The sequence below is a fragment of the Silurus aristotelis genome (genome assembly GCF_946808225.1).
Source record: "Silurus aristotelis genome assembly, chromosome: 19".
Taxonomy (NCBI): domain Eukaryota; kingdom Metazoa; phylum Chordata; class Actinopteri; order Siluriformes; family Siluridae; genus Silurus; species Silurus aristotelis.
In genome coordinates this window covers 3741468-3885646 of record NC_139592.1, presented here as the reverse complement: position 1 = coordinate 3885646, position 144179 = coordinate 3741468, and the positions used below count along the sequence as shown (strand labels likewise).

General features: G+C 39.3%; 3 protein-coding genes across 4 annotated transcripts; 2 read left to right on the top strand and 1 right to left on the bottom strand.

The window, feature by feature from the left end:
• Positions 1-20677: 20677 nt before the first annotated feature.
• On the bottom strand, positions 20678-31451 carry myb (v-myb avian myeloblastosis viral oncogene homolog). Its single transcript, XM_083520938.1, has 15 exons — positions 31124-31451; positions 29020-29137; positions 28709-28780; positions 27889-27981; positions 27352-27572; positions 26549-26771; positions 26290-26358; positions 26073-26177; positions 25564-25794; positions 24176-24300; positions 23949-24060; positions 23720-23839; positions 23523-23606; positions 22396-22500; positions 20678-22166 (listed from the first exon to the last, which is right to left on the bottom strand). The coding sequence occupies exons 1-15, from the start codon at positions 31144-31146 to the stop codon at positions 22053-22055; spliced, it is 1815 nt and encodes a 604-aa protein (XP_083377064.1). The 5' UTR covers positions 31147-31451; the 3' UTR covers positions 20678-22052.
• A 10323-nt stretch (positions 31452-41774) lies between these two features.
• Positions 41775-88098, top strand: hbs1l (HBS1-like translational GTPase). 2 transcript variants are annotated; one of them, XM_083520908.1, is made up of 18 exons: positions 41775-41988; positions 42499-42564; positions 44840-44980; positions 47470-47655; positions 65448-65556; positions 67581-67804; positions 67968-68133; positions 69006-69123; positions 74904-75050; positions 75220-75294; positions 77872-77989; positions 82126-82194; positions 83195-83299; positions 83750-83840; positions 85174-85282; positions 85382-85482; positions 85630-85774; positions 87282-88098. In XM_083520908.1, the coding sequence occupies exons 1-18, from the start codon at positions 41946-41948 to the stop codon at positions 87291-87293; spliced, it is 2025 nt and encodes a 674-aa protein (XP_083377034.1). In that variant the 5' UTR covers positions 41775-41945; the 3' UTR covers positions 87294-88098. The 2 variants fall into 2 exon arrangements, with proteins under 2 accessions (XP_083377034.1, XP_083377035.1); XM_083520909.1 differs by lacking the exons at positions 83750-83840; positions 85174-85282; positions 85382-85482; positions 85630-85774; positions 87282-88098 and adding an exon at positions 83561-83615 and having other exon boundaries at positions 41789-41988; positions 83195-83327.
• Positions 88099-90160: 2062 nt separating this feature from the next.
• aldh8a1 (aldehyde dehydrogenase 8 family, member A1) lies at positions 90161-100130 on the top strand. The gene is made up of 7 exons (XM_083520950.1): positions 90161-90575; positions 93078-93225; positions 94359-94514; positions 94600-94749; positions 95494-95750; positions 97980-98141; positions 99411-100130. The coding sequence occupies exons 1-7, from the start codon at positions 90447-90449 to the stop codon at positions 99861-99863; spliced, it is 1455 nt and encodes a 484-aa protein (XP_083377076.1). The 5' UTR covers positions 90161-90446; the 3' UTR covers positions 99864-100130.
• The last annotated feature ends 44049 nt before the right edge of the window (positions 100131-144179 follow it).

Sequence of the window (144179 nt, the reverse complement as noted above, 5' to 3'; positions counted from 1 at the left end):
GTACAACCCTAACTTAGATCAGCTTCCATAGAATCCCTGGACTGTTCCATGCCATGATCTGTCCTTATTCTGGATGTGAGCTGCCTCTTCCATCATGGTTCAGAATTTCTTTACTTGTGACTCAAAAAGAATGAATATTCCTCTATTTCTCTGATGTTTTGAAAGCCGGGACCAGTCACGATATCGCACCTTCTTCCAATAATCAAGAATGAGCTTGACTCTGTCATAAATGGGGAAATAATACACAGGTTTACGTAGGTGTGAAATTAACATTGTGCAATTGAAACATTTTGAGGTCGCACATTAAATACCGCACAGTTATCGTGCTATCGTGAGATACCGGGCTTCCGCTGATTAGTCTTATTCGCTAACAAGAGTATTTCGATTGATTTTTATTTGTAGAGTGCTTTAAAACAACTTGTCTCAAAGCAGATTTATAAAGTTGTAGACAAGATTGTATGAGTTTAGTGACTGTGGCAATTAAAAACCTCCTGAGATGATATGAGGACGAAACCTTATGTGGAACCAGACTCAAAATGGAACCTCATTCTTATCACCAGGAGTCCAATTATAACACTATTGAGTTTTGCAAATGGGCGCATCAAATCACAATTGTGTGCTATAAACGATAAATTGTGAAATACAACAGATTAAAACAAAACAATGAGAAAATGTGAAGTTGTGGGAAGTAAAGTTAAAAATGTGAGATAAATATGTATAAATTTTTTTTTATGGCAGAAATTAGTTTCTTCATTGATTATTAATGAAGGCACAATGTGACTCAAAATCTGACCAGTAGATATTTTACTGTAATGTCGTCTTGCCTCATAGCAAGTACGTTTTTACGTTGTTGTTTTTTCCTGTGCTGTTGTTGACTGTCTTTACTGTCCTGACCTGCTTCATGGGTTGAAACAGTTTTCATCAATTATTATCTCCCTCTGCCACGCTGCCGTGTACATTTTTTTTGCTCTCTCATGAGCAAACTGTCAAACAAACGAACGCTAAAGCTCGTCCAAATCTCTGGCTAATCACACCGACACACAAGCTGTCTCTAGAACTCTCTCTCTCCGTACTTCTCCGTCTCCTCTTTAGGTCTCTCGACCCCTCTCCGCTATTATCTGCCCAATCTGTGTGGGTTTTCATGCTATCGGAGGGGGTAAGACCAGGGACAGGTCTTGCACTTTCCTTTCTATCATCCACACAGCATCTGCTACCTCCACTGCCACCGCATCTCCCCCCTTTCTCTCTGTACAGTATGTGTGAACATACTGGTTGGGCTTCTTCTTGTTTATCCTCATCCACAACAATTTTTTGCTTATCTTCCATTTTCGCTGTTGTCTGAACAGACCCAGATATTGAAGCTTGGCAGTTTTATCGAACGGATTCATTCATTTGTTTACAAACGAAGCCTTCGGAGGAGGGCATTCACCTTTATTGCGGTCTCGCATCCTTTCCATCACGCAGGATTCTTCTCATGTACAGTGGTCATTTTGAGCTGGAATGCGAATTGACGGTAAAACGAATGACGTATTCACAAGATTATTATAGTAACTGCAACAAGAGTGGGACATGTTACTGTGTTAAATAAATAACAATAACCACAAAACCCTGGCCAACCAGGTGAAGGGTTTCTCTCTATTTAAATTTAAATATTACATACATTAGTCAAATATCCAGTATAATAACCTATTTAGTCATTAAAGCTAGTTAAACTTTTCTGTTTGATACATATGAACCAAGTGCATTATGGTATGTAATAAAATAACATATTATGTTAATAAAAAGCAGATTTGAAACTATTTGTTTTATACTAACAGCAATTTTTCGATTTTTATTTCAATGGTCATATTTTCTGACATCTTGAAAAATCATAATTAGAGTGCAACCTCGGTTCTTGTGGGGGTTACGTTCTATAACCCCTCGCGAGTAACAAAGAAATCGCGAGGTTTTGACTCACCTTTTGATTGTTTCTTTTTCAAGGGGAATTGTACATGTACTGTAAACTCAACAAAAATTGTGAATGTTTTTTAAATAAAAAAATACAATAATAAAATAGTTTTTCAAACATTTTAATGTCATTTATTAGTACAAACTGTGTTTTGAAATGGACTTCCGAGCCACTCTCGCGAACTATCAGATTTTTCGCAAGTTACACTTAGTCTGGTTTCAAATGAAAAGTCGCGAACTATCGATGTCACGAGTATCAAGGTTCAACTGTATTAATAATAATAATAATAATAAAAATAAAAATTACAATGGCAGATAATAAATCCCAGCCAAACCAAGCTGCCCCTGCTGGGCCCCTAATCAAGGCTCTCAACCCCATAGCTGCTCAGTTATATGTATAAAATAAATGTAAGTCACTCTGGATTTGGGCGTCTGCCAAATACCTTTTAATGTAATGTAAAATAAGAAGAGAATCGCAAGTGAAGCCGCTATGATGTAAGTAAACATTTCGAAGCTATTCCAACTATAAATGGATAAAAAAAATTGTATGTGTGTCATTGTATATATTGAATAAATAATATCATGCCCTATAAATAGGTTCTTCCTCTTTTCCACAGTAATTCAATAAATAAAATGAATGAATCAACAATCAGAATCAGAATCTTCTGATAGGAAGAACATATTTCAGGGCATGATATTATGAGAAAGTAGTTAGCTTCATTGGAACATTGCGTTTGGTGAAAGACAGCATAACAAATACATGTGTGTGTGTGTGTGTGTGTGTGTGTGTGTGTGTGTGTGTGTGTGTGTATTAAATATCTATACCTACTCAAATTTCTGACTTGGCATTCAGGTGGCACAAATGAGTGTTGATATTGATATACACACATTTCCTCACCTATGGTTGTCAAAATCCCAACCTGGTATATAACCGAATACCTGGCTGAGTTTTTTTTTAAATGCATCTTTATGCTAATCAAGAATATTTAAACCACAGAACATCTAGTTCTTCATCAGTGACCTTTGGGGGACTCAAGGACTTTGAGAACCACAGGCCATGGAAGGATGCCAAAGTGCAGACGTGTGGGAATATTGTTTTTTTGAATTTTATTGAGGCATGTCCATGAATCACAATAGAGGAGTGAAAACACTTAACCGACATTGTCACTGAAGCCACATTTATAATCACAAAGCCAGAAAACTACCCTACTGTCATGACTGCAACACAATGAGTTAGGAACTTCTCTTACGATTGAGGAAGTGAGAAACGAGGAACTAGGAAACACTAGAACTAATTACACCAAGGAAAAATGGAAAAACCAGGAAAATGCAGTCGTTCTTTAGTTCGGCGTTTTATAATTCATTCACAAATACGGTTGTATTGCGTCAATAAAACAGGTAGTTGGTCAACTTGGAATTGCTTAATAATTCATTGTTGTGACCACAATATAGTTTTAATAGTTTTATATTTAGATATGAATAATAAATACTGCTTTGGGACAATGTCCATTGTTAAAAGTGCAGCACACATAAAATGTAATTAAATTAAACTGGAAATTTATGAAGTTTGCATCACACAGCTGCTACTGGTGTCTGAAAAGTTTCTAAGTTCACATGATAGCTAACTAATGTAGCTGGCTAGCTTATTGGATTATATATATATATATATATATATATATATATATATATATATATATATATATATATATATATATATATATATATATATATATATATATATATAAAAATATAAAATAAAAATACTAAATAAAAAAAAAATTATATATATACAGATATACAGATCTTGAAAAAAGTTTGGAAACACAGACTCTTTAATTGGTTTTGAGACACATGTTCTATTCGTTTATAGGCAACAAACGAAACAATTTAACGCTTTGAAGATTTTCTTGACCAAACAAATATATAAATTTACAAGTTACGCTTTATTTTTATTGAAAAATCCTCCTTTACCATGAATAACAGCTTCACACACTCTCCGTACCCGGAGTTCGTCTCTCCAAACATTCAGCTGAAATACTTTGTCGTGCCTCTTGTAAAATCTGCTAAAAATGTTCTTCACTACTTGCAGATTTCTTTCTTGTGATCCAGTTCATCCCAGAGCAGTTCAAATGGATTTAGGTTCAATGACTGCGCAAGCCCAGTTTGCTCTCTAAATAACACGTACAGAGCTCAGACGTAGGTTTCGGATCATCATCTTGTTTTATGGTGAAGTCGGTTCCAATGAGCCGTAGTCCAGACAGAATTGCATGGTGTTGAGAATGGTTGCCATGTTGGTTTCTTTCACTTTACTGAATAAGTCTTTAACCTTTTCAACCTTCCTGTGAAGGTGAGGCAATCTGCTGACCTCTTCTCTTACACAAGTTCTACTGTTAGAGACAAAAATGTAAAATTTGACTCATCTTTCACAGTCATCCTGACATTCGCTGACCAATTCTTGACTTTTTGTTTTTTTTTACGTAGTGTGATTCATAGAAACAAAAGGAACATCCATGTGCCTCAAAAACCATAAAAGACTCGGCGTTTTCAAACTTTTGACAGGCACTGTGTATTTATTAATAGTATTTATAACAATATTACTACAATAGTAACTATAATACTACTATACTATACTTCATTCATTCATTCATTTTCTCCCGCTTATCCGTAATTCGGGTCACGGGGGCAGCAGTCTAAGCAGGCCCCCGCCTTCTACTGCTGCCCAATCCACACAGCACCGTCCCTTACGGTCCCTCCTGCAGGTGGTGAGCCCACGGAAAGGCGGCCCCACGTCACTCCGACCTCACGGACCTTGATATTTCCCTCGTAAGGGACCACCGGAGCATAGAGGGTTAAGGGCCTTGCTCAAGGGCCCAAGAGTGGCAGCTTACTATACTTCAATATTTAAAATTGCAGTTTTAATATTATTAATTTGAAAATATTAATATTAATTCAAATACATTTTTTAATTATTTTTATATTTTGTGCACTTTTTAAAACTTACACACTTAAAATAGCCTATAGAAACATTTCACTGTGCATCATACTGTGTGTGTGGGATCGTTAATTCAAAAAATGTAATGTTAAATTGAAGTTAAGGCAACATTCAGGGCTTCCGGGGGAATAGATTCTTAAACAATAATGTTCAGATGGCAGAAACAATGAAGCCCTGGAGAGTAGAAATGTAGAAACACGATGCAGACAATGATGCCAAGCAAATTCCAGTCTTCTAGCTTTGGTTCATCCCCTCAATTGGCTCAATCATTGAGCTAAGGACACATGGATTATCATGTATTGTGACATGGTAGCTGGGTGCTTATGTTTTGTTAAGGTTTGTACAAGTGAACAGAAGGTTGTGTGGGGCTGCCAAAAAAGCTGCTGTGGGGCTCTTTACTAGATCCTTAACTCTCAACCGTTGAGCCACCAAACAATCTCACTCACTACACAGCTATTTAAGTTTATTGAAATAAATAATATCTGTTTTTTCTTAATAAACTTTAAACTTTTCCCCAAACTGAACCAAACCGAGGTACGTCCCGAACCATGAATTAAACCCAAAATATTTTCTTTTATTCATTATTTGAGCCATTCAGAATATATATATATATATATATATATATATATATATATATATATATATATATATATATATATATATATATATATATATATATATATATATATATACACACACTCTACTATAACTCAATATAAAGCCTTTACAAGTGATATTGTTTTTGACAAAGCCAGATACATGCAGTTTTTTTATATTATTATTAGGATAATAAATTATAATTGTATTAAGTAAACAGCAAACGAAATATAATTTTATTATATTTAATATAATAGTTCTATTATAACAAGCATTTGTTTGGAAGAAACGAAACGATCATCATCATTGAGGGAAAAAGTAACGCTTTTTGAAACGAGGGAAGTGAAAAAGTGAATCTCCTATTCGTTATAATCTGATCATCTTTTTGAAATCATAGTCATCTCTTCATAATTTCATGGGACTGCATGTATTCTTTTACTTGCTATCGTTTTTTTGCGGCGTCATCAACTAAACAGAAATCCTTTCCAATCCGAAAAAATCCTTCTATTCAGACTAATCCAGATTATAATCCTGATAATTAAGGATTATGAGCTTTACAGTGGCTCCCGGTCATAGGATTTGATTTCACAATCCTCTGTTGAACAAAACTTTAAACTCTTAGCTACTAAAACTTGAGAACATTTGGGCTGAATCCGTTTTTAAAGTTCTGAGGCGTGTGGTGATTAGTATTTCATCCCTATATTATAATCTGATATAAATAAGGAGGCGTGTCTCGAACTGGACGATGTACACGCTGACATTTTTTTAAAGCTGAATCTATTTTATTTGGACTCGAAAGTAATAAATTGTTTGCTAAAACAATGCACAAATTCCAAAAAAAAATCCAAATAGCATATGGTTATAGGGAAGTGGTAACTCAGTGGAACTCTGATCGAAAGGTCTTGAGGTCAAATCCCAACTTCTCAGCTGTAAATTGCTCGGTAAAACCTAATAACTAACTTTAATGTTCAAGTAAAAAATGGAACAATTAGAGGTTTTATAGCAAAATATGCTCAGCCTACTATCCTACTATTAAATTATAAAAGATTTGCTGTAATTTAGGAATATACTGTAAAAATGACATCTAGGCATGTGAAAATATTTAGAATATAGTCATTCTCTTATTTAGTATTTTCTCTTATAAAGCTATAATAAACCAAATAAATTTGATTATTAAACCTATTTCAAGCTATTTGTTCTCATTTTAAGCTTAAAATCTAGTTGGTAATCTAATAAGAATTAATTTCCAGTTATGATCCCAAGTCTCAGGTATTATATGCATTAATCCTGAATAATATTTTAATATTTCCTAATTAAAATCCTAATTTAATCCTAATATGTTATTGTTTTTATGGTGATAGTTCATTTACCAGGCTGTTTATACTCTATAGCTGAAAATGTCATAGACTCTGCATTACATTTAACATGTTCTAAACAGTTAAAAAGCCTGGAATATAATACATGAATCAGTTATAAATTTTGAGTCTGTGGGGTCGGAGGAATAAAACACTTCAGACCGTGGCATTAAAAGAAAAGAATCCAAATTAGGGAGGTCCAGGTTTATTGGTTATCGTCTTATTGATAATTTTTTTTAATTTTTGTTTTTTTCGCAGTGTTTTAATTGTTTTGAAACTTTCTATAAGAACATGTTTTATTAACTTTTTTATTTGGAAGGAGTCTCCAGTGTCGGTGCTTTAATAGTCTGAGGTGGAGCGAGTTTTTCAACAATGGGAAACTTCAAGGACTCGAGGCTTTGTTAGTTTCTCGTGAACATGACGAGCTGCATTTTTTTCTGTCTTATTAATTTCAAGAGAAAGCGAAAGAATGCATCCAGATGCTGTAACTTAATTGATAACATGAACTAACTTGTTGCACGGGTGTGTGGCATGTCTTGAATTCTTGAATTGAAATAATAAAAAAAATCATTGCAGCGATAGAGATTAGTAGTATATATTCATTCATTCATTCATTTTCTCCCGCTTATCCGTAATTATATATATATATAGTAAAAAAACCACTGAAAACATACTAAAATATAGAAGTAATAAGTTTAACAAATATTATTAGATTAGGATTAGATTTTTTTTTTATTTCACATTTATAAAATAAATAATTTGGTCGATCACAGTCATTTCTTACTCCTTACTAAACAATAGAATACATACACTATATGCACAAAAGTATTGGGACACCTCACTTTTCCAGCCATATCTGTTTCTTTCTCAAACTGTTTGAGAAAGTTTGAGTCACAATTGTCCACGATGGACAGATTGGAAATTTTCCCCTCACTTTACTTGGAGACCCAAACCTGTTGAAACATGGTAATGCTCTTCAGCTCACCTACATTAGTACCTGAATTTATTACTAAACACCCTTGTGGCTGAATAGGTTTTATACAAATTTCCACAAAATCTAGTGGAACATCTTCCCAGAAGAGTGGAGTTTAAAAGCACATACTAATCGTATGCTCAGGTCTCCACAAACCTTTTTTCATATAGTTTGCAACAATTCATTCATTACGTTTTTTTAGAATTTATCTGGCGCTCGACCATAAAAGGTTTAAATGTTTTACAGGAACAGTTTCAGCCTGAGGTTTTTGTCTAAATCCCCAACAAAATAAACCCCTCAACATCAGGCCCGAGTTAGGAGTGTTTGCGAGTGTTTAGTGACAAACATGACATCAAATGTCCGCTCCTACATTTTTTATGGCTCTTTTATTTCATCTTCGCATAACAGCAGTTTGAGTCTTTACTTGGAAATTCAGCGGGAATAATAACACTGAAATTTGACACACTATTTCTGATTTCTATTATGAACCAAGTGAAATCATGAATCATTTATGGAGTTGTGAAGTTTACTTGGGGACTCTTTTGTGGACGTTTAAGAGCACACGCACACACACACACACACACACACACACACACACATGCGCAAATACACACGGGATTAGGGATTAGGTGGCGTTGTTTGTGCAACATTACACGCCGCGATCTGACAATGCCAGATGCGTGTCAGCGTTTACAGTCATTGTTTTTCATTGTTAACAGTCACACCATGCACATTTTCAACTCTCAACCCCAACTCTCTCCATCTCCCTCATACACACACACACACACACACACATACACACACACACACACACACACACACACACTTATCATGGGAGCTCAGCAGTATTGTACCTGCCAGCAGAGTGGGGTGTGGCTTATGAGCCTGACCACAGAGGAAATCACCCTATTGTAATCTTCTCAGAGTTTTTGGCTGTGTGTGCGAGTGCTGGTGTTAGGGGTCATAAAGGAGGGAGGGGGATTAATATGGGTTTGTAAGGGTTGTGCATAAGTTTGCAACAAGTGTGTGTAAGTGTGTGAAAAAAGGGGTGGGGGGTGGGGGGGTGCACAGTGCAAAGAGGGGAAAGTGCTGCTTCTGCAACATCCGGCTAATAATTTATTGTGACAGGTTGAACAAACTGAATGTGTGTGCCAATCGGCTTGCGACACTCCAATGCCCTGTTTTAGAAACAGAGGGAAAAGACTTGACTCATGCACGAGATGGGAGAAAGTAGTTATTTTCACTGCCTATTGCAGCACTGTTTAAAAAAAAGAAGAAAAAGTAGTCTTGGGTGTACTTTTTTGTTATGCACATCTCCTGGAGGTGTGATTTTTGCTTAATCTAATTAACAAAGGCTTAATTAATTAATTTATGTCATTTACCCATTAGGAAATTCGGTCACGCAACATTCTATAAGAGCGTATGACTTCTAATGTATGACCTCTGCAAATAGACTCAGCTTGAAACAACCAAATCCTGAACACTATTCAAATTCCTATAGGAAAATGTTGTGAGCTATTAAACACCCTACAGAAGCTTCACTGAACCCATGCTATGTTTAACTTTATTAGTTTTACTTATCCTCATCAATAATATCAAAAACCAAGGACGCACCATCATCTCTGACTTATTCAGGAAAAAAAAACGATAATTTTTTTTTTTTTTTTTTAAATAATAAAAATGAACAGGTTAAGGTTTTAGGTCACCACCAGCCACCAGAACACTCATCTGGCATCCACTGGATGACTCTTTTAGCTGGACTGTATTGTACCTCTTTATATATTTATTTTTATGATTTATAATCACACTCTTGGTGTCACCCAAGATAAGGACGGGTTCCCCTATGAGACTGGTCCCTCTGAAGGTTTCTTACTCATACCATCTAATAAAGCTTTTCCTTGCCACAGTCGTCCCAGGCTTCATCGGGTGTAAATACACATAACTTACGTATTACATTTTTTGTTCTAGAATTCTTATACTCTGTAAATGCTGCTTTGAGACAATGCCCATTGTGAAAAGCACTAAATAAATAAACTTGAATCGAACTGAATTGTACTGGCGCGACAATCACAGTTTTCCACCAAACGATATTCCCATCATTAAGTGTTTTGGTGATGGTGGTGGAGAGCTCAGTTAGATGGAAATCTGCTAATTGATAATAACCATAGCATATCAATTAGCTAATTTTCATGCAGACAAATGTATTGGAAAAAAGCTTGGGTTCAACTGAGCTTCTGCAGTGTGTTTAATAACCCACAACAACTCAGCAAGAAAACAGACAGCAAACAACAGAAAATAATGCTATAAAGAAACTAGACAACAGACAAAACAAATAATGCTATAAAATAAACAACAGCAAGAAAAGTTAAACAACAGCAGTGGACAACAATGATTGGACAACAGCAAGAAATGTTAGCAAGAAACCAGACAGCAAACAACAGCGAGAAATGCTAGAAACTAGACTGTGGTCAATAGCAGGAAGTGCTAAATATATATTTATATATATATATATATATATATATATATATATATATATATATATATATATATATATATACACAATGAACACAATAAGTAATGCTAGCAAGAAACTTGAGAACGAACAACAGCTAGAAATGCTAGCATGAAAATAGACAGCTAACAACATCAAGTAATGCTATAAAGAAACTAGACAACAGACAAAACAAGTAATGCCATAAAAAAAAACTAAAGAGTGGACAACAGCAGGAAATGTTAGCAAGAAAACAGACAGCTAGCAACAGCGAGAAATGCTAGAAACTAGACTGCGGACAATAGCAGGAAATGCTGTAAACGAAAACTATACAATGAACATAACAAGTAATGCTAGCAGGAAACTAAAGAGCAAACAACAGCAAGAAATGCAATAAATAAACTAGACAACAGACAAAACAAGTAATGCTATAAAATATATTAAATAGTGGACAACAGCCTGAAATGTTAGCAAGAAAACAGACAGCTAGCAACAGCAAGAAATGCTATAAAGCATCTAAACAATGAACATAAGGAATGCTAGCAAGAAACTAGAGCAGGGGCAACAGCAAGAAAAGCTAGAAACTAGACTGCGGACAGAAAGTGGTCTTTCGAGATGATATTTCAGTCTTTCTCTCTCTCTCTCTCTCTCTCTGTCTCTGTCTCTCTCTCTCTCTCTCTCTCTCTCTCTCTCTGTTTCTCTCTCCCCCTCTTTGCTGGCATTTCTTGCTGTTGTTAGCTGTGTAGTATCTTTCTAGCATTTATTTCTTTTTTTCCGCTGTCTAGTTCCTTGCTAGCATTACATGTTGTCCACTGTCTGGTTCCTTGCTAACATTGTCTAGTTCCTTGCTAACAACAGGTCATTACCAGACCAGGTCACGACCAGCCACCAGAACGCTCCAGTTTCCTGGAAGCATTTCTTGCTTTTTTTCCACTTTCTGTTCCGTTGCTAGCATTACTTACTTTTTTTTCCCTAGTTAGTTTGTTGCTAACATCCCATGCTGCTGTCTGCTGACTAGTTTGTTATAAACTACTTGCTGTAAACTTAAAAAGTGGATAAGCGTTTTATTTTTTTTATTGTTTTGATTAGTTCATATTAGTACAGTAGATACATTGCTGTGATTCTGCTCTACCCTGACCACAGTTGGGCAGGTACTGAAGATGAATGACTAGCACTAGCACTAGCATCTTATGCTTGTTTCTCTTTACTCGATCGAAACGATCCTGTACTCTTCCTCAACTCTGTTCTTAGACTACATAAGAAACCTGTGCATCAGTATAGTGCTGAGTAGATACTTAAGGAGGTAAAGCAGTACATTAGACAACACTCGGAACAGCTCGACGAGTGTTTATGACGTTATGCATGTTGATTACTAAATTCTCCTGGACTTTATCTGTGTATTTCTCACACCGTGCAGTGACATCGTAACTCTGTTGGTGTTCCTCAGAATTCGTTTTTCCACTGCTATTCTTTATACACCTTATATACGTACTTAACCTTGGAATAATCTCATCTGTGAAAAAAAGTCTGTAAATGTTTGGTTGTAAATACTGAACTTGTTGCATTGCATGATCATATTTTTGAGGTACAAAATGAAGGACCTCTGAAAATCCTCTGAAAATCCTCTGCTATAGACCTCTTCACCAGCAAACTGTTCCCAAAAGGGTTATTATTAAATGAGGTGTAATATATATATATATATATATATAGTGGTATCAAAAAGATTACGTTTGTCATACGTTTGAGTATTTTCAAGATGTTTCTAGTGTCACACACACTTCAAGAGCAGAAGATCATTACTGAAAGACGACAAGAGATCAGGAAATCTTCAATCTCAATTCCGCACCCACCCTACTCGCCAGGTTTGGCGACTACCAACTTCTCCCTCTTCTCGAAGATGAAGATCTGGCTCAAACGTTGCAGTCGCGAATTGCAGGAGTTGCTTGAAAAAGAAGACTTCCAGGACACGGTACTGGGAGCCCTGTATTACTGTGCACGGGGATTATCTGTCTGTCTGTCTGTCTGTCTGTCTGTCTGTCTGTCTGTCTGTCTGTCTGTCTGTCTGTCTGTCTGTCTATCTATCTATCTATCTATCTATCTATCTATCTATCTATCTATCTATCTATCTATCTATCTATCTATCTATCTAATTAGGACACTACTTACCCGAATCTCGTCACATGTTCTTTGCCAGCTAACAGATTATGAGTTCAGATATTTGTTCCCTGAGCAGATGCTCTTATCCAGATCATTAGTGCTATATCAGTTTTAGATGCCCTCGCCAACAATGCCCTCATCACACGGGTATAACAGTCCACCCTGAAGAGCAATGAAGCGATGCAACAACAGGCCACCAATTTGACATCTGCTGTTTTTTTTGGTTTTTTTTTTTGCTAAACGCGAACTTGGCTCTGATCAGGCGTCTGCTTTTATCAGGCCCCGATTGTTTTTAGAAGCAACGCAAAATAGCACGATTACCTGCCAAAAGTGGAAAGAAGGAGGGGTGAGTTTGAGTGAAGTGTAATTTTAGAAGAAGGCTGGTTAGTGTATATAGAGAAGCTCTGCAGGCCAATGCGTGTGTGCTGATTGGTTCATGCATGACAGGCATTAGTGATGTCACTCACCATCGGAAAAGTTCTGTAGACCATGTTTCCAACGTTGAGGCCTTGTATGTAGGGGCTTACTGCTTATATCTGTCTGTGAATGTGTGAAAGTGGTGTGTGTGTGTTTGTGTGTGTGTGAATGAGGGAACTCACTTATTGCACCTGTGTTTTTGTTTTTTGTGTCACATTGGCTTTGGTGATCTCACCCCCACCCACCCTCCCTCTTTTCCCTCTTTCTCGTTCTCATTCTGCCTTTTTTTTTCTTCTCCTTTTCTCGCTCTTTCTCAGACAGAGAGCAGGTGTCCGGGGCTTCGGAGAGGCTCTGCACATATTCTGAAAGTCTGCTCATGTCTCTTCATTGACAGGCCTTTCCGTTTCAAACCCACAGCATGCATATTCTCTCTCTCTCTCTCTCTCTCTCTCTCTCTCTTTCTCACTTGCTGTCGTTCTCTTTTTCTCTCTATTTTTTCCCTCTATCACAAATGCAAACACACATTTAAAATGTTAACAGATGCTCTTACATTAGACAGCTGAGACAGTAGCGAGAATTTTTTTTCTCCAAACAATAGATTTCTGTCTCTCACTTTCTTTTTCTTATCTTTTTTTATATTTTTGTTGAATCCATCACAGATTATAAATATTATGTTAGCTATTTAAGATGACAGAAATGACAGATAAACTAACAAGTCATATTCAGGCCAAGAGTTCAAATACACAGGATATAAGGACTGGAGACCCCAAAGATTTAATATCACCATCTGAGCCTTAATGCAGTGGACATGAGGCCTGGTGCGAAAGAAAGAAAGAAAGAAAGAAAGAAAGAAAGAAAGAAAGAAAGAAAGAAAGAAAGAAAATAAATCATGGAGAGTGTCAGAAAAAAGACATTAAGAGAGAGAGAGAGAGAGAGAGAGAGAGAGAGAGAGAGAGAGAGAGAGAGAGAGAGAGAGAGAGAAATACATGAAGAGTGTCAGAAAGAAAGACTTGGAGAGAGAGAGAGAGAGAGAGAGAGAGAGAGAGAGAGAGAGAGAGAGAGAGAGACAGAGAAAAGAAAGAAAGAAAGAAAGAAAGAAAGAAAGAAAGAAAGAAAGAAAGAAAGAAAGAAAGAAGGTCATGGAGAGTGTCCGAAAGAAATACTTGGAGAGAGAGAGAGAGAGAGAGAGAGAGAGAGAGAGAGAGAGAGAGAGAGGAGAAAGAATTGAAGAAAGAAAGAAAGAAAGAAAGAAAGAAAGAAAGAAAGAAAGAAAGAAAGAAAGAAAGAAAGAAAGAAAGAAAGACCATTAGAAAATGAAATGTAAGATGTACATCATGACATCATAAACACATGGTTATCCACTGGCCTTAACTGAGCCCTAAACTGTTCACCATGTAGACTGAAGGCCATTTTGTTTAGTAAAGTGACTCAAAACTTCCAGACAAAAAACGGTGGTACTAGAGTATACTAAACGCTGGTTTTAGAAAGACAGAGGGAAACAATAGGGGGAAAATCTACTGAAGCCTGCAATAAAGGCATAAGAGACTTTCAGCATAGAGATCCAGCAACTGGGTTTTTCTCCTCTCAGGTAAGTTCTGGAGTCAGCATATAATGAAGGAGTAATTCATCAAAATTCAAATGACCTGAGGTTCTGCAGGTTGTAAGATCATGCCCATAAGACACGCTTATGCCAAAGCAACTTACTTTACAATGATCTCATTTATACAGCAGAGCAGGTGAAGGTTAAGAGGACTTGATTAAGAAGTAGCAGCTTGGCCGTGCTGGGATTTATACTCACAACCTTCTAATCAGAAGTTGGTTGTTTAAATCACCGAGCTACACTACATGCGAAAAGATTCGTATTTGCTTTTTGAACATCCCATTCTACATTCAGTCCCCATTCTCTGGAGGACCTCCACTCTTCTGGGAAGATGTTTTTTTAGATTTGTGTGAGATTCATTTAGCCACCAATGCAAGGTTGTGAGTAAAATCAGGGACTGATGTAGGTGAGCTGAGGAGGCCTGGTTTGCAGTCAATGTTCACATTCATCCCAAAGTTGTTCAATAAAGGATTGTGCATTGTCATGGTGGAACGGTTTTGGGTCTCGTAGTTCGAATGAAGAGAGAATTTAATGCTATAATGCACAATTGTGTGCCTATAACTTTGTGGTAACAGTTTGGTGAAGAACCACATACGGATGAACCACATACGGCTGGAAAGGTCAGGGGAGTTTATCACTACCACTGAATTTCTATCCATTGCGCTTCAGCAATCTCTGAATCTACATTTGAAGATGCTCAGTGACAACATCTATAGTTAAATGCGCTTTACAGGGACACACAGGTGGCGAAGTCGGAGGGGATGTGAGAGCTGAGCAGCAGTAAATTTAGGCCCAGGTCTGAGGCAGGCCTTCGTCTCGGACAGGCACACAGGAAAAGAGTTATCCTCAAGAGACTTAACATGTCCTCGCCTGCTTTCTTTGCACCAATTCCTGCATTCGCATTACCATCCTTTCTCACCCACAAGCTAACACACACACACACACACACACACACGAACACACACACACATACACACAAATTAGGTTTTTTTTTTACGTCAAAAGAGGCCACTTAAAGAACCCCTTCAGCATGTTAAACGTGTAAGCTGTATTTAAAAAAGCCACACACTTACTCGTAGTCAAGACACGATACACACGTTTTTGCGTTATCTTAATGTCATTTATTGCTATGGGTTCTCTGAAGAAACACTATTATTATAGACACCTGACTGTATGTGCTTTTCAAACATTGCTTTCCACAATATGTCCACATTCACTGTTATAATAACATCCACTCTAATACAAAGATGTTCTACAAGATTTTGTGGATATTAATGTGAGATTCATTCAGCCACAAAGGTGTTAGTAATAAAGTCAGGTGCTGATAGAGGTGAGGTGAGGAGGCCTGGGGTGCAGTCCAATCATTCATCCCAAAGATCTTCAATAGCATTAGATCTTCCACTCCAAACCATGTAAAGCACATCTTCATGGAATAGGTTTGGATCTTGTAGAAAAGCGAAAACTTTAAGACGTCCTGGACAATTGTGTGCCTCCAAGTTTGTGGTAACAGTTTGGGGAGGAAGCACATATGGCTGAAAAAGTCGGGTGTGCCAATACTTTTTTCCATGAAGTGTAAGTTTGAGGAAGAACTAAATAAGAAATGTATAAACATTAAAATATAATGTATTTATAGTGTTTTAATGTATAAGAATTGGTTTCCTGTACTATATATATCAGTGGCGGGTCGTGCATTTGGTACCTGGGCCTTCAGTGGGGACGTACCCGACTTAATCCACCTCTTAATCCACCACTATCACGTCGCAATTATAGAAACCATCAATACAATAAAAAAACGCAATATAACAATGCGTGGCATTACAGAGAGAGACATTTCACATACGGAGGTTGAAAACCATTTTACTAAAGCAAGAAACCCAGTTAAGACTCCAAACCTCTACACCACAACCACAACTGTGCACCTACAACATCTGGAGCAGTTCAGTATCAATATTTGTAATAACATGACAAAAACATTAAACATGTAAATAAAATACAATCTAATTACCAGAGATACAGACTCATAATGTGCACCGCTCCTCAGAGGCTGTAATCCAGTGGTACCGCTCGTATTCACTGGTCTGGAAGTGGAGAACAAACCCTTTCCCGAGCTGAGACAAGCTAGCTAGGCTCTGGGTTGGCCGACCTCCTCACGATGTCTAGCTTTTCTTGAAAAGTTCACCTTGAAAATGTCCGAGACCAAATAAATTTCTCATTCTCCGTCAGACATTGTGGGCATAAAAAAAGACTTGCCCAGATGTATTAATGTGTGCAGAGCTACACACGTGTTTTGCCAGTCGAACTTGGCTTTTACAGTTTCCCTCTGACCAACCAATCAGAGGATGGAAAAATGCTGATGCTATTCTGTGCCAGCAAACCGCCCTGTGAGGTGAATTTGAAATCTAGTTGGTTAAAGAAACAGACCCATTGCTAATATAGTCTAAGGTACATCGGCCAGCAGTACTGACGTTGAAGGCCCTGGGCAGATTAGATTGACATGGCAGCACATAGGCTGGAATCTGATTGGACAAAAAATCAAACATCCACATACACGTACTGGAAGCAGTGCAGCCAAAAGAAACAATACAAAATGAAGAGAATAAACTTTTTGGAATAAATTAATACAATTTCATGGAACAAATATTAGTAAAATATTAATATGTAAATGCAGGTCAGTGCTTCTGATAGTGTTTAAGCCAGCAGAGAAGGCTTTGCCGGCCCTGACCGCCCACCACTGATTGCATTCAATGTTCTGGAATGTTCACAAAACTAGTCAGCTCCTGTTATTACTTTCATTACAGCATCTACAGAGATATGATATGGCATCATTTCGTCACTTCCTCTTGCAAAACTTTCGAAATCTCGACTATATCCTTGTCCTTAATTCTCATTACCATAACATATTAGTGTGAGCTATATATATATATATATATATATATATATATATACAGTGAGGAAAATAAGTATTTGAACACCCTGCTATTTTGCAAGTTCTCCCACTTAGAAATCATGGAGGGTCTGAAATTGTCATTGTAGGTGCATGTCCACTGTGAGAGACATAATCTATAAAAAAAAAATTCAGAAATCACAATATATGGTTTTTAAACTATTTATTTGTATGATACAGCTGCAAATAAGTATTTGAACACCTGTCTATCAGCTAGAATTCTGACCCTCAAAGACCTGTTAGTCTGCCTTTAAAATGTCCACCTCCACTACATTTATTATCCTAAATTAGATGCACCTGTTTGAGGTCGTTAGCTGCATAAAGACACCTGTCCACCCCATACAATCAGTAAGAATCCAACTACTAACATGGCCAAGACCAAAGAGCTGTCCAAAGACCCTAGAGACAAAATTGTACACCTCCACAAGGCTGGAAAGGGCTACGGGGAAATTGCCAAGCAGCTTGGTGAAAAAAGGTCCACTGTTGGAGCAATCATTAGAAAATGGAAGAAGCTAAACATGACTGTCAATCTCCCTCGGACTGGGGCTCCATGCAAGATCTCACCTCGTGGGGTCTCAATGATCCTAAGGAAGGTGAGAAATCAGCCCAGAACTACACGGGAGGAGCTGGTCAATGACCTGAAAAGAGCTGGGAAACGTGTTTGGAGGAAGAAGAATGATGAGTACCATCCCAAGAACACCATCCCTACTGTGAAACATGGGGGTGGTAGCATCATGCTTTGGGGGTGCGACTGCACTGTATTAAGGAGAGGATGACCGGGACCATGTATTGCGAGATTTTGGGGAACAACCTCCTTCCCTCAGTTAGAGCATTAAAGATGGGTCGAGGCTGGGTCTTCCAACATGACAATGACCCGAAGCACACAGCCAGGATAACCAAGGAGTGGCTCTGTAAGAAGCATATCAAGGTTCTGGCGTGGCCTAGCCAGTCTCCAGACCTAAACCCAATAGAGAATCTTCAGAGGGAGCTCAAACTTCGTGTTTCTCAGCGACAGGCCAGAAACCTGACTGATCTAGAGAAGATCTGTGTGGAGGAGTGGGCCAAAATCCCTCCTGCAGTGTGTGCAAACCTGGTGAAAAACTACAGGAAACGTTTGACCTCTGTAATTGCAAACAAAGGCTCCTGTACCAAATATTAACATTGACTTTCTCAGGTGTTCAAATACTTATTTGCAGCTGTATCATACAAATAAATAGTTACAAAATCATACATTGTGCTTTCTGGATTTTTTTTTTTTAGATTATGTCTCTCACAGTGGACATGCACCTACTGTGACAATTTCAGACCCCTCCATGATTTCTAAGTGGGAGAACTTGCAAAATAGCAGGGTGTTCAAATACTTATTTTCCTCACTGTATATATATATATATATATATATATATATATATATATATATATATATATATATATATATATATATATATATATATATTTAAAACATATGAGGATTGTATTACATTCTTACTCTTTATATATATATATATATATATATATATATATATATATATATATATATATATATATATATATAAAGAGTAAGAATGTAATACAATCCTCATATGTTTTAAGGACACACATAAAAAGGGCAAGTGTCTTCTTGTCACTCTTCAGCAGTTAACATCTGTATGGCATCAACAGGGTCCCATGCTGGCAAAATAACAAGAAAACACCTGACTCAAATTTTTATAGAAAGTTGCAAGTTAAAGGTAAATTGTTAAGCTTGGGGGCGGGGTCTGTCGATTTGTGTAGAGCTTTGTTCCTATAAGATGCAGCGAAATTCTTTATAAATACAAATGTCCCAACATTTTCAAGGAATTTGTAAATATATTCATCTCTAACACCTGAGCTGAGCTGAAAAACATGACACGATGTGTCAGACCGTGAAATAGTCAGGTCATAGAAACCAAAACTTAATTTGGGTTCTACTTCTGAGATCCTGAGGCTACAGTGATCACAGAGCAGTGATGGATGAAGTAGATAAAGTAGAGATGCACTCAGTAAAAAAAATCACTCCAGTAAAAGTGTCTCTTTAAACTTTCACTTGAGTAAAAGTACAAAAGTACCTTCAAATGTACTTAAGTATCCAACGTACTACGATTTATTATAATGTTCCTATTATCATTTTTTATCACAAGACTCTTTGCTTAATCAACTGTTCATGTGAAAAGACTCGAATGTTGCTCTTAACACACTGATCTATTAACACTGATTGATTTCTATTCAAATTTCATTTATTCCTCTCAAAATGTTCTGCTTGCTGTTGAACTGACGCTGAACCGTACGCTCGTCCCCTCATTGGCGGCTTGCTGCGTGTTTGGAGTAAAAAGTACGATTATTGAAATGTAGTGAAGTAAAAGGCTCCACAAAAAGAAATACGTCAATGTTAAAAAAGCTACTTAAGTACAGTAATGAGGTACATTTCCCATCACCTTTAACTAACGTTTCTGTAGGATATTATGGTGGTGCAGGTTTTCCTGTTAAAGTGCCTCTTATTGTATAGTTCACAATAGAACTTTTCTCCTTTTTGCAAGTTGATACTGACTGATGACTCCGACAACTGATGATATATTATTTGAGCAAACGTTGTCTCAGGAGTCGAAGTCCAGATGCCCTGCCGAGCCGCAGTAGCCCACGACGAGTGAAAAACGCTAACGAGCCCGAGGCGATACAGTTAGATCCATTTGCATGCATCGTAGCTGAAGGTGTGTATTGTGTCGGATCGTTTCGAAGTCACTACGCAGTGTGTTAATGAGCTTTTCCCCTTCGCACCCTCTGCTCCCGAACGGCGCTTTATCAGCCGCCTCTGATCTTTCAATCAGCACAAACTGCTCTTTCTTCTGTTTGAACATTCCACACAGCATGCTCTTTCTCCTACTTTGACTCATACAAGGCCTGGATGTGAACAGGGCACCGGGTTATCAGTAATGAGCGCTATGAACACTACTCGGATACAATCAGGGAACTCTTCACTGTAGCGTTACTGCACTTCTGGCGTCCTTGTAACATTAAACACGGATTAATACAGCAGGGGTGGTGTGGTATAAACAAAAACCTGTAAAAAGGGTAATAAAATCATATTCGTGTTGTATGTAACTTGCACCATCTCTAGTATTGGATTTTCAGGAAATAAAATCGCAACAGCGCGAAACAGAGTTAAGCAACGAGGAAGAAAACCACGCAAGGTTCCAAAAAAAAACACACTTTATTCACATGGCAGTTTGTTTTTTAAAAAAAAATGTCATATCAAAAATTTAGTAGAAAAATGCTTGATGTATATAAAAAAAGTGTTTGTACTTTTCGATAATACAAAAAAAAAAAAAAAAAAGGCAGCAAATAACAAAAACGTTACTGCTGTATGGTTCTTATTGGCCACAATAGGCTTGGTATAAAAAAAGCACATTATAATATTACAAACAAAAGGCACAGTTATATAAAATATATATATAAAAATAAAAAAACAAAAACAAAAAAAAAACAAGAAACAATTCCAGTGTTTATAAAGCAATACCGTTGACATGCTGAGTTATCATTTTTTTCTCTTTTTTAAAAAAAAAAACAACAGTGTTATGAAATGAATTGTAAAGAAATGTCTCATCAAATCAAAAAGCTCTTATTTTTTGTCACTTAGGCCTTTGATAATGAAAGCATGCTTGGTAAACGTTTTTTTTTTTGGTAGTAAATCACGATAAAAAAAATCAACACTTTCGTATTTTTTGTTCAATTGAAATCTTGCTTCGTATCTTTCTTTAATATCGAGTTGAAAAAAATAGTGCTTAAAGGATCCTAATTCAATCCTAATTTGTATTTGTTTTGTTTTATGAAATGGTAACACTAGTGAAATGATGGGTGTCTTAATAAGGACATACATTATTTCTGAACTTGGCACTTGGAACTATGAGGCACTTGTACTCGGATCAGTGCTTTGGTTAGGAATACGTTGTTTTTTAGTTTTTTTTGTGTGTGTAGCGCATTTTTAAACATCATTCTGTGTCGTTTGTGAGGCAGCACTTCTGGGCTACGGGATTGTAAATCATGATAATGCTCAAAGGAAACACGCTCCTTACTGGTAACGCACAGCTATAAGATTAGCGGGATTCACGAATACTGGGGTCCAACACTGACGAATGCGCCTGTCATAGTTAATTATTCTTAATACAAAATAATAAATTATTACAAATTGTTATTTATATTAAAATCCATACAATTAGAGCCCTCATAGACAGTTCAATTTCCCCCACATATAATACAAAATATTATAATACATTATTATTTAAAAATTTTTTAAAAAGATGACAAAGTAGAAAAAACAAAGTAGAAAAACAAAACAAAAAAAAGACGACTTTCGTTTTTTTCTTTGGTTGGCTGACTTCCAACACGAAAACGCACAACTTAATTGAAGGCCGTGCCGTCGAATGAACGGCTCGACGCCTCTCCCAAATCGCGTACCACAATGACTCAACCCCGCCTTAGGAGCGGCCATGGAGTGTTTTCTTTTTTCTTTTTTTTCCCATTATTACAGGATGATTGTCTTCTGTCTCTCAAACTCTCCCCGTGTCTCCTACATGACCAGCGTGCGGGAGCAGAAGCTGTTGAGGTATTTGTGTGCAGGCTCTGAGGGCAGGAGCTGGTCCTCGGTTTTCCCGCAATGCACCTGCTCCCATGTGCCCACGTGCTGAAAAAAGGAGGAGGAGAAGAAGGGAACAGCAGACAGGTAAGAGACGTACAAAGATAAAGAATATAAAGAGCGGCAAAGTTTTATGGCTTTATAGCGTAATACGACACCTGGATTCGAGGCGTAAAGTAAACACGTTTCCGCCTATTCTAAATACCTTTATACTCAACGCAACACCGTTCTCGCAAAATCATTGAGGGAAATTGATAATTATTTTTTTTTGGGTTACCTGCACTGGGCTGCCCAGAGTTCTGCGTTGCATCTGAGCTGCTTTATGTCCGTCCTCACTCTTCTCTGATCCGGGCAGCATCAGCAGCGAGCTCGACAAAAGATCCTGCGAAGAGACGCAACGGCACAGAGGTCAAATCTTACTCCACTGATAAACCACAGACGAGCGTTCGTTTCGCTATTTCATCTACAGGAGGTCAAACTGAGGACAGAGGTGAAATGTAGGACTGGGTGATGCGGCAATCGATTGAGAGATAATCACCGAGTCATTTTTAAAAAAACATTTTCCTAATGTTGACCATGTTTTTTTTTTGTTTTTTTCTTTTGTTGGGGGGGTTGAGGGTGTGGGGGGGGTGTTATTGTTTTTTTACAATTTTGCCCAAGAATAACGTTTATAAAATAAAAAAACATGACAAAAAGTGCAATCCATATGCTGTTCAGTGAGACAGAAAAGCCAAAAGGGCTTATTTTAAAGCCACTCTTTTCTAAAGGTAAAGGGGTTTTCTAGGGTTAAGACAAACGCAACTGTAATACAGTCTCGCTGCAGACCACAACTGCCATCTGGTATACGTTCCATTCGTATTGTTGCGCATATCTGTCACACACTCGAACTGCACAATTCTCCGTCCTCAGAACTCACCATTGCACTCGCTACTGTTGCGTCTTACTACGTCATTGTATGTATTTTTTTTATTGCACACCTTCTGCAACATGCGCATTCTGATTGGACATCAACATCTTATACATTTGCATAAAAAGTACTTCGTGTTGATGCCTCGTTATTGCTATTTATACCATTATACTGATTCAACGACTTTCCTCTTTGTTTTATGTTGTTTATTGTTAAATATTTTCTGTAGTTTCCCTGCAGCTTCGCTTAAGCGTTTCATTGTATTTGTTTTGTATTGTATGTGTTTCAATGACCTCTGTGCACATGACATAATAAAGTTGAAATGCTCGACTCATAATTTTTTATTCTAATGTTGCTTTCTTATCGTTTAAAGGGATTTTAGATTTCGATCATTCCTGGATCGTTAGATAGGCTCTACAAACCTGTATGATATGCGAAATCTGTGAAATGCATTGCGATGTCGATACAAGGTCATGCTGAAGTGAAAGGTCACTCACCGGCATATTTTGGGCCGGGCCACTGGAAGGAAAAAGCTGAGTATGAAGACTCTGGCCTTCCCACTGCAGACACGTTGGCTCGACCTACAAGCACAATTTGACCTCGTTCACTGTGTTTTCTACACAATACTAACAGAAATAAATGACACAAGAGACATAAGTACATACAAAAAATGAGTACTGAGGCACTGACTCACCTCTTGTTTAATCTTCTTGAGAGGAGGTTGATCGTGATGAGCTCCTCCGACACTCACTTCACATTCCTGAGGCTCCTGTTTAATTCCCCCAACGACCGAGTCTACAGGAGGGCTGTGGGTCTAAACACAACACCACACACCGTCATGAAGGCTCGAAAACAACAGCTTCATCCACACACGTTTCATATTAAACACACACACACACACACACACACACACAAACCCTTACCCTCTTTAGTGGTCCATATTTGGTGTCCTGCAAGGTCAGTGTGGTTTTGAATGGAGTAGGAGTGCGAGGAGAACATTCCAGGATGGAGCGCCTTAGAGGTGGAGTCCTGAACCTGAGGAAAAAAAAAAAAAAGAACAGATGATGGTATGAACTTTAACACATTTGATTATCCTGCTGTGTGATCTGAGAGAGTTCATTTAAGTTCTGGTGCACATAAAGAAACCTACATATCATTCTCCTTCTGGTGGTGGAGACTGAGGTCGGGTTGCAGAGGCTTCTGGGGGCACACGGCTGACGGTGAGACGGGGAGACTCTGACCATCCGAGACTGGATTCACGGAAGCATTTAAGAACTGGAAAAAAAACAAAAGATGGAGATCGCGACCGTCAAGACTTCCTCGTGCACCTGCGCTCGAGTGTGTAAAGGAAAAAACAGTCGCAGAATACACTTCAGAAAACGCAGCTGTTTTTAGAACGTTCATGCAAGTTATGAAAGAAGATCTGAAAAAGGAGGTTTTTCTAATTTCCCCATCGCTTATAGGGATGCAAAACTTTATATTAGCTGATCTCATCATGCGTTTTTTTGTTTTTCTGTTGTTTTTTTATGCACTCATGAAGTTTTCAGATCCGTGTGTTCAAGGGAGTACGATCCGTGTTCCTGACGGTCGCGTTTGCATTCATATTGATCTGAAAGTGAATAACATTTTAAATGGAGACCAGTTGGTTTCGGAAACGTGTAATAAAAGCGCATGCATCTGCAAAGGTACGAGCTACACTACGACATGCTGGACCTTCTACACACACTTTTTAGACACGAGATGAGAAATCAGAAAGGAACAAGAATTGATAGGATCACTCCTCTACAGTCTACTACTTGATTAGCAGCAGAAATCCATATAATCAGTAAAAAAAAAAAATGTGTTCAGCAGGAGATTCGTTCTATAACTACAGGCGGTCTCTCTGTGGTACCTGAGAGGGAGAAAAGGGCAGGGTGCCCGTGTCGGAGCGCTCGGGAGTGGAGCAAGCGAGCGGCAAAACGCCGCTGTCCTCGCTGTCCGAGCCTGCGGTCTTATGCGTTTTACAAATATTCGAGATCTTGTCGGCCCATGCAGGGGTTTTCTGAGAAAATCAAGATTATGCAGCGAGGATGTTATTTATCCTGCTCGTAACCTATAATGTACTGGTTTTATCTCACTTGAAAATATACATGTGCAAATTACAGACGTATACAGACGGTCCCCTGAGTTACGATGGTTCGACTTTTACCGTCTTACAATGACGACAAAATTGTACGTTTTCCGCACACCCGCTTCTACGTACATATTACTGATTTTTTTTTCTTTCTATAATATACAGTCTTATTGTTATACCTCGTTTCGATAAATGATGTACTGTAATTTGTCAAATATAAAAAAAAAAATGACAGTACACTACCAGACGCTTTAAGACTCCTGAGTAGGCTAGCTTGTCTTACGATATTTTTATTTAATATACGATGGGAGCGCAGCTCCATAGTAAATCAGGGACTACCTGTATGTATATAACACTATTGAACTGACACGTTAACGCGTGCGACGCTGAAACTCCTCTATCGACATGTACGTTAGATTCCTTACAGAATCGATATCCATGAACTCCGGTAAGGCTGCCATGATGCCGCTGCTGCCAGCGCCTCCGCTGCTGCTGCCGTTCGTGCTGCTGCTACTGTTCGGGCTGTTCGTGTTCCCGTGGGCGCTCTCTTCCGGAAGGCAGCCTTGCTCCAAGGGCGGGGCTGGGACGGAGACAGACACGCCCACCGAGGTGTCAGTCAAAGAGCCCCGGCCCCATGTGTAACTGGCCATGGAGATCTGTGAGTGTCAGAGAGAATGAAAGAGAGAGTAAATGATAGAGGAAGAGAGACAGAGAGAGAGAAAGGGAACTTGGCTTGTTGAATGGTGTGTTCGGGAGGGGCGGACGGGGCTTCTGGGTTGCACAAGGAGCTGAACAGAGTTTGTGGTGTGATAAGGGCAGGTTGCATCACTTAGCCAAGCAGTTAGAATGTGAAATAGACCCCCCCAGATGCTTCCTCCAATTATTCACACACTCACACCCACACACACACACACATATATACACAAGAACTCACGGGTAGTGCATGTTGTCCTTTCAGCTCATTCTCTGTCGACATCAGAAGCATCTCAATCTCCTTCACTCTCTTCTCTTTTTCGGGATCTTCTTCATTATAGTGTTTCTGAAGCACACAAAGGAGAAGAAACAAGCACGGGTTAGGATCCAATACACGCCGCCCATTTAACTTGTTTGTAATATCGTTTTTAACAACAGAAGTTCTTGGGGGTCGTTACCTGTATAGCCGCGGTGCCGTGCTGTGGGATGTTAAAAATGTTCAGCTGCAGAGCCAATGGAAACGGCACCTAAACATCGAGTGACGGAACAGACAATGAGTTTTGGGTCACTATAAAGACCAGTCTCCGTTGCCGGATTTTCACTAGAAATGTGTCGGCAGCGCAAAATGCAAATAAGCGTTCAAAACATTGTAGCAAAATAATAAAAAAAAGTGGCGTGCAGCGTAGCAATATGATCTCTGCGCCGGCTGGTACGTACCCGCTGCGGGTCGGAGATGTAGTACGGGTACTGGTTAGTGATGGGGCTGGGTGGCATGGAGCTGCTGGTCGGGTTGTGGCTGTAGTTGAGCAGGTGGGATGTTTTCGTGTATCCGTTGGCGATCGGCGTCGAACTGACTTTGTGCGCGTGCTGCAGGTAGCCTTCCTGTTCCACTTTACGCCGCATCGTAGAGTTCCAGTGGTTCTTTATGGCGTTGTCGGTTCTGGGTGGGGGGGGGATTGTGGGGATTAGAAATATCATCATTAATATATGCAGGACATAATAATAATGAACAACATAAATAGACTGTAAGGACCAAAAGTACTGGAACACCCGACCTCTCCTGCACTATGTGGATCAGCCTTTTGGGTGCGGTAGCGTTACATTTTTTTGCTTTCACTTGAACGTTCAAAACCTGTTCCAACATGGCACAAATCCAGCTTCATAAAGATATGGTTTACGTGATTAGGAAAAGATGATGATCTTCTTTAGAAGTCTGATCTCACCCTTACTGAACAGCTATGGAAAGAATTGTGACTGCACCCCAGGCTTCCTCACTTCACTTCACTACATCAGTGCCTGACTTTACTTCCACCCTTGTGGTTGATGAACACAAATCCACAATCATGTCTTCGAAGAAGGTTGGAGGGAAATATTCGAGCAAATTGGGACTAAATGCGGAATTCGATTCTCAAAAATCCCATACCGTACTCATGACCAGGTGTCCGCAAACTTTTGGCATTGCATCGAAATTTCGGTTACTGGTTCGGAGTGATTTTCTAAAGAGATTCTTTCGTTCTTACCTCCCAGGGAGCAGTTTAGCGATCTCGGCCCAACGGTTGCCAAGCTTCTCGTGGGCCTGGTAGATGATTCGGTCTTCCTCCTCGGTCCAGGAGGTCTTCTTGACCTCTGGGTTTAAGTGATTATGCCAGCGTTCGCGGCACTGCTTTCCGATGCGGCCCTTTAAGTGCTTCGCTATGACTGACCAGCGTTTCGGACCGTACTTCTGCACCAGCTCGATCACCTGAGATCACCAGAGAAAGAGAGAGTTGTATGAGTAGAGGAAGGCGAGGCGAACGGAGCCCACACGGATGCATACACACAGAAGGGGAACTTGAATTGCGCAACGCCGTTAAAACCCGCGCATAGATAGCGGCACTGAACCAAACATCTGTAATTATATCCACCTGCGACCAGTAACTGGCCATAAAGATGGCGATACTGAGTCAGACACCTGCTCTGTACAGTTAATCATTAGTTTCCACTCTACTGTTTTTCTGCTGAAATGTTCGCACAAGACGTAGCTTTCCGAGCTGCCTGATTGGGGCGTGTACACGTACCCTCTGGTCTTCTTCTTTGGTCCACGGTCCTTTAATGAGCTCCGGGTTGAGGACCTTCTGCCAGCGGTGCTGACACTGAACATCTGTGCGGTTCTGCAAGGAGCAGAAAAGAAAAAAAATGATATAACACACCTTTTTTTTTTCACGATTATGAAAGCGCAATCGCACATGCGGCGGCTTTAATTACGTCGCGGGACTGTAAATATCACTGACAGGATGTTGCTGGTGTGAATAAGCAAAAGGTCGCTGCGAGATTACGACCTGCTCTGTTTTGTGCTGTGTAATACGCTAACAGGATGCATGTTCGTGTGCGGTCGGTGTTTTAGAACAAGAATTACTGAAGGTGTTAGACTACTCAGATGGCCAGGTGCGTGGATTCCCCTGTGAGCACTTCAGAAATGAAACATCCCCACTTTCTCATTCTCATTTACAGTGATTTATATGAGGCAGAACAGTTTCTGAAACAAAATAAGCTGCCACCATGCGCGCGTGTGTGTATATATATATATAGATGTGTGTGTGTGTGTGTGTGTGTGTGTGTGTGTGTGTGTGTGTGTGTGTGTGTGTGTGTGTGCGTGTCAGCAGGTGCACATCGGATTCTGAAACAAAGCAATTTCCCCACCCTCCCTGGCACTGGCCCAGACTGAGCAAGGGATGCCCATATATGCAAATGGTGCCCTGAACCAGTGCATCTATTCTACCTGAAGCTTCTGCTCATTCACATGCAAATGCTGATATCTAACACACCTCACTCACCTAATCTGACCCTCTACAAGTCCCAGAATGCACATCCCACACTCACAATGAAAAGAATACGTACAGGCAAAAAGCTGGCAATGACTTTCCAGTCCTCTGAGCCATGATGTTCCACCTGTCTTTTCAGCTTCTCATCCTGTCGAGAACAAAGCAGATGTTATTAATTATTACAGAAGAGATGGTGTGTAGGTAGGTGAAGACTTTTCTAGACAGCTTACTCGTCCCATATGCACTCTGAATGCACTCCAGACAGACAGACAGACAGACAGACAGACAGACAGACAGACAGACAGACAGGCAGACAGGCAGATATCTCTGGAAAAAAACCTTTTATTTTCTATGATTTTTTTTTAATAGATCAACATTTGATCGTACCTCTTCGCGCGTCCATCGTGTTTTGCCGAGGTGCCGTTTTCCAGTTTTGGCTAATGGTGCATCGTAGTCATGATCGTAAATCTCCACATCGTCCTCATCCTCGTCGCTGCTGTAAACACTATAAGGAATAAAGAAAAATAGGAAGGAGGATTAAAAAAACATAGGGGTCCAAAAAAACAAAAAAGAGCTCATGTTATGGGAAAGGACGAGTAAATATTAGAATGGGGAAAAAGAAAAAAAAAGGGGAAGCTGTATAATGAGTGAGAGAAGAAGTCAGGTGTAAGTCAGTGATATGATCAGTAAAGGGTGATGTGAATACAAACCGGCCCCCTGGATGTAGTGAATACTAGAAAATAAAACGAAGGGTAACACCGTCAAAACAAAAGTAAAGCAAGCGGCTGAACCTGTAGTGCCAGCGAACTGAGAGAAACCTGTTCTGGTGTTGTTGGTTTCCACAGATACACGGGAAACGTGGAGCGGCCCTGTTTCCCCACAGTGACGTGTTCAGACCTGCTCGGGTCCTGTCACCGCCACATGCTCGACTAACTCACCTGGCCGGCTCCGGGCCAATCGGAAGGGAGCGTGGCGTGTGTGGAAGCCCGTGCTCACCTGGCTTTTGTGTCACAACCTGACGTGCTACGTGTGTTTATGTAAGCCTCGAGCTTATCATTACTGAGTAGCAATAAAACACACAAGACAAGGAAAGGTCTCAGGAGCCCTTTGAGTTGATGAGGTTTACCCCAAGAAAGAGAGAGAAAGGAGATCCTGGGTTGACCTGTGCATTTGATTACATTGCTATATGCGTTTTTGTTAGAATAACTCTATGAGCTTTAATTATAAAACCTATATAAGATATATAAGGTCATATTTTTGGAATGAGTGCAAAAATCAACTACACTCAAAACTGCTTCTTCTGACTGAACCCTTCCTCGTGCACCATATAGAACCATTTCCACCCCAAATGATTTCGTTTTAGAAAAGGTTTTTTGCACACCCGGGCGCGCGCTCGTGCCACTGTCAGTAGGGCAGTAGAACTCGCGTGACCCCGCAGTTCCTCCGCGTGCGCTCGTGGTTTATTTTTTTCCCCCTACCTTTTCCTCGCGCGTTTGCAAGCTTTATAAACCACCCCTCTCGATTTCATACTGCTTTAAAACCGATTACAAACAAACCGGTTCTGAATTGTTACATGCACAAATGTTACACGCGTGTCATTTTTGTTGCAAGTTAAACATCTCAGAAGGTTCCACATGTTGCACAATTTTTTTTCTTTCAGCACACCATGAACGAGCAGGTCTTAAGGTGATATAATAACCGGGATTAAACCTGGTGTGGGAGCGAGATTAGGGTTTAGATTAGACCCAGACTTTAAGAATGGAGTCTGAAAAGGAGACCAAAAAGAAGTAAAGTCTTTCTGCTCCACATGCAAAAGAAAAACTTGTTCAGGGGTAAAAAATAAAATAAAATAAATAAACCCAAGAGGAATTTAAGAAAAATCCTTAATTAAACAGGTGCATTTCCGTTGGTGTCACCACGGCTGGTCTCCTTTCCATGATTCCTTCGGTTGCGTCCTTTGCCAACTTCACCCCACTTTGGTGCAAACCATGAAACGCTGCTCTACAACTTTAACTTCTCAATAATTATAAATATATATAAAAACACAAATGCCCCGCTAACCGACCTCCGGATTGCCCCCTCGACCGTCTGCGCGACCGTCGGTCGCCAGCGCGAGCTCGCTCACGCGCTCACAAGACCGCCGTGCCACCTGTTCGTGCACGAGCCCGAACAATTCGTTTAAGGTCTGGCAATTAAAAGAAATATACGATACACACACACGCACGCACACACACACACACACACACACACATCGCTGGTAAAAAAAATAAAAATAAAATAAGGATCGCGTTCCTCCGCGCGCGCATCTTAATACTTTTTCCGCGAGTCCATAATATACTCGATTTCGAATCGCGAGCCTGTAGCGCGCGCTCAGAACCCGTCAGAAGAAGAAGCACGCGAGCATGCACGCAGGCATCCGGCAATTCTACAATAAAGTGCTCTAGAGATAGAAATAAAAAGAAAATATAAGAATGAAAAAAAAAAAACCAACCTGTGTCTCGGTCGCCTCGCCATCCCGTGTGATGGAAGGTGCGATGAGAAGAAGTTTTAGTGCGCTCAATATGCGTGCGTGTGTGTGTGTGAGTGACTGAGTGTGTGTGAGTGTGTGTGTATACGCGCGCGTGTGCAGGCGTGCTCGCTATAAACTCCAGGTCCTCAGTATGAGGAGGAAGTGGACTGACATTAAGCTCACATTAAATGGTGTGTGGGGGGGGGGGGGAGGGGGGTTGAGTGAGTTAGCGAGGGAGTGAGAGTCAGACTGTAAACACACCACCACCACCACCACCACCATCTATCCATCCATCCATCAAGACAAAGCTCTGGCACGGCCTCCCCGTTCCCTCCCGCTAAATTTGGCGCGTTTCGCACCGGGGCGCATGCGCAGCCGCTCGGGTGGATTCAGAGCGCCAATTTGGACGCCTGGTCGCGCTAAACTCAAGACGCAGAAAATACACACACACGCGCACACTTTTATTCCCTCTGAGTGTGTGTGTGTGTGTGTGTGTGTGTGTGTGTGTGTGTGTGTGTGTGTTTCTGGAAAAACATAAAATGTGAAAGTGGGGAGAACACCGAATTAAAGTTGCTCATTTAATGTAATTAATCCGTAATTATGGCACGTGAAATGTCCTTCATTGCACGGGACATCGCCCGCCCGCCCACACACACACACACACACACACTGTCCACTCTCACTTTCACTTTTAAAGAACCGAAGATTTCCTCCGTGTACGTTTTTTTTTTGTTAAACGATTTAAGATTGCACATCAGCCCTCTGTTTTCAGAGGAACGATTAATGAATTATTGGAAAGGCTCCAGAATCTCCAGATGACGTCACGACCTACTCTTATTCATCGGTCGTGAATGAAAATATATATATTTTTTTTTAATAGAAAGTTTAATAAATGGTTAATTTTTTTAAAGGATGAAATGTGTATTAGGTCACGGCACCACGGAGGGTTAAAATCAGAAATAGAAATAAACAAAGAAAGATTGTGCGGTCATGGGTGGGGAAAATAAACAACAGTGAAAAGTGTTTGGTTGTCAAGGATAATGGTAATCAATGATTGGTCGGTGGAGTAAATAATGATCAGGGATTAGTCATTGGAAAAATAAGGAAACGCTAGAGATTTGTCATTGAGAACATTGGTGGTTTGTGTTTATTCAATCAAATTAATGGCAATTAAAAAATAAATTGTTTAAAAAATTAATATTTGATTGGTTATTGTTAACAATAATGATTTGTGGTTGATCATCGAAAACAACTAACTCTAACCCAAATTAGCAATCTGGGACTGGTAGTTTAGATCAGTTAATGGTGACTATAGAGTCATCATTGGAAAATAAATAACTAATAAATGATTGGTTACTGAGAACAACTGAGATTGATCAGTGAGGATAATAGTGATCAGTGATTAGTCATTGAGGATAACAGTGATCAGTGATTGGTCATTAAGAATAATGGTGATCAGTGATTAGTCACTGAGGATAATAGTGATCAGTGATTGCTCAGTGAGGATAATAGTGATCAGTGATTGCTCAGTGAGGATAATAGTGATCAGTAATTAGTCATTGAGGATAATAGTGATCAGTGATTGCTCAGTGAGGATAATATTGATCGGTGATTGGTCATTAGGAATAATGGTGATCAGTGATTGGTCAGTGAGGATAATAGTGATCAGTGATTAGTCATTGAGGATAATAGTGATCAGTGATTGGGCAGTGGGGATAATAGTGATCAGTGATTGGTCATTAAGAATAATGGTGATCAGTGATTGGTCCGTGAGGATAATAGTGATCAGTAATTGCTCAGTGAGGATAATATTGATCAGTGATTGGTCATTAAGAATAATGGTGATCAGTGATTAGTCACTGAGGATAATAGTGATCAGTGATTAGTCATTAGGAATAATGGTGATCAGTGATTAGTCATTGAGGATAATAGTGATCAATGATTGGTTAGTGAGGATAATATTGATCAGTGATTGGTCAGTGAGGATAATAGTGATCAGTGATTGCTCAGTGAGGATAATAGTGATTAGTGATTGGTCATTAGGAATAATGGTGATCAGTGATTGGTCAGTGAGGATAATAGTGATCAGTGATTGGTCAGTAAGGATAATAGTGATCAGTGATTGGTCAGTGAGGATAATATTGATCAGTGATTGCTCAGTAAGGATAATAGTGATTAGTGATTGGTCATTGAGGATAATGATGATAAGTGATGAATTGTTGTTGTCACAAACGCATGACTCACTCAGGCTTTACACACTGGTGTTGGTGAGTCGTTCCGATCTTCTGTTTAAACTCTTATAACCAGCAGCTCTATAGTGGGTTTCCAGTCACCAAATTAAACACAGTCTATTCTGAATCAGTTTATTCGCTATATTTGTCTTTAGGCTCAAAGGCTAAATCTGTTAAAAAAATCACCAAATCCAGTGAATAAAGTCAGACTCGAAAGCGATGATGTATCCTAAAAAATCTACATTTGTCCTTGAACAAAAGCCTGTTATTACATAAACATCAAACTGCACGTCGCTTTCTACAGTGTGCTGTTTCCAACGCATAATGAAAAATTACTGTCAAACTGTTGATATTTAAGACCTAATCTGTGGAACAGAAATGTCTCTACATCTACAATCGCTACGTAAAAGTACTTTATTGAAAAAAATGTTTTATCCAAAACAGTGTTTTGTTGTTCCCTGATCTTTTATTACTGCCACTAATCATGATGCCCGAGTCACGTCTGATCACATCACTTGGATTGGCCCATTGTCTCAGAGCACCGATGTTCCCCGCGGTACCACGGGGGGTATTGTTGTGGCCCTGTGTGGGGTTAAATGTGCTCATCCATGCATCTCAACCCTCAGGAGGCGGATCGGTCGGTAGATTCCTTGTTAGTCACAAAACAGGATTGTGGAGATTACCTGGGAGGAGCCTGCAGTCCAGAATGACTCAGAACTCATTACAGATTTCTGACAAGGAAATCGATTGGAAGGAAAAACCTGAAAGTCTTGCAAGTTATAAAGAGTATGTGCATCTTTAATGGGATTCATTATTTTGTAAAGAAATTGGGAATAATTGTTTTGTTTTGTTGTTAACCCAGCCATTAAGGTTGCACAAGCCTTAGTGCCGGTCCCAAGCCCGGATAAATGGGGAGGGTTGCTTTAGGAAGGGCATCCAGCATAAAAACATGTGCCAAATCAAACATGCGGATGGTCCGCTGTGGCGACCACTAACGGGAAAAGCCGAAAGAAAGTTGAAGTTTTGTTTTGTTGTTAATTTTTAGCTGAAACCTTTTTTTCCTAAGAGCGTCATTCTTCAGTAAAGTGGTTAAGGCTTTGGGTTACTTATCAGAAGATCTGGGGTTCAAGCCTCGGTATTGACTAACTGCTGCTCTTGGGGCCCTTGAGTAAGGCCCCTGACTTTCTGTGCTCCAGGAGTGCTGTTACAGAGTTGTGCTTTAAAGTATGAGGTCGTATTGAAAAGTTTCGAGGCTAATGTTGCTAACTAAAAATGAAGATTCAGCTCAAAGGTTGCCGTCTTGACACCATTGTGGAGATCCAGTGCAGATCAAAGAAAGTGCTTGACAAGCTTTGGAAAGAAGACGTCCAAGACACGTTACAGATAAATAAATATATATATATATATATATATATATATATATATATATATATATATATATATATATATATATATATATATATATATAATAGAAGGTGTAATACGTAGATACATTTTTCTTTCTGTTATCCCTTATTTCACATTTTCGATCGCTGTTTTATTTGTCCGTAGTGGAGCGTACATGGATATGGACGCATTTGAACACGTTGCATTTTGGATGTCTGCTAAAAACCGATCGGACTCGTTTAGGAAGAGCAGGAATGCAGCAGGACTACCTGGGAAATTGGTAATTGTGTAAGAGTGCAGCGCTCTAGCACACAAATAACTGTTGTGCTCTAAATGATAGAAAAAGGATAATATTGATCCAGAGCAGGTGCAGCGTCTGTGCATGTAACAGTGAGTGAGTTGGCAATTTTGATTAGACTGATAGTGTGAGATAGGGGATTTACACTATTACTTGTTTCCGTTATACCAAAGTCTGTCACTTGAACATCATGTATGGGTTGCCATGGGGACTGGCACAGACACACACTGACACACACAGACACACACACCTATACACATTATGAGGCGTGAAGTTGAACTTTGTCTCTCTCTGCTCTAACAGTGCGTGCTTATTGTCACTTCTGAGTGGATAGCAGATTTTAGGGAAGTCAATACACACACACACACACACACACACACACACACACACACACACATGCACAGATGCAAAAACAAACATGCTTAATCGTTTCTATTAATATACATTAGTATTATATCTACTTTTTTTCAAGCTCAAGGTTACTGTCGCTGAGCTCACATGGGTTTCCCTCTGGTTCTTTTGTCCTTTCACCCTTCCAACACCATACTGTTGCATTGTCTATGACAAATTGGCTCCGGTACATGAAAAAAGTATGCAAGCGTGTAAATGGTGCCCTGTGATAGGACCCGAATCCCATTTCATCCAGAGTGCCTTCCTGCTCCATTCGCAGTGTTCCTGGGATAGACTTCAGATCCAACGTGACCGAGTCAGAAATGTGTTTGACTATATAGTAGAGCTGAAATAATCGTGTCAGTGTACACTTTAAGGAACGCATGGCTCCACTAGGCATGCGATTCACCCCTATTACGTTGCAGTGGGATCCGATTTCGATTCGATTCAACACAATTCAATGCAATTTAATGTGATACGATGCGATGGAAAACAATGTTATGCAATTCAATATGGTACAGAAAGTTTTATTTCTTTGGTTCCGACAGACTCATCAAATTACTCAAGTGCCTTCTGACTTCTAGCGTATGACCCTTTTACAAACAGGCCTTTGTAGTGCAAAAAAGAATAATTTTTAAATAAAACCAGACATTATTTTTCTGTTCGGTCTCCAGCTCTGCCTCTGCCATGTTAATCTGTATTCTGTGTGACTTTCAGGACACGCCTCGGTCTCCGTAGAGTTGTGATACGTCATATTCACGTGGCAGCAGCGGTGCTGAGAGAAATCGATCTGCATATCAAATATTGGTCACAAAATAGTGGTCATTTTCTGAATAATAAAAATATAGCATCATTAATAAAGAATAAAGCAATAAAGCAGCGTTAACTTTTATGCCACTGCACCGATGCGAATATCTAATAATATCTAATATTAAATAAATGAAAAACATCTTAGGATATATTTGGTCTATTTATATATATATCTTAGTGGCGGGCCGTGCATTTGGTACCTAGGCCATAGAAACCATCAATACAATACAAAAACACAATATAACAATGTGTGGCATTACAGAGAGAGACATTTCACATATGGAGGTGAAAACAATTTTACTAAACAAGAAACCCAGTTAAGACTCCAAACCTCTACACTACAACCTCAACTGTGCACCTACAACATCTGGAGCAGTTCAGAATCAATATTTGTAATAACATGACAAAAACATTAAAAATGTAAACTAAACACAATCTACTCACCAGAGATTCAGACTCATAATGTGCACCGCTCCTCAGAGGCTGTAATCCAGTGGTACCGCTCGTATTCACTGGTCTGAAAGTGGAGAACAAACCCTTTCCCGAGCTGAGACACGCGAGCTAGCATCGGGGTTGGCCGACCTCCTCACGATGTCTAGCTTTTCTTCAAAATGGATTTTTAAGTATGTCAGAGACCAAATAAATTTCTCCTCCTCCGTAGGCATAAATAAGTCTAACTCATAATGTGTGCAGAGCTACACACGTGTTTGCCAGTCAAACTTGGCTGTAACAATTTCCCTCTGACCAACCAAACAGAGGATGGAAAAATGCTGACACTATTCTGGGCCAGCGAGCCGCCCTGTGAGGAGAGTATGAAATCTGATTGGTTAAAGAAACAGAGCCATTGGTAATATTCTCAAAGGTAAAAAGGCCAGCAGTACTGACTTTGAAGGCCCTGGGCAGATTAGATTAACATGGCAGCACATAGAGGTTAAAATCTGATCTGACAAAAAATCGAACATCCACATACACGTACTGGAAGCAGTGCAGCCAAAAGAAATGCTACGAAATGAAGAGAATAAAATGTTGGGAATAAATTAATATAATTTCATGGAACAAATATTAGAATGTAGGACAGTGCTTCTGATAGTGTTTAGGCCAACAGAGAAAGCTTTGCTGGCCCTCACTGCCTGCCACTGATCTATATAATAATTATATATATATATATATATATATATATACAGTGAGGAAAATAAGTATTTAAACACCCTGCTATTTTGCAAGTTCTCCCACTTAGAAATCATGGAGGGGTCTGAAATTGTCATCGTAGGTGCATGTCCACTGTGAAAGACATAATCTAAAAAATAAAAACCAGAAATCACAATGTATGATTTTTTAACTATTTATTTGTATGATACAGCTGCAAATAAGTATTTGAACACCTGAGAAAGTCAATGTTAATATTTGGTACAGGAGCCTTTGTTTGCAATTATAGAGGTCAAACGTTTCCTGTAGTTTTTCTCCAGGTTTGCACACACTGCAGGAGGGATTTTGGCCCACTCCTCCACACAGATCTTCTCTAGATCAGTCAGGTTTCTGGCCTGTCACTGAGAAACACGGAGTTTGAGCTCCCTCTGAAGATTCTCTATTGGGTTTAGGTCTGGAGACTGGCTAGGTCACGCCAGAACCTTGATATGCTTCTTACAGAGCCACTCCTTGGTTATCCTGGCTGTGTGCTTCAGGTCATTGTCATGTAAGAAGACCCAGCCTCGACCCATCTTCAATGCTCTAACTGAGGGAAGGAGGTTGTTCCCCAAAATCTCGCAATACATGGCCCCGGTCATCCTCTCCTTAATACAGTGCAGTCGCCCTGTCCCATGTGCAGAAAAACACCCCCAAAGCATGATGCTACCACCCCCATGCTTCACAGTTGGGATGGTGTTCTTGGGATGGTACTCATCATTCTTCTTCCTCCAAACACGTTTAGTGGAATTATGACCCAAAAGTTCTATTTTGGTCTCATCTGACCACATGACTTTCTCCCATGACTCCTCTGGATCATCCAAATGGTCATTGGCAAACTTAAGACGTGCCTGGACATGTGCTGGTTTAAGCAGGAGAACCTTCTGTGCCATGCATGATTTCAAACCATGACGTCTTAGTGTATTACCAACAGTAACCTTGGAAACGGTGGTCCCAGCTCTTTTCAAGTCATTGACCAGCCCCTCCCGTGTAGTTCTGGGCTGATTTCTCACTTTCCTTAGGATCATTGAGACCCCACGAGGTGAGATCTTGCATGGAGCCCCAGTCCGAGGGAGATTGACAGTCATGTTTAGCTTCTTTCATTTTCGAATGATTACTCCAACAGTGGACCTTTTTTCACCAAGCTGCTTGGCAATTTCCCCGTAGCCCTTTCCAGCTTTGTGGAGGTGTACAATTTTGTCTCTAGTGTCTTTGGACAGCTCTTTGGTCTTGGCCATGTTAGTAGTTTGATTCTTACTGATTGTATGGGGTGGACAGGTGTCTTTATGCAGCTAACGACCTCAAACAGGTGCATCTAATTTAGAATAATAAATGTAGTGGAGGTGGACATTTTAAAGGCAGACTAACAGGTCTTTGAGGGTCAGAATTCTAGCTGATAGACAGGTGTTCAAATACTTATTTGCAGCTGTATCATACAAATAAATAGTTAAAAAATCATATATTGTGATTTCTGGATTTTTTTTTTAGATTATGTCTCTCACAGTGGACATGCACCTACGATGACAATTTCAGACCCTCCATGATTTCTAAGTGGGAGAACTTGCAAAATAGCAGGGTGTTCAGATACTTATTTTCCTCACTGTATATATATATATATTAGCACTCAAGGTCATGTTTGCTTCGGAAAATGATTGATTCTTCCCTTACAAATATTTCTCATTCATAGTATTTTTCTCACAGCACTTTAAATGTCAGTGTGATTTAAATGTTCTCTCCGTTGTGCTCTTTCTGTTTTCTTTCTCTCTTTGTCACTTTCTCTCACATTCTCATTTTGTTCATTCTTCACTGTCAGTGTATTTAGGTCAGTTTGTGAAAGCATCAGGCAAGTGCACCTCAAACTCGAGTGTGTGTGCTGCAGGTGTCGTATTTTTCTTTTTTTTTTCTTTTTTTTTTTGTTCCACGTTAAATTTAGACCTGCACTCAAGTGTCAAATGTCATGCAGATGTGAATGACACCTTTCAGCAAAGATTGCAGACTGCTGGGGAAGATCAATCACGCACACACACATACACACACACTCGCGCTAGCACACACACACACAAACACACACTCTGATTCATCTGGATAGTGTGGTTGTATTTTAAGGTCCAGAGCTAATGGAAAGTTTGAGTATCGCTGTGTTTTTTTTGCAGGGCCTGCGCATCCATAATGTGTTAGTAATCATCTTAGTAAGTTATCTGACCACCATGAGTTTCCGAAACAGCTTTAATGCACTTTAGCATAGATTCTAAAAGTCTCTAGAACTGTTCCTGAGCAATAAGCACGAATGTTCTTTTAGAAGATACTCTTATCAGTCTGTGTTTTTGATGCTGGTTGGTGGAAAGTGTACGCTCTGAAAAGTTCTGTGTTCATTCTGTTCATTTATATTGACTGAAGTAACATCTTGGTCCTGTGGGAAATGTTGTTTCGTTTCACTGTCTACTGCATTGTATGTAGGTGGAATGACAATAAAGCCTGCTTGACTTGACTTGACCGGTTTTTACGTTCATTTGCTGGAGTCTGTAATCTGTACTGACTAATGATTTTCTATTTCTAACCAGTTGTGCCAAACGTTCTGGTGGAGAAAACATAAGTGCGCATAAGTGGAGGCCTTGGAGGAGGTGGAGGAGGAGGTGGGGGGATTAAGGTGGTTTCCAGGAATAGGCAAAGTGCAGCAGCTGTGGGACAATTAATCGACACTGGGAGATAACTATTACATGGGGAATTTTTCTTCAACCTTGATATCACTCTTTTGCATCTAGAGATTATCCATATTGCACATGATGAACATGAGTACAGTACAGAATTTTCCCAGCAGGGTGGAAGCAGGATAAGAGCTGAGGTAGGACACATATGGAGCAATTAAGGATTTAGGGTTTTGTTAATGCCCAGGCAGTGACGTCATTTTCCAACCAGTAGCCAGAGTCTATGATAACGATTAGAAATTGCTTGAACAAATTCTTCAAACATTATATTCTCTCAGTTGTATGTTGTAATCTACAGCAGTGACAAGTTGCTTTACAGCACCAGGGTCTCCATATTGATCCTGAGCTCTGATGTTGGGTTTCCAATGCACTCTCTTAGTGGATTCTCACTTACTGAACGAGCAAACAGACGTATGAAAGAATGAATGTAGAATATAGTAGAATTAGAAACTTTACTTTTCTGTTGGGACCAAGTTTTTGACAAACGTCAAGATCGACCAAGAAATGAACAGATTCTTTTTTTTTTTTTTTATTTAATGTGACTACCATTTTTTTTCTACAGAGTTTGGAAACAAAAGAGGAGTTTGTATGTTTGTGTAGTTCTATATCGCTAAACTCTACCACACATTGTGAATGTATTGTAATTACTCGAGCCAAAAATCGCAAAATCTTCGTAGGTTATGTACAGGAAACAGAATAGGGTAGTTCATCTCATCATTGATCCTTCTAATCCGAATCGTTTATTTTTTTAATCACGTGACTCCCATAGACGCTATGCAGTGCATTACACAGGAAATTTAATTGAGTAGTTCATCTCATGAGTCCTTCGATCCAAATCGTTTGTCCTTTTGACACATGACTCCCATAGGCGATTAGGATTTTTTTTGGTCCGAATCTTGACATTATGGAAGTCACGTGATAAAAAGATCTTCCCACTTCGTCCAGGCCTGCTTCTGGATAGTGTTCTCTTCGCTTGGAGGCCACTCTGTGCAGCTGGGGATGGTTTCTCATCAACACCTTGAGTGGTTTCGTAAAATTTCGGAGAAAGAACGGGAGCTTTGAGGATGGATTTGGACTGTAGTTAATGTCAACAGTCTGCTACACTGACTCAGGACTACAGTTTGCATCTGATCACCATCACTGTACCCTGCAACAGCTTTAATAAATGGACATTCGGTGCAACCCAGATGAGGATGGGTTCCCTCTTGAGTCTGGTTCCTCTTAAGGTTTCTTCCTTATGCCATTTTGGAGAGTTTTTCCTTCACCACAGTCGCTCGTCAGGGACAAACTCACAATTATAAAGAAGATATTCATCCTTTATCACTACATTATCTGTGTAAAGCTGCTTTGAGACAATGTTCATTGTTAAAAGCGCAACACAAATAAAAAAGAATTGAATTAAATTAATAACTAACTAACTAAAGAACCAGGATGTGAGCTTTTTGATCTGTTTATCAGTAGCTCCATTGTCATATTTTCATTTTCATTGGAAATTTATATAATTTCTGATTAGAGGAACGAAATGAACGAAATGACTCAAAAAAATAAAAATAAAAATCTTTCCAACACTCGTACAGTGTGGCCCAGGTCACGTGTTCAGCCTTTTTTTTCGAATCCGACTTTTTATTTGAAAGCCTATAGGGTCACGTGGTGGCAGTGCGCATGCGCAGATCTCCGAGGCAACATGGCGGCTGTACTGCAGTGAGGTGCTTACGTCAATATTATGCCCATGGACACTTTGGCTGCAACTTTGTAGCCCGAGAAAAAACCAAACAGAGAAATAAACTGAATTTATAGTAAAAATGTCTCGCCACAGGAATGTCCGAGGGTATAATTACGACGAAGGTGATTACTGTCAGTCTGTTTTTTTGGTTTGAGTTGGACTTGTTAACTAGCTAGTAAGGAGGCTAACTAGCATTTTTGCTAACTTTGCTAAGTGGCTAAGCAGCAGGTGGCTGGGTTTATTATAGATACCTGCATTTGAGGAGTCTCTCAGAAGCAGCATTGATATTTTTAGGTGTTTGAGGAATGAAATTGAATGAAGTTCTTTGTTTCCTGAAGGTCTGGACTGCTAGTTTAGCATCACGTTAACTAGCTAAGTAAAGAGCTAAAGTATGGGACATTTAATGAAAGCTTTAATTAGACATTTATAAAATCTCTCTGACCTTTTTAAACTGTCACAAATATTACATATAAATACATATATTTTTTTAAATGTATATTTATTATTTTTGTGAATCAGTTTAAATTCTATATTTTTATTATAATTAAAAAAAAAAAAGTACATCTCTATTAAAGTTCTGATCTTCTCTTCTTTACCCTCTTGTCTTATCCCTTATCTGTTTTAACCAACAGATTTTGAGGACGACGATATTTACGGACACTCTGTAGACGATGACTACTGCATCTCGCCCGCGACTGGTATGATATTGTGGTGATATTGAATATATATATATACATATAAAAATCAAACCCTGATCCTGAATCACGCTCATCCCTAATAGACGGATTAAACAGATCGATCCCAAGTTTCATCCCTTTTTAAAGCACAGGTTCACAAATTATTGTCTTCGGAATCCCCCTGGCTTTTTGCGTACGTAAGTAGTGCGAATCAGATGTGTTTGAGAATTAAAAGGTAAAAGAAAAAGATTGTAGTGATGAGATTTAATTTCAGCTCTAACACCTAATTGTGACAAGATTGTGCACAGGCGTCTGCTGATTCCATTTAGATCGACTGACGAAAATAAAAAAAACAATTCGCGACAAAAGCGCGCTTTTATCAATACCTTACGTCCGCACCTCAAAGTCTACAGCGTCCTGGAAGATTTGCTGATAAATTCTTGTCACGTTTTTTCACCCACCCTCTCGTTCATGGAGGTGTCCACTGTAATGAGCGATTAAAAAAAAAAAAAAAACAGGGAGAAAAAAAAGGACATTTGCTTAAAGATTTATTTTAAATTCTGTAATTTCCTTTAATAATATAGGGACATTTGCATGCAATAATAACTGCAATATTTCTCCTCATTCCACGACCATCCCATTAAAAGGCAGACCCAGAGCTACCTCTGCTGCAGCGGATAAGTTTATAAGTTAGAGTTTAAGTGGCAGATATATTCCAACATTTACTGTTCAGAAGAGCCTGTGTGAGTCAGGCCTTTCTGGTCGAATTGCAGCAAAGAAATTATTTCTTTGGAAGAACAACAAGCAGAAGATTTGTTTGGGCCAAAAAAGACATGGAATGGATTAGTGGCAAACTGAGGACAGAGGGTGAACAGATGGTTCCTGATTGTGTGGTTCCCACGATAAAGAATGAAGGAGGAGGTGTGATGGTGTGGAGGTGCTTTGCTTGCAACACTGTTGGTGACTTGGTTGGTGTCAAAATTGGGTGTACAGGGAGACACAAAGAAAAAATGTCTGAGAAAATACAATGTCACTGTTATGAAAGTGTCATTGATATAATTATACCATCATGACCCTCATTATAAAGATCGATATCGTGCATCTGGGTTTGTTTGTTTGTTTTTTACATGATTTTAATGAAAAACAAAGAGCCTGATTTAGAAATGAAAAGGTGCAGCGTAAGTGGATCTCCAGGAGATGAACCTGTGTTGTGTAAACCACATCTGTGAGTCATTTCAGTGTCAGCGTTCCTCTCCTTGTGCACCGAAACTGTTGTGAGATACAGGATGGGCTTTGGAAGGAAACTTTCGGAGGCGATTTGCGACGCTAAATTACCACAGAAAAGGAGAGTCAGCACTGGGTATAGAAAATGCAAGTAGTCCCCGACTTCAGATGGAGATGCGTTACAGTGACAGCTGGTAACTTAAAAAAAAAAAAAAAAAAAAAAAGGTAGTGAGGTAGTGTACTGTTTATAACTGAACAAATTTCAGTACATAATTGAGCAAAACAGTGCAATTTACACTACCGCAATGTATAAACTTTACAGTATATAAGAATAAATTTACTCTCCAGCACAGACGGCGTCCTAAAGCGTTGTACGGGAATTAAAAGTTTCTCGAAAACGTCATTTAAAACAATAAAATAAAAACAATTTGTTTTAGATGTTTTCCGTAATTGATTAAATTAAATGAAATGAATGGAAAAATGTCATTGGTTCACTTCTGTTAGAGCCCATTCGGATAATACAGGTGTGTGTGTGTGTGTGTGTGTGTGTGTGTGTGTGTGTGTGTGTGTGTGTGTGTGTGTGTGTGTGTGTGTGTGTGTGGGTGTGTGTGTGTGTGTGTGTGTGTGTGTGTGTTACATTTAATATAAAATTCTCTTTAAAGGTATGTTCAACTTAACTTCCCTACTTATTAAAGCACACTTTTACCAGTTGTCTGCATTTAAGAAGACATTCATTCATTCATTCATTCATTCATTTATTCATTCATTCATTCATTCATTTATTCATTCATTCATTCACTCATTCATTCATTCACTCATTCACACAGAAATGTTTGAAGTTGTACATAAAACACAAAAGGATCCGTATCGCTTCCCAAGTGTTCACGCAGTACAAAATTCCCCTAACAGGGTGCCAAGACTTTTCAGACGTCTCTAATTTGGCAAGCAGGAATCGGAAAAAACGTTTCACGTCAGCTTTAGTTACAAACCGAGTGCATTCTGTTCTTTTATCCGAATGAATTTTAAGTTCTAACAGGTGATGTTTCCTGGTGTTTGTGCTCGATTTCTACAGCGGCTGAGTTCATTTACTCGTGCCGGGACTCGAGGCAGACGCGGCAGGTAGAGCCCCTGGAGGAGGAGGAAGAACACGAGGATGGCGAGGAGATGCCGACCTCGCCCGCCGTCACGCAGACGCTCGACTCGCTGATGCAAGGTGCAATTAACTGACAAAAAAAATACAGGGCGTGCAGTATAGAGAATTCCTCTGACAAAAGAGGGCCACGGTCTACCAGGAAGAAAATACAGCTGAGCATATGATTGGTGTGCTTTTTAAATGTCTCATTCCACCTTTAGTCCTCTTTTGCTGTTATATTAACCTCCATTTTTCTGGAAAGATGTTTCATTATATTTCAGCCACAAGGGTGTTAAAGTGAGGTACTGATGTAGGTGAGGTGAGGAGGTGTTCCAAAGTTTTTTCATTGGCTTAGCACTCTATATTAGGTAAACTGAATGCTACCACATCTAAAGACATCTTCTACAACTGCGTGCCTCTAACCTTGTGGTAACAGTTTGAGGAAGAACCACATATGGTTGGAAACGGCGGGTGTCCCAATACTTTTGCCAGTACAGGATACATAAAACGTGTTAACACGAGTTCATCAAAAGTAGGAGATGTCTGTGTTTCAGCAGGGAAATGGCAGTAATTATTTATTTATAAACATACAAATATTGATTTATACATTTATATAACCATTGCCAAAAAATAAGTTAGGAACAATGTGCCAAACGATTTGCCAAATCTCATAACTCCATGTTCTTTCCACAATAAAGCTAAAGAAATGATCATATCCACCATTTTTACAAAAAAAATTTTTATTTTTATTTGATGACTGCAGCACGTCTCAAAAAAGTTTATCAGTGTGTAGCATCACATCTTCTGTCCGTATACATCTGGAAAATGAGGAGACCAGTTTCCATATGTGTCTGATACAGGATTCTAGCTACTCAACAGTTATGGGTTTCCTTTGTTGCGTTTTTTGTTACAAGATTCACCGAATGTTAAACGGTCTAGATCAGGGGTCACCAACATGGCCTTTTAGAAAAATAGCTCACCATAGTGCCACTTAACAGTAAGCTGCATCTACATTTTTGTTGCTTTTCTTTTTTAAATCACACTTGCATTGGTGTGAATATAAAAAGAACCCAAAAAAAAAAACTAACACTTTTTTTGTATGTTACGTAATTGATAAGTTGTACAAACATGATGCAACGTAGTGCATGATTTGTTCAAAATTGTTAGTGGCTAGTGAAAATGTTGTAGAAGTGATCATTTGGAAATGTAAATACTTGCAGAGATTTATAGAAATAAAGTTTTACATATTGATATTTATCAGTTTCCTATCTTGTTAAATCATTGTTGATGATTCTTGTGAGAAATCATTAACATTGATCGGTGTCCTTAAATAGATGAATATCATTGATTATTAATAATGACATATAAATAAAGGTAAATTGAGCAAAATTATTTTAGAAGTGTGTTTTAAAATAGCAGCCCTTCACATTAATCGGTCCTCAAGAAGGAACTCTCAGTTTCAAAAAGTTTGTTGATCCCTGGTCTAGATACTACAAAGACATGCTATTGTATTAGATGCAGTATAAAGTAAGAATTGTGCAAAGTGCAATTCCACTCTTGCATATCATCAGATCATCAGAGATGCAGATTTTTAACTGAACGCTAACAACAAGCCGGGTGGTCCCTATCCTCTTTAGTCCTGTTGTTAACCTAATTGGTTGCAAAATGTTCAATTTTAATAACACTTACTTTTTTTCCCACTTTTTTTTTTCCCTAATATGGTACATTTTTTTCAGTTTAAACATTTGATATGTTTTTAATATGGTTTATTGTGAATAAAATATTGGTTTATAAAATTTGCCAGTCATTTTTATTTACATTTTTTTAAATTTTTTTTTAATTGGGCTTGTGCATTCCGATATATGCCTACAGATAAACATGCACATGTATAGATATTATATTATTGTTGTATAGGACGTGCAGTTATTTGGCAGTAATAAGCTCAGTGCAAATGACCCATTTTTCCGAAGTGTAGTAGAGTGAAAAATAACTCCGTAGTCAGTAAATTGTTTATAATTATTTGTATTTAGTTATAAAGTAAAATTAATTTAAATTCTTTGTTCCAGCCATCACTAATTCTAACTGATGGTGTTGGTTTCAGGAAGACAAAAGACTGGATTTTTTTGACCCCCTACGATTTTTTAAAAAGTTTTTTCATTTAGTATTTATTGATGTTTTTGTGAAAATCAATGGCTGAAGTTTTCTGGTGTTGTAAATATTTTCACTGATCTGTGTGTGATGTGAAATCGTCTCGTGACGGTTCTGGCACGGTTCGAGAAACTCCTGTTTCACGGGAAGTTTAGTTGCAGCGAAGGATGTTGTAATAGTTCGACATAAGCGCGAGGCTCCTGTAAGGGAAATGTTGCAGATGTTCCTGTGGAGCTGATGAAAGTGTCATAATGATGGCTGTGTATGTGTGTGTAAAACGTGTCCTTGTATTTCAGCCAAAATATGGCCAAGATACACAGAATGAGGGCTTATGTTTTTGACATGTTTTTGTTCAAGCTGAAGCGTGTGTGTGTGTGTGTGTGTGTGTGTGTGTGTGTGTGTGTGTGTGTGTGTGTGTGTAGGTCGTCTGTACTCCTGTTTGGACCAGATGAGGACAGTGCTGGGAGACTCGGTGCCTGACTCCACTCTGAGCGAGGCGGCTCTGAAGTTCGACTGCGATCCTCACCGAGCTCTCGACTCCATTCTGTCTGCAGGAAGCAACAGCGAGCAGGCGGCCCCGCCCAAAACCCTTCCTCCACCACAGAAAGGTACACGCCCCCAGTCTGGGGTACGTCTCAGCGGACCTTGTCCGAACTTCAGGGGCTTTCCAAAAGAGGACAAACTTTTAAGATCTCAGATTTTTGTGTCGTGTCTCAGCAGTATTAATGACTCCTGTGACATTTGACATGATTGAATAGTTTGCAATGTTTCGTTAAATGTACATTTGCGGCATTTTATCCAGAGCGAGTTTTACTTATCTCATCGACACAACTGAGCTGTGGGTTTAAGGGTTAAGGGCCCTGCTCAAGGGCCCATTTTTAGTAGCTTGGTGGTGCTGGGATTTGAGCTCATGACCTTCAGATCAGAAATCCAATGTCTTAACCACTAAGCTACTGCTTCCCTACATGTAATATAAATATATATCTTGTGTGTGTAAAATTACCGCCATAAAATTGTTTTTAACGGCGCTGATTTTCATAACGTGTGATTGATGCAGCGCGCATTTCAGTTTGACCATTTTTATACATTTTTATAAATAAATACGAGGCGAAATCAAAACCTTCAACACACATTTATTCATGACGTCCTTTCTTTACTCAGATATAAAAAAAAATTATAAACCACACCGAAAAAGTTTTCAATCGCTAAACTTTTGTTTTACCGACGCGCCAAATCTCAAATCAGCACCAAAATATACAACACAGCCGACAATCAAAACAATTTCTTTATTATTTTTTTTATTCAAAAATAATAACACGATTTCCAATTCAGTACTTCAGTACTTTTTTTTATAATAACCTGCTCTCTTCTGGGAAGATGTTCCACTAGATTTGGGAGTTTTCTTGTAGAGATAAGTATGAGATTCATTCAGCTATTAGTAAAGTCAGGTAGTGAATGTAGGTGATGTGAGGAGGCCTGAGGTGCGGTCAGCGTTCACATTCATCTGATTGGTGTTCAGTAGGGTTAAGAGCTCTATAGCAGGAGATCTTCCACTCCAACAAATGTAAAGCAGATTTTGGGGGAAGAACCACATACAGCTGGAAAGCCAGGTTTCCCAGTACTTTTGTTTGTATAATGTAAACATAGTGTTTTGATATATTTATCACTTGGCTTAATATTAGCTATTAGCAGGTTAGTTAGAAAAGCCTTTCAGGGACACCTTTTGACGCTTCCTTTCAAGCTTTCATTCAGTTCGGGGCGATCTCCTGAGCTCCAAGTTCAGCAAGTCACCTAAAAAGAAATACATTTTTATAAATATTTAATATTTATATTCAATACTCGATATCCTATAACTTTTATTTAATATTGACCCGAGTAACGTATTGCCTTTTTGTTTTGTCTCTCCGTCCGATCTCAACCGTTGTACGGCTGCCTGCGGTCTTCCTCGTCCTCCACCTCCTCGTCATGCCGATTCTCTCTGCATACAATTGGCCCTCGTAAGGTAAGGAGCCTTATCTCTTTCCACACCACATAACATTGATAGGGTCACACACGTAAACTCGACACATTCGGGGCTTCCGTACAGCCTCTGCGATCTTTTAGCGCAGAACGAGCCGAAGGACCGCGGTCGGATTTCTGCTGCCATGTCAGAATCGAGCTCATGTCTGGCTCAGTTAATAGCTGAGCATGAGTGTAAACATGAAAGTCCAAATATCTTAGGTTCCTCCAGTCTTCACCTAGGAACTGGTATTTCATTCTCTCGTTGGCTCGGATTTCCTCCCAGCCTGAGCAGTCTCAGCTCTGTAAGCCCTACCCCCAGCCTGAGCAGTCTCAGCTCTGTAAGCCCCGCCCCCAGCCTCCTGCACCTGAGTACCTTGTCCCTGCAAGACTCTAAAGTGGTTGCAGCATTGCCTGTCTCACTAGGGAGTCTAAGTACCTCCTGGCAGCCTAGTAAGCCAGTGGACGTGGGTGTGGCACCAGGTTTTGGGGTCAGTGCTGAAGGTGGGAGCCCCTCGTTGGCTGAGCTGATTCGGGAGCATCAGAGTAACAGTCCTGAACTTTTTAGCTCCTTGCCAAGCCTGCAGCTCGCAGCTAATCCACCGAATCCACTCAGTCTCAACAATTTGCCTCCAAATCCACTCCCCCTTCCCAAACCTTCTCCTAAAGCTCCTCCTCCCGGATTTTCCGCAATGCCGTCTTTGTCAGACCTTCTCAATGCTAAGCTTCAAAACCAGACGCGCTGCCAAACGCCTCCCAAAACTCGAGAATGGAAATCAGTCCAGGCTAAACAATCCCTTCAACCCCAACACGCCGATTTGAGCGTCCTGATGTCACAGACATCGCCCGAACCTTCAACTCCTCCCCAGTCCGCCGGAAAATCGCCATGCTCGGCCCCTCTAAGCGTTTTCGCAGAGCCGTCTGTATTCGCGCTCACCATGTGCGTGCAGATGAGGAGAAGGCAGAGCCAGTGTGGCAGAGCGGGGCATCGGGTTTCCCAGTACTGCACGGCAAGATCGAAAGAACGGGCTCAGGGTCCGCCCCTGTATCACATCAGTCCGTTCTCCTTCGACACGCCGTCTCCCGACGACGTTGTCAGAGCCAACCAGAAGAAAGCGTTCACCAGAGACTAGTGTCGAGACTGATACCTTATAAACTTTTAAACTTAGATTCATATTTCCAATATTCTTAATCGAATATCTGTAACTTTGGAAAAAAAAAACCCTCCTAATCTTTTTAATGTTCTATTGATGCAGGTTTTTAAACTGATTTTTGATGTTTTTTGGATTTGATCTTTGTTACTGTTTTTTTATAGACAGAATATTTTTCTGGTATTTTAATAACGCCATCAACAATCGCAGGAGACAAACGGGAAAACGAAAACAATAAGAAACACACACACACAAAAAATATAAAAATCGTACGTGCAGCTGCCGCCTATATTTCGATGTCAGGGACGTTTCAGGTTCACCACAGAACTTAAAAAAAAAAGGAAAAAAAAAAAAAACAACTAAAGAGAGCATCATTTTTTTAGGTGTTGGGAGACACCTGAAATTCAGTTTATATCCATTTATATGATTTTTTTTGTTATTTTTTTTTTTAAACAAAAGGAAATTTAACCTTTATTCTGATTATAAATCCATGCTATTGAAGCCTGCTCATTTAAAAAAAAATTTTTTTTTTCTTTTTACGCACCGATGTGCAGTTGAGATTGGTTTTGATTGATGTGGGCGTAGGCCTGAGGTTTTGTGTATATACCGAAATAAAGATTTCATATTCTGAGATTCGTATGTGTGATTGCATGGGTTGGGTCGATGTGGGTGCTGGTGTGTGTGTGTGTGTGTGTGTGTGTGTGTGTGTGTGTGGTTGTTGTAACCCAAAGCGTGTTAATGGGTGTGTAATGTTGTTTATCACATATTCATGACCATGCGTGTTTGTGTGTATGCAACACCGTGCGTTCCGGCAGGCCACACTGAGGTGTAAACACACCCAAGAGCATTCTGGATAACCTCAGCTCAGGTTTTTGCTGCGGTGTACATGACCAACCACAAGCTAAGATGTTTCAGATGTTCACGAGGTGTTCAGTTTGACCTAGGCTGAACTATTTCAAGTGCTAATGGCCCTCTTGTGTAACAATGACACGTTTTTATTTATATATATATAAAAAGGTGTTTCAAAATGTGTGACGTATGAGTCTAAGGGTTATACGAACAAAACCTGTGCGACTTTTACATCCGTATGCGGTTCTTCCCCAAGCAGTTACCACAAAGTCGGGAAACACAATCGTATAGGACGTCTTTGGATGATTCAAGTCTTGCTTTGTTTGAACTAGGAGAGCTAAACCTGTTCCAGCATGACAATACCCCTGTGCACAAAGCCAGCACCATGATCATCTGCTTCACACAGGTTGGAGGGGAAGATCTTCTGCTATAGAGCGCTAAACCTTATTGAACCACTTTGGCATGAACTGGAACCATCTGCACCCCAATCCTTCTCACATCACCTCCATCAGTAACAGCCGAATTTCACACGATTCTCCACAAGCGCACACTAAAATCTCTCCTCCCGGAAGAGTGAAGATTATTACACCAGCAAAACGGAGACTAAATATGGAACGGGATGTTTAAAAAGCACATATCAAGTATTCACAAACTTTTGTCCATGTATTATAGCCTATAATTAGTGTCAGGTTCTATTTCCTTTATCTAGCTAAGGCTTGAATCAAGCAGTGTAACGGTGCACGTATTCGCACCGAAATGCAAGTGGCATAAATAAGAAACTAGAGTTACTGCCAGTCTCGTGATTCGCATAAGTAAATAAATCTTATCTTTTAGAAAATTCATTATTAAATGTAAAACACGCACATGCGCATTACCCAAATGGGGTCTAACAAATGTAAACTATTTAAGTTTTTCAATTTATCAAATTTTATTTATTCAATTTAATTTGTGGCAATTTAATCGATTACACAGTTTAATCAATATAATAAAAAGGTGTATTGCATTGATTTGACTTACATTTTATTTTTATATATTAAATTTTTTATATTAAATCATAAAAAGAATTAATAAATAAATAAAAAGTTTTTTACCAAGCCGGCATTTTATTTAAAATTGTTTCAAAAAATAAAAAATAAATAAAAAGTAGTTATTTACAAATGTTAATAAACGACTTTAATAATAATAATAATAATAATAATAATAATAATAATAATAAAAGACAAACCATTCTGTTTTGCGCGTCCTTATTTTTATTTTTTATTTATTTATTTATTTATTTTTTTTTTATTAACAAATTCGACTTTTTTAGTGAAAATTGTTTTAAAAAATGTTAACTGTTATTTACAAACTTAAAAACGACAAGCAATTTTGTTTTGCGCTTCTTTTTTATTTTTATATATTTAATTTTTTATAATAATAAATCCTAAAAAAAAAAAAAGAGAAATTTGGTTTTACCAAGTTGCCATTTTACTTACAAATGTTAATAAACGACTTTAATTTAATAAAAAATACAACGAGAAGCAGGCGCTTCACTGAAGCGTGAATTTTGTGTACCGCTATGCCCCTCCTACTAAAAAACCTATTCGCTGTCGTGTTTTTTGTTCTTTTTAAGCTTGCTTTAGACCCGGTTCTAAACAACACCAATCATGAACCTCTCATTCTACCAGTTTTTCTAGAGAAACTAAGACCCAAACCAGGTTTCACAGTATCTTTAGTAAATAGTTCAACACAGGGATCTCAATATATTTGATCTGAACAATAAATTCCAACAAAACAATTCCATTTTCCACCTGAAATTGTCATACAACAGGAAAAAGAACACATTAGAATGTTTTGTTTGTTTGGGTGCATGTGGAAGCTCTAGAACACTTGTTTACATCAGGTTATTTATTGTCACAATAAAAAACAAAAAAATAAAAACATGAAACAATTGTTGGTGAGAAACAGGGAGTCCCACAGTGGAAAATGTACTGCCTGTGAGACGGGACTGAAACTGGAGACTCCTTCCGAAAGATTTCCACCCTATCGAATTTGATTCATTTTCTATAATAGTTCTGGCTAAAAAAAAAAAAAAAAAAGTCAGACACTATATTGCAGATACCTGGAAATATGTTCTTTTCGAGCATCACATTCCCCATATTGAGTCCCACTTTTCTCTCATGACTTCCTCCACTCTTCCGGGAAGATGTTCCACTAGATTTAAGCATGTGTGTTCGTGGACACGCGTTCAGGTGGGCGAAGCGAGGAGACCTGGGATCACGTTCACTTTCGCAGTAGGAGATTTTCCACCTGAACCCATGTAATGCAGATCTTCATGGAGTTTGCTTTGGTTTGAGTCTCCTAGTTCAAGTGAAGGGAAAAACTTAATGTGGTTTTAAAAGGAACCGCATACGACTGGGAAAGTCGCGCGTCCCGATACTTTTGCTTTTTAAATCTGTGCGAGACCTTTGTACCGTGAAGGTTATCAGACGTTTACAGAATTGAGTCGGACTCCCAGTATGACCACGGGGTGGGCGGAGACTTGTGCGATTATCACAACCTTTTCGCTTCGCTGTAGTATCTGTTATGTTCCGCTACAACGCTGGGACCAGGTCTGTAATTAGTGACCAGTCAACAAATACACAGAATGTTAAGAAGGGAGAAGGGAATTATTTCTCATGACGGTTTTGAGTCCAGTTCCTCTCAACGTTCCTTCCTATATAGAGATATAAATATAGATAAGGTGTAAATTTTGGTGTTTGATGTGTAGAGCTCATACCCTGAAGGTTGTGTTTCTCTCTCTCTCTCTCTCTCTCTCTCTCTCTCTCTCTCTCTCTCTCTCTCTCTCTCTCTCTCTCTCTCTCTCTCTCTCTCTCTCTCTCTCTCTCTCTCTCTCTCTCTCGTTTAACAATACTTGAGAATACACTTGGGCTTCCTCAGGGCTTTTCTCTTCAGAATTCGATACACTGAGGCTATTTATTTATTTATTTATTTATTTATCTTTCCTTCATTTGCATGTAGAGTATACGTGTCTGAAAGTCAGCTGAAAGTCTGTTCACCCTTTCTTTTCACGTCAGAACGAGCACGTTCGTTTTTCTTTTTTTATCCCCATGCTCGGATCCGTGCAGACCCAAAGTCCGTGTTGGAAACCGTGAAATTCGACGCCTTCTGCTGAATTATTAATGCCAGGATGTGAGATCTGAGGCGGACTAAATTTTTTTTTTTTTAACACTGTGTACTGAGTGAGACGTGGGTAAAAACAGGAAAGACTGCATTTGAGCACAGAGATGGCATCGATCTCTCGCTCTCTCTCTCTCTCTCTCTCTCGCTCTCTCGCTCTCTCTCTCTCGCTCTCTCGGTTCAGTTCATCCGTGCTTTACAGGCATGACTTGTACATCATATCTCTTAAACATATAGTGAAAGTAAATATAAGCAAGTTAGACAGAGAAAACACACACACACACACAGACACACAGACACACAAACACTTCTATATCACTCTGTAGCGGCTGTCTCTTTTTTTTTCACACTCTGTCTCTCTGGCTTAGCATTATCCTTTCTCACATTGTATGTCTCTCTCTAAGTCTCTTTCTCTCTCTCATTTTCTCTCTCTTGCTGTCTACTTCTTTTTGTTTTCTCTCTCTATCTGCATATCTCGCTTTTACTCTAAGACTTTCTCACTCACTCGCTCTCTCACTCGCTCTCTCACGCGCTCTCTCACGCGCTCTCTCACGCACTCTCTCACGCACTCTCTCACGCACTTTCTCACTTTATCTGTCTGTGAGTCTTACGTTCATCGTTGTATTTCTTTTCTGTTTTTATTTCTCTATTTTGTCTGTCTTCATTTATCTCTCTAAGTCTCTCACTCACTCGATCAGTGTCTCAGTCTGTCTGTCTACATTCCTGTTTATCTCCTGTTTTTCTGCGTCTGTTTGTCTCACTCTCACTAGATCTATCTATCTATCTATCTATCTATCTATCTATCTATCTATCTATCTATCTATCTATCTATCTATCTATCTATCTATCTATCTATCTATCTAATCATCTTTTTTTCAATCCACATCTGTCTGTCTGTCTGTCTCTCTCTTCCTCCTTGCCCCCCCCCCCACCCTCTGTCTGTTGGTCTCTGCATATTTCTCTCTCTTCCTCTGCATCCTCTTCTGTTCCTCCCTTATCTTTCTTGGTCAATCTCTCTCTTTTTTTTTGCTCTTTGCTTGTGTCTCTCTTCTCCAACACTTCTCACCCCTCCCATCGCTGTCTTGATGCCATCTGACCACCTTTGGCTTCTCTTCCATTCCTCTTTTTTTTACGCTCTTTTTTTTTTTTTTTTTTTTCTTTTCTTCGTACTTTCTTATTTTTGCCACCTACACAGGAAAAAGTGACTGTGACAGCTGGCCCTCGGCTGTTGCATTTCCCTCGGTTTTTTGCACTTTGTGGGTTCTGCTGAAATGCAGATATGTCATGCTCTGAAACAGTGCAAAGTTTCTCTAAATTGGTCATAGTGAGAGAAAGACCCAGAAAAAACGCACAGAGAGAAAGAGATGGAGAGAATTGACCCGTTGTTCAAACTGCGAATGTTCATCATACCACCGCGCACTCGCTCTTTTTAATGTTTTTTTTTTTTTCTGGTTAGTCATTTGTATGTTGGTGGTTTCTGGGTACATCCCTGCCTGGACTACACACACATACATACACACGTGTGTGTGTGTGTGTGTGTGTGTTTAAACCTCTAATTAAGTGCTGTTTCAGTGTACCACCACCTGAGTGGTGGAGTTGATGTGTATGAGAGAGATGTGAATGGTGAGTGGGGATTCCCCTCCTGTGATCCCAAAGCGACTGTACACTCGCACACACAAAACACCAACTTGTGGCAGATGCATGTTGTTTTTGTTTAAAAGAACAGAGTATTTCCCCCTTTTTTTATTTTTTTTTTTATTTGTACTTTTGCTGTAATGTCCTGTGTTGCAACAGCTCCCCCAGCTGGATTTCAGAGTTCCTGAGAGTTGGCTGGAGTGTGATTGTGTGTGTGTGTGTGTGTGTGTGTGTGTTTGTGTGTGTGTGTTTGTGTGTTTGTGTGTGTGTGTGTGTGTGTGTGTGTGTGTGTGTGTGTGTGTGTGTGTGTGTGTGTGTGTGTGTGTGTGTGTGTGTGTGTGTGTGTTTTCTCTGTCTAACTTGCTTATATTTACGCGCCCATTCCAACAGGAATGTTGTGGGATGTCAGAGTAACGAGAGATCTCAGAGAGATCTTTTTGATCTGGAAAAAAAAAAATGGAGTTTAAAACACTATACTGAGGACCGTTTTGTATATCTGACCATGTGGGTCTCTTTTTTTTATTTTTTGGAGAGGTGGAAACTCAGTGGTTGAGGCTTTGGACTCTGGACTGGAAGTTTATATTCCAGCACCACCAAGCTGCCACTGCTTGGCCCCTTAAGAAAAGGCCCTTAACCCTCAACTGTTTGGTTGTAAGTCGCTTTAGACAAGGGCGTCTGCCAAATACCTTAAATGCACCTGCTTTTTGAACATCCAATCCCGTTATAATCCCTTCACTCTTCTGGGAAGATGTTCCAGTAGATTTTGTGGAGATTTTTGCACTCATTCTTTTAGCCACAAGCGTGTTAGGGGAGGTGAAGAAGCCAGAGGTGCTGTTCACATTCATCCCAAAGGGTTAGAGCTCTTTAGCAGTAGATCTTCCCGTCCATCCCATATAAAGCAGATCTTCATGGTGCTGGGGCGCACAGTCTTGCTGGAACAGGTTGGGATCTCCTAGTTCAAAGACACAATGATACAACGCAATCGCGTTTTCAAAAGAGTTTAACCAAGAACCACATACGGGTGGAAACGGCAGGTGTCCCAATACTTTTGCTCATGTATACGTGTTTTGTCGAATGATCAGTTCTGATTGGTTTGAAGATCAATCCAAAGTTTAAATCCATGCACTTGTTCTAATATATCTAAAATATATTTTATAAATCGTGTTTTTTTTTTTGTTTTTTTTACGTAATTTATCGTTTTTTGATTGAAGTCTCCAGTGTCAGCACCCCCCACCCCACCCATCCCCACTTATGACATGAGAAGTCTGCTTCATACTGCATGAGCATCAAGACCACTAGAATAAAGAGAAGCTGGTCATATAGCTGACATGGCAGAACTTGTTTCATCAATGTCCCGACACATTCGGGCGATATTAATTATTTATCGTTTCTACATGGTAAAATGTTACAAACTGACTGGATGCTTTAATGTTTTTTATTACATTATTATTTTTAAATACAAAGAAAACCTTGAATATGTTTTGGGTAATTAGTAAAAAAAAAAAAAAAAAAAAAATCCTAAACTTGCACCATAAATTTTTTTTTTTTCTGAAAAAAAAATCCATATCTGACATCAGAACACACTGTGAATTAATAGAAAGATTTTTTAGATTATATTTGACACTATGTGCATTAACAATACGAAATAATAATGAAGTCCCAATCCGCTCGCTTTTATAGATACGAGATGCAGAAAATTCAAAAAGAATTGCGGTTGTGACAACAAAAAAAAAAATGAGAAGAAAAAAAAGAGAAAATAAAACACATTTTTTCCTGTTATTTCTCCAGGAAGTTACAGCTCTACCTCTGCCATGTTAATCTGTATTCTATGCCACTCTCAGGACTCCGTAGTATTGCGATACGTCATATTCACGTAGCAGTTAAATTTTCTTTTTTATAATAATTAAATGTAATTTTTATTTATTTATTATTATTATTATTTTTTGCAAACGACTGTTAAACATTTACCAAGTAGACGTTTGTGTAAAAAAAAAAAAAAAATGTACACACTTTATTACATTTCCTGTTTGTTTACAGCATTACGAGCTTTCCATCAGTCCCTCCTCCTCCTTCACACAGACAGGTGAAAGCACCGTGTGGATAAAGTGATGAAGAAATAGGCTGGTTGGAGCCTTTGCTGGTGTTTGGTGTTCACACTCAGATCCGTTTTCCTTGGAACAGAGTATTTACATATCCTGGTGGGCGTGGCCACAGGTGTGTGTGTTTGTGTGTATACGCGTCCTCAGGAGGGAGCCGATCTGTCACTAGAAGCTTCGGCATATTCTTATGAAAATGATCATGTAGAAAGGGGTGACATGGAAACAGCCCTGGGGTTGGATTTGGGCGGGGGTCGGGTTACAATACAGAAAAGTCCCACTCTGAGTCAAATGTGTTCGGAATCGATCAGTTTTTTTTTTTCCCCTCCCTTTTTTTCTGGATCAGAAATGCCACAAGTTCAAATCCCAGCACCACCAAGCAGCCACAGCTGGATCCTTGAGCAAGTCCACTTAACCCTCAACTGCTCAGTTGTAAGTCTCTCTAGATAAAGGCATCTGACCATGTAGCGCATATTTACTGTGTTTGTCAAAAGTTTTGGGACGCCCGACTTTCCAACCATGACAACCTCCACTTTTCTGAAAAGATGTTCCACCCAAAAGCGTGTTAGTAAACAAGGTACAGATGTAGGTGAGGTGAGGAGGCCTGGAGGGTGCAGTCCACGTTCACTTTTATCCCAAAGGTGTTCAGTAATGTTTAGAGCTCTATAGCAGGAGATCTTCCACTCCAACTTATGGAAAGCAGATCTTAATGGAGCTGGCTTTGTACGCAGGGGCATCATCATGCTGGAGCAGGTTTGAAGCTGCTAGTTCAAGTGAAGGTAAAACTGAAGATTTTCTCCACTTTCAAAGACTCGTATACAAGCGTGTGCCTTCGTCTGTGTGGTAAAGGTTTCGAGAAGACGCAACATGCGACTGGAAAAGTCAGGTGTCCCAATACTTTTGTTCATGTAGTGTATTGAATCACTGCAGGTATAATAAATAAATAAATAAATACAATTTTTTTTTATTTTATTTAAAAACGGGACTATTTTTAGGTACATGAGAAGCCTCCTAATCTCTTGGTTTTAAACAAATTCCTTATGAATTAGGAAGATGAGAGTAAACTGGACCGCTAGCTGCGTTAGTTAGAAAGTCGACAATTAGATCAACTAATGTTTCTGTAGGGCGCAACATTTTGTTGTTTAAGGTGTAAAAAAAAACAACCATTATTGTGTGTCTGAGGGAGAGACATTCTGCTGGTGTGTGTGTGTGTACACAGGTGAAGGAATTATCTCTACCCCCTTCACCACTTCCTGGCCTTGCGGCTGTGCCGGCAGAGTCAGGTGTTTTGTGTGTGTGTGTGTGTTTGGAAGATAAAGGTTGATTTTCTAGGGGGTGGGTTTTTGGTTCACTGTGGGTGTGGTCAAATGTCCATAGAAATTCTGTAATCCTTCATTTTGTACTTTTGAATCCACTGCGGCGTTCTGCGTTAAATCGAGCACAAATTTGATCAGTCGAAAACGTGTTATGTGGTGGTGGTAGTGGTGTTTTAAACCCCCCCCCCCCCCAACCCCTCTACAAGGCCCCGATTTAAAAACTTTATTCTCTGTTCAGTTCTCCATTACCTTTAATTCTGCTTTGTAGTAGTGTATAAAGGAGAAATGTACAACAAAGTATATTGTATCAGCAATAGCATTAATTTAAACAAAAAATTGCTTGTTTTATTAGTTCGGTTTCAATCCGTGGAGGTCTACATGAATTCTTCTGCACTCCTGAGGTCATAATTTTTCTGTATTTTGATGCGTTGTCTATCACTTTGTCTAAAATCTGTCGCTTGTTCCTTATTTACTCTATAAAGCAGCAGTGTTTTTATATATTAAAATGTATACATATGTGTGTATATAGTAGAAGTATAACGGTACACAGAATTCAGGGCTTTTTTATTTTTTTTTTATGAATTTTCTTTATATTAAAAATAAAATGCCTGCTTGGTTAAATAATATGTAAAATTATATTTTATAAAAATATATAAAAGTTAAATATCTAAAAATCAAATAAATGCAATGCGATGAAATTGGCACCAATTAAATCGATTTAATAAAATTCGATAATTGGAAAAATTTTAATCGTTTACGGAATTAACTTTATTAAAATAAACTTTATTAAATAATCAAATTGTTAGACCCCATTTGGGTGATACAGATGTGTATATGATTTATTTTTTTTTTCCCCACCATTTAATATTTATTAATATTTATTAATATATATTTCTAAAGATATGATCTACTTGACTGTTCTACTTATTTCAGCATATTTTAACAAATGTCTTCATTCCTTCCATTTTTCAATCATTTAAAATGTGGAATTGTCAGGATTTTCTTCGTTTAAGAAAAATTGTTGAAGCTTGACATAAAACGCTAAAGAATCCATAGCGCTAGCTTAGCGATGGCAGGAAGTGGCACAACTCTAGTTTTAATATATATATATATATATATATATATATATATATATATATATAAATTGCCATTGTTGTGTATGTTTTCAATTGAAAGTGCGAGACGGACACTAAAAAAACTTGCGTTCCACACGTAATTCAAGGATTGCATTCCGTACACGTGCACCGAAACTGAAAGAGGCTGACTCACATAAATAAATGGAGTCACTAAGCTCGCTGGAGTTTTGCAGTCCCTCGCAAGTGTTTGACCGTGCATGCGTTGTGACCCGTGTGCTAGACAAATTGTTTTTTTTTATTTTATAATTAACACGATCGACCCATACTACAGCACCATTGCGATTCACTGTCGATCGTGATCGAGGTACATGCGCATGCTATAAATCAATGACCGACTTGAAACTGAAAACATTCTACACCAACAACAGGCAATAATGGCTTTAGTGCTCAGCGTTTGATAGTACGGCCGTAGCTATCGATTATTTTAGTAATCTAGGGTTATACCGATAATTCAAACGATTAATCGAGCAATCGGATAAGAAGTTTTTTTTTTCCTGATTAAAGAGCGATACCAAATTTATAAGAGAAAATAAGCAAATAAATATAAACAAGAATATCTGTTAAAGCCATTTAGTGCATTTAATTGCCATATTCATAGATATCACAATGCAAATGTATAAATAAAAAAAATCATGAACACGAATGTAAAAATCTTTAGTTTGCTCTTTTATATAAAAAAACGAAAAAAAAACCAAAAACTGAATCCTCGGTACAGTGTTTTCTCACTTTTGTCACTTTCTTGGCCTGAATCCTATGGAAGCCTATTTTAACTATTTCTACGTATTCGTAATTTTTTTTAATTGCAACTTTATTTCCCGTAAACATCCGACATTCCTGGTGCATCCCCGTTAACCATGTTGTGGGCCTGAAGCTGTCGGTGTATAAACGAGGCTCCTCCTACTGCTTCATGTGTCTTGTTCCGTCTCCTCCAGAGCTGATTGTTAGACAGAGTGCCGTCACCATAACACAACACAACACAACAGTTACACCTTTATAAAAATCTTTTTATTTACAAATCGCTGTGCAATTCGTGTTTATTTTTTATTTATTTTTTTTCTCTTTCTTTCAAGGATTGTATTAAAATGTGTTAATTATGAACCTTACTGACGGATCTGCTGATATGGAAACACCTTGTGACCAATCAGAATTTAGCTTTTAAAGTGTCTAAAGTCGAAAATAAAAAATTCGAAATGTTAGGCCTTTAGAAGTCTTTATATTTGCTGTTCTAGGTCTTGGATTATTTTAAACAGGTCGAACTCTAAGGAAAGCATTTTATAATTTATTTCTTTATTTTTTTTGTAGTTTTCTTTCGTGAGTCCAAACATAATTCTCTGGATTACGACTACAAATGAGACCAGCGTGCAACAGCCAAACAGTTTTCTGTTATTGGTGCGATTCTCTCTTGAATCCTAAATTTTTTTCAGCTATGTGGAAGTGCGAATGTAGCGATACTTTATTTGGAATCTTTGAACGAATGAATTTAGCGCTCGGTTAAGGCCGGTCGCTAACAACACGTGTGTGTGTGTGTGTGTGTGTGTGTGTGTGTGTGTGCGCGCGCGCGCGTGTGTTTTTGATGCCGTGATCCAGGATCTTAATTTTCGCCTCGTGAAGGTCTAAAAAAAAATGCGAAACCTGCCGAAACCCTGTTTTGCAAGCTCTTTGTAGGGAAATGTTTTGTTTACAGAAAATCCTGTAGATACCTTGTGCCTGAGTCAGATCCTCATTACAACATTCACGAGTACGACAAAAGTTCTCAAGAATCGCCGAGTTTCAGAACTGCGTCGCGTCTCGGTGCTGCTGCGGTCAGCTTTACGCTCTGCTCAGTTATCCCGTTTTGTGTGTGTGTGTGTGTGTGTGTGTGTGTGTGTGTGATTGTCTGAGTGAAAGCCTGTGGGTTCTGTGCCACCGGGCGAACGCTCGGTGTGTAACTGTCAGTGACGTGGGAACAGTTAACTCTTTCCTAGCCAGGCTGCAGAGAGAGAGATGACTGGCTGTGGCTCTGTGTACTGACTCGGCGAGTACTGGAATGACAAAGCAAACAGAAAGCCTGGTTACCTTCGAGGGGAAACACACACACACACATATATATACACACACACACACACGGTGTGTCTCTCATGCACACTTTCTGTCTTTTTCTGTTTTTGCACGTCACCTTTGCCTGCGTATGTTGAGCGAGTTGAGTCACGGATTTCAGTAAAACAGAACAGATCTGGTCCATTTTTTACACCACTGTTTAACACCAAGGCGTTTCTGGGGATTTCAAAGTCACGGAGCTGCGACCTAAATGACGGAAAGTGTCATTTGTTTCTTTAAATGTCGGCGTATCCTGATCCTTAGTCTCCGTCAAAATGTTTGAAGATCACCAGTCGATCACCTCAACAAATATCCAGGTGTCACCCTTTTCAGTACGGTTCCTCCCAAGGTCATCTGAGGGAGGTTCCCCCTACCCCCCCCCTGCCAGTGGTTTAGTCATCAGGGATAAACATGAGGGGAACTAATTATGACTCAGGAATTATGAGCTCATCGATTTGATCCTTCAAAACTGTTCCATACTCGAAGTCAAATATTTAACTTTTTTTACTCAACTACATTTTTTTTTGCAAAATCAGTCGTTCCTTTTTATTTATGCGAATGAAAAAAAAAAGGAAAAAAAAAGGTAACCAGTCCAACACGCAGCAATCGACCAATCAGGGTTGAGGTGTTTTGAACTTGGCGCTGTGTGTGTCTACTGATCAGTAGTAAGTAGTTGAAAAGAAGGTTTTGAGCTCACGATCATTTAAATAGATTTCAGTGTTTGACTCATTAATTATCATTCTATTAATAGATCGTTGAGTCTTTTCACTGAAAGCGAGTTGATTATGTGTATTATGAGTCTCATGATAAAAAAACTATAACAAAAATGGTAAAGTATCAAGTGAATGTTTAAAGAGACACTTTTTTTTTTTTTTTCTGGAGAAATATTTTACCGAACTACATGATTCGTGGACTTCATTCACCACCGGTGGTTTTCTGAGTCGAGGATGAAAACCGTGTAAATTGACGCGACACTCGACGTCCATGTTTGGAGCTCATTGCTCTTTTACCGTTCCAGAGATTTCTAAAAGGTGCACCGATTCTGTTCCGGTTTGCCCGAACACCTCCCTTTTCATTTGTCACTCATCTGCCATCATTATTTGTATTTTCTTTGGGATAGAATCCGGTTTATAATTAAATTGTAAATAAGCATTTTGAATGGTTTCGGTGGGTTTTCAGACCTCGCGGCGTTAAGGTGACTAAACATCTCTAAATTACACTCCGCCCCGAGTGAGACATAGCAAAAAATAAAACGGGTGACTCAAAAAAGTAGAGAGAACCGAGACGACAAAAAGAGCACCAAAAAAAATAATCATCTGCTAGTACTTTCCATCACCACCACCACCCACCCGTTTTTTCTTTTTCTTTTTTTTTTTTTTCTTTTTTTTTTTTAAACACTCACGATCAAAACAATATCGAAAAATATATCGTTATGCATCGTTAGAGTTTGCATTCAGGTTGTAGACACACTGTGTCACTTGAACAAGATTAACTAAGAATCGGATCGTTTTTCAGGTCAGCCGTTGAAAAAAAGGAGAAGTAAAAAAAGGGGGGGGGGGTCTAATTGACTTTCCGTTAATTAGACGAAAAGTCGAATTGTGAGTCGTGATCCGTCCTGACTTTCCCAGCCTTCTTGTTTTTTTTGTTTTTTTTTTCTCCTCAAATTTTTACCTCAAAGTTTAGAGGCACACGATTGTATAGGACGTCTTTGGATGCTGTAGCATGACATTTTCTCTTCACATGAACTGCGAGACCCAAACCTGCTCCAGCATGACAATGCACAACCCTATTAAAGACCTGTGGGATGAATTGGAAACCTGACTGAACTGAAACCCACGTGCCCCACGGTCAGAAACTGATTTTACTTGACTTTGCACAGTCAGGCATCCACACACTTTTGGCTATTAAATATGGTGTATTAAATATCGGACAGTTATCCAACAGGCTGTGGACGATTTTATATACACACACATTACAAATACTATATTGGTAAAAGTTTGCGGACACCTAAAGAAGTAGATGTCGACCCCGAACCATCTAGAGACGTACCAGTGCCAATTGGATCCCACTTCATATGGAGTTTTGACTTTGGACCTCCTTGAGTGTTTGAAGGCTCTGGCATGGAGAAGCTGGTGTTGGATCTGTGATGATCTCAAATGTTGATCTATTTTATGAGTTGCTCAGTAGCTCCTAGTTTTATAACCATAATGACTGTAAAAGACTGTAGAAAAATCATTACTCATAATCTTACACTCTCATGTTAGTTCTCACTCTCCAGTGTTCTGTATTGTTTAAAGATTATAATCACACTCTTGATGTCACACAAATGAGGATCAGGTTCCCCTTTTGAGTCTGGTTCCTCTCAAGGTTTCTTCCTTATAACATCTAAGGGAGTTTTTCCTTCTCACAGTCATCATGGCTGCTCATCAGGGATAAATACACATCGTTCACCTTCACCGTTAAATTCTGTAAAGCTGCTTTGAGACAATGTCTGTTGTGAAAAGCGCAATAGAAATAAACTTGACTTGACACCTGGTCATAATGTGCCTTTTAAGCATCGCATTCAACGTTTAGTCCCAATTCGCTCTTATTATTCCCTCCAGTCTTCTGTGAAGATGTTCCACTAGATTTTAAAGTGTGCCGGTGGACATTCGTGTTCATCAGCCACATCACCAAGTACCGCTGTAGGAAAGGTGAGGAGGCCTGATGGGGTGCCATTATAATTAATCTCGAAGGTGTTCAGTAGGGTTTGCGATCAGGACGCTATAGCAGGAGATCTTCCTCTCCAAACCATATCTTCATGGAGCTCAATTTGCGCACTGCCATGCTTGAACAGGTTCGGGTATAATCGTATTATACCGCATCAAAAAGACATCCTCCACAATCGCTTTGTGGGAACCGCATACGGTTCAGGTGTCCCAATACTTTTGTCCATATATCGTATCTATGTTGTCTTAACCGCATGTCGTTCCTCTGCGCCCTAGCGAAACCCCGCGAGCTTCCCGAGACGCGCCTCGAATCCGAAGTGGTTCCCAAAGTAGCTCGGATGACCGTCTCCGGAAAGAAGCAGACCATGGGCTTCGATGTACCGAGGTAAGAACGACGTGAGCCGGACGTCTTTCTTCACTGTTAGAGAAAACAAAACGATCTTGATTTGAGTCACTAATTCTTGTTTTTGGTAACCTAGCTTTGTGGTTTTTTTTTCCTTTTTTTCTTTCTGACCCACTTTAATGTCACTGCACGTGCTGCATAGTTTTACGCTTCACGTACGATTTCAGTCGTGTGAAAAGTCCAGGTCGGCAAAGATATAAATGATTCATGCATCAATAACATTTAATGTTCTCGTTTATATTTAGGTGACCTTTCAGCCGAGGAAGGGACAGTGTGTGTGTGTGTTGTGTATTGTGTGTGTGTGTGTCTTCTTGCAGCATAAAAAAAACCACAGGAGTGCCTGTTGCCTATAGATTATTCAGATGAACATGCAAACACAGAAATCCGCAGACTATCACCTCCCCCACCTTAAACCACAGATCACACCCATGACTCGGGGGGAAGCGGGGTGGAGGGGGGTGTGTGTGTGTGTGTGTGTGGTGGTGGGGGGGATTTTGGGTTGTACAGTATTGTGCAGGTGGATCAATCTTTCTGTTCAGGCAGCTTAAAAAGCCGAATACAGTATAAAACTCAAGGTTTAAAGGTTACATGAAACAAATCAGCTACATAAACACTTTTCTGCAGTTTTATCTTTCTGAAAACTTAATGGGGAAGTAGGAGGAAATTTCATATTGTTCCAAATTGTAGTTTCACATCCGAGCTATGGCTTTAAACCAGATAGATTTGAAAACAACAAAAAATTTTTTAAACGAAACATATACCGTATTTTCCCGACTATAAGCCGCTACATTTTTACCACGCTTTGAACCCCGCGGCTTAAACAACGAAGCGGCTAATGTATGGATTTTTCCTGGGTGTTTCCCGGTTTCACAAACCTCAAGCCAAAAAACTGAACCCCATACCATTAGACCAATGAAACTGCAGAACGGGTTCAGGTGAACCAATGAAACTCTTTATATTAAATCAGATGCGCTCCCACTGAATCGGGCCGCACCACATCATAAATATGGATGATGTTCCTCTGACGTTTGACCTGCCGCTCACTCGGACTGTCTACAGGAAATGAGAATCATTCGTCACGCTGAAAACAACCGGGCATGAAAACACACACTTCACCTGTGTTCTGAGCTGCACGGCATCGGGAGAAAAGCTTCACCGATGGTGATTTTTAAACGCACGACGATGCCAAAAGATAAACTCTCTAGAGAAATAGTTGTGAAAGAAAGGAGGAAGACAGTGAACAATGACTTTCTTGGTAGGCTACTGTTTAGATACAAGCCGTGTAACAGACACTGTCTTTCATTAAAGCCTGTGTAAAGTTCATTAGTTTTAATGTAGACGTGCGGCTTATAGACAGGTGTGGCTTATTTATGTTCAAAATTAAAATCGTCAAATTCAGTGGGTGCGGCTTATATTTGTGCTTAATAGTCCGGAAATTACGGTAATTGCTGATTCCGCCCAGCGTTACCATAGTTACCGTTTTGTTGGAAGGAGTCCCCAATTCCAGAGCGTTCTAAATCTTGTGAACTGAACCATTCTTCAAAATACTTAAATGTCGGATCATTAAATTGATGCGAGGCCTTTCTTTATTAACTCTCAGATTCTCAGTTCCTGCTTTGTAATGTGATTCCATTCACTTTAATTCACTTTCAAATAGTTTGTGGACCCTTAAGCATAAGATCCGGAGGTGATTTCTGAACATCCCATGTTCTCCCTGTTATAATAACCTCTAGTCTTCTGGGAAGATGTTCCACTTATCACCAAGCGGGCCCTTGAGCAAGGCCCTAAACCCTTAACCGCTCTGTTGTAAGTCGCTCTGGATAATGGCGTCTGGCAAATAGCGTACGTATCGTCAAAAGTATCGGGACGCCTGACTTTTCAACTCAACTTTTTGAACATCCAATTCCACATTTAGGGCCCATTTACTGTTTTTATAGCATTCGCTCTTCTGGGAAGATGTTCCATTAGATTTGTGGTATTAACGGTAATCATACATTTGCGTGCAGCTCGGAGGAGAACGGAGTCGGCCCGTCCGTACGCCGAGGACCGAGCCCGGACACGACGGCGGTAGCGGCTCCAGAGACGCCGTCTAAAGCGGCGTCTGCGGCAGAGGAATCGGCTGCCCCGACCCCACCACGATCCACCAGCAAAAACAAACAGCGACTCAACATCCGCACCGAGCTGGAGCAGAGGCAGGGAGGAAAACCGCTCCTCAACCTCGTCGTCATCGGTACGTCATTTAACACGCTGCTTTCCGAGCATCTCCTCCGTCTGAGGGCTGAGGAGAAAAAGAACGCCGAGTATCAAACACCATAAATTTCCATGCTATTGCTCTTTTTGGTTTTCTGGAAAAACATATATAAAATGTATCTCACCTGTGTGTGTGTGCGCAGGTCATGTGGACGCAGGTAAGAGCACGCTCATGGGTCATCTCTTGTACCTGTTGGGGAACGTGAACAAACGCACGATGCACAAGTACGAGCAGGAGGCGAAGAAAGCCGGCAAGGCCTCGTTCGCTTACGCCTGGGTGCTGGACGAGACCGGAGAGGAGCGAGACAGGTCCATCCTCTTTTTTTTTTTCGCTTTATATCAGTCTTTCTCCATTTCCTCCCTCTCCCCCCCCCCTCTCTGTCTCTCTTTCCCCCCCCCCTTATCTTTCTGGTATTTCTGATGATTTTTGTCTGTCGTCTCGCTCCGTCTTTCTCTCATCTCCATCATTTGTCTATTTTCTCTCCCTCATCTTTTGCTCTTACTCTTTCTTGTTCTCTCTGACCCCCTCTGATTATTGTCTGCTGTCTCGTTTTCTCAGTCTCCCTCCATCTTTATCTCGTCTGTCACATTTCTCTCTCTTGTCTGTTTTTTGTCTCACTCTCCTTCATTTTTCTGTTATCTCTGATGACCTCTGATTTTTTTTTTGTCTGTTGTCTTGCTCTCTTCGTCTCACTCTCTCTCTTGTTGCTTTTCGTCTGTTATCTTTGATGATGGCCCCCAGAGTTTTGTCTGTAATTTTGCTTTCTCACTCCTTCTTTCTCTCGTCTCTAAAATCTCATTTCTCTTTCTATGTAATTTTGCTCTCTCTCTCTCTCTCTCTCGCTCTCTCTCGCTCTGATTTCTGATGACCTGCGATTTCTGTCCCCCCGTCTCCCCTCTTCTTTCTTTTGTATTTGATCTCTCATTTCTTTCTCTCTCGCTCCTTCTTGATCTTTGATGACCTGCGATTAGTTTTTTTTTGTCTGTTTTGTCCTCTCCGTCTCACTACTTTTTCTCGTCTCTATCTCATTTCTTTCTCATGTCCGTTTTCTGTCTCGATCTCATATCTCACCGTCTGATCACTTTCTCTCTCTCTCTCTCTCTCTCTCTCTCTCTCTCTCTCTCTCTCTCTCTCTCTCTCTCTCTCTCTCTCTCCCCCTCTTTCTGTTTCTCACACACAGAGGGGTGACCATGGATGTGGGCATGACCAAGTTTGAGACCAACTCTAAAGTAGTGACCCTGATGGATGCACCTGGACACAAAGACTTTATCCCTAATATGATCACAGGAGCAGCACAGGTATTAACAAAGAAGATTCTAGCTCTCGTGTGTGTGTGTGTGTGTGTGTGTGTGTGTGTGTGTGTGTGTGTGTGTGTGTGTGTGTGTGTGTGTGTGTGTGTGTGTGTGTGTGTGAGACAGACAGAGAGAGTTTTAGTGACTTTGCAAAATTTCGTTTCTGAAAGTCTGAATGAAATCTTTGCTTTGTAGATCAGGGTGGCACCACAAACTCTCCGTATGAGTGTGTTCCTTCTGTTTGGTGCTTGTGTGAATGAATGAAATTACTCACAGTCTACTGGCCGGATTTACTCATTTCCTTGCGTGTGGCTGCTGAGTAAGGTTTTTGGTAGAGAGAAAGCAGTTCTGGGCGTGTGTGTATATATATGTGTGTGTGTGCACACACACATGTATATATATATATGTGTGTGTGTGTGCACGCACGAGCGAGAAAAGGGGCTTCATTATGGGAGAAAGTGTGTGTGTGTGTGTGTGTGTGTGTGTTGGAGTTTCAATCTCATAAGTAATAAGCAGAGCTGTTTTTATGTTCATATTTAACGATCTTTTGGGTTTTTTTAAGCACGGGGAAGTTTTTTTTCTTCTTCTTTTAAATGCAAAACATTTGTACCGAGATCGTGAAGAGGTTAAAAATGTGCGTGAACTGGAGCGAATGCAACACTTTCTGCATTAAAATGCAAATATACTCGTGCATCTCATATGAAATGGACAAATAAATAATAAAAAAAAAAATGATATTGCAAGAATGCAGTGGAAAAAAAATTACATAGGATAAAAAAAAAATGCACATGTTGCAAAAATGTCATGTGGCAAAACCATGAATTAATGGATGATAAAAATAAATGATCCATTAATTAGGAAAATAAAAATAAAAAAGTGTTAACCTGCTAGCCTTCGCCACAGCTTATGGGACTCACAGCTGAAAAATGTCCTACTTAACTTTAAATGTTAACAGTTCCTGATAGAAATGTGCTGCGTACACTATTTAAATATCTTTAACAAGACACTTTGAGCTTTACTGTCCATTATTCAAACTTGATATTGTTTAAAAAGATAAGATATATACGATGAAGTACCGTGAAAATGTTTTCCTGAATTGAATTTTTTTTTCTTCATATATAAATACATGAAATCAGTAAAGTAGCAATCCAGAAAAGTAATGGCCTAAAAGCCACATGTCTCATGAGTTTATATTATAAATTAATGAAGATATCATGAAAAATGAGATTCCTACAAACATTTATCTGAGACGATGTCTGGTTCGCCCCTCCCTGCCCCACCCAGCCCAAACTTTAGTACTCACAGCTGAAATGCACTCCCTCATTTTACATGTTAACAGTTCCTGAGGGAAATGTGCTACATACACTATTTAAATATCTTTAAAAAGAAGACACTTTGAGCTTTACCAACAAACAACAACAATCAAAGATGATATTGGTTAAAAAAGGTATCAAGGTATAGCGTGGATATACATTTCCTGCATTGCAAATTTTTTTTTTTTATATATAAATACATGAAATCAGTCTTAAAGCAATCCAGAAAAGTACTGGGCTGAAAGCCACATGTCTCATGAGTTTATATTTTAAATTTTATGAAGAAGAAATTTGATTCCTACATATCTGAGACTATGTCTGATCCTTTTCTCCCTCCCCCTGTTTGAGAGCCATCTGCTAAACTCAGGTGTCCATTTATACTCTATTCATACAGTCTGCATAGAAATGAATGACTGACCATTTAAAGGCTTTTGTGATACATGTTTGGATATTAATATCGATTTGGCATTTATATTGATGACCAGGTAGACAGACAAGCTCTTGTTTTATAGTCATGACCATTCATATTGATGTCCGGCCATTCCAATCCCAACAATTCACACACACACACACACACACACACACGCACACGCACGTACGTAACATTGTAATTTGCCTGTACAGAAAATATGTGGGCACATCTGCACTTTTAAAAAAAAAAATATTTATTTATTATAATTAATTACTTTTTATTGCTTAGGGTTTTGTAACATTTCATGCATTTTTTAAAATCCAGAATTTAAATACATACAATTAACATATTACTAGGCATCTGCTTGCTGGAACTTATACAAATATATGTAAAAAAAATTATATATTTTTTATTATAATAATGCATCATTTTCTGATGAGTTTCAAACATAAAAGTTTGTGGACACCTGAGCATAGATTTACAAGGAAATTTTATATATATATATATATATATATATATATATATATATATATATATATATATATATATATATATATATATATATACAGTGAGGAAAATAAGTATTTGAACACACTGCTATTTTGCAAGTTCTCCCACTTAGAAATCATGGAGGGGTCTGAAATTGTCATTGTAGGTGCATGTCCACTGTGAGAGACATAATCTAAAAAAAAAAATCCAGAAATCACAATGTATGATTTTTAAACTATTTATTTGTATGATACAGCTGCAAATAAGTATTTGAACACCTGTCTATCAGCTAGAATTCTGACCCTCAAAGACCTGTTAGTCTGCCTTTAAAATGTCCACCTCCACTACATTTAGTATCCTAAATTAGATGCACCTGTTTGAGATCATAAGCTGCATAAAGACACCTGTCCACCCCATACAATCAGTAAGAATCCAACTACTAACATGGCCAAGACCAAAGAGCTGTCCAAAGACACTAGAGACAAAATTGTACACCTCCACAAGGCTGGAAAGGGCTACGGGGAAATTGCCAAGCAGCTTGGTGAAAAAAGGTCCACTGTTGGAGCAATCATTAGAAAATGGAAGAAGCTAAACATGACTGTCAATCTCCCTCGGACTGGGGCTCCATGCAAGATCTCACATCGTGGGGTCTCAATGATCCTAAGGAAGGTGAGAAATCAGCCCAGAACTACACGGGAGGAGCTGGTCAATGACCTGAAAAGAGCTGGGACCACCGTTTCCAAGGTTACTGTTGGTAATACACTAAGACGTCATGGTTTGAAATCATGCATGGCACGGAAGGTTCCCCTGCTTAAACCAGCACATGTCCAGGCACTTCTTAAGTTTGCCAATGACCATTTGGATGATCCAGAGGAGTCATGGGAGAAAGTCATGTGGTCAGATGAGACCAAAATAGAACTTTTGGGTCATAATTCCACTAAACGTGTTTGGAAGAAGAAGAATGATTAGTACTATCCCAAGAACACCATCCCCACTCTGAAGCATGGGGGTGGTAGCATCATGCTTTGGGGGCGTTTTTCTGCACATGGGACAGGGCGACTGCACTGTATTAAGGAGAGGATGACCGGGGCCATGTATTGTGAGATTTTGGGGAACAACCTCATTCCTTCAGTTAGAGCATTGAAGATGGGTCAAGGCTGGGTCTTCCAACATGACAATGACCCGAAGCACACAGCCAGGATAACCAGGGAGTGGCTCTGTAAGAAGCATATCAAGGTTCTGGCGTGGCCTAGCCAGTCTCCAGACCTAAACCCAATAGAGAATCTTTGAAGGGAGCTCAAACTCCGTGTTTCTCAGCGACAGGCCAGAAACCTGACTGATCTAGAGAAGATCTGTGTGGAGGAGTGGGCCGAAATCCCTCCTGCAGTGTGTGCAAACCTGGTGAAAAACTACAGGAAACGTTTGACCTCTGTAATTGCAAACAAAGGCTCCTGTACCAAATATTAACATTGACTTTCTCAGGTGTTCAAATACTTATTTGCAGCTGTATCATACAAATAAATAGTTAAAAAAATCATACATTGTGATTTCTGGATTTTTTTTTTAGATTATGTCTCTCACAGTGGACATGCACCTACGATGACAATTTCGGACCCCTCCATGATTTCTAAGTGGGAGAACTTGCAAAATAGCAGCGTGTTCAAATACTTATTTTCCTCACTGTATATATCAATTGTTAGACCGTCTCATATTTCGTGTCTGGTGCATACATTTCAGCATCATCATGGATCACTAAGTGGCCATGTTAGGTTTCCTAAGAATTCCGTTTGAAAAGAACAAAAAATACCTACAAATATATGTGCATGTCAGAACCCATGTTAGTAAACACACACACACACGGCCACATACAATTAAACCACACCCCCAAGTTAAACACGTCTCTACGCTGGTTTATTTACTCAGAAATCGAGCTGCACAAATAACTGTACTTATAGCAGCGGACGCAGACGACCGGGTCGGTGTGCACCATGGCCTTGTTTTGTTCTTTTACTCTCTCTATGTGTGTCAGTCAGACCCGTGAGTAAGCAGTGAGACATAGCGAGAGATAGAAAACACACTTCAAAAACAAATCGCACATACATTAACCTGAATACGAGTTCACGCTCCAGGAGGGTGGAGTACACGTCGGACCTCGTTCTAAAAACAGATACTGGAAGTGCGTCACGCTGAGGGTGCGCGTGTACAGCGGAAAAAAAATTATATATATATATATATATATATATATATATATATACACTATATTGGCAAAAGTTTCAGGCACCTGGTCATCAGTACGGGATGTGCTTTTGGAGCATTCCATTCCACATTTAGTCTCAATTTGCTGTTATATTTCCCTCCACTCTTCTGGGAAGATGTTCCACTAGGGTGCTTGTGGACATTTGTGTTCATCAGACACAAGGGTGTCGGTAAACTCAGGTGCTGATGTAGGTGAGGAGGCCTGCCGTTTACATTCATCCCAAAAGTGGTCTGTAGGGTTGAGATCAGAGCTCTATAGCAGATCTTCCTCTTCAAAGCATGTAAAGCAGATCTTCATGGAGATCACTTTGTGCACAGGGGTATCGCCATGCTGGAACAGGTTTTGGGTTCAAGTGCAAAATGTTATTCGAGCGCATCCAAAGACGTCCTGTACAACTGAGTGCCTCCAGATTTGTGGTAACAGTTTGGAGAAGAACCACATAAAGCAGGAAAGAGCAGGTGACCCAATACTTTTCTCCATATAGTGTGTAAAAGTGAAAATGTGGAATGGGATGTTCAAAAAGCATATGCTCAGGTGTTTACAAATTTTTGTCCATATTGTCTGTAGATTTTTCTCTTCATCTACACTATATTTCCAAAAGTGTGTGTATATATGTATATATGTATATATGTGTGTATATCTCAAACCTTTTGAGAGTGCTGTTTGTTCATAATGGCTGTGGTGAGATGTTTGAACCTACTCAAATAGTCAGACTGAAACCTCCACATGCCACATGGGCATAATTGTTGGGCACAACCCAGATTGCAAGGCGTGCTTAAAAAAACTGTTGCAGAGGTGCTCGTGATTTAAAAATCGCGGTGTCAGCAATTTTTTTCCAGAATATGTGAATCTGAAACCCGGGCAAGTGTTGGGTTTTTAAAAAGCGCTACTCCTAAGAAACCCTTTTTTTTTTTTTTTTTTTAAATCATTTTGAAGTGTCATCTCAATCAGTCCCTTTGACAAGTTACTGAGGTAATTTTGGCCTCTACAGATTATCACATCAACCCTGCGGTTGTGTTAACTTGTCCACGTCAGCCGTCACTCCAGAAGTGACTTTCAGCCTGCAGTAATTCATGCTGTGGGTGAAGGAAAAAAAAAACCTAATTGATTTGCATGTTGTTGTTTTGTTTTTTTTAACTAAATGAGCGCTGTTTTACTCAGGTGGCGTTTGACTCACGGCGTGTTGTGTTGCTGAGGGATGCCAGATTGGGGAAAATTGCGCCTCATGTTTCTTTTTTTCTTTTTTTGAAGGGAGCTTTGTTCGTAGTTGTGGGAGAGAGATTTGAAGTGTGTGTGTGTGTGTGTGTGTGTTTAGGCAGATGTAGCCGTGTTGGTAGTGGATGCCAGTCGAGGCGAGTTCGAAGCAGGGTTCGAGGCCGGCGGTCAGACACGGGAACACGCTCTCCTCGTTCGATCTCTGGGTGTCACACAACTCGCTATCGCTGTCAACAAGATGGACCAGGTGAGTAACCATGGCGACCACATCATCCACACTTACCACAGTGGTGTCAATCAAAATTTCCCCCAACCCTTGGGAACTCCATCTGTGACTTTCTCCCATCATTTGGTTTCTCTCTCTGTGTGTGTGTGTGTGTGTGTGTGTGTGTGTGTGTGTGTGTGTTTCAACTCAGGTGAACTGGCAGCAGGCGAGGTTCCAAGAAATAACATCCAAACTTGGCCAGTTTCTGAAGCAGGCTGGTTTCAAGGTACGAGAATGTAAATGTGATTATCTCGTCACATTGGATGCTAAGTATTTTTTGTGTGCATCACTCCAATGCAGATTGTTATCATACGAATGACTCATTTAATACTCTGGAGTTCAGAGAAACTAGCGTTTTTATATGACTACAGCGCCACGCTACCAGGAAACCAAGACAAGCCTGTCGATTATCATCTGCTGATTTGTCCTCGGTATACAGAAATGAGAGCGAGTGAATTTTTTCTTTCTCATCCGCAGAAGACAATCCCTGAGCTGCAGGGAAAACCAGCTCCTGGAAATTTGCTTGAATTTTACAGGAACATTTAAATGCAGAATTATTACTTTTTTCTTTTCTCAGCCTGTTGGAGTTGAGATCATTATTTGTAGGGCAAATCCTAAGGAGACAATTAAGGAATGTACACAAATCAAAAGTTAGTACCGGTTTTGAAGGTTTTTGCATAGGAATATTTGTGAAATAAAAAAAAGGGACTTTACCTAAAAACACAACAAGTGAAAAAAAAAACAAGACGTTAGAAGTCCGAACGCTGATTAAACACCAGATCCTGGAGGTTTTGTGTTATATACACTTTATGGACAAAAATATCAGGCACCTAATTTTTCTGCCATATTTGGTACTTCCAGAAACTTCTTGAAGACTTATAAATGTATAGAAAGTCTTTGGAGGAGACGGCTTGAAACCTTCCCTTCACTTGAGCTAGGATACCTAAACCTGTTCCTGCATGACGATGCCCCTGTGCAGCTGCATGAAGATGTTCTTTGCATGAGTTGGAGTTGAAGATCTCCTGCTATAGAGTTTAGAACCCTATTTAACACCTTTGGGATGAATGCGAATGCTGACTGCACCCCAGACCTCCTCACCTTCTCGCCTACATCAGCACCTGATGTTACTAACACCCTCGTGGCTAAATTTGGGGATATTTATTATAGCAGCAAATACTGACCAAGTGTGGAATCAGATGTTCAGAAACCACAAATTTATTGGTCAAGTGTCCACAGACACTTTTTTTTATGTTTTATTTTTGCTCTACATATTGAAAATTATATTGGGACACCTCGTATTTGCAATACACACATTTACTGTACACTGTACATTTAAAGAACTAATAAAAAAATAGATTATCAAAAAATAGAACAGAGGTGTTTTTCCAATGAAAGTAAAAAAAAAAAAGAAAGAAATAATTTTATTCGAAAGAGAAAGTTCCATTATGCCAAGCATTATATCAAAATGAAGTTCCCCTTGTATATGCTTTCATAATATTTAGAAAAAAAATAGAAAAAAATACTGTAATTTGTTCAACTAATGCCGTTTGTCTTTCAAAAACTATAAGCATTTTTGAAAGGTTTTTCCAAATCGGGGCAATTTAAATTTGCTTATTTTTAACTTTTTCATTTCATTTTTTTTTTTGCACCTTAAAAATAAAGCATATTCATATAATAATTGAATATTTCATAATTTTTGAGATTCCGAGAAGATCTGGGCATCTCTGAGCCACACACTTCAACACGTTTAGAGTTGCGTAAAATCAGAAAAAATAGAGTTTCTGTCATCATTTTCACTTTCTTACAGCAGTGAATGTACGAAGCACAACACCGAAAAATCTAAATAAGATGATAAAAATAATAGGAAAACCCGGTTACAGCTCTTCGACCCTGGAGACTCCTTCCTTACTAAAAAACATATACCGTATTTTCCGGACTATAAGCCGCTACTTTTTCCCCACGCTTTGAACCCCGCGGCTTAAACAATGAAGCGGCTAATGTATGGATTTTTCCTGGGTGTTTCCCGGTGTCACAAACTTCAAACCAAAAAACTGAACCCCATACCATTAGACCAATGAAACTGCAGAACGGGTTCAGGTGAACCAATGAAACTCTTTATATTAAATCAGATGCGCTCCCACTGAATCGGGCCGCACCACATCATAAATATGGATGATGTTCCTCTGACGTTTGACCTGCCGCTCACTCGGACTGTCTACAGGAAATGTGAATCATTCGTCACGCTGAAAACAACCGGGTATGAAAACACACACTTCACCTGTGTTCTGAGCTGCACGGCATCGGGAGAAAAGCTTCACCGATGATGATTTTTAAACGCACGACGATGCCAAAAGATAAACTCCCGAGAGAAATAGTTGTGAAAGGAAGGAGGAAGACAGTGAACAATGACTTTCTTGGTAGGCTACTGTTTAGATACAAGCCGTGTAACAGACACTGTCTTTTATTAAAGCCTGTGTAAAGTTCATTAGTTTCAGTGTAGGAACCTGCGGCTTATATACAGGTGCGGCTTATTTATGTTCAAAATAAACATCTTTGTCAAATTCAGTGGGTGCGGCTTATATAAGGGTGCGTTTAATAGTCCAGAAATTACGGTGTGTATATATATATATATATATATATATATATATATATATATATATATATATTCATTAATTATAAATAATAATAAAAATGCCCCTGCTTTGTCGTTCTTGTGTAATAATGCATGATGTATCTCTCCGTCATGGCAGAACAGATTATGATGGGCTTTAATGCTAATGTATCATTTCCTTTGTGATTTCAGGACGCTGATGTGTATTACATCCCTACCAGCGGTCTATCAGGACAGAATCTCACCAGCAGAAGCACAGAAGCGGCGCTCACTGCCTGGTACAAAGGCCCGTGTCTACTGGAACAGATAGGTGTGTGTACAGTATGTCCATTCGTTTGTTTTCCAGTGTCCTTTTGTGCGTTTAAGAATTTGATTAAACCCACACACAAACCGCTAAATCACAGCATGACTCACAGAAGAAAGTCCCTAAATGGTTAATCCTGAGCCCCATCCAAACCCTGAGATCTGCAGATACAACGCTGGTATTTAAACTGCTTATCATTAGAAGGCCAAGCACTGAAAGTATGCACCATATTGTTTCTCCGTTTTCTTTTTCTGGCTCGTGTGCATGTCCAAATTCTGGTACACTGTTTTTGGTGAGCCTAAGAAACATTTTGACCAAGATTGGGCCAAGTGCTGGCAACTCTCTAGCGCCACATTTTGGCCTAATTTGGAGGCGTGTGGTTATATATTTTAATATCGTGTATCCACAAATTTAAAAGCTGGATTCCTAGAGATTTAGCATTTTTACTCCTTCCACAAATCACATTCGACAGTCCCCAGGTTTGGTGCGCACCATCACCAAACCTCACAAATATTGAAAAATTAATTTAGCGTACTTCAGAAGGTTCACCTCAAATCAACCACTGAACTTATTATAGTCTTTTCTGTCCAAATCTTCACCATGTAGCCCATTTGTGTCCAGTCTTTTTCCACTAAAGGCCAGTGTGGGTGCAGGTTTTTATTCCAGCCAATCAAGGGCTGGGGATTTTTTTCCAAAATGGCCGACAGAGAAGAAGATTTAGATTCGGCTGCATTATTTACAAGGACTTTTTACGAGACAAAATTCTGGTAAAGCAGACGAAACAGTTTGTGTTGTTTTTCATGAACCGTTTATACCGTTGTGTTTTCCTTCCAGTAGAATTTGCACAAAAACACACAATTTGCCATCATTTCAAATCCCTACTAAAACCGCAGGAGATGATGAATCGATGGTTTGGGTAGACCTGGAAAAACTCCCCGAGAAGGCATGAAGAAGAAAACCTCATCACCGAATGTCCATTTATTACTGTCGCATCATCATTGACGGGCGCTTAAAATGAACCTTCGTAGTAGGCTGTTGATATTAATTGCAGTCCAAATTCATCCTCAAAGATCTTGAGTTGCTCAGGAACTTCATAAATCTTTAGGCTGTTGAGATAGAAACCATCCCCAGCTGCACAGAGTGTGGTGTCCAATTGAAGAGACCTCCATCCATAGGAAGGGTGTCGGTTTGAATCGGGCAGATCTGAAGGAGAGAGAAGGACAGGAACACTGGTCCCTGGTTGGTCAGGAGCATGTTTTTATTACCATCCCATGTTATCAGTGTTATCATGTAGGAGCAAGTGGCAGGACAAGCACTCAGAACAGCAATAACTCAGCTTTGTGTATTTAGCCGGCGTGCCAACGACAAGAAACGCAAATGATGTTTTATTCATGAGACATTACACGTCTGGTTGTATGCACTGTGCATGTAATCCGTACACATCACTGTATGTAAATGGACAGTAAAGGTATTTTTTTTTTGTTTTTTTAACCTTGTGGTTTATGCAGAGCTGAGCGCAGTTTGCAAGAAGGTGTGAACGTGTGTGTTTGTAACAGCATGTGCTCACGATAACGCGCAAGGTTTTCACACGTGCAGGTGTTTTGCACTGCTTTGAAACACTTTGATTTTTAATTCGAACTTCACACGACTAAATGGCAAACGGTGTTTGGTTTTGGTAATGTGGAGCAGGGAATGGAAGCACCGGTAGGAACGGGAGTCGAGAACCGTGTTGAAGGAGCAGTTTGTTTAGAGCAGTTTGCTCTAAAATAATAGAAGCTGGAAAAAAAAGGAATATACAGTGGTGGGATTTCTGATTTCTTCTTTTTGTGCATGTGACACTTTCATGTTTCAGATCATCAAACTAATTTAAATATTAGTAAAAAATAACACAAATGAACCCAACATGCAGTTTTTGAATGAAGGTTTTTATTATTGAGGGAAAACAAAATCCAAAACTACATGGCCCTGTGTGAAAGTGTTTGCCCCCCTGTTAAAACTGTGCTTTATCGCACCCGAGTTCAATTTCTCTCACCACACCCAGGCCTGATTACTGCCACACCTTTTCACAATCAAGAAATCTCTTAAATAGGACCTGCCTGACAAAGTGAAGTAGACCAAAAGATCCTCAAAAGCTAGACATCATGCGGTGATCCTAAGAAATTCAGAAACAAATGAGAAAGAAACTACTTGAGATCTATCAGTCTGGAAAAGCCGTTTCTAAAGCTTTGGGGCTCCAGTGAACAACAGTGAGAGAAATTATTCACACATGGCAAAAACATGGAACAGTGGAAAACCTTCCCAGGAGTGGCCAGACGACCAAAATTACCCCAAGAGCACAGCGACGACTCACCTAAGAGGTCACAAAAGACCCCACAACAACATCCAAAGAACTGCAGGCCTCACTTGCCTCAGTTAAGGTCAGTGTTCACGACTCCACCATAAGAAAGAGACGGCAAATATAGTCTGCATGGCAGAGTTCCAAGACGAAAAAAGTAAAAAGAACATAAAGGCTCGTTTCAGTTTTGCCAGAAAACATCTTGATGATCCTCAAGACTTTTGGGAAAATACTCTGTGGACTGATGAGACGAAAGTTGAACTTTTTGGAAGGTGTGTGTCCCATTACGTCTGGCGTAAAAGTAACACCGCATTTCAGACAAAGAACATCATACCAACAGAGAAAACTTTGGTGGTGGTAGTGTGATGGTCTGGGGCTGTTTTGCTGCTTCTGGACCTGAAAGACTTGCTGTGATAAATGGAACCATGAAATCTGCTGTTCATGACCTCAAGCTGAAGCGATCTTGGGTTCTGCAGCAGGACAATGATCCAAAACACACCAAGTCCACCTCTGAATGGCTGAAGAAAAACAAAATGAAGACTTTGGAGTGGCCTAGTCAAAGTCCTGACCTGAATCCTATTGAGATGCTGTGGCTTGACCTTAAAAAGGCGGTTCATGCTGGAAAACCCTCCAATGTGGCTGAATGAAAAAAAAATTCTGCATAGATGAGTGGAGCAAAATTCCTCCACAGCGCAGTAACAGACTCAGTGCAAGTTATTACAAACGCTCGATTGCAGTTGTTGCTGCTGAGGGCGGCCCAACCAGTTATTAGGTTTAGGGGGCAAACACTTTTTCACACGGGGCCATGTAGTTTTGGATTTTGTTGTCCCTCAATAATAAAAACTGCATGTTATTTTTTTTACTAATATTTAAATTAGTTTGATGATTTGAAACATTAAAGTGTGACAAACATGCAAAAAAACAAGAAATCAGGAAGGGGGCAAACACTTTTTCACACCACTTTATATATGTTTTGCTAACAGTATTTAAAGCCCTGTGATCTGAAGTGTGATTTTATAGAGATATGTTTTTTTTTTTCCATGTGCAGATCACCGTTTTGCAAACCGAAATCAGTTTGTAAGCAGATTCTGGCTGCGTGGCTCGGAATATCTGACACATTATCAAAACAGAGAAAAGAACGTTCACGCGCTGAACTGGCGACTGTAGAGACTCTTTTTTTGTGTGTGTGACTTCATTAAAATACATTTAATTCCACAGTGGACCAGTGGTTTTTTTTTTTTTTTTTTTTTATACATAGTGGGGTTTTTTTTTTCCTAACCTCACAAGATGGAAAGAAAAAAGAAAGAAAGTAAAATTTTCCAGTAATATTTTTTCTGAACAGTTTGTGGACCTTAAGATTGATAATGTGCTTTTGTGAACATCCCATTCCACATGAAGTCCCTGTTTGCTGTTCTAACAACCTCCACTCTTCTGGTTAGATGTTCCACCAGAGTTTGGAGTGTGCTTGTGGAGATTCATTCAACTACAAAGGTGTTAGTGAAGTCAGATACTGATGTAGGTGATGTGAGGAGGCCTGAGGTGCAGTCAGTGTTCACATTCATCCCATGTTCTGCCATGACGTGTTCGATAGGGTTTAGAGCTCTGTAGCAGGAGATCTTCCACTCCAACTCATGTAGAAAGCAGATCTTCATGGAGCTGGCTTTGTGCACAGGAGCATTGTCATGCTGGAACAGGTTTGGGGTTCAAGTGAAAGAAAAATGTATTTATTACAGGTGTCCAAAAACAAATAAATATATATATCGATCTCATAAGATGCTCATCTCGATCTCCTTTCTTTCCTCCACAGACTCGTTCAAAGCTCCTCAGAGATCAGTGGAGAAGCCGTTCCGACTCTGCGTGTCTGACGTCTTCAAAGGTCGGTGACCTCGATCTAATCAATCCTTCACACTGACCGTTTCACATGTGCACGCTTTGTCTATTCAAAACCATCCCTGGTGCATGTCCTCGTCCAGGTTGTTTGTTTAGACAGGTGAGAAAACAGCAGTCACACTGAGCAGCCGTTTAGAGAGACCCTGTGAGTCGAGCCGCTGTTCGATAAATAGTATTGCATTTATTTACATAGGTGAGAAAAAAAAACGTTAAACCTGCAATATTTCACCGTTTATTACAGTATAGAAATGGTGATATTGCGATGATGCACCAAACCGTTTAGTGGAACTGCCTAATCACTTATTTTTGACCAATGAAACGAAAAGGAAGCGCAAACGAAGCGGCACGTCTGTTTCGCTTTGATTAAGGTTCGCAGGTTAACACGTGTGAAAGCGGCCCGTAAGGTAATTTATTGCACCCCGCGTTTTCGTGCCGACGCTGTATTTTCACTTCTTTTCCTTTGTTTCGCTCAAAGTGCAGATTCATATGAAAAACGCTCCCCTTCACATTTCACATATAGTGCTGCTGTGTGTCATATTAGTCATTCACACCCATCACCCTGTTCTCACCTTTCAGTCCGTATCTTTCTTTCTTTTCTTTTTTTTCTTTCTTTTTTTCCATTCCCAGGGGTTCTAAGGTAGTGTATCAGGCCTGGCATGAAATAGGTTAAATAAATGAAGACGGTTGAACATTTAGAAATGATGACAGTGTCAGATTTTTTTGTATTTTTATAGGGATCTGCACCAATGAGTACAGAACTTTCTAGAACCTTCCACCTAATCCAAAGACCATCCATGATTGTTGGCTGATGTTTTTTTTATTGGTGTTTGTGCTGTTATTCGGACTCGCTAAGCAGCGCAAAGTTATATCTGATGCTGGGGCTTATGGGGTTCTGGAGATCTGGGATGCATTGTTTTTACCTTTAAACTCCTCCATTAACGACATCAGGATGAGCATTAGGAGACTGACGTGTGTGCGCTTTCCAGATCAAGGTTCTGGTTTCTGTGTGACGGGGAAAATCGAAGCTGGCTACGTTCAGACCGGAGACCGGATGTTGGCGATGCCTCCGAATGAGACGTGCACTGTGAAAGGTAACGCTAGATGCAGGTGTGTGTGTGAGTGTGTGTGTGTGTGAGTGTGTGTGTGAGTGTGTGTGTGAGTGTGTGTGTGAGTGTGTGTGTGAGTGTGTGTGTGAGTGTGTGTGTGAGTGTGTGTGTGAGTGTGTGTGTGAGTGTGTGTGTGAGTGTGTGTGTGTGTGAGTGTGTGAGTGTGTGTGTGAGTGTGTGTGTGTGTGTGTGTGTGTGTGTGTGTGTGTGTGTGTGTGTGTGTGTGTGTGTGTGTGTGTGTGTGAGTGTGTGTGTGTGTGTGTTACTTTCAAAATGTTCACATTGACTTTTCAAGGTCCAAGTTGACAATTTAACAGTACAGAAATGTAATACTGCCCTCTGGTGGCAGCTTGTAGAATTAGACATGCTTCCACTGTGTGTGTGTGTGTGTGTGTGTGTGTGTGTATGTGTGTGTGTGTGTGTCTCTCTCTACAGGTATCACTCTTCACGATGAGCCATTAGACTGGGCAGCTGCCGGTGACCACGTCAGTTTGACCGTCACAGGGATGGACATCATAAAGATCAAGTGAGATTTTACTCAAGAAAACAAAAAAAACGTGATTGTAAGAATATAATCATGAATATAAATAAAGCTCTGAGAAGAGTTCAGACTATTCAGCATGTTTAAGAGCCCTGACCTTCTGAACCCCACTGAACCCTGAGTGCTCTCTAGGCCTCCTTACAACATCAGCACCTGGTTTAACTAATGCTCCTTCAGTGGTTAAGGATCTGGGTTACTGTTCAGAAGTCACAGGGTTAAAACCTCAGTTTCGCCAAGCTGTCTCTCTTGGGGCCCCTGGGCAAGGCCCCTAACCCCTTACTGCTCCAGGGGGCTGTATCATGGCTGACCCTTCGCTCTGACTCGGCCTGTAGAGACCCTTTCACCTCTGTTTATTTAAAATCTAGTGAAAAGATTTAGATGAAGTTCACAGCTTATTAACAGGAAATGGTGCATTTTGCAACTGCATTAGAAAATGGCAGTACAGAGTCTCCATGTGAACGGAAATCAGTGCAGAAGGATAAAATTTTACTTCCTGATTTCACTACACTCTTCTTCTTTGGTGGGCTACTTGAAAGTGAATGTTCAGTCGTACGTGTTTTTTTTTTGTTTGTTTGTTTTTTAAACCCCACCCCCCATCGCTGTGTAAAAACCCATAGTTTTTCTTTAGACATCTTTTTTTTTTTAAGGTTTAATTTTCACCTTTATTTTTGTATATATATATATATATTTTTAATGAAAACATGTTCTGAAGGTAAATCAGTATCTATTGAAATATCTTTGATAAATACATACAATAATAATAAAAAATTATAATAAAAAAAACAATATATATATTTATATACAGGTTGATTTAAAATTTCAGGATGCTTTCTCGTGTTTTATTTATTGATTTTTTTTTTCATTTTTTTTTTCATTTTTTAGATTGTTTTATAATTTTATGTAATTTTATTTGCTTAGTCTTTTTATGGATCATTATAGATTTGTTAATTATTTATTAACATAATAAATAATTGAATAACATTTCAATTTAATTAATTAAATGCATACGTTTTATTCATTTTATTATTGCATTTGATTCTTTCATTTAAATCTTCATTGTTAATTTAAAAAATTGAGTACTTGTTGTTTCATTGTAATTTTATTTTAGATTAAATTGAAAACTTTTTCTTGTTAAAAAAGACTTTTTTTTTTGTTTAAAAAAAAAATTCGCACGATTTTCAGATTTGACGTTTGAGCGTTTTCGACATTTTTTTATTATTATTTTTTTTTTTTTTAAATGCTGAGATAAATGTACTTTTCATCATATTTTTATAGGGAATTATTTACGCTCGGTTATTCTTCGTCTTTTCTTTTTTAGTGTCGGCTGTGTGTTCTGTGACCCCAAGGAGCCCATCAGAGCCTGCACTCGCTTCCGAGCCCGAATCCTGCTGTTTAACATCGAAGTGCCAATCACACAAGGTTTCCCTGTGAGTCCACACGCGATCGTCTGCACAATCGCCTTGTTGTACTGATGGAGACGTCCACGTGCAGAGTTTTTAACGTGTGTTTGTGAATGTGATTCTCAGGTCCTTCTGCATTACCAGACAGTGAGTGAACCTGCCACCTTCAGAAAGCTCGTTAGCGTGTTGCACAAAACCAGCGGCGAGGTTCTGAAAAAGAAACCAAAGTGAGGGGTGTTTTTTTTTTTTTGTGATGGGAGTCAGTAGAGTCCTTTTGTTCGTGATGCCACACTGCAGCTGCTAATCAGCTTTTAAAAAAAAAAAGTTTGAATGTTTTTCCGTCAGTGTTTATCTGTGTGATTTGGTGTTTGTAGATGTTTGACTAAAGGCCAGAATGCTGTGGTGGAGATTCAGACTCAGAGACCTGTGGCTCTGGAGCTCTACAAGGACTTTAAAGAACTCGGACGCTTCATGCTGCGATATGTGGGGTCCACCATCGCTGCTGGGGTCGTCACGGAGGTATCGCTCGCTCACCACACACACACACACACACACGCGCACACACTAGCTTACTCACTTCCTCAAAGTAGCCACCTTTCGTTTTAATGGCAGCTTCACACATTCTTAGCTTTCATAAGGGAGTCACCTGGAATGAAGACTTGAGTAGTTGAGTGCTTTGTTGGCTGCTTTTCCTTCACTCTCCGATCCGACTTCCTCAAACCATCTCAAACGGTTTTGGATCGGGTGATTTTGGAGGCCATTTCATCTGATGCAGCACTCCATCTCACTCCTTCTTAGACAAATAGCTGTTACATAACCTAGAGGTGTGTTTGGGGTCATTGTCCTGTTGGAAAACATATTATGGGATGGCATCTTGCTGCAAAATGCTGTGGTCGCCATGCTGGTTGAGTTTGCCCTCAATTTTACCCAAATCACCAGCTGTTTCACCAACAAAGCACCTCTACACTATCATATTTGCTCTCCACTAAGATGCAGAGGCTGTAAGAAGATCAGTATCACCCTGAAACTGAGTTACAGTACAGCGGTCCTGGTCATACAGAGGTTTTCCGAGACGGGTTCCACTCTGAACAAACCTCGCAAGGGTCCATCAAAGAAGTCAAGTCCTCGTGCTGTGCGTCAGGTGCAGAAGCTGCCTCGAAAAACAGACGCATGAGTGCTGCAGTGTTGCTTTAGAGGTTGCAGAAGGTCCACTTGTCAGTGCTCAGACCAGACGCCTCACACTGCAACAAGTCGGTTTGCAGGCCGTCGTCCTGAATCAAGAAAGCCTCTTCTGAAGCTGCTCACAAGAAAGTCCACAAACAGTTTGCTGAACACAATCTGTCCAAGAGCATGAATTACTGGAACCATGTCCTGTGGTCTGATGAGATGAAGATCAACTTGTTTGGCTCAGATGGAGTTCAGCATGTGTGGTGACACCCTGGTGAGGAGAACCAAGAAAAGCTGTGGTTTATTGAGGGAAACATGGATTCCAACATGTACTGTGACATTCTGAGGCAGAACATGATGCCCTCAGTTCAGAAACTGGACCGAATGGCAGCTTTCCAACATGATGACTCCAAAAACACACCACCAAGATGACAACTGACTTGCTGAGGAAGGTGAAGTTGATTGAGTGGCTAAGTATATCTCCAGACAATGAACCCTATTGAGCACCTGTGGAATTACGGAAATGATCAGGACACCAAACGAAACCTTTTGTTATGTTTCCACACGGACGGTTTTAATTGCCGTATGCGTGCACCATTTGGATTTTGGTGCTTGATTTGAGCAAATGTTTAGTCATTACTTAGATGTATAAAAATAATGAATAATTTTAAAGAAAGGACATCGTGAATAGGTGTGTTGCACTAATGGTTTTATGTTCACGTCTTTTACGTTTGTATATTTTTTTTAATTCAGTGTTATAATGTATGTTGCATTGCCGTTTTGCATTTTACATTGAAATGTTGCTACCTCTACGCTTCTATAGGTTTGTCGGTCTAAATATGCATTTCTTCCATTGTAGATCAAAGAATAAACTGCAGCTGCACTCAGATCCTTCAGAACATGCTGACTGGCCCGAGGAGCCACTGAACAGAAGTGCAATTCCACCCAGAACCTGGACGTCACACACACTATCACATCTTCATCTTCATCCTCTGTCAACTCTTGCAATGGGACACGGTTTCCAGCCACAGGCTCGGCTTCTGCATGCCTTCGATTCCATTCATTTTTTCATAAGTGGCTGTTGAACACCTCACAAGTACAGTGTGTTTACACTGAAAACGCTCTTTGAGGGTTTTATTATTTTATGTAGCTTAATTTTCATCTTAATTTGACTAATAATCTGGTAGTAAAATAAAAAGGGGAGTTCATCCTGGATGGGATGAGATGCTTTTAGGGTGCATTTTTTTTTTTCTCTGAGGTTATTTATTAATTATTCTTCAAGGGCTTTTGACATTATAGTACAGAATATAGTAATATGCATATACCACTGATGTATCAAAACAACTTATTCTCATATCCATTGCTGCTGCTGATCCTGTGGCTGACTCTCCTCCTCAGGAGCTACACACAAAACATCTGTGCACCGAATCGGAGGGAACACTAAACAGATCATAGCGGAGACAGAGGGAATTAAACATGGTCTAGGAGCACTTTGGTCAGGGTTCTAATAGTACAGTGGTGGGCATGAGGGGCTGAGGAACCTGTGTATGAACTGCTGAGAACCTCTGGCAGCAGTGCAGCTTATTTAAAACCGTTGTATGGGTTGATTCGAAGGCGAACTTGTTCAAAAATCATGAATGCTTTTTTGAGACTGAAATAAAATCATGAGAAACGGCTGCACGACTCCTGGGATTCTTTGAATGGTGTATAAAGGAAGTAATTGACATGGCATGGACTGGCACGAACTGTTCTACACACCCATTTCATCTTAATCCGTTTTTCAGACAGCAAGTAAGAAAAAAGACGAATGATAAGTGGTGAATGCGAAATCTGCATATTGTTTCGGAGACGTTCCAAAGCAACTGAGAAAAAAACTCAACAATAGTGCATCAAGCTGTAGTTGGTACTTACATTATTGGAGCTTTAAACAGTTGTTCCAGTTTGATCAACTGCAATGTCCTCTGTCCTGAAGACCTAATTTGCCCTGGACTACTTCCATAAATATTACCAAAATGTCACAGTACAAGTCTTGGTATTACATTTACAGCATTTGGCAACACCCTTTTCCACAGTGGCTTACAACTGAGTAGATAAGGGCTTTGTTCAAGGGTCCAGCAGTGGCACAATGGTGGTGCTGGGATTGAAAACCGGGGCCTTCCAATAACACTTCCAACATCACAGAGCTGCCACTTCCCCATTGTGCATTTCATGAGCTATGGTCCTTCTTCTCTATAAATTCTAAAGTTTAGCATTTTGAGTCTTAGCTATTTTATTTACACACTGAACTGTAACTCAAGTGCAATGAACCTTTGGTTAATTATTAAACTTTTGATTATGAAATCACTTGTGATGAGTGAAAAGCCTGAATGGATCTCCCTGGTTGCCAGATTGGATTGATTAATTTTAAAGCTAGTATATATTCAAAGTCTGGAAAAGTGGTTGATGCTGATTCGTCTCCCCCTTTTCACATAAAGGATTAAAATTTATCTCAATTTGATGAATTTGTAAGTGATTACATTTTAATGTCTACCAATCAGTTAATATGCCTGTGTTTACTGGTTATTCATACTGTTAGCGACTGTCCATTTACATTTGGCAGACATCCTTATCCAGAGGGACTTACCTGAGCAGATACCTGAGGATTAAGGGCCTTGCTCAAGGGCAAATTTGAATTTGTAACCTTCTGAGTGAGATGACAATGCCTTAATCACTGAGCTACCACCTCCCAGTTGCTATGCCCTTGACCCTAAAACCAGAAATCATAACTAAACCACAGCTGAGCAATGAACAAAATAAAATATATATTCTACATTCCAATTCCAAAAAAGTTGGGAAAATGTGAATAAAAACAATGCAATGATGCAAAATCTCATAAACCCATATATCATTCATAAAAGAACTTAGTAAACATGTCAGATTGTTTACTATGTTGTTTACTATTGTTTATTTGCATATTTGAGCAAGACGATGCCAACCGCATATTGCATCCATTACAATAGCATGACTTCATAGTAGAAGAGTCCGTGTGCTGAACTAACCTGCATGCAGTCTAGACATTTCACCATTTTAAAAGATTTTGTGCATCAGGAACGAAAAACACAACAAAGGACACCCAGAACTGTTGAACAGATAGAATCCTGTATCAGACACACATATGGGAAAACATTCCTCTCCCAAAACATCAGCAACTGCAAATCTGCTCAGTTCCCCAGATGTATACGGACAGAAGACATGATGCTACACAGGGTCCTGTCCCAAACTTTTCGAGACGTTTTGACGTTTTTTTCTTTAAAATGGTATATGTTTTGTTTTGTTTGTTTATTTGTGAATAGAATACGAATTAATGAGATTTGCAAATCTGTGTCTTTATTTACATTTTACACAGTGTACCAACTATTTTTTGGAATTGGGGTTGTGTTGCATTAGTATTGACTTCTCAAATCTGATTGGTCAGAGAATTCATTTTCTATGGCAACGGTTCAGCTAGTAGTTCCAGCTGCCAGGCAAATCCACTGGGATTTTGAGGAACGTAGTAGATGCTTCACATAATCTAAAACCTGATTGTATTAGATAAAATGATGATTGTTTAACATGAGTGGAATGAGTCTCCAGTGTTTACAACAATCAGCAATGTTTCCACCAGTGAACATCGTTCAGTTTTTATGTAATAAAACTTCATATCATTTTTTGTACATCAAGAAACAAATTTGTTTCACTAAGATTAAAAAGTCACATGTTCTCCATTAATAAATTCATGCATTCAATCAGCTACCGCATGAATATTAATGCATTAATAAATGCTGGCTAATACTGATTCTTTTGCTATGAAAGCAAACGTTTCACCAGTAGTATAAGCACTTTGTAAATCCTTATCTACTTTACGATTTTCCTAACTAAATAAAACTGTACAATCTGGCAACATTTCCATTGGTCCACAGAAAAACCTGGAGCATTTCAGTGCACGTTTCTCACTGCTGTGTTTGTGCTGCAGTTACACTGTTAGAGAACTAAAAGAAAAACCATCATGTCCGTAAATCTCGTGCTGGAGAATTACATCGGTGGGAAGTTTGTGCCCTGCTCTAGGCATGTGGACTCGTATGATCCATCCACTGGAGAACTTTACTGCAGAGTCCCAGACAGCGGTGTGGATGAGGTGAGCAGCACCCCTGACCTACAGGAAAGTGAAAAGTGTGAGAGATGGGACAGATTTAGATCAGACAGTCTGCTGGTTTATTTTGGTTTAGATCTCGTTCGGTTGCATCTCTGATGATCAGCTTGTATGAGGAATGTTTAGTTGCTTATAAAATAAATATGTATTTGTACAGCTGCATGCTCCAGTGGTGCACTTATTACTTCAGCAGTATAACAAGTGTCCTGCTGTCAGGTGTGGAATTTAACACCTGTCAAATTATAGCTACAGGACTGTTGCACTGCTGGTTTTATTACCAACACGAGAGATACAGATACTTCATGGAGTTGTGGATGGATCGATAAAATTGATACTGTATAATATTAATCGACACCTTGCGACCAATCAGTAGAAATCAGGAGAAATATGTAGTATAATAAGAAAAATGATCGTTTTAGCTGTTTTGATTTAAAAGTTGTTGTTTTTTTATGCATAATTTTTTATTTTTTTTGCAAATTATACATAAAATGCTGTCATAATAGAAACATTATATATTTGTTTAAAACGAATGCACAACAAATAAAAACAGAAATATGGAATTCAATATAATTGGCCGTTGCCTAAAATCATCTTTAAGAACAAGTAACGAATAAGTTGAGGTCCTTTTGTTTCAGTTCCCTGCAATATTTACTTATTATATTCAAAAATACTTTGACACAAGTATTGGGACACCGGACTTTTCTATCCGTATGTGCTTCCAAACTGTTACCACAAACTTGGAGGCAGAAAATTGTACAGCACGTCTTTGGATGTAGTCGCATTCAATTTTTTCCATTTTCCCTTCACTTGAACTAGGAGACCCAAACCCGTTCCAGCATGAAGATATGCTTTACATGTGATAGAATGGAAGATCTCCTGCTATAGAGCTCAACCCTAATGAACACCTTTGGGAGGAATGTGATCCGCACCCCAGTCCTCCTCACCTTTTCACCTACATCAGTACCTGACTTCACTAATGCTCTTTGTTGCTGAAAGAATCTCACAAAAAATCTGGAGGTTAATATAACTGGGGACTAGATATGGAATGGGATGTTCAAAAGGCACATACCAATCTTCTAGTCAGGTGTCCACAAATGTATGTCCATGTAGTGTAGATAGATCGATGAAGACGTTAATGGATATCGAATTAACTATTAGATTTGAAAAAGCACAATGCATACAGTCATGTTTATTACAGGTTAAGGCTCCATTTGGTTTGATTTCCAGAAACTGCTGATCTAGGATTTTCACACATAACCACTCTTTACAGTCATGATGAGCAGAAAAGAATCAACCAAGATGCCTCAGTAGCCTTATTTCCTTGTTTTTGACTGACAGGAGTGGATCCTGGCTTTCTAGGATGCTTTTCTGCTCATCTTCAGCTATAAAAAGAGGTTATGTGAGATACACATACTGTATGTTCCCCAAACTAAACCCTTCTCATCAGATTTCTCTCTGGAGTGCCTATGAGAATTGGCGACTTTGTTTGGGTGTAATCACCTATTTTGAGTCGTTTGTCAGCACCTGTGTGGACGAAAGCAGCAGAGTTATTAAAGCGTTTTCGCTCTGGAGTCATGACGCAGCATTTCAGTCCAACGCTCTTTGCCCTTGTTCTTCTGGAGATAATGATTAAAAAGTTTGTGCTCAGAGTTCAAGCACAACTAAGTGAGAAAAACATGCAGTAGTTAAATAGAAGACTACAGTATGTGTATAATGAGTCATAAACATTAAGTCGAGAATTTCGCAGTGCGATCCGATTTCAATTGGATTCAACACAATGCGATACGATTCTTCTTCTTCACCACAGCAGATCATCCGTCTCCATTCCCCCCTGTCCTCTACATCTGCCTCTTTCAACCCAACTACCTGCATGTCTTCCCTCATCCATGAGCGTCCTCCTTGGCCTTCCTCTTTTCCGATATACCCCATGTCCCTCCTCTGCGCATGTCCAAATCTCGCCTCCCTCACCTTGTCTCCAAAACGTCCTACATGCGCTGTCCCTCTAATAAACTCATTTCTAATCCTGTCCAATGAAACCTCAACATCTTCAGCTCTGCTACCTCCTGCTTAGTGAACGCGCGCGAGAAACAGTTTAGCGACGAGAAATCAATTTACATATCAAATATTGGTCACTTTGTAAATAATAAATGTATTGCGCATCTACTAATAATTATATATAAATAAATATTTTTTTACTGATGCAAATATGTTAAAAACTATGCATCGTAATACAAATGCCAACCTGCCAAGACACTGGTGTCAGATCGATATAGAAATATACTTTTTGTAATGTGTGTATGATGCATGAAGCCTGATAACTTTTCATATCAAGGTGACTGAATGGTTTTATACTAACAGATCGGTGCTAATGTTCACTGCCTCTAATATGCCACTGCAAAGAAAAGGTCATATAGTGTTATACACTTCATATTCTGTGTACCCGGCTGTGAAGCTTTTGTGGCATTAAAATTGTGTGTGTAATTGAAGGTGGTGGCGGCGGTGAAGGCCGCTAAAGAAGCGTTTCCTGGCTGGTCTTCCACGAGTCCGGCAGAAAGAGCTCAAGTTTTGAATAAACTTGCCGATCTGATAGAAGCTCGTCTGGAGGATTTTGCGCAGGCAGAGTCTAAAGATCAAGGTAATACTGCACACACACCACACACACACACACACACACACACACACACACACACACACACACACACACACACACACACACATACAGTAAATATATTTATATATATATATATACAAACCCGATTCCAAAAAAGTTGGGACACTGTACAAATTGTGAATAAAAAAGGAATGCAATAATTTACAAATCTCATAAACTTATATTTTATTCACAATAGAATATAGAAACATATCAAATGTTGAAAGTGAGACATTTTAAAATGTCATGCCAAATATTGGCTCATTTTGGATTTCACAAGAGCTACACACTACAAAAAAGTGGGGACAGGTATCTATGAGGCGGGAAAAGATAAATGTACATATAAGGAACAGCTGGAGGACCAATTTGCAACTTATTAGGTCAACTGGCAACATAATTGGGTATAAAAAGAGCCTCTCAGGGTGGCAGTGTCTCTCAGAAGTCAGGATTTGCAGAGGATCACCAATTCCCCCAATGATGCGGCGAAAAATAGTGGAGCAAAATCAGAAAGGAGTTTCTCAAAGAAGAATTGCAATGAGTTTGAAGTTATCATCATCTACAGTGCATAATATCATGCAAAGATTCAGAGATTCTGGAACAATCTCTGTGCGTAAGGGTCAAGGCCGGAAAACCATACTGGATGTTAGTGATCTTCAGGCCCCTAGACGGCACTGCATACAGGAATGCTACTGTAATGGAAATCACAACATGGGCTCAGGAATACTTCCAGAAAATTTCAACATCCTTTTCCACATGTAGTCCCTGTTTGCTCTTATAATAACCTTCACTCTTCTGGGAAGATGTTCCACTAGATTTTGGAGTGTGCTTATAAAGATGTGTGCTCATCCACCACAAGGGTGTTGGTAAAGTCAGATACTGATGTAGGTGAGGTGAGGAGGCCTGGGGTGCAGTCAGCATACACATTCATCCCAAAGATGTTCAGTAGGGTTGAGGTCAGAGTTCTGTAGCAGGAGATCTTCCACTCTAACCCATGTAAAGCATAGAACTGGCTCCATGTACAGCTGCATTGCCATACTTGAACAGGTTTGGGTTTCCTAGTTTATATATAAAACACTTTTTTATAAATCCCATCTGTCACCACTTCTTTTCTGACTCAGGGAAGACGATAAGCTTTGCCCGAAATGTCGATATCCCACGTGCCGTGTACAACTTCCGATTCTTTGCTTCGTCTATGCAACACCACACGACCGACTGCAGCCAGATGGACCACATGGGCTGCATCAATTACACTGTGCGCTGCCCTGTAGGAGTGGGTAAGTTCATAATGATGTGTGTATTTGTTTATGCATGAAAGGGAGCGATAGACAGAGGTGAAATTAGACTTTTATTTCTTAACAGCTGGTCTGATCAGTCCTTGGAACCTGCCTCTGTATCTCCTTACCTGGAAAATTGCTCCTGCTGTGGCTACAGGGAACACAGTGGTGGCCAAACCTAGTGAGGTGACCTCAGTTACTGCCTGGATGATGTGCAAACTGCTGGAGGAGGCTGGTGAGGAGTGTGTGTGTGTGTGTGTGTGTGTGGTCCAACTGAAATATTTCTTATCAACATCACTTCTAGTCTCAGAATTAAAATTAAAAAGATCCATGAGCAACTCGAGAACTTGAGCACACCTCAGCGATGATAGAACTGTAATGGATGGATATTCGGTGATGAGGACAGGTTTCCTTTTGAATCTGGTTCCTCTCAAAGTTTCTTCCTCATGCAGTCTCAGGGAGTTTTTCCTTGCATTCTCCACTACCTCACTCATTTAGGATAAACTTACAATGCTAAGAGCTTATAGACACTTAACTTATACATTCGTTTATACATCTTTATAGTATATTTTATCTCTGTAAAGCTGCTTTGAGACAATGTCCATTTTTAAAAGCGTTGTACAAATGAAAATGATTTAGAATGCAGTGTAGGCCACCAGGGGGCGCTGATCACTTACTTTGTTTTGGATTTTTTTTCAGTCTCTGGATGTTTGTGGCCCAGTCAGGAATTCTCAGGAATCTCTTTAGAAAATTTATACTTCAGACAGCTTTCTCATTAACAAACATAAAAAATGTCCTTGTGGGCATATTTTGGGGTTTAAAAGGAAAAAAACAGGCAGAAAATTTACCATTTTTATCAGAGTTTCTTTTTTTTGTTTTACCTTATTAATAATTAATGTTAATGTATATTTATGTAATGCATTTGTATGTACTATTTCTGTGTGTGTGTGCGTGTGTGTGTGTGTGTGTACGCGTACAGGTTTCCCACCAGGAGTTGTGAATGTAGTGTTTGGTACAGGGCCGCGTGCAGGCGATGCCATCGTGTCTCACCCTGATGTGCCTTTGATTTCATTTACGGGCAGCACGGCTACAGCTAAAGTGATAACAGAGCGCAGCGCCCCCTACTGCAAGAAACTCTCTCTGGAGCTCGGAGGAAAAAATCCAGCTGTGGTGTTCGCCGATGCTGACCTTGAGCAGTGCATCAGCACCACCGTGCGCTCCAGCTTCTCCAATCAGGTGAGGTCTCTTACACAAACCGGCCAATGAGCTCATTCTTTTACTGCACAATATCATTTAGAAACCCTGTTTAGTAATAATAGATCAGTACAATACAATTGTAATATCTACTGTATAGTATCGATCATTGATTTGGAACTCGATGCATCGTGATGCACTAGAATGTGAAGAACTCAGCCACGTACACACGTGTGCTTCACGTACTTCAAACAAGTACTTTATTCGTTTTTAAGCAACACTGAACAATCTACAGTGTCCAGGAAAGGCATTGTGCCATTTTAGCCGACTTTGGAGCTCTAATTCATAATAATTTGCGCATCAGGTGCTGCTTACGGAGTTCATTCTATTTTAATTGATTGTTTTGAGTGAATTTTTACATTTATTTATTTACGATACAGTGAACCTATCGTATATTTATTTAGAAGGTTTTCTACAGACAAAAATGAAAATGTTTTGCATTGTTTATGATTCAGAGATCAAATAAGACACACCGTCATTTTTCTTTCCTGCTGATTTTTTTTCTGAGTATCACCTCGAATAGAATCATGAAGCCGGTATCGTTAAATCGAACTGAATTGGGATCAGAGTGTATCGTTGCACCCCTACTTAGATTTAGTTGATATTGGCGGCAACAACAAAAGTCGCAAGTTTGAATCCTGACGATGTGGAGAGACGAGGGAACATGATTGGCTGCATTTTGTGTACAGGAGAGATAAGCATACTCTTTCTCTCTTGTCAATCAAAGCAACAATAGCCAAATGTGGACAGGTAAAGTCAAGTACAGTGGAGGAAATAAATATTTGATCCCCTGCTGATTTTGTGAGTTTACCCCCTAACAAAGAAATGAACAGTCTAGAATTGTTATGGTAGGTTTATTATAAAAGAGAGTGATATAAAAAAAAAACAACATGAAAAAACATCAAAAGAAAGGTTATTATTAATAATTAATTTATATTTGCTCAAATTAAATAAACATTTGATCCCGTACCAAATTAGCAAAAACTCCCACACACCCAAATTAGTCCTGTCTCTTTAAGAAAGTTCTTAATCAACCTCTTCCATTCAAACCTCTCCACCACCATGGGAAAGACCAAAGAGCTGTCAAAAGACGTCAGGGATGAGATTGTAGACCTGCATAAGGCTGGAATAGGCTACAAGACCATCAGATTGTTGCCTTGGCTGTATGTTTTGGGTCATTGTTATGCTGGAAGACCCGTCCACTACCCATCTACAGTGTTCTGGCCGAGGCCTGGAGGTTCTCAACCAAGATTCTACAGCGCATGGCCTCTTTCATGTGGTGAAGTCTTCCTGTACCCTGTGAAGAAGCAGCCCCAAAGCAGTATGTTTCCTCCTCCATGTGTGACAGTAGCAATGGTGTTCTTGGAGTCATATTCAGCATTTCTCTGATTCTAAAAAATGGCAAGTCGAGTTAATGCCAAAGAACTCAAATTGTTCTCACATGACCACATCACATTGTTTCAAGCCTTCTCTGAATCATTTAGGTGTTCATCAGCAAACTTTAGACAGGCCTGTTCATGTGCATTCTGGAGCAGAAGGACCTCAGTGTGTTACCGATGGTTTTTGCTGACTGTGGTCGCAGCTCCCTTGAGATCATTAACAAGTTCCTCCTGTGTAATTCTGGGCGTATCCTTCACCTTTCTCAGAATCATCCTTACCCCATGAGGTGAGATTTTGCATGGAGCTCCAGAGGGAGGGCGATTGACTGATCTTGTATTTCTACAATTTTTAAATTATCGTGCCAACATTGGTATCTTTCTCACCGAGCTTCTTGCTGATGGTCTTGTAGCCCATTCCAGCCTTGTGCAGGTCTACAATCTTGTCCCTGACCTCCTTGAAAAATTCCATGCTAATTTTAGTACCAGTGCTCTGCAAGACTTTTTATTTATTTCATCTACAGATGATGAAAAATCTCTCTGTGACACAAAGACGTTTTTACAGCACGCGTTATTTGTCGTTATACCGTGGCTTGCTGAAGTTAGCTAGAAAAATCTCGATTGGACATCAGTTTTCTATATTTATATACATTTTTCAGGAAATATGAATGAAAATGAAAAATCTGTACTTCAATTACATAAAAAAACAAAACAAAAAAAACAGTTAAATTCTGTGTAACAAGGTACTGATGATTGTACAGTGTTACATGCTGCCACAAGGAGGTGCTCATTCCCTGCTGGGGTTACCCTCATCTTCATTTTTTTCTTTCTCCAGGGTGAGATTTGTCTCTGTACCAGCAGGATTTTTGTGGAGCGAAGCATTTACCCACAATTCCTAGCAAAGTTTGTAGAGGCGGCTCGCCAGTGGAAAACCGGCACGCCCTTTGACCCCTCCAACCACAATGGGGCACTTGTGAGCTTGGAGCACTTAAAGAAGGTCGGACAATATCGTAATTAATTAATTTATATTGAGTTCGTTCTCACACACAGGCAGTGACTCATTGGTTTTTCGATCGTTTCAGTGATAGCAAACATACACCCACTTTATTCAGGAATTCAAAATATCTCTAGTATGAAAGCAACTTTTGATCCTATTACTCATTCTGTTATTTATTCGCCTTCAGTAAGCACTTTATTCACGTGAAGGTTCATGGGTGTCATTCCCAAGGAATACAACGTGCCTCACATGGCAACGTTCGCACAAACGCACACTCTCATTCACACCCCTAGGGTGATTTAATGTAGCTAAATTAGCGGAGGAAACCGAGAAAAACTGGTGGAAGCCCACATAAAAACGGAGAGAACATGTGAACACCATACAGATAGTTACCTGAGCCAGAATACACTAAAACTAGTACAATGAAATCAGTGCTAATGTTACTTCAGATGTTAAACTTGACATTAGCATTCATCTCGCTAGTAATCCTCCAGAAACCACACATTTTGTCTGTATTAACTCATAAAAGATCAATCAATAATTCTAATGAGCCAAATAAATTTTTTTTTAACATATATTTACTTTACTTTATTTGTACCTTTTGTTTTGTTAGCAAGAGTTTACCCTCGCTACATTAATACAGCAGGTTCAGCTACAGCAGCCAGCATCCGTCTAGCTACAGCAGCTAGCAAAGCATCGATAACTGAAAGTCTAAACATTATAAGGTATCAAATGGGATGATTTAAGCACCTTGATGGAGAGAAGTAACTGTGGTATACCTTTTATTCTATGTGGTGCAGTTCCAGGTTCAAAGAAACTAGTTAATTAATGGATAAACGTATAGTATTTCAGAATGCTAATTTTATTTCTAGCTAATAAATCTGACCAGTTAACATGGAGTCAGTTATATAGTTAAAAGTGACAGGTCTAAAGTCGTAAGTTCAAAGTCTGTAGCTTTCCCTCAGCCTGTAACATGTTGTTTCTTCAAGCTGGTTTCATCCAGAAAGATGAGAATTTCTTCACGTGACCCCCCCCCCACACACACACACACACACACACACATTCTTTTAATATTTACTTTAGATTTCCTAAGCAGTACTTTGAGCTTGAAAAACATCGGAAAATGTTCAAAGGGTTTTTCCATGACTGCACTGTGTGAAAAAACTTTTCGTATTTTCTTTATGTTATTAATGTGCTGCTTACATTCAAAAACGCCACCAGGATAAAGCTACATAAGATCTTTGGCCGGTTGTCGGGTTCTGGTTTCAGGTTCGGAGTTACGTGGCTCTGGCAAGGGCCGAGGGAGGTGAGGTGCACTGCGGCGAGGGAGTCGACGCTCTCACTCTCCCGCCTCGGAATGCATCCGGGTTCTTCATGCTGCCGACAGTGATCTCAGGCGTATCAGACTCCTCTGCTGTGATGCAGGAGGAGATATTCGGCCCGGTGACCTGTGTGACGGCGTTCGACACGGAACAGGAAGTGATAACCCGGGCGAACGGGGTGCGCTACGGCCTGTCGGCTGTTGTGTGGTCACGAGACGTGGGCCGCGTTCACCGAGTTGCGAGGCAGCTCCAGGCTGGGTTAGTGTGGACCAACTGCTGGCTGATCCGAGATCTAAACCTGCCGTTTGGAGGAATGAAGAGCTCAGGCCTCGGGAGAGAAGGCGGGAAAGATTCCTACCACTTTTTCACTGAGGTCAAAACGATTACAGTGAAGCACTGAAAGGTTGCATGTTAACAAGCTACCATTAAAGTGTCGCTTTTCTCAGTTTAATCTTCTATAAATTCCAGTGACACCAAACTACCACTTCTGGGCCTCTAAACAAGGCCCTTAACCCCATAACTGCCTAAATATCTGAATTAAATAAATGTTATTGCCCTGGTTCGTCTGGTTAGTTCCTCTGCCAAATAATGTAAATTAATATCTTCTTCACCAACTAAAAGATGTATTATTGAACATTCATGTTATAAACAAAACACTTTGACCTTTGGGGCATTTTCTTCTTTCTGTTGCTCCTTTTCGGTCTCCACAGAGGATCATCCGTCTCCATACCACTCTGTCCTCTATAGAACATCCGCCTCTTTCAAACCAACTACCTGCATGTCTTCCCCTTACCACATCCATAAATCTCCTCCTTGGCCTTTCTCTTTTCCTCCTGCCTGGCAGCTCCATCCTCAGCATTCTCCTACCGATATAACAGACAAACAGACCAGGAACATCCCACAAGAGCTGCAGTTTTGGAGATTCTCTAAACCAGTCGTCTAACCATCACAATTTGTCATCATAAACTTGCTCAAATCTTTACGCTCGCCCATTTTTCCTGTTTCGAACACGTCAAATTTGAGGACAGAATGTGCACTTGCTGCCTAATATATCCCTCCCACTAACAGGTGCCATGATGAAGAGATAATGAGTGTTATTTACTTCACTGCTCATAATGTTATAATGTTATAAAGTTATGCCTGGCTGGGGTATGGACAATCATTCCTAAAACCAAAACAAATTTGTCCTGAGATCGGTCTTTCAGCTCTGAACCAAAATTCACAACTTTTTCTCTGCCTGGAGAATGTTTGCTTCCTTAAGGCTGGAATCAGATCTTTTTTCCACCTGTGCTATCATTGCATTAATGTTTATTTTAGGTTTTATAAGCAATACTTTGCTCTCAGTGCACACCGGCATGAGACCGCGCTGTAATCAGGCTGGCCGGCTATCGCTTTCCCAAAGACTCAGTGTGGAGCTGTGTGGGACATTTAGCTGAGGTGGGAGGAAGTGAATTCTCTCTCTCTCTCTCTCTCACACACACACACACACACACACACACACACACACACACACACACACACACACACACACACACACACACACACACACACACACACACACACACACACTTCTTTCTACACAAACCCTCATCCAGAATGTTTTGTGTGTATGTTAGTCATCCAAATGGTTAACCTCTTTTTCATTTGTGATATTCTACAAAGGTTAGCTTACAGACACACACACACACACACACACACACACACACACACACACACACACACACACACACACACACACACACACACACACACACACACACACGTGTCCTACTATGCTAATGAAGAGTTTCTGTTGACATAATTATGACTCTATCTAAATCAAGTCATCTAACCTCAATAATCAAAAACCTTATATTATATTATATTATATTATATTATATTATATTATATTGTACAGTATAGTATAGTATAGTATAGTATAGTATAGTATAGTATAGTATTAGCCTAGGGGACACTATATGGACAAGTTAAAAAGGATAAAGTTTGTGGACACATTTGTATGTGCTTTATGAACATCCCATTCCACATTTAGCCTCCATTTGCTCTTAGAATAATCTCCATTCTTTTGGGAAGATGTTGTACTAGCTTTTGGAGTGTACTCTTGGAGATTTGTGCTCATTCAGCCACAAGGGCATTACAAAGTCAGGTACTGATGTAGGTGAGGTGAGGAAGCTTCAGTAGGGTTGGAGCTTTATAGCAGGCTACATAAGATCTTCCACTCCAACCCATTTAAAGCATATCTTTATGGAGCTAGCTTTCTGCAGAAGGCTAAGAAAAAAAAAAGGGCATATGTAAATAGGTTAATATATAAATAAATAAATAATGCAAGAAAAATCTTTACAGTGGCCGTATTGATTCTGCATGGTGCCCTAGGAGGACGCTCTCCGTTTGCGGAGTCTCTGGTTTGAGGCTCAACCTGTTTTTTCTTTCTTTATGTGAAAAGCTAGATAAAGGAGAAAAAAACACCTTTTCAGCAGCTGCCCACTGGAGGTTCATGCGGCACCATAGGATGGTGCTTGACTTTGTAGCACACACTTAATTGGGCTTTAACACATGGAGCCACCAGCATTTCCTGTCAGCCCTGCTTTTTCTTTAGGTGGGGTTCTCTTTTGCTTTATACCTACACATGAATACATGCAGCTAAAAACCAAGCACAGGCTTAAACCTTGATTTTCTTACATACAGTACACTTGCCCATGAATGTAACCCACTGAGCCACAGGCTCCTTGCATGAAGCAAGCTTTTTTTCGTGAGAGGTTTATCTTTTACTTAAAAACTTTCTTTCATTTCATTATGTACTTATAAAGCAAATATTTAACCTAAAACAAGCCTCCAAACCAGGAGCGTCTAACATAAACAGACCGGTGCTCGGACCCACTGAGCCATCATGATGCTGCAAAATTACGCAACAACTCAAACACAAAGTCTGCTGTAAACTCTGAACCAGGAATGTTGGACACTGTACCACCAGCAACTTGCAATAAACGTGTTATTGAGTATTGAGAGGGTTCTTCTTTACTTGCCATTACCCACACAAACACATGTTCATAAAACACACAACTTATAACATTGCTCAAGTGGTATCTGTATGCAGAATAAGAACTGAAATTCCTTTTAACTGACTGAATAAAAAAAATAAATACGTACAGATTAAAAATAATGAGGAAATTATGAGGACCCGCCTCATAATTTCATTAACAGGCTCTGGTTTTTCTCGTCAGTGGCGTCAGTTAGCATTATCGCTTGGGTTTTTCCTCTCCGAAGTTCTTAGGGAGGTTTTTGAGCTGCTCTAAGTAATGTTATGAAAGAATGTTTTCTGAAATTGAACCATATGTAGATAGCCTCTTACCTGTGACCTCATCACATCTCGCACTGCACCACGCTGTCTGAGATCCTCCATCACTGCTCGACTGGTACCACCTTCTCTCAGAATGAGAGGTAAGTACACTTCAAGGCTCTTCTCTGTTCTGGCACCAAGGTGGTGGAATGAACTTTCCCTAGATGTCCATACAGCGGAGTCCCTGACTATCTTCCAACGACGACTGAAGACCTACCTCTTCCTGAAACACTTAAATTAGCACTTTCCAAGTTTGTAGAATTCTAGGGTTATATTTATATTAAGTTTGTAATCTGGTGTACCAGTGTAGATTTATTCATTACTAAAGATCTAAAGCACTTTTGTACGTCGCTCTGGATAAGGGCGTCTGCTAAATGCCGCAAATGTTAATGTAGATAGCGGCTCTTAATTTGCAAAACGCACAATAAATAATCCAGTGTCCACCGTTAAAACAGCCTCCGCTCTTCTGGGAAGATGTTCCACGAGTGTGCTTGTGAAGATTTGTGCTCATTCAGCTACAAGAGTGCTGGTAAAGTCAGGTACTGATGTAGGTGAGGTGAGGAGGACTGGGGTGCCATTTCAGTTCATCCCAAAGGTGTTTAACTGGGTTAAGGTCAGAGCTCTATAACAGGGGATATTCCACTCCAGCTCATGTAAAGCAGACCTGGCTTTGTGCATAGGGGCATTGTCATGCTGGAACAGGTTTGAATCTCCCAATTTAGGTGAAAATGTAATGCTACTGCCTCCAATTGTGTGCCCCCAAGTTTGTGGTAACTGTTCGGAGAAGAATCTCATATGGGGGAAAAGTAAAGTGTCCCAATACCTTTTGTACAAAAGCCTTTTGATTGGATTGAATCCACAATACGGTAAAAATCCATAATACGTTTTTTTGCTCTGATTTGAAAGAACAATGCAGGAACGCTTTGTGAGACGTGGCGCTTTGGCACGCTACGTAGATGTTGGAGATATTCTTCGATTTCTGAATGAGTAATGCCTAATAGATGAAATCTTTTCCTTTATTAAAGAAAAGAGGAAAGGAAACACGTTGTGTTCAGTCACGTCCCAGAGCATGACTGCGTCCACACCCAGCTCAGAGTTTTTATTTTGACTTGATTGTAGCCGATGCCCACCCTACACACACACACACACACACACAAACACACACACACCACACACACAAAGTTGAAAAGTTAACGGCTTGTTTCTCTTGGCATACCTCCTGCCTGTGCTTCTGTGTGCTGGAAATGTGTGCAGGAGCTCGTTATCATGCAGGCTTGAGCGCCATGGCCTCGGGTCAACACGCAGAACTCGAGATCCGGCTGAGTTTGTGCTGAATCAGCACACGGCTACGAAACAGCTGCACGGCTTTAGCTGCAATGCGAGCGTTAGAATCAAACCGCTCGAATTTGAACCTTCTCGGATCTGTTCTGCTTTTGGCTTTGCTCTAAACCGCAGTCTTCTTATTCGTGTGCAAGTTGGACGTCTTTCCAAACACCAAATCTTTTACCCAAATGTGCCATGAAACATCACGTCCTACTTATTGACTAAGAAGTTAGGAATTGATGAGCTGCAAGTCAGTCTACATCAGTGCCTGAATTTACTTGTTTTATTAAAACAAACAATTTCTACAAACAGCACAACACGTTGGATTTCTTAAAAAAAAAAAAAAACAGCTGTATTTCCTCAAAATCCATAGTTCATCTCTCAAAAGTAAGTTTTTGTGTCAACGAACATCTCATTGCCTTCAGAATAACATTTTTCTTTTGTTACTGTTCACAAACAAAATCGTCAAAATGTTTAGGCGTGTTGTCTGTATGACGGCGCACGGTTTTTCCTGATTTGGATTAAAATAAGTGAAAATGCACAAGGCTGAATTTCTTCTGTTTGGCATCTATGAATTTTAACAGCACAAATGTTCACATTACTGTATGTGGAATGTTCATTCCAAGCGGATTCACACTTTTACTGTACTGTAATAGCGTTCGTTCTTTCCTGGTTGTTCGTCCATTTTCATTCTGTTTTGCTCTGAAAGTTCACGAGATTTACTTTTGACCTGTTTTAGAGAACTTGTTGATCATTGGTTGATCTGATGCATTTCACTCGCCTTCATTAGTGACGTTCAAGATTCGTCTGCACATTTTATTAATTTAAGACACATTTACAAAAAAGATGATTTATGCAATGAACTGATGCCGAAATGTTTTGGGGGTTAAGAATATTCTAGGGGAAAGCAGTATGATATATTTTGACCAACATGACAGTAACAATTGATCATGTAGTAACAGCAGACACTTGTACACAATCGATTAAATGTATTTACCAAAGCTTTTGCAATTTGATCAAAGCAACGAGAAATTTCTTTTATGATGTGCACAACATAATGTGGAGGTTAAACAAATCGTTTTGGGAATTTCATTTCTGATCTGAGAAACGATCTGAAGCAACTGTAAAGAATTGAACAAAACATTCGCAATTTGTTTAAAGCAAATTGTCAGTGCTTCGAACAAATCTAAAAAATGGTCTAAAGCAACTGAGAAAAACTTGTAATTTTGTAAATAACTGTAAACTCGAAATAAGTTTAATATGGAATATTTAATCAGGACCTGGAGAACAAACATTTGAATTTAAAATATTTAATATTCTAGACATTGGAAACGTACTATTTTTTATATATTTTTTTTACTATATTTCATTTTTCAAAATGCGAAAACCTTTAGTTTACTTTCAGTTTTAAAATGGAAAAAAATAAAATAAAATCCCAGGCTCGCAATATTTTTCAAAACAAAAAAAAAACCCAAACACACATAGGCATTTATCACCTGGGGTTTGTGAGTTCAATGCCTGCATGAGTGTAGCAGTGGAAAATTGAGTGCAGGTTGTGTGTATAAATATGGTGTGAGAAGGAACCAGCAGGTCAGCAGAGTGCCCTGAAGGCTCCTCGACGAGCTCTGCAGGGTGGATGTCGGAAAGACTTATCGCTGGCTCGTGTGAAAGAAACTTTCAGCGTCCAGATTAAACAAACGCAGAACGAGACAAGTGAGTGGGGAAATTAATGTGGAGCTGAACGTGAGCCCTGCCCAATATCGCCCGAATTTTTTTACATGACCCAGGAAAAACATGGTGGACGATCACGTAGCCTGTGGAACTTCCTGCAGCCGAGGGCAGGGCTGAGATACCCACCACATCCTGCACAAAAACAACTTTTTGACTAGATTCTGTGCCTGTGTGTTGCATTGTATTGCATTAGCACACACACACACACACGCACACACGCACGCACGCACGCACGCACGCACACACACACACACACACACACACACACAGATTCTGATATTACACCTTATGTGTGATGCAAACTTTGTATAGGTTTGTGTGTTAGTTTGTTTGTTTGTGTGTGTGTGTGTGTGTGTGTGTGTGTGTGTGTGTGTGTGTGTGTGTGTGTGTTCAGTGAATTAGCAGATTTTGGTTTAACCTGGTTGCACTAAACTGAGCCCTAATTGGGGCATTGGGTTCTTTTTGTGTCAGACCAATTAAATAAACACACACACATAGATTATGATATAAAACCTTATGTAAACCTTGTGTGTGTGTGTGTGTGTGTGTGTGTGTGTGTGTGTGTGTGTGTGTGTGTGTGTGTGTGTGTGTGTGTGTCTGTGTGTGTGTGTGGGTGTGCGTGTGCGTGTGTGTGTGTGTGTGTGTGTGTGTGTGTGTGTGTGCAGGTTTTGGGGTAAATACCCCTCAGTTTCAGATATTAGGGTAAATATGTAGTCAAGTTTAACCTTGTGGGGACACCTGGCTTATCTCCATAATAAATAAAGAATGTTATATAAATGCTGTTTTCTGATTGGTTAAAATGTTTTTGTTAAAAAAACATTTCTTTGCTCACACATGATTGGTTCTTGATTAGTTTTGGATATTTGATATCTCACTTGGATATTTGAAGGTTTGTTCATGACTCACACTACACTGTTTGAGGCCTTGGTTCACATCTGATTTGTTCAAGTCTCACTTTCTACTTTGAATGGATTGGTTCGAGTCAGAGGCGCAAAAATAGGGCATGCAGCATATGATCTATGACCAACTAAGATCTTGCATACCCATCAGGAAATGTACAGTTGCATCCCTAGTTCAAGTTTCAGTCTTTAATCAGATTTGATTGGTTAAAGGCTCAGTATTGACTCAGAATTAATCTGATGAAGATTGAGTGTTGGCTTAGACTTTATTAGTTAAATAAACTGGTTAAAGACTCAGTGCTAACTCACTTTTAGTTGGTTAAACACCCAGCATTGACTCACGATAGATCTCTTAAAGACTTAGCACTGAGTAACTATAGATCTCTTAAATATTCAACATTGACTCATAATTGGCTTTTTCAAAGACTCAGTGCTAACTCAATTTTGATTGGTTAAAGATTTGTGATAGATTTCTTAAAGACTCAGCATTGACTCACAATTGACTGATTAAAGGCTAAGTGTTGACTCACTCTTGACTGGTTAAAGACTCAGCATTAACTCATGATAGATCTCTTAAAGACTCGGCATTGACTCACGCTTGATCTCTTATATTCTTAAAGTTGACTCATGCCAGACTGGTTGAGGACTCAGCATTGACTCACGTTTGATCTTTTAAAACTCAGCATTGACTCACGCTTGAGCTCTTAAAGACTCAGCATTGATCTCCTAAAAACTCGGCATTGACTCATGCTTGATCTTTTAAAGACTCAGCATTGATCTCTTAAAGACTCAGCATTGACTCACGCTTGATCTTTTAAAGACTCAGCATTGACTCACACCTGATCTCTTAAAGACTCTGCATTGACTTAGGCTTGAACTCTTAAAGACTCTGCATTGACTCACGCTTGATCTCTTAAAGACTCAGCATTGAGTCATGCTTGATCTCTTAAAGACCCAGCATTGACTTACGCTTGATCTCTTAAAGACTCAGCATTTATTCACGCTTGATCTTTTAAAGACTCAGCACCGACTCACGCTTTATCTCTTAAAGACTCAGCACTGACTCACGCTTGATCTCCTAAAGACTCTGCATTGACTCACGCTTGATCTCTTAAAGACTCAGCATTGACTCACACTTGATCTCTTAAAGACCCAGCATTGACTCACTCTTGATCTCTTAAAGACTCAGCATTGACTCACGCTTGATCTTTTAAAGACACAGCATTGATCTCTTAAAGACTCAGCACTGAATCACTTGATCTCTTAAAGACTCAGCACTGACTCATGCTTGATCTCTAAAAGACTCAGCACTGACATACGTTTGATCTCTTAAAGACTCTGCATTGACTCACGCTTGATCTCTAAAAGACTCTGCATTGACTCACGCTTGATTTCTTAAAGACTCAGCATTGATCTCTTAAAGACTCAGCATTGACTCATGCTTGACTGGTTAAAGACTTGTCGTTGACTCAGACTTCAGTTCTCATCTTTGACTTGCACTTGATTGGTTTATGTCTCTAATTTTGGGGACTTAAGTAGCACTGATTAAAGTTAAGGCATTAAGTGCTAAATTGGATCCAGCTTTGACTTACACATGAGTAAAAACTGATTATCACAGCAATTCCCTACTTGAAGTAAATCTGTAACACTGCAAGAAACGAATGCTAGCTTTCTTGTATCAAGATCCTGGAGGTGATCTAATCTTGATGTAGGATCAGGACGATCATTTAAAAATGACTGCACCTTGAGTGTCTGTAGTGCAACTGCTTTTCAATGCAGCACCATTTTAAAACAAATTACTGAACTCTCCACTATACCATCCAACTCGTTTGAGGGTGTTCTTGCTTCTAACTAGCATTATGCTAATGTAACCCCGCTGGCCTCGCACGCCCACGCTGCCTGTACATTATCAATGCACTGAGTACATTTCCTTATTTCCGCTGTGAAAAAAACAGGAGGTCGTCCTCAGACACGTGGGCGTGTTATCTCTGCTTCCAGTAACCGACTGCTTGTGTGAACTCTGACAGTCTGCAACAGTCTGCAATTCTTTGCATCATTCTATATTGGGAAAGAACGGCAACAAATTAATGATAGGCCCTGAGGCTTCCTCCGGCTCTGCTCCATGACCAGATTCTTCATTTTTTTTTTCTCATTCGTAATCCGAACATGCTGCAGGAAAAACTCGGATTAAAGATGAATATCACACACCTGCTCACAGAGCTGCACAATTCACCATAGAATACCACACACACACACACACACACACACACACACACACACACACACACACACACACACACACAGAGAGGTTTGTCTCACTATTCTTATAGGAACATCTTTTAAAGTAAGGTTTCAGCCTCTGAAAAGGTCAGAACACTTGTTCTCATCTATCTTTTTTAGATATAAAAACATGGCATGTAAAACACACACACACACACACACACACACACACACACACACACACACACACACACACACACACACACACACACACACACACACAGAGCCACTGGTAAATGGTAAATCACAGCGTGAATATAATTACATTTATTACCCACAGCAGAGCAGTGTGGAAAATGACTCAGCTAAATAATGAGTGTGCTTCACAGACTAAGTGTGTTTGTATTGTCTGTTCACAGACGTTAGGAAATAATTCTGCGTCCTTACACACTCCAAAACAAAAAATGGCATCCCCGATCATGTAGGTCAATCAAACTATAAAACAACCCACTAACTTGTAACATCATAATTTGCGATATAGCTGTTACACTTCCATTTCTCACGGGCCATGTGTATCTCAAGGACATTAACCAGGTCAGAATTGTGTACACGGAGCACGTTGTGACATTGGACACCAGCCATGTTGCATTGCTTTGGATTTCACAATGATCTGATCTCGTTCCTCTGCGTCCATACTCCAGTCTCCTCCCACCAAGGGCCTGGGCTCTCTCTGAATTGGAGGACGCGAACACACCACTCCAACGCCCCCCTAAAGTATATACACAGATGGAAAATCCACAGAAGGGTTCCCGGCCTTGTCCTAAATACTCGCTTTGTCACTGTCACTGGCCTCGGTTTTGTTTTACAGCTGTACTGAGAGGTGCTGTCTCCTGTCTCATGGTTTATGTGTTGCAAACCTACCAATACAATAAAACAGAAAAATGTAGATTTTTTTGATCTGATGTCCTGATACATTTTGAAGGGCCTTACAATGACGAATGCAACTAGGCCTTGAACCCAGAAACTCAGGACTTCTAATAGGATATAATATATTGTCCACACTACAGGATTTTAACCAACACTTTGATATTTTTTGAAGAAGTTAGACTGTCAGTTCTTGTAGAAACACTATAAATTCTATAGTTGCCACAATTTCTGTTATTTTCTTAATTTCTTGGGAGAAAAAAATGAGTAAGTAAGTCTGCTGTTTATGGCCAATACACTACATATATACACACTGATCAGGCATAACTTATGACCACCTGCCTAATATTGTTTTGGTCCCCCTTTTGCTGCCAAAACAGTCTCGACCCATCAAGCAATAAAAGGTTCTTCAGCAATTTGAGCTGTAGGAGCTCATCTGTTGGATCGGACCACACGGACCAGCCTTCGCTCCCCACGTGCATCAATATGCCACGACCCTGTCGCCGGTTCAAAACTGTTCGTTCCTTGGAGCAATTTTGATAGATCTATCTATCTATCTATCTATCTATCTATCTATCTATCTATCTATCTATCTATCTATCTATCTATCTATCTATCTATCTATCTATCTATCTATCTATCTATCTATCTATCTATCTATCTATCTATCTATCTAATCTTTATAGCTTGTACCCATGACTATTAATTGCGTTTCATTTACATTTCTGGTAAATTATAGGGAAATGACATATCACCAATACATACTCTATATAAACAAAAGAATTTGCAAATCCACTTTTCCAGCCATATTTACTGTAATTACTCCCCAAAATGTCACCACACAACTGGATGTCTTTGAATGCACTTGAATTAGAAGAACCACACTGTTCCAGTATTGGGCACAAGATATGCTTTACATGGGTTGGAGTGGAAGATCTCCTGCTATAGATCTCAGACCACAATCCTACTGAACTGGAAATGAATGAAAATGCTGACTGCACTCCAGGCCTCCTCACCTCACCTCTATCACTTATATTACTTGACTTTGCTAAGAACCTTGTTTCTGAATAAGCACAAATCTCCCCAAAATCTAGTGAAACATCTTCCCAGAAGAGTGGAGGTTCTTAGAACAGCAAATGCGGCGTACATGAGGAAAGAAAAAAGCACATATCTTGTCTTTTGTTGCTTGCACTACATATTTGTACACGTACTCTTTATGAAATGCCGTAGCTTAGGCATCATGCAGCTTCTCAGTCCTAGAGGAACATTACCGTGTGTTGTATTGTATATAGCTGACATGACAATTAAAGCCTGATTGAATTTATCTGACATGCAAATCTTAAGGTCAGGTGTCCACAAACATTTGATAATAATAATACTAATACTAATAAATAAACGAATATGAGCATGTATAAGGTGTGGCTCCTGCTCTTTGGAGGATGGAAGCATATTCCACATGCAAGCATTGTGAAGGATAAATCTGTACATCAGTGTATATCCTGCAGAGACACTGGGTGTGTAGGTGCACTTGAAGGCCGAAGCTCGGAGGCAGACATGGTGACTCCTTGAAGCGAGCGTGGCTTTGTTTCCTCTGTATTGTGTGCGAGTGTGTCTCCAGTGCGCAGATGCTTTGTCTAAACAGCTCGCTCTATCTATTATATCCTTTCCGTTTAGAGAGGCGTTTCGGGCTGTCACTGACAGACTGTCCCCTCATGTGTGTGTATATGTGTGTGTGTGTGCGTAAAACACTTGTTACTGTATTCAGATGCTTAACAATGACCGTGCACCAGCTGATTTCCTGAGCAGCCTTTCCTCGGATTCTTCAGTCGCCACATCGGCTTCCTGCTAACACGCGCATGTTTGCAAACACACAGTCGTTCGTTCGTTATGCAACGGCGCAGTGTGACAGTCCCAGTCTCTCGGAGGACGGGTGGGGGGAATAACCTTCTATTCAGAAGTCTTGGAGGAAGAGGCAGGGGAAGAGGAGGGAGCTGTGTGCCAGCGAGGCTCCACTCAGGAAACACACGCTGTTCCTTCTCTGCAGTGTCGCCTGACGAAATGCTGAAGTGTGTCAGCCTCCAAAACAAATTCATTTCCATTACAAGTTTCGCACTTCGCACTCTCAGGAAACGAAATGAACACTTTCGCTCCTTGTAATACGAATAAATTGTTATTTATACGATGCCTAAAGCTCAAAACTGTCACAAAGCAGATTTAGATCATTTATGACCAAACCCGGAAGAAAATCTATAGAAGGAACTGGTAAATCCTTTCCCTTCAACATTACCTCTGAAAGAAAGTTTATCCCTAATGAGTGAGCCAGTGGTGACTTTGGCAAGGAAAAACTCCCTGAGATGGGATGAGGAAGAAACCTTGAGGAGAAGCAGATTCCAAAAGGGAACCTCATCCTCCTCACCGAATGTCCATTCATTGATTTAAACTCATGACCTTTTGATCAGAAATCCAACATCGTAACCACTAAGCATTGAAACCTCTTGACTTTCTGATGTTTTTGATGTGAATCACAAATCCTGTATGCATGCAGTATATGCAATGGAACTGCTGTCTGGAAATGGACATTCAGTGATGAGGATGTGATTCCTTTTTGAGTCTGGTTCCTCTCAAGGATTCTTCTTAATGCCATCTCAGGGAGCTTTTCCTTCCCACTGTCACTACTGGCTCACTCATTAAGGATACAAACGTATACATTCTTTCTTTTGAATATACTAAATTAAATTGAATTGGTTTTCCACTACCTGATTGGTAGTTTGGACAGTTGTATAAACCAGTGGTCCCCAATCCCCAGGCCGAGGACTGGCACAGGTCCGTGGGTCAATTGGTACCGGGCCGCACAGAAACAATACAAACATTATTTCCATTTTATTTATCTGAGTCTGAACGTATTTTATTTTCAGATATTACCGGATTCTCTACACCACACATCTGTCTCTGACTCACTCTTGATGCATGTCATGATGCCTCAGTCACATGTCTTACCTCCATCTGCTACCTTCTGAAAGGGGCTGCTCCAGCCGCTAACACATAATACATTACCGATAAATTCAAACCCCCAAGCGAGCAAAATGACCAAAAAACAACCAGGTGTACAGGCGTTCCTGTTGAACAGGCGGGTGAGTGTATAAGTCTGAAAGTGCAGAAGTGTGACGTGTGTTGTTTTGTTGGGAAAGACCCCAACGAGAAACTGCACATGTTCCCATCATGTTGACCCCGCATAGCGACCTCTGATGCGTATTTCTTGTTTTTTCCTTCATTCATTTGTGTTTTCTTTACTCTTTCGATGTTTTCAATCTCAGCACATGTCAATGTATTGATCATGTGTCATTGATTCAATTTGTCTGATTCTGCAGGTTTGTGTTTTGTGTGTAAGGGTCTGCTGTATTGCTGTGTATATGTGATCATCACGTGGCTTTCGGGTCTTGACTCCTGATCTGGATTTACTTATGTTGTTGTCACGTGTTCCTCTGAATACCAACACGCACAACCCTCTACTGTGTATTTAGTCTCTGCACATACACAGGCATTGATTGGAAGCCAATCATTTACAAATCTCAAACATAAATCACGTTAGTCTCCAAGGTCTGTATTTGCGTTTTTGACACATGCGTGATGTCGAACGTGCAGACCTTGACAATGGAGACTAGCTGTCTAATCATGTGACCAAACGGTGACGTTGTCATGTTGTTTTTTTTCCGTGCTTCTGCTTCTCACCCACTGTCTCTTTTTCTTTCTTTCACTTTGACACTATGTCTCTCACCCTCCCATGCTTTTCCTCCATATATTGATTGTAAGCTCATTACCAGGGTTTCTATGATTTACTGATAGATTGTATGTATGTGTGTGTGTATTTGAGTGTGTGGGTTTGACAGAAGTGCCTCACAGGATTGGTGTGTGTAGGAGAGGTGTTGGCACATTGCTATGTCAGAGTGTTGCATCAGTGCCGGTCATTAAAGGTTAAAAGAGGTCAAAGACCTGTGAAAGCAGTGATGGGAAACCACAGAGGGGAAGGACGACGGACAGTTATTTAGTAAACATTACTTTACGCTAGAGGTGTACACAAAAACCACGTTTCAGTACGTCCCTCGGTTCAGTACAATTTCTGTACGGTTAGAGGGAAGAAATGCAAAACCTAAAATTGCTTGTCATTTTTTATTAACCCAGTTTATTATTATTAACATTTGTGAACATCAACAATTTACATCTTCGGTCCTCAGGCGGCTATCACTGCATTAAAAACAGGCGTGATCCTCTAAAGGAAATGACTGCATGGGCTCAGGAATACTTTCAAAAATCATTGTCTTAGAACACAGTTTGCTGTGCCATCAAAAAATGCAAGTTAAAGACCTATCATGCAAAGAAGAAACCATTTATGAACATGATCCGGAAATGCCGCCATTCTCTCTGTGCCAAAGCTCATGCAAAATGATCTGTGGCAAAGTGGAAAACTGTACTGTGGTCAAAATTTGACATTGTTTCTGGCAAACATGGGCATGGCATCTGCCAAAAGTTTATTCAGCTAATAGTTAAGGTGTTTACTGAGGTCATATCTGTCATTGTGGGCTTCAGTTTTGCTCAATAATTTCATTAACATTATACATCAAACTAATGGAAGCATTATACTGAAACTGTGCAGCGTTATACTGACAACATGACTAAACATTTTGACCATCTTGTTTACGAACAATGACAATAGGACTTGTTATTCTGATGGGAATGAGATGTTCATTGACACAAATACTTTCTTTTGAAAGGACTTGGAGAAAATTACAGGCTTTTGCAAGAAATCCAATGCTTTGTGCTGTTTGTATAAATTGTTTTGACTCACTGGTTTGCAAATATCAAGGATGATTTGAGAAATGCTCCAATCGGGCATCTTTGGCATCTTCAGGACACCAATAGAGACCAATAGGACATAATTATTGTGCTTTGGTTTGATGATAATGGTGTAAAGATGGACACAATGGAACCCATATGTTAATGGTTTAAATGGTAAGCAACTGATGGCTTGTGTAGCGTAGTGGAAATCAGTAGTATATCTGCAATAATGCCTATTTTATTGTTTTAATGTTTTATATTTTGGGGGGTTTTATTATTATTTTTTTTTAGCAGCGCTGTTTGCTAAAGAAGCCCAAAAGCTGTCTTGGCTAATGCACATCAATCACTCACAGATTGGGCTTGGAATAAATGCTAGTCAGCTTTTGTTTTTGTATTCTTAGCTCTTCCTGAGTTCTTGTCTCTGGGTCATGTCATGTTCCATTTTTTATCCCCCAAAGATATTCATCCATCAAAGAGTCTTTTCCTGAGGTATCGCCTTGATCATCTCTTAAACAGACAGCGGCTATCACGGGTGTCTTTTGGATGAACCATGAATCACATCTAAAAATGGAAAACAAGGAATGAGGTTAGAGTGAGAGATGACCAGAGGAACACCAGGAGTCAGGAAAATTGCTCTGTGTATGCGTGTGTAATTAATTTACTGCAATTCTGTTATTTATATTTTAGCGAAAATGTGTATTATTGATATGATTTCATTTAAGTATGTTCATTTTGCTGTGTGTGTGTGTGTGTGTGTGTGTGTGTGTGTGTGTGTGTGTGTGTGTGTGTGTGTGTGTTTCCTGAACTGCTTAGTTGTGAGCTAACCCCTGACCTTGCGCTGAGCTGAGCAGACTGCTGTCTCCAGCTCCTGTCTGCTACTTCCTGTGCACACACACCCCACTTCCTGTGCAGAGCAAGCCTGGCTATTTTAGACCAGATTGAGCCTGGAATGTCATAAAAGAAGCAGGAGAGGAGACACACTGGCTCCCGGTGCTCATTGTGTGTGTGTGTGTGTGTGTGTGTGTGTGTGTGTGTGTGTGTGTGTGTGTGTGTGTGTGTGTGTGTTTGTGTGTGTGTGTATTAGGAAGTCATTAAGGATTCCATCAGCATTATGATACTGGAGATTGAGGAAAGCAGGAGGCTGTCGAGTAGAAGAGGATGAAAGAGGCCACGCTGATCTCACGCTATTTCCTCAGCCTTCATATGATAAGGAAGTAATTTTTAGAGCTGATGCCCTTTTTTTTTCTCCCGACTGCTTCATACCTCCTCAGTGATCAGCACTTGGGAGGCAAAAGCTGATAGTCATCATTTTATATAACTGTCATTCTGTCAGATAGATAGATAGATAGATAGATAGATAGATAGATAGATAGATAGATAGATAGATAGATAGATAGATAGATAGATAGATAGATAGATAGATTTGTTTTTCATGAGTCTCTTTTCACTGGAGCCACAGCTGCACCATCAGCATGCATCGTCTCTAGCAGGAGCATCGATATTAACCTCATCAAATGCATTATGGTTTTCCCGGGGATTTTAACTAAAGGCAAATTGTGTGTTTTTGTGCAAATTCTACAGGAAAGAAAACGCAAAAGTATGAATGGTTCATGGAAAAGTTGAACAGTTTTAAACTGTTTTGGTTGACCTTTTCTCACAATGTCCAGCTTTGAAAAGTCTGTCTTGTAAATGTATGTGTGTGTGGAATGAAAAACCAGCCATTAAATCCACACACATATATATGAGCTTGTGCAGTTTGCTACAGATGCGGCATGCGAGCTCTGTGACCATCCGATCAAAGGATCTGAATATGCTGATATTATTGGATGCCTTCTAGATGGCGTCAGTGTCACGAACTTGCAATTTGATTGGTTAAAGCAGCTTTCGAGCAGCATAAACTGTTTACTTCAAGCACCTGCACTGACTATAAAGGCACAAGGCAGAAAAATACCACTGACCCTGGTATCCTACGTGATGTAGGGGCTAAAATATATACTGTATACCCCCACACACCTCTTCCACACACACACATGCCACCAGTCACCAGCTGGCCTGTGGACCATTAGTTTAAAAACCAAGATTATCTACTAATAGCTAACAATTTTATGTTGTAAATAAAATGTCCAAACACTTTTAAGCTAGCATAACACAACGTCAAAGGAACAATAAAATAAATAAAATCGAGCATGACATTGATTCTCAGTGGCCCAGAGACTCCACAGTGTTCCTACTCCTCCATAAATCTTACAAATCTCACTGTTCCTTCAGGCAGTGTACATTTCCTGAACTATGTGTACCCTGGTCAGATACAAGAGCTGCTTCCTGTTGCATGAAAATTCATATAAAGGATTATGAGCTAAATGTTATTATGTGCTATAAGATAAGATTTTGATAAGATGCTCTGATCACAATACAGAAAAAAAATCTAAGAGCTTCACTTTAGGTTTGATTTCATTTTTACACACAATTTGGATTGCTGGAGTTTTGCCTGTTTTTGGCTTGTGATTAGTGCAGGAAGAAAACTCCGGAGTTACATCTCATTCTATACTACCTTTGTCCTCTGAGTCATCAGAAAGAAAAAGAGAAAGAGAGAACACATCCTGGCAAGGACGGAAACTATATTTAACAATACGTACTTCGTTTTGACACAGTGGGAAAAAAAAAACAGAAGTCTAGCATCAGGGATCGGGTCAAGTACCATGCTGTACTGTTCTTTGAAAGTCTGAAGGGTGGTGAATAACAGAGCAGCGGCTAAACAGCAAAAGTATGAGAGGAATGAAGAAATAAGACAGAATGAATAAGTGGTGAGAGAGCGATGACAGATTAGATACACTGACTCAGTCAGATTGACTTATCAGACACAGCTGTGTGTAGGCTGGAGAGAGAGAGAGAGAGAGAGAGAGAGAGAGAGAGAGAGAGAGAGAAAGGAAAGAGAGAGAGAGAAAGAGAGAGAGAGAGAGAGAGAGAGAGAGAGAGAGAGAGAGAGAAAGGAAAAAGAGAGAGAGAGAGAGAGAGAGAGAGAGAGAGAGAGAGAGAGAGAGAGAGAGAGAGAGAGAGAGAGAGAGAGAGATCTAGATGTACTGTCTGACTGGCTTGTTGGCCTCTGTATATGTGTGTGTGTGTGTGTGTGTGTGTGTGTGTGTGTGTGTGTGTGTGTGTGTGTGTGTGTGTGTGTGTGTGTGTGTGTGTGTGTGTGTGAGTTGGTGTGTAAAAGAGATGATGAAAAAGAGTGGTCAAAAGAGGAATTATTGTTATGTAACTCTCTTTCTCTCTATCTCTCTATCTCTCTATCTCTCTATCTATCTATCTATCTATCTATCTATCTATCTATCTATCTATCTTAATATATTAATATATCCCTTACGTGTGTGTGTGTGTATGTCTGTGATAAAGCTGTAAACATACTTAAATACATTATTTGTAGTATTTCAGCTTCAAATGAAACAGTGTAAAACAGATTGCTATCGAATAAACATCCAATCACAAGACTCAAATACAGAATACAATCCAGCATCGATCCTTGTAACTGCTGTGTGACGATGCCATCTCCACCAACCTCCAACTGGCCCTCACCCACCTAGACAACAAGGACACATACTGTACGTACGAATGCTGTTCATAGACTCCAGCTCAGCATTCAACACAATCATTCCTCAGCACCTGATCGAGAAGCTGAGCCTACTGGGCCTGAACACCCCCCTCTGCAACTGGATTCTGGACTTCCTGACCGGGAGGCCTCAGTCAGTCTGGATCGGGAACAGCATTGCCAGCACCACCACACTGAGCACTGGAGCCCCTCAGGGCTGTATAATTCTTTTATTCTGTTTACATGCTGTTTTTTTGCACCTCTCGACTGCTGCTACTGATGTTTTTGCACTGCATTGTGTTTCTGTTTACAAATACTCTGTTTATAGTCCTTTATAGTCCTCTTTTGCACAGTACTGTATATTCAGAGTGTACAGTAGGTTTACTGGTCGGCACTGTTTATGTGTGTTATGTGTATTTGTCCCACACTGTCTTGTGTTGTCTGTCTGCACTGTTTTTGTCTGCACTGTTTGCACTCGGTTGCACTCGATGCACTTTATGTAGCTTTATGTTGTGTGTTGTAGCTCTATGTTGTTTAATGTAGCACCAGGGTTCTGGAGGAACGTTGTCTCATTTTTGATGTGTACTGAATCAGCTATATATGGTAGAAATGACAATAAAAGCTTCTCGACTTGACTCACAAAATGGTTCTTATATTTATTTCGGCTTCTTTCATTAGGGGTCGCCACAACGGACCATCCGGATGTTTGATTTGGCACATGTTTTTTGCGCTGGATGCCCTTCCTAACGCAACCCTACCCATTTATACGGGCTTGGGACCAGCACTGAAAGTGGCTGGGGTTGGTTCCCTGGCCGAAGATTTAACCCGGTCCTAACCACCAGACTACCAGGGAACGAAAAGGTTCTTATATAAGGACTTAAAATCCTGTCAGGTTTAGGCCACACCCACTTCGGTAACTTTCCTATTACTAGGAATAGTGTAGGGTAAAATTTCTCCTCAACAAAATATATAAATAGTGAAATTATAAAATCATATCTGGTTTTAAAAATGGGGCGAATGAAACGCGTTGAAATATTTCATAATATACAGCTGGACAACTGAAATCTGATTACATACTGTTTTTTTGACAGCATTTTTCAATCATGCAGCTTATCTACTCAATATCCAATATATTTATCGAATTCATTGTATGTGGAAATCACAGATCGATTCTGAGGTCATAGATGAGACTTAAAAAGCAATTGAAAGGGCCTTAAAACTTCACATACATTTCAGCACAGTGACATTCTTTTCTCATGTATCCATGATGTTTGGTGTTAGGAAGTTGGATTCAGAGCACAGGGTCAGCCATGATACAGCACCCCCTGGAGCACAGGAGGGTAAGGGCCTTGCTCGGGGGCCCAAGAGTGTCAGCTTGGCAATACCAGGGTTTGACATTTATGTTTATTTTGGCACTTATTTTTACACTTATCTCATTGATAATAACTGAGCTTCTGAGGGCCCAACTGTGGCAACTCAGTGGTGCTGGGATTTGAATTCACAACATTCAGATCCAAAGTTAAACGTCTTAACCACTAAGGCACCCCTTCCCCGTAACCACTAAACCCCCCCGACGTTCCGATCAGTAACCCAGATCCAAAGCTGCAGTATCACTCCCTAAAAACATTTTCTTTTCATTTTTAGTGGAATATATTTATTTCCAACAATTTAGATGTTAAAATACATTAAAAGCAGACAAACGCTTTTTCCACCTACTTTTGCTAAATTTCAACCACAATGATAGCTGATGGTTTTCTCACATGACCAAAGATATACTCTCTCTCTCTCTCTCTCTCTCTCTCTCTCTCTCTCTCTCTCTCTCTCTCTCTCTCTCTCTCTCTCTCTCTCTCTCTCTCTCTCAAATCCTACACATACTTTTGTTAACTTGATCTATGACACATTAAACCCAGACATGTCCAAAAAACCCTATTCACTTTGGGCAAGACAAAGGTTGCATTTGTGTGTGTGTGTGTGTGTGAGTGCATGCGCATGTGAGTGTGATATATGCGTCATTGGTGCTACTTGATGTCACCTCTAGATAATGCTCCCATTCAGCATTGTTGCGAAGTGTGTGAATGATACGTACAGATTGAAGCAGTACACAGGTAGGAGGGACAGAGTCGGGGAATTCAGTCCCTTACACACACACACACACACACACACACACACACACACACACACACACACACACACACACACACACTTTGTAGACAGATCTGTGACACAGCAATGTAAAATGCAAAATGGAGGATAGAAAACCTACTGTAGCTCTTTCTAACAAGCCAGTCTTTCAGTCTACAGTACATCTAGATCTCTCTCTCTCTCTCTCTCTCTCTCTCTCTCTCTCTCTCTCTCTATCTGTCTTTCTCTTTTTTACACTCTATCAACAGCCAAATGCTGTTTTTACTTATTGGATATTTATACATAATTTTTATTTATATAACCTGCATGAACATTTCACTATAAATGTTCACTGATCAGGCATAACAATATGACATTATAATATCATCTTATGAGTGTTGTAGTGAATAAAACTGATTATCTCTTCATCATGGCACCTGTTACTGGGTGGGATTTATTAGGCAGCAAGTGATATTTGGCCTTCAAAGTTATTGTGTTAGAAGCAGGAAAAATGGGCAAATGTAAGGACTTGAGCGACAAGAGCCAAATTGTGATGGCTAGACAACTGGGGCAGAGCATCCGCAAAACTGCAGCTCTTGTGGGTCTGCAATGGTCCGTATTTATCAAAGTCCTCCAAGGAAGCAACAGTGGACAATAGAACAATAGCTAAACAAGAAAAAAAAAAAGGGAGGAATATATAACTAATGAACAATACAAATAAAGTTTCAGGTTGTTGTTGGTTAAAATAAAATTAAGTGAAATAAATAATAATAATAATAAATATATATATATTACAGACCAAAAGTTTGGACACACCTTCTCATTCAAAGAGTTTTCACTGAAGAGTCACACTGAAGAGTCACACTGAAGGCATCAAGGGCTATTTGACCAAGAAGGAGAGTGATGGGGTGCTGCGCCAGATGACCTGGCCTCCACAGTCACCGGACCTGAACCCAATCGAGATGGTTTAGGGGTGAGCTGGACCGCAGAGTGAAGGCAAAAGGGCCAACAAGTGCCAAGCATCTCTCGGGGAACTCCTTCAAGACTGTTGGAAGACCATTTCAGGTGACTACCTCTTGAAGCTCATCAAGAGAATGCCAAGAGTGTGCAAAGCAGTAATCAAAGCAAAATATGGCTAATTTGAAGAACCTAGAATATGACATTTTTCAGTTGTTTCACACTTTTTTGTTATGTATATAATTCCATATATAATTCCACATGTGTTCATTCATAGTTTTGATGCCTTCAGTGTGAATCTACAATTTTCATAGTCATGAAAATAAAGAAAACTCTTTGAATGAGAAGGTGTGTCCAAACTTTTGGTCTGTACTGTACATAAAAAGTGGCAAAAAAGTGGTTATATAATGTTCTGATACTGTATTTGATTAATGAATAAAAATTAAAATTAAAATCTTAAAAAAAAAAAAGATAAAAGTTCTATAAAAGTTTATAAAAACTGTTTATAGAATGTTCTGATTTTGTACTGAAGTTTAAAAATAGACTTGGTAAGTTGATTTAGGATACACTCTTATTTGAGAACTAATCTTATTTAATAAAAACAAGATTTATGGCATTTAAAGTCAAACATTTTTTCTCATTTTGTAAATACAGTATCAGTTATTGAGAGAACTGGATTAGGTGTTAACACTAATTGCCCACCTATTATTTGTACCAGCCCACCCTATTATAACTGTCCAGAACCGGCCCTGCTTTAAAATAGTCCTCGTGCACAGCAATACAGCGTTCCTGCCACTCCTGGAACGTGTCCTGGAAGTCTTCTGTTCAAAGAGTGTCAAACACCTTCACCGATTTATGCTGGATCTCTGCAATAGTGTCAAAACGGAGACCTTTGAGCCGGATCAACTTTGAGGACAAAAACTACACTTGCTGCCTCATATATCCCACATACTAACAGGTGCCATGATGGAGAGATAATCAGTGTTATTCGCTTTACTTGTCATAATGTTATTCCTGATTGGTGAAAATGCAAATGTAGAGTACACACTGAAATGAAACAACATTTCCACAGGACCAAGTTGCTACACAAGTCAATATAAGTGAACCAAAAGTAACACAAAACACACAACTTCAGCTAACTAACTAGAACACTACATAAAGTGCAACCAGTACAGTAAAAGTGCAAATGAATAATAGCCATATAGTAATGATACATTATACATAGAAATCACATGTTAATATATTATTTAGAATTTGTGTTTGATTCAGAAAGAGTAGTCCTTGCTGTGGCAAAAGACTTATCAGCACACACTCAAAGAAAGCAGGAGGATCGAATCAGTGTGTATCTGAGAGAGCAGTAACTTGCTGTAGTGTTGTGTGTTAAAGGGAACAGAGACACCTGAGATGTGCTGAGGTGAGCAGAGCGTACTGAGGAGCAGAATCTTACTGAAGCTGGATCACACAAGCTGCCTCAGCCTCAGCCTCAGGTCATAAAGCTGCTGATCATCAAAGTGAATCAGAGGATAAACTGCTGACATGACAATCTACAGTGTAGAGATGCGTCCCTGTGCTTAACATTCACAGGAGGAACGGATGTTCTTCGACATTGCCACTCGAAGTTTTTTTTTTTCCGGTTGTATTCCAAATGATTTGTTCAGGTCTTGACGAAGGATCTGATTCTAGTGTCTGTCACACTGAGACAGACACTGAGTCTTTTTATTTGGGATTTTAGTATAAATTTACTAATGACCCCATGAGAATAATGTTCTGTAGAATATTTAGTTTAGTATTGTTAATTATTATTAATATTTGATATGATAATTAGTAGGCTTAATATTGGCTATTAATAAAATAATAACAATAAATAAATATTTACTTTTTATTTATTGGTTGCAGATTATTTGATTGATATGCTTTATCAATAATACTTCTTTAGTATTTTAAACTTTATCCTACTGACACTCTTCTTTTCAGTATTTTAGTAGTAGTAGTGCTAAAAAATAGTCTTTTAGTCTTTAAAAAAAAAAAATCATTCATTCATTCATTCATTTTCTCCCGCTTATCCGTAATTCGGGTCACGGGGGCAGCAGTCTAAGCAGGCCCCCGCCTTCGACTGCTGCCCAATCCTCACAGCACCGTCCCTTACGGTCCCTCCTGCAGGTGGTGAGCCCATGGGAAGGCGGCCCCACATCACTCCGACGTCACGGACCTTGATATTTCCCACGTAAGGGACCCCCGAAGCATAGAGGGTTAAGGGCCTTGCTCAAGGGCCCAAGAGTGGCAGCTTGGCGATACCGGGGCTTGAACCCCAGACCCAGATATATTTTTATATACAAAAATATATATTTTTAGTAATATTACATTTACAAAATTAGTAAAAATAAATAAATACATGAATAGATAGATAGATAGATAGATAGATAGATAGATAGATAGATAGATAGATAGATAGATAGATAGATAGATAGATAGATGTGATTTAAATAAAATAAAAAATAATCAAGAATCAAAGAATAGGAACACAAACTGTATTCATTACTTTTTCAATATCCATTATTAATTAAATAACTCAAGCTAAAGTAGGAAAGAAAGAAAGAAAGAAAGAAAGAACGAAAGAAAGAAAGAAAGAAAGAAAGAAAGAAAGAAAGAAAGAAAGAAAGAAAGAAAGAAAGAAAGATTTAACTATTTTGAATCATTTTGAATCGTTTGTTTGTTTGTTTGCTTGTTTGTTAAGGTGGTATGGTGTAAGCATGTAAGGTGGTTGTTCAGTGGTTAAGACTCTGGGTTACAGATCAGAAGGTTGGGGATTTAAACCCCTGATATTGCCAAGGGGGCCCTTGAGCAAGGCCCTAAACCCTCTGTGCTCCAGGGTGCTGTATCATGACTGACCCTGTGCTCTAACATTGTTGGAAAATGTGAGAAAGCGTTTCACTCTGCTGTAATGTACATGTGACAAGTATAAAAAAGATATTATTCTACATTTCTGAAGCTGCTGTTTATTCACACCTGATGAATAATACATACATCAAAATGCTGACGTGCATTTTCGCATAATATTTGCTGTGGATTTTTGAAGTACACCACTCTTATGGCCTTAGGAACACAATTAAACCTTTGGCACGGCGTCTCATCAATCAGGGACATAACACATAATAAAAGGCAGATCTAAACACTTCTCGCTGTACGAGATTCCCTGTGAGAAATACAGAAAACACCCTGACTGCTCCAACAAGCTCTTCTACTCCGATCTCTTCTAAGAGACAGCTTTGCCTTTGTTATAATGACATCGTTATCCTGAACACCATTTGTCCTATAAGCTCTTTATCTGATGCTGGGAGGGGGCTGCTTGGATACAGCCGTCTCGGTGGGTGTCCTGTATCCCTCAGCGGTCATCTTAGTGGCTCCTGATTGGCCAAACAGACTCTTTGACCTAGCCAATCAGCATGCGCATAACCCTGACAGATACATACGTGAGTCACGACTCATACACACCTTGAATACAGAGCAGCCAGACTCACGCTACAGACACCCACCACACACACACACACACACACACACACACACACACACACACACACACTCGGAGACATCGACACAACCTCTATGGAGGGTAAAGAACATTCTGATCAGAGTGCTTCATATCCTGTTTCTGCAAAAAAAAAAAAGTAGAAATAAGACTTCATTTAAGTGCTGTACTGTCACTAATGAGAAAGTTAATGAAGGCAGGGCACTTTCTGTCTCCAGGAAGACAGGCAGGGTGTTGATGAAGAGCTTTTCAGATGTCATATAATCAAAACACGGTACACAGGGTACGGATAAAAAAAACACATAAACTGCTACTTGAGATTCATCCGTTCCTCACAGTTCAGAATAACAGCCTGCAATGCATGTCTTTAGATTGGGGGAAAAAACTGAGTATCCAGAGGAAACTTTCAACATGCAAACTCCATGAACACGTGCCATAGGTGGAACTCGTACCCCAACCCTGGGGGTCTGAGGACTCATTATTATTATGTAAGAAATAGTACACTGATTATTTTTTGTATCTATCTATCTATCTATCTATCTATCTATCTATCTATCTATCTATCTATCTATCTATCTATCTATCTATCTATCTATCTATCTATCTATCTATCTGTCTATCTGTCTGTCTGTCTGTCTGTCTGTGTGTCCGTCTGTCCGTCCGTCCGTCCGTCCGTCCGTCCGTCCGTCCGTCCGTCCGTCCGTCTGTCTGTCTACTTATCTATCTATCTATCTATCTATCTATCTATCTATAAATCTATCTATCTATCTATCTATCTATCTATCTATCTATCTATCTATCTATCTATCTATCTATCTATCTATCTATCTATCTATCTATCTATCTATCTATCTATCTATCTACTCATAGTTCACTGCACTCTTTGTCTTTTGTTTTATTGTTTTATTATATTGATTGTTTGATTGTTATTTATTATTTTTATATATATTCAGCATCTTTCTTGGTTTTTGTATATTTGCATGGAAAATATTTATCAAGTAATTAAACATTTTCAAACTTGTTTCCTGACTCACTGTATGACTTCATAAAACAAGTGTAAAATATAACAGCAGTCATTATGCTACAAATTCCTAATATTAAGTAATATACTCGTTATAAAGGTGCTTTATATTTGTCACATGTACATTAAAGCACAGTGAAACTCTTCCTTCGCATATCCCAGCATTTTAAGGAAGCTGGGGCCAGAGTTCTGCATCAGCCATGTTACAGCACCCCTGGAACATAGAGGGTTAAGGGCCTTGTTCAAGGGCCCAACAGTGGCAGCTTGGTGATACCCCAGAGCCCTAACTTTTGAGCTACATTTTCAGCTTAAAAGCACTTAAAAGTGATATATTGTTAGTCTTAGTTATTATAAGTATTATATGTTACTAAAAAAAAAGCCAATCCTGTGGCTAAAAAGTTACATGTTTATTGACTCTTTCCATACATACAAAAAATCTCCTTCTAGAAGTTAACAATGATTAGATGTTTTTATAATAAAGAAAGTCATAAAAAACATAAAACTATATATATATATATATATATATATATATATATATATATATATATATATATATATATATATATATATATATATATATATATATATATATATATATATATACTGTATATATTAAGATATAAGAGTAAGATTACAGGATTAAGATAAGAGACTAAGACTGTAAAAATACAGGAAAAATATTGTATTAGAACAAGCAAAAAACAATTAAGTTTCAGTAAGAGAACAAGGCTTGGTATATCTACAATGCAATTTTATTTATGTTGAGTTTATTAATTTGTCTATTAATTTATTTTAACATTATTCACCACATCACAAACATTCAAATAATATTTCCAATGGTTTTGTTGTCCTTCTAAAATCTTTAAATGAATAAACATTTTAAATTTAAATATTAAAATAAGTTTGCCTTTACTTTATTTCAATAGTTATAAGATCTCAGTTATTAATATAATATAATATAATATAATATAATATAATATAATATAATATAATATAATATAATATAATATAATATAATATTCATGTACTTTATATGCAATGCATGTGATTGCCTGTGTGTTTACATTGCATACAGTATATTGTTATTTTTGGACCATATTTACACATTTTCTTGTTTACAGTTTTGCTACTTTTTGTACTGGACAAGAGTTCATTATCATTTTGCACTGTGTTTGGCTACAAATGTACAGCTGTAGCAGAAGAATTCAATTGTGTATGACCGCTAAAACTCTTTCTTCACGTGACAATGAACTTGAAACTGAAATTGAAAATGAAGCTCGGCACCCACATGCATTCCCATGGTTATACAATTCACCCTGGTGTTTGTCAAGTGGGCTGAGATTTGTGTAATGCCACTGTTCTTTGTGTCAACACACTTTTAAGGACAAGAAAAGGAAAAAGCTTGGCCTCTTCCTTGCAAATATGCAGAAAAAAGGAAAAGGCTACTGGAATGTTATCAGTGATTTTCCTAAAAAGCAGGAAGACTTTTCTGAGGTATGTAACGTCTTTTCCGTGGCGTTCTTGCGAGAGGACAATACATGCCAAGCAGGTTAAAAAAAACAACAAAAAACCCAACACTGCTTAGGGGAAATCTGCGTTTTGTGGGAATGCGAGAGATTTTTCCTTTACATTCTTTACCAGATATCACAATGTTCAAGAAAAAGATTGAGAAGTCACTTCTGGAACTGTTCAGCCATCATGAATCTACAGAGTCTTGTAGAAATCGCAGTTATTTCCAATTAAATTCATGACTGCTTGCATAGACATGGCTGCAAAAAAAAAAATCGGAGGCCCGTTCGACCAATCAGCGGCGAGCCGTTACGCCGAGGTGTGGGATTTCAGTCATGAGAATCCAGGCCATGTCCCCAGAGCTCAGACAGCTGATATCCAATTCACTTTAGCTGGTCAGCTCGCTTTCTAATGGATTTTTTGGTTCGCTCGTTCTCTTTGGTGAATATTCTCTTTTTGCTTTTCACAGCATCTATTTACAAGGCTGCAGCATGACTCACATGCTCGTTTTCTTTCTCTCTTTATTCATTAGTCCAGTACAGCAGGAATGCTGAGCTGAAATTCTAAATCGTCAGTGTTGCAGAGAGTCATTAAAGTTAAACTTCTCTAAATAAAGGTTTGATGGCGAAGTGCTCATCGTGACTCCCTGCTTAAGTTTTATAACTGATTAGGCCGCCGTTAATAAAGCACCGGAGAATGGGTTTGTTTTCTCTTTTCATTTTTACAGACCTTTCTATGATTATTATTATGCAAATGTTATTGACTGTGCATAATTAGTAGATTATAACTAGGCAATTATGGATGAATGTTTAACTGCACACTTCATCGATGATGGAATTGTAATGAATGGACATTCGGTGCCACCCAGGCGAGGATGGGTTCCCTTTGGAGTCTGGTTCTAATATGGCTAAATTTACAATTATAAGAAACAAACTTATAGGCACTAAACTTATACATTCTGTTATGCAACATTCTATTTGCCTTATCTCTGTAAAGCTGCTTTGAGACAATGTCCATTGTTTAAAGTGCTCTACAAATAAAAATTAATTGAATTAAATGTTTAAATGCTTAGTATCATCAATAAGGAATATATATACTCTAGGGTTAGTATTATATTATTATTCTGCAAACTCATGGAGATCATTGGAAAAAGTAAAAGGTGCTTTATGTGATGTTATAAGATGGAGTCAGAGCACATTTTCAGCCATGATACAGCACCTCTGGAGGACTGAGAGTTAAGGGCCTTGCTTATGGACTCCAAGAATTTGAACCTCCAACCAGTAACCCAGAACCTTAACCACTGAGCAACCGCCTCCCCAAATATAACAAACAACAAACAACAGTTTAACACTACAATCGTGTGCCAGCACATTGTAGCTTTTATCCATTTATAGTTATACTTATTGATGAGGAATGTCCATGAAACAATATACTCATATTAAAGCTATAAATTGTCATTTCTCACACAAACCTCTCACTTTTCAGTCTCTTAAAATCAAACACAGCATTTCCATTGAATTTACATGTTTAGTGTTGAAATATGAAAAAGTGTTGAAATATGAAAATAGATCATTTCAGCACTACGAGAATAATAGATCTTTAGAATTCATGTGAAGACTGCTAGAAACTCATAAACTGTTCTGAGATCAAATGAAAGTTTGTTCTATCACCTCTGTGCCAGATGCTTGAGGCATGTCTTCCTTGTAACCTGAGAAATGGTGGACCAATGGAGCAGTGGTGGAGGAGTGGAGGGCAGTGCAGGGTAAGATAAGTGCTTTGAGGTTGAGCATTAATTTTTGCGGGGTTTTAAATCTGATGTGGGCTTCTACAGGAAACTAGTCGAGGTGAGGTATGGGAGAAGGTTAAAAAACAAGATGTGCAGCTCTGAACAACAGCTGACCGTGGCATTGTTACTAAGTGCGGAACGGACACCTGAGACTCCTCCCATAAATGTCTCTTTACTGAAAACTTCACTATTGCTTAGCTAAATAACACATTACTAATCAATTACATGTGCCAATCAACACTAACCAATCAGAGTCGAGAATTAAGGCCCATGTGCTACAAATGGTTAATTTGCTCAATTTATTTTTTTATTTATCATGCAACAATCTATTAGTTACATCATACTATGCGTGACTGAAATAATCTCCTTATTGAGAACCTTGTAAAATTCATTAATATAAACATATATCATTTAAAGACCTTTAAATAAATTCAAGATTTGCTGTCAGTCGGAACCAAAGTAATAAAAGTGAACTATCTGTACCATACTGAATTGCAAAGCATTGCATTGAATCGCATTGTGTTAAAGAGTTGCACATCCCTGACTCTGTGTAGGAGCATCTGCCAGATTCTGTAGATATAAAGAGTTACTTCTGCTACATAGACACACTTAATGCTTGCACTTCTTTGTGTCAAGTTTGACACTAGTTTTTCCGGTAAATAATCTCACCTGGATAATGTAGAGTTGCACCTTAGAATTGTTGCTCTAATCTTCAAGACTGTCCTGTGTCTCTGTGTTCAAATATTGTATTTGATGCCGCATCATGTTCGCATTCTTGAGTCTTCTTTCCATTTAGCATTCTGTCTTTTCTGCTTTCGACCTCCATGTATTACGCTCATGGATGATACGCTCACGTTTTGCCATCTGCCCTTTCGTTTGATCCATGCTACCAGCTTTAATAATGATTTTGTTGGAAGCCCTGAATAAACTACATGCTGATTTTATGCACTTGTGTCTTGCCTCAACTCACCACACATCATCATTCAACCTCAGACATGAGCCTGGTTTTCTCTCAAGCATCGGCTCAGTGTAGTCATTTGCGCAATTTGATTCATTAGCATCAACTTGACAGCGCAGCTAATCCATCACGGTGGTTCCAATTAGCAACCGGCTCATTAAAGGAGCGTGTGGAATCATTAACTAAATCTACCATCTGTAGACGCTTTTCCCACCTGTGACACGTTCGGAGGAGCAGTGCGGCTTGTTGTCTGATTAAAGAAGACAAGCAGTTCTGTAATATTTTTTAATATTGAGGTAGGGATTGATGAAGGAAAATGCTAATTCATTCTCCAAGGAGACTGAAATAGGAAAAGTTGTAGCTTCGTAAGTTTATGTCCTTGCAAATATATATTTTTATTTTTCAAGTTTAAAATTTCTGAATAGTTAACAATTTTATGTGGGACACAAATTAGCTAAAAAGTAAACGTGAGTCAATGCATATATATAAAAAAATATATAAAACACATGATAGAGGTGATAGCTTAGTGTTAAAGGCATTGGGCTTTGGAGCCAGAAGGTCGTGAAATCCCAAACCACACCATGCTTCAACTTCTGGGCCCCTGAGCAAGGCCCTTAAACCCTCAACTGCTCAGTTGTAAGTCGCTCTGTATAAGGGCATCTGCTAAATGTCATAAATGAAATAAAACGTTTTTCTATAAAAATAAATCTATTTTTAGATTGAAAAGGTTCACTAGAAAATGATCATACAAGCAAATCAATGTAAATAAATATAATATAAATGCAACGAATAAGAAAAAGTTTACATACAGTAGGTGAGAATAAAATTGCAATTGAAATTAAATAATATATAAAAAAAAGAATAATACTTTCAAAAAAAGAAATAGATTTCTAAAAATGAAATAGAATATACATATTGTATAGAACAGAATTTATATTCCAGGAAGGCAGTGGGAGTTTGACTTGTTATGGGTTTATCTAATAAAGTGCAGCTGTGAAAAATGTGCAATTTGAAATTTATGACTGGGGCTTTATAGCGCTGGTGCTACGAGGCTAATGTGGATAATGAGTAAAAGAAAGAATGGAATAAATGACTGCCAGATTTGCAATGCCTCAAGATACAAGATAGACAATTCATAAAGACTCTTACAACTAGATGTTGGAATAAATGTTCCTTGTCTGTCGTCAAACAAACACTGAGCGATTAATGTCTGCATCAAATGTCCACGAATGCTACATTTCCCTCAAGTTTGCATCAATCCTCTGACTAAGTTAAAACATGAAAACGCAACTCAACAAGCATTGAACAGGGTATAATAACTTCCACTCTTCTGGGAAGTTGACAAACAACAATAGAGGAACATTGAAGCATTACTATCTGTTTTTTTCCAACTTGGAGGTTGAAAATTACATTATTCTGGCATCTTAGAAATGCGATGTCTTCTCTCCTGAGAATAAATAAGCACCTGTTTTTGTTTCACACCAACTACAATCTAATAGTGTTCGAGCTCTATATTCTTCTACAGTAGTAAATATCTACTATATACTGTATATAGTAGATATATATATAGGTTCCCTGGTGGTCTAGTGGTTAGGATGTGGCGCCTTCACCGCTGCGGGCCGGGTTCGAGCCCCGGTCAGGGAACCAACCCCAGCCACTCTTAGTGCCGGTCCCAAGCCCGGATAAATGGGGAGGGTTGCGATAGGAAGGGAATAAAATGTAAAAAAACATGTGCCAAATCAAACATGCGGATCATGAATACGGATGATCCGCTGTGGCGACCCCCCTCAATATCCTATTTACAATAAAACAAAAACTTTCAACTTAGAACATACACCATTTTAAGGAAAAATAAGGGCATTTTGATTTTGTTGGTTGCAAAAGGTAACAAAAAAAGTTGGGCCCGGGTCATGTTTACCACTGTGTAACATCACGTCTTCTGTCCGTATACATCTGTAGACTGAGGAGACCAGTTGCTGATGTTTTGGGAGAGGAATGCTTTCCCATATGTGTCTGATACAGGATTCTATCTGCTCAACAGTTTTTGTGTCCTTTGTGGTGATTTTCGTTCCATGATGTGCCAAATGTTTTCAAATGGTGAAAGGTCTAGACTGCAGGAAGGCCAGTTCAGCAACTGGAGTCTTCTAGTATGAAGTCATGCTATTGTAATAGATGCAGTAAGCATTGTCTTGCTCAAATATGCAAGGCATTCCCTAAAAAAACATTTTCTGGATGAAAGCATTTGTTGCTTTAAAACCTTTATGGACCGTACCGTTCAGCATTGATGGATGCTTCGGAGCATTTCTCGAATCATCCTTAATATTTATAAACCAGTAAGTGCATTTCGCAAAACAATTTGTACAAACAGCACAATACATTGGATTTCTTGTAAAAGCATATACTTTTCTCAAAATCCTTAGATCATCTCTCAAAAGTAAGTATTTGTGTCAATGAACATCTCATTACCATCAGAATGAAAAGTCCTTTTGTGATTGTTCACAAACAAGATCATCAAAATGGTTAGTCATGTTGTCAGTATGATGCACAGTTTCAGTATTTCTTTATATAAACTACGGTTTGGATGAAAAGAAACAAAATTTAACTTCCTTCTGTTTGACATTTATGAATTTCAGCAGCACAAATGCATTTATTTGATTGTATATTTGATTTATATTGATTGTAAGAGACCCGACAGGATTCACACTTTTACTGTACTGTAAGTGTTCGTTTGTTTCTTAGTTGTTCATCCGTTTTCAGAATGTATAATTCTGTGTTTTGTCTGTATTCACTCTCCAACTGAAGATTCACAAGATTCACCTTTGACCTGTTTTAGAGAACTTGTTGATCATCGGTTGATCTGATGCCGTTCACTCGCCTTCATTAGTGACGTTCAAGATTCATCTGCACAATTCATCACTTCAACACATTTACAAGAAAAAAGTTTAATAGAAATTTCAGATGACAGATGACGACAACTGGTTTAACTATTTTGCATTTAATGATGTATACAATAAACTGGTGTTTTGGGGGTTAAAACGTTTCAGGTGAAACCAGTATAATATATTTTGAATAACATGAACATAAACAACTGATAATGTAGGAAACAGCAGACACTCGTACACAATCGATTAAATGAATGTACAAAAGCATTCGCAATTTGACAAGAAATGTTCTTATGATGAGCAAAAATGACTAAAGGATGTGGAGGTTGAACAAGGTTGAGAATTTCATTTCTGATCTGAGAAACGCTGAGAAACTCAGAAAAAACTTTGTTATCTAATGAATTTGTCCAGGCTGAACAACCATCATATAGAACAAAATAGCAAAGATGATGATGACCAGGTGATCAGGAATGTCTCTGTTCTCAATCAGGTTTACATCGCTGACTCCCTCTGTCTCCTCTGTTTCATAGGTTGAAAAAGCTGCGCAATGACAAGAAATAGGTTGATGGGCTGAAAATAGCTCGCATTGAGAAGTAAAAAATAACGAACGAAGTAGAAAGCACAGATATTTGTGTAATACATTTAATGAGTGAAAGTAAAATGTTGTCTGAAAAATACCAGAAAAATCTACTTAAGTACAGTAACGAAATTACTTCATTACTTTCCTCTCTGCTGAGCACTGATAACAAGCTTGGTTTCTCAACTCTTAAGTACAGAGGATGTGGTGTGCATGGTTTCCAAAAAGAAATAAAAAATTTGATTTGTCTGACTACAGGACAGTTTTCCATTTTTTTCTCTGTACATTTTAAATGAGCTTTGGCCCAGAGAGAATGGCAGATAGTAATCACCACTTTTCTGGAATTGGGTTTGTCAAATCAAGAAGCTTTCATTGTCATTTCAACCATATATAGCTGACGCAGTACACAGTGAAGAAAGTTGTCCTCGCCACATAAAGTGCATCGTGTGCAATAGAGTGCAACCAGGATGAGACAAAACATAGACACCAGACAATATAGGACATTGTGGTCATATACAGAAAACATATAATAGCGCTAACCAGTAAACATACTGTATAATATTTTATACAGTACGATGTGCAAAACAGAACTGTGAGGAGCCTGATGGCTTAAGGGAAAAAACTGTTGCATGTTCTGGATGTGGGGAGCGAATGGATCCTCGGAACCTTTATCCTGATGGTAGGAGAGTAAAGAGTATGTGCGAGTGGTGTGTGGGGTCGTCCACAATGCTATTGGCTTTGTGGATGCAGAGTGTGTTGTATATGTCTGTGATAGAAGCGAGAGAGACTCTGATGAACTAGGCAGTAAAGCAACTGCTCAGCATGCTCTTGATGGTCCCTCTATAGAAAATGGTTAGGATAGGGGGAGTAAAATAGGCTTTATTCCGTCTTCTCAGGAAGTAGAGATGCTGCTGGGCTTTCTTGGTGATAGAGCTGGTGTTGGGTGACCAGGTAAAGTTCTCCACCAGGTGAACACCAAGTAATTTGGTGCTCTTGACAATCTCCACGCAGGACTCATCAATGTTCAGTGGAGAATGGCCACTCTGTGCTCTTCTAAAGTCAACAATGTACAACATATTTTGTTTTGCTAACGTTCAGAGACAGGTTGTTGGCTCTACACCAGATTGTTAGTTGTTGCACCTCCTTTCTGTATGCTGACTTGTTGTTCTTGCTGATAAGTTCGCTTGTGTCATCAGCAAACTTGATGATGTGGTTCGAGATGTGCATTGCTACACAGTCGTGAGTCAGCAGAGTACACAGCAGTGGGCTGAGCACACAGCCCTGAGGGACCCCAGGGCTCAGTGTGGCGGTGCTGGAGATGCTGTTCCCAATTTGAAGTGACTGAGGTCTCCCAGTCAGGGAGTCCAGGATCCAGTTGCAGAGAGAGATGTTCGGGCCCAGTAGGCTCAGATTCTCAGTCAGGTGCTGAAGGATGATAGTGTTAAATACTGAAATGAGCTTTATGAACAGCATTTGCACATATGTGTCCTTATTGTACAGGTGGGCGAGGGCCAGGGGCCAGATGAAGGGGGTGGCGATAGCACCGTCCATTGTACACTTCTATCTAAAACTTTTTTTGCAAATTTTGAGTCATACATAAGAGCAAGAAAAGTTTTTATATAGACTCCATTTAATAATATTACATACATAGACCATTGAAGTTTTCCCTCTTATTTGTCTCTGCATTGTTTCGATTTCTCTTGTTCTCCAAGTCACCCAGTGTCTTTGATACAATATGTGAGTGTGCGTCTGAGGGAGTGTATGATGACAGAGCGAGAGAAAGAGATGTTAAGAGGAAGTCGCAATGAGAGGACCAGGAAACTGTGTTAAAAATAAATCTGTCAGCAGGTTCCCATATTGCAGTGTGTATTACAGCATAGATGACACACACCGAAAAGTCGTTAACGGCACTAATAAATAAAGTTTGGAGAAAAGAAATGCGCATGTAAATGAGAAAAAAAAACATTTGAAAAATTATGGATCACTATTTTGCAATGTTATTGAGAGAGGAAAGGTATTAAGTGTGGGATATACGCTGACAAGATGGAGAAATAGAGGGATGGAGAGATGGCGTTGTGCCATCTCTCTGTGGCAGGTTTCATTCAGCGCTGATTGATCTTCTCTTCTTGCATATTGTAAATGTTGCAAGAAAGTAGAAGGAGTGCTGGAGAGAACAGAAAAAAAGGATGCAGACCAGAGAACACAGCAGTGCATCCTGTTAAAAGAATATAATCAGTGGTGGTATTGTGGGATGTGGGCCAACTTTTTTCCAGTAGAAAAAAAAAGACATGGCAAATTTTTTAAATCTATGTACTATATACAGTAGCTACATTTAATGTTGTATAACATTTACCAAACAAGTCTGTTCCTGTTATAATTTATGTTGTAGCAGCTGCAACCAGTAGCCTTTTCCCCCTTCTATTCTAGTTATTAGACAAAAAAACAATTTAGTTCAAATAAATTCCATTTTAAACTCATGTAAACTAAAGTAGTTCAAAAAGGACAAGGGGATATCAATCTCAAACTAGTTGGTTTTAATTAAAAGAAAACCGTTCCAAATTAGTGCAATAAAAAAAATTAAAAAAAACTATAGTCCTTGACTTAAGTCTAATGTTAATGAGAGGAATTGGAAATCCTTCCTTTCTTGATAGAAAACCCCTTCACAAATGTTTGAGTTTTACGAAAAAAAAATTCTTTTTTTTCTTTATAAATTCCCTGCCTGTCCCCTTCCAAATCTTTTGGGGTTTTGTTTATCCCATATTGGCTCTAATACGCCATCGTACAAACTAACCACCAAGTCACTTGTAAAAAATCAATACAGTCTCACGATTGAATCCAATTGTGTGTGTTTGTATTGGAGTAGGAGGTTGTCTGCCTTTTTGTTTGGCTTCTGTATACTGTACAGGCCAGGTTAATCAGCTACAGTACTAAGCAAACACTCACACACACACACACACAGACACACACACACACACACACACACACACACACACACACACACACACACACACACACAGAGGGATCACAGATACTCACTTTCAAACATTCTTCACACCCACATACACTTCGGCCCCCTTGTATGAATCCACAGAGAGCTAGAACGGATGGATCGCACCCAAAGGAAAGATGAGCAGGGTGTAACTGTTTGGTTTTGATGACTCACTGTGCAAGCAAATGTGATAGTGTACTCTACTTACTTGCTGTTTACAAAAAAGACGACAGAATGCATAACAGGATTGAATCTGGAATGGGATGTTCAACAAGGACATATTGGGGTGCACAAACCTTTAGCTATATCATGTAGGCTTTCTGTTTATTTCTTGTTACAGGGAAAGCTTTCAAAAATAATTGTAATTGAATTGTCATTCATTGCCACCTAGATGAGGATGGGTTCCCTTTTAAGTCTGGTTACTCTCACGGTTTCTTCCTCATGCCATCTCAGGGATTTTTTTCCTCACCATGGTCTTCACTGGCTCGCTAATTAGGGATTCATTTACAATTATAAGGAACAAACTTACAGGCACTAAACTTACATTCTTTTATACAACTCTATAACCTAGTTATCTCTGTAAATCTGTTCTGAAAAAATGTCCACTTTAAAAGTAACACAAATAAAAATGAATTGAATTGAATGTATTCCCTCCACTCACTGGAAAGAGTTCAGTTCGAACACAACCCTAATCAGAATAAAGTGTTTACTAAAGATAAATTATCAAGTTTAAGAAAATGCTACTCTGTTACACTCTGTTTGATAGTGAAGAAAGATAACAGATGTGTCATATTTTAATGGGGGGTATATTGAGTTTTAGTGAAGTGAAAACACTGTAAAGTGAGTTGAATTTTCACGCTAAACATGGTCAAAGTAAAAAAAAAAAACGATTTGGATGTATGACATGAGAATTTTTGTGCCAAATACACTCCTTCTAGGGGGCATATAGGTTTCAGAATTTTATTTCGAGTATGTTCCTTCATTACGTCATGAAAAGAAGAATTCTTTGTATTAGTATTTCTTTTGGAACAACCAGAGCAAGCAAAAGAGCACACCCATCACCGTGCTTCATTCATTTAGGGAGGTTGTCGGCAGTTGTGTTTTTGGATAAGAGGCAACGAGAACCTTGTTCAGTACACTTCCTACTGTAGTCGTTGTTGCTGCTGTAGTTCTTGATGTTCAAGACTCTGAATCCGATTCTGGATCAAATATTTTCAGCTGGATCTGATTGTAAGCCATTGTTCATTTAAGACTATAACGTTTTTGTTCCTGTTTTATTGATAGCGATGTTACAGCTTGCAGATGATCGTTACACAAAAGCTGTTCTAAACTCTTTAGCTCCGCCTACAGCAGAATTGTTCTTGTCATTGTTGCCAGTCATTAGGAATAAACTCATAAGAATAAACGTATAATAAACAAACCTATAGGCACTAAACATATATGCAGCGGGTAAAATAAGTATTGAACGGGTCACATTATTTTTCTTTAAGTATATTTCTTAAGGTGCTATTGACGTGAGATTTTCACCAGATGTTGGTAACAACACATGCAATCCACACATGCAAATAAATCAAACCATAGAAGTCCTTATTAATAATTAAGTTGTGTAATATTATGAAATGATACAGGAAAATAGTATTGAACCCACTTACTGAAATTTATTTAATACTTTATACAAAAGCCGTTGTTGTTAATGACAGCTTTAGGTGGTTCCATTGGCCCCTTCTATGAACTCTTTACTTCATTCCATTAATTTTTTAATTGGATTCAAGTCAGGTGATTGGCTGGGCCATTCTTGCAGCTTTATTTTGTTCCCACTACCAAATTTCACTGTTGGTATGTTGTTTTTGGGGTTATGTGCAGTGCCATTGTCCTCCAAACATTGGTGTGTCTTATGACATCCTAGGAGCTCAATTTTGGTCTTATCTGACCAGACTATATTCTCCCAGTATTCCACAAGCTTGTCCAAACGTTGTGCGGGAAACTTTAAACAAGCTTCAACATGCTTTATCTTCAGAAATTTAATCTTGTGTGATGAGTGTGCACACAGGCCATGGCGGTTAAAATGCATTACTCATTGTTTTCTTTGAAACAATTGTAGCTGCTAATTCCGAGTTCTTCTGAAGCTTTTCACGAGTGGTCCTTGGCTCTTGTGATAATATCTTGTGACAACTCTTCTGACAATTATTTTCACTCCTCTTTCAGAAATCTTGTGAGCAGCACCTAGTCATGGCCGGTTTATGGTAAAATGATGTTCTTTCAACTTCTGGAATATGGACCCAACAGTGCTTATTGGAACATTCAGAAGTTTTGAAATCTTTCTGTAACCAATGCCATCAGTATGCCATCAACAATAAGCTCGCAAAAGTCCTGAAAGTGCTCTTTACTTTTACCCATCATAAAATGTTTCTTGTGTGACACCTTGGTAATGGGACACTTTTATATAGGCCATTAGTTGGGATTGAACCAGCTAATATTAATTTGCACTGACACTGGGCAGGATTGGTTTCTAATTACTGATTGATTTCGGCTGGTGTCTTGGCTTTTTAATGCCTTTTTTTAATGGCCTTTCTTCATGTGTCAATACATTTCATTACATTCTACCCTGTGTCATTCACATTATTACACATAACTTAATATCTACGGTTATATCTATTGTTTGATTTCTTTGCATGGGTTCTTCCCAACATCTGATGAAAATTTCATGTCAGTACCACCACCAAAAAAAAAAAAACTCTGAGGTATTCTTTTAACTCAATGACCTTATTATGGTCAGTGTTGTGCTGTGTCCAATGATGTCCCAGGACAAGCTGGTCAACAAGCTGATCGCACAACAGAAGCAAATTTATCAGCCCATCTCATATCTACATACCCCTTCCATAGAACCCAGTAGAACTACCACAAAATCTATACAAGCACACGGACAACGTGCAAAACTCAGATCTCTGAGATAGCAACCGCAGTTCAAAGCTCAGGAACTCATGGAGGCTCTATTGACTGCTTCACTGTGCTGCATTTATTCAATAATGTAATACAAAGATTTAACCTTTTGTCCCTAATCAAAATGGCATCTTGTGTGTGTGTGTGTGTGTGTGTGTGTGTGTGTGTGTGTGTGTGTGTGTGTGTGTGTGTGTGTGTGCTTGCATATACGTGTCAGTTTTGTACCATGAGCATACAAAACCAAATACATGAATGTTATCCATAGTAATTCTTACCCTTGATGCAACACAGGTTCAAACTCAAACACACACACACACACACACACACACACACACATGCAAACCACAGATCATGAGAATCTGTCAGTCATCCATATACTACCTGTTTCACATCAGCTCAGATCATCCAGGACTTAACACACACACACACACACACACACACACACACACACACACACACACACACACATACACACACACACACACACACACACACACACACACACACTCCTTTTTATTCTGTTTCCTTTTCTACCTCCTATCCTGCCCAGTCGCTGTCTGTGGTTTGATCTATTTTCTCTCCACTCTAATTCAGTGTGCGATGCCACACTTCTCCTGTACGAAAGAGAAAGATTTTGCTTGTTTCACGCGTCTAACGCTGTGTATTAGGCTGTGAGAATGCTACGACACGTGAGGGAATCGTTTCAGATAATAGGAATGGGGATTCAACTTGACGGAAAGGCAGCCATGAAGCCATGTTTATTTCATAAGGCAATCTTTCTTTTTCTGCCTTATTATGCTGTGTGTGTGTGTGTGTGTGTGTGTGTGTGTGTGTGTGCATGCCAGCATGCATGTGCTGCAAAAGAAACCAACAATTTAGAAAGGAAATATAGCTTTCAGCATGGTAAGACAGAATGCCATGGAAGGTTCTGGACACTGGTCTGATCAGATGATGTGCTTCATTACACACTATTTCTGATGCTGTATTTAGTATGAATAACTGATAGATAGATAGATAGATAGATAGATAGATAGATAGATAGATAGATAGATAGATAGATAGATAGATAGATAGATAGATAGATAGATAGATAGATAGATAGATAGATTATCAAGTTAGCAAGTTATCTTATAAGCTTATACTTCCTCTTTTTGCTCTTATTATTATTATTTTGGATGCTCTTGTTAGGGGTCTCCACAGTTCCACAATATAGCACTGTATCACTCTGTCCTCTACATCTGCCTCTTTCAAATGAACCACCTGTGTGTCTTCCCTCACCACATTCATAAACCTCCTCCTTGGCCTTCCTCTTTTCCTCTTGCCTGGTAGCTTCATCCTCAGCATTCTCCTACTGATTTACCCCATGATCCTCCTCTGCACATGACTAAATTATCTCAATCGCACATCTCTCACCTCTCTCCAAAATGTCCTCCATGCCTGTTCCCTCAAATAAACTAATTTTTCAATCAAACAAGCGTAGACCAAATAATTAAATTTTAGGAAGTAAGTTTTCTGATCCTGTATTGCAATGTAGTACTTAATCATGTGCAATTAGCAAGTATATTAACAAACCTATGTTTGATAACAAAACCTCTGGAAACAGAAACAACTGGAAGGATTAAAAAATATTTAGCATTAAATGTCTTAAATTTCCACCCTCTGAGATTCTCGTTTTAGCTTCAAGCTCAAAAGGCTACGATAGCAAGATTCAAATCTCATTCAATGCCCTCTCAATGTATAAAGTATATGATGCTAGCTAGCAAAATGCTAGACAGCTAATAAGCTTTTTTTTCCAAGTGACTCAGCATATCATAGCGACATGATGACAACATTATGTGTTTGGGTTACTGTTGAGGTAATAAAAACTTTAATCTTGTATCATTGCCTCTTGTCCACACTAAGGAAATAATAGCAAGAAGACTAGCATGCTAATAATAAACCTAACTAAATCTAAATTTGTTTTTGTCCTAAAATTTAGACTGTAATTTATTTGGGTTTTGTACTTAAAATCCTGTCAGATTGTGGTATATCACGGTGGATTATTTTTATAAATGAATATTGATTATCAAACAAAAATCAATCAAAAGAAAAATCATTTCATCCTTGCATGTTAATGGTAGTTTGACTATCAGCTAATGATAGTTTACATACAGACTATAGAGTTTTATGTATTATTTAACCCTTTTTCTTACCTAATTTTTTTATCTTGTAAACATAACTACCAACAGCATGTTTAGCAAAAAGCAGCCTGTGCTAGATTTCCTGTCCGTGATGTGATAATATCTTGGCTTTGTGGTTTAATGAATGCGTGAGCAAAGCTGTAATTCCCATGAAGACAGTCATATAAACCTGTGACTACATGGAATAAGATATAAAATGGTAAAAAAAAACAGGCTGTAAACATTAAAAAACAAGGAAATATTGTGAATTTAGCCAATTGGTAAGATTGTAAGCTGAGAAATAATGGTTTAATAGCTCTTCATGATGAAACATTTCTTATACGATATAGGTGTATCATAATGTGCTTATTGCTTTACAACAGTAACAAGGTGCTTTGCTGAACAAGAAATCAGTCAAGAAATGAGCTTGAAATCCATCTACGCAGTGTATTTAAAAAGCTAGCTAACAGCTTTACTCTGATAGGAATCTATGATGACTCAGCACAGCATGGTGGATGTCAGTATAAAAATTAGGCTGCTGGAATGTGCTTGTTATTTTAGAGCAGGGGGAAAAAAAAGGCTGTTTGCATTATGCAGGAGATCTGCTGTCTACCTTGATGCATCTCCTGTCCACACCATGACGTTATTTTTTGGCTTTGGAACCATATGGGTGTGACGGTGATGCAGGACTGTGACAGTGTCATGTTTCCTGGGGTTATTTAGAGAGCCAGCCAGGAGCACAGCGTGAGATCCAAGGATGACATAATCTGTTCTACACTAATGCTAGTTGATACTCACATACACACAGAGCTATTTACTATATGGAGACGGAGAGAATTCTAAACAGAGCTATATGTACAGTCACCAAATGTACCCATTATTCCATTCTGAAAATATTATTGAATATTATTACATAATATTAAAGAAGGACATTCTTCAGAGGTCACTTTGTATTTGGTTACATTGAAGTGTTGTGGAATGTTCATTAAACAAGATGTTTCCTGTTATCATCACACACCAGCCAGTTGATAGGACAAAACACAGCTGATTATGTTACTGAGAACTCAGAAATTAAACTGTACAGTTGCAGCTTTATGTCTGGCTGTTACTAAGTACTGACACTGGAGACTTCTTTCAAAAATATATTTAATTAATGCACATTTCTGCACAGAAATGTTCGCCATTTGAGCATTTAAGCAATTACAGTCCATTTCTTTTTTCAATCTGTTCATGTGGAGCGTCTGTCATTCTCTTAGTAAGCTGAAGATCATGAGCATTGATGTTAAGGAAAATTATTCTAAAATTGTTCCACAATTTGTAGACACAGTGTTTAACAGATTTGTGCAGCTCTGCCTATCTTTACTTCTGATAGACCAGTGGTTCTTAACCTTGTTGGAGGTACTGACCCCCACCAGTTTCATATGCGCATCCACCGAACCCTTGCAATGATGGCCAAGCGGGGCGTGTCATTACGAATCATATGAGTCGGGTGTGTGTCTTGACCTCCGCCGAACCCCTGAGACTGGGGTTCGATCGAACCCAGGTTAAGAACCACTGTGATTGACTGAGTTGCCAATTAACCTAATAAGTTGCATAATGGTTCTCCTACTATTTAATAACGTTTTCAGACTTCTGTCTGAGACGTGTCTGAGACTTTTGTCTGAGACGTTGTTTGAGACGTGTTGCAGCCATCAAATTCAAAATGACCTTTTTTTTTTTTATTGTATAAACTCAGTAAAATGGTATGTAAACTCAGTTGATAAGTTTTCTATGTTCTATTGTGACTAAAATATGGATTTATGAGACTTACAAATCAGATTTGCATTCTGTTTTTATTTACATTTTACACAATTCCAACTTTTTCGGAATTGGGGTTGTAGAAAAAGCTAAAAAAAAAAAAAGCTGAAAAGTTTCTAAAATAAACCTCTGAAACTACTTTCAGAGCTGCTATTATTTATTATTTTGACAATTTTATTAAATTAGCATAAATCAAAAATAAATGTTGGAGTTCAGAACCATCATTTCTATTTGTTTTTACCTGTTGTCTTTATCTTTCTTATTTCTATTTTACACCTGTTTACAAGCACCATGACATTCACCTGGTCATGTCTTTGAGTTAATGTAGCAGAACGCCACCAGGATGTTTGTTAAATGACTTAGTTCTCTGAAAGACTTGAAACGCTTCTTTGTATAGAGCATTCATACATCATTTAGCCTTCTTTTTCTTGGAAGTGCTTGAGTAATGCTAAACATTAAACTAGCTATTCAGCAAACCTGTTTCAGTGTGAAAGCCCTGAGCCTTCATTATTGACTGATTTATTCGCCTGCTGGCTAATGTGCAAAAACATTTTGTCTCATTCGTGGAGTCGCACAGTGATACGGAGAACAGAATCCTGCTATGATCTCACAGGTCCAAGCTGTAGCTTGCATTTACATTT

Coding starts and splice junctions, on each gene's coding strand:
- myb (XM_083520938.1), bottom strand. CDS start 31,146: ATGGCGAGGCGACCGAGACACAG. Junction 29,138..31,123: donor GCGAGGCGACCGAGACACAG/GTTGGTTTTTTT, acceptor TATTCCTTATAG/TGTTTACAGCAGCGACGAGG. Junction 23,840..23,948: donor AATATGGACCACTAAAGAGG/GTAAGGGTTTGT, acceptor TGTTGTGTTTAG/ACCCACAGCCCTCCTGTAGA.
- hbs1l (XM_083520908.1), top strand. CDS start 41,946: ATGTCTCGCCACAGGAATGTCCGAGGGTATAATTACGACGAAG. Junction 47,656..65,447: donor CCTTCCTCCACCACAGAAAG/GTACACGCCCCC, acceptor TCTGCGCCCTAG/CGAAACCCCGCGAGCTTCCC. Junction 69,124..74,903: donor TGATCACAGGAGCAGCACAG/GTATTAACAAAG, acceptor GTGTGTGTTTAG/GCAGATGTAGCCGTGTTGGT.
- aldh8a1 (XM_083520950.1), top strand. CDS start 90,447: ATGTCCGTAAATCTCGTGCTGGAGAATTACATCGGTGGGAAGTTTGTG. Junction 90,576..93,077: donor CAGACAGCGGTGTGGATGAG/GTGAGCAGCACC, acceptor GTGTAATTGAAG/GTGGTGGCGGCGGTGAAGGC. Junction 98,142..99,410: donor GCTTGGAGCACTTAAAGAAG/GTCGGACAATAT, acceptor TTCTGGTTTCAG/GTTCGGAGTTACGTGGCTCT.